General features: G+C 46.7%; 1 long non-coding RNA gene across 1 annotated transcript; it reads left to right on the top strand.

Moving 5' to 3' along the window:
* The first annotated feature begins 34,135 nt into the window (after positions 1 to 34,135).
* On the top strand, positions 34,136 to 70,668 carry LOC138562841 (uncharacterized). The gene is made up of 3 exons (XR_011299351.1): positions 34,136 to 34,400; positions 46,990 to 47,099; positions 70,119 to 70,668. It is a non-coding gene; the product is annotated as an uncharacterized lncRNA (long non-coding RNA).
* Positions 70,669 to 144,179: the final 73,511 nt, after the last annotated feature.

Consider the following 144,179-nt stretch of genomic DNA (forward strand, 5'->3'; position numbering starts at 1 on the left):
GTTCATTGAGAGGCAAGATCAACTTTAAACACTAAGAACAAAGTTGACGTTGCTTCAACCTCCAGCCCATTGACGGACCAAAGAGACCAATCCACAGGTGATAATGAAAAACAAAACACTTTGGAATAACAGCTACAAAAAGACATTCTACTAAATCTGTCGACCTACCCAATTGAGGATCAGGAATTGAACAGCAACCCGAGCTTACCAAACATCGATCATTCTCTCATCATTATTGACAGTTATGAAGAAGGACACACCGTGCAGTCAGTATATCTGGACCTGACATGTGAAGATATTTCCGACATTTACATGGAGACCTCGACTCCGGAAAATACATCTCGACTTGAGGCTAATTCAAACAATGAAGGTCACTCTACTTACCATTCAGACCAAACCTATGCTGGTGTTACAACTACAAGGTCATCCCACACACGCACTAAATATCAACACAAATTGTGACTTCCTAACTTCACAAATCCGTTGGAACAATTTGTAAAGAAGAAACTTAAAATTTAATAAATAGAAGGCGATACACCGTCTCTGACATTAAATCGTACAAACATCTTGCGTTTGCTACAAGCGATTCCCTCGCTAAAATGGATCAATACAGGACACATCAAGTTAGTTGAGTTCATCAACTATTACATAATGGACAAAGTTCTTGTACAATTTAATGCCACAGAAACCCTAGAAAGAATTCTAGAGGAAACAGCACAACTTCTAAAAACTTAGCTTCAAGTGCTCATTTGTGACATCAAACAAAGGGGAAAAATCCTATGCTTCGACTGAACTAAAACAAGTTAGCAAGAATAACAATGGGGAGGACAACACCCATCAAGTGATAAACGAGGTAACGCCAGCTACCATAGACTATATGAAAAAAAAACAGACATTACGCACGGGTGAATCGTATGGAAAATCCTTTTTGGCGAGACCTTGAAAGCACAAGATCTTCCATGAACTCAACTAGATATCAAGAAACATAACCGCCAATGACATATCCAAATCAGACCTTCTCTATCTGCTCATGGAACACCAGAGGCTTTGTGTATCTTTTTCAAACATATACAGATAACCTATGGAAATACAATTTTATTTGCCTACAAGAAACTTGGTTGGCCTCTATGCCTGGATGCAACTGATACCTGATTGCAATGAATCCTGCAATACAGCACAAAAAAGGAAGACCATCGTCAGGCCTCCTTACACTTATCAAAATCGAACAAATATACGCATAATTGAAACCATCAACCAGAATCCCTGGGCACAATTGACGACATGTGAATACCCTTGTTTTGACGCAAGAACATCTGCCTCTCAACCTACATCCCATACCCAAAAGGTAGGACTTCTCAATCTCTATTGGAATCCTTTGGCCACACAGACGGAAGACTTCATTGACCGGTTTTCTCTGCTACTGACAATCTAATTCACTAACATGAGAATATTGAAATAATAATATGTAGAGACTTAAACATCCACCTATATGATACAAATTGAGATCTCCTACCAAAAAACAAGCTGTCAACACGAGCGAAAATATGGAACAAGGAACTTGTCATTAGAAATTTGAAGCTCATAAAAATGCAGAATTTGAGCAGATCTCAACCAACCTGGACATCTGGGACATCTACAGCCATCCTTGACTATATTTCTATGTCACAGCTACTCAGCTCTAAAATACTGACAACAGAAAATAGTAGTTCTAAGAACAGTGACCATCATATAATTATTATAACATGGGAAGCTTCAAACAGACCGACAAAAACACTTCTTCTACCCTTAATGGAAACCAACAACTCAGTGTCCAGAATCTGCATTAATGGCAACAAAATTAACCAACTAATAAACTCCTATACTGGATCACATCGGGCTGGCATAAAGAAAATCAATTACGAATGGATGCTAACACCCTTTCTACAAACCTTGAAGACTCAGGGGATAGACAAGAAAAGGCACAATCATTCATTCAACCCCCTCCTGGTGAAAAAGAGAAGAAATCTAAAGAGAAAGCTGGCAGAAATTGACAAAATTAAGCTGGTATATGAAAAATGGATGATCGATAAAGCAAAGCAAAAATACAGAAACTGTTCAAGAAATGCAAAAGCCCAAATGTTACAAAATGATGCAGAAACTATTCTAAAACTCATGAAATCAAACAATACGAGAGGATTGAAATCAAACAATACGAGAGGATTATGGAATCTCCTAAATTCCCAAGGCGAGATTCAACACAAAAGGATCCAGGTGATCTCAGAAATTATATGGACACGCCACAATGAGGCAATTTACAAGCAAAATCCCATGGATCAGACAGGAATTAGTGAACAACAAGACCCCACACCATCGATGACCACATGGGACTACGAAAACATCTTGGCAACTATAAAGAAATTGAATATATCGTAAGCCCCCGGGCCCGACGGTCTGTGCAATGCGATCATCAAGAAAAATCAGACGGAATGGGCCACTCTATGCACTCACCTATTTACTAACATTGAGGAGTGCAAACTAATTCCCACTACTTGGAGAACAGCCATCTTGATTTCTATATTCAAGAATGGAGACCGAAAAATGCCAACCAACTACCAACCGATCGCGTTGCTCGATCCCATCGGGAATGTTTTGCTACACTTCTACTAAATAGTCTGACCATGTGGATAAAAAAGACCGGGAGATTCAACATAAGGCAAACTGGGTTTCCTAAAAACACAGGCACCAATGTAAACCTTATGATATTGAATTTATTGAAACACAAAGCATTGATCTACAATTTTACCATATGCAGCCTTCATTGATCTCCACATGGCGTTCGACTTGGTCAACAGACAGAGACTTTGGACCAGACTACAATACTGGAATTGTCCATCACAGATATTGGAACCTATTAAACAACATTATAGCAATACAACATTTTGGATTAAACTATCGCAAGATGGAGATTGCCAGCACCCATAAAGTCAGATAATGGTTTAAAACAAGGCTGCCCCATTGCTGCAACTCTTTCCAACCTATACACATCAGATATTCCCAAAGCCCCTCAATTTTTATTGGCAAATCCGCCTAAACTTAACTCCACACAGGTACAACATCTTATGTATGCAGACGATATTGTCATCCTTGACAAAACCCCTATTGGCCTACAAAGAAGTCTAAAAGACCTACAAAAATATATGCAACTAAATGATTTGGAAATAAACACGACCAAGTAAAAAATGATGGCCTTGATAACCGTGTGAAAACCAAAAGCTAAGACCTTCAACTTGTACATGAATGATAAAACTTGACCAAGGAAAATCAATCAAATACCTAGTCATCCTAGTTAACCAATCGGAAGTAGAGACAAACTGGGTCACACAACTAAAATCTAAGATGTCCTCCTTGGCACGACAGGGTGTTTGCATACATCAACAATTCGGGAAATTCTCTATGAAACCGATCCTGACCTTCTATTGACAGAAAGTAATTGCAATTATCACCTATGGAAGCAAAACCATGATACATTTAGATCAAACTACCTGGGCTGCGATTGAAGTACTCTTTTGGTGGAAAATATTATGACTTCCGAGATAATTTCCAGTGACGAGAATACATCACGAGGTCACTACCCAATCCTTGCGATATATCGTTATATGGAAGTAACTCGACTTCTTTAGAAAAATGATAAGCGATGATGTGATCCCTGCCTTTAAAATATTTAGCGAAAAAGAAAGTCCTGTCGCTAACACCGCGCTTACAGCATGGAAAACTGGAATCCAAATCACATGACAACAAATGAGATAACTCGGGAGATGCTGATCAGTCGCCCTCAATGCACCAAGAAAAGAATCCAGTGGAATGACTGGATACAAACGAATGCTGAGAAAAATTTCTATCAAATGAACCTCACATGTGAAATAGATATTCATGCTCTTAACGAGCCCCCAGCCTACTTGATCCAATTTCCCGACCGCTCTATCAGAGATCAATTCATGCTATTGCGACTCAATCAACTCCCCACGCGCAAATTATTAGCAATCACTAGACAGATCCCAAAGACCATAGCCTATTGCCTATTCTGTGAACAACAACAGATACCTGAGTCTCTATTCCATGTTTTCATGGAATGCCCGGCACTGACAGAGAAAAGACTGTTATTCAGAGAAATGATACGGAAATGCTGTCCTGATCTAAACCCTAAAGACAGATGGAGTGAAATACTATCGGGAAAAAATAGAAGCCTAACCATCGTAGTCATTCAGTATTGGAACAATATTACTGCGCCAACTGAAACAGAGACAATGGACACTTGATCACTGGAAATAGATGAGCAAACTACCGAAATAGACATCCTGTGCAAATGTTCTGTGAAGAAGAAGTTTCTTTAACGGTTGCTGCTTCAACTAACTTTATATTTTTATATGTCTAATTGAATAACGAAAACATAAAAAAATAATTGTGTTTGATGTACCATCTGTGTGTCTGTATTTGTAGTTTTTGGCAATTTGCCCCTTTAACTATTTTGGTACATCTGAGCTTGTCATTTTGAGGATGGCCTCCATCTCACTTCAAAATGCTGAAGTTATTTTGAGACTTTCCAGCTAGTGGTGGAGGAAAATGAGACAGGGAAACACCCACCGGTCCCTGTCGGTCTATTTGTTGTGCACAAGTTGAGGTTTTGTCACACACGTGTGACATAGAATTGTTTTGGACTTGCCAACTGGTGGTGTTGGAAAATGAACAAAAAGAAAGAGGTGATGGCCGGAAGGTTTAGAATGAATCTTAACCTCTGGAATTGCTCTGGGCAACCCTCCAGACCATCGTTCTTTGCCTTCCAAACCATTACAGAAGACCATATGCAAATCAGGCTTGGTCCCACCCCAAAAGGGGCAGTCTAGCCTGAACTGCTAGGTCACACCCCTTCTGCACGAGACCTCGAGCATCCCCAGACATGTTTCAGCCTTGTTGAGCCTCATCAGTGAGACCATAAATGAGACCAGGAATTACCTATTGGTTCTGGGTCGAACACCTTGTTTGACAAAAAGTTATTTCAGATCTTGTGCACGTGCATCAGTATTATTAGCCACGCCCAGAGAGCATTTTTTTTTCTTCTTTTTAGTGTTGTTTACTCCTAACAGCAGGATAGAAGATGTTGGTTATGCCCGTATACATGGGAACATCTGCGAGTAGGGAGATTTCCTTCTTACCTCTCCATGGTTAGGTTTAGGTCAGAGTATCTTCTGGTGTAGAGGATGCTCCTATTAGAGAGCACCTGCTGTATTTCCATCCAGAGTTTAGTTGCAATGCAGTCATGGAACACAGTGTCTGCACCCATCTTTTACTGGGACTTTGCTTTATTTCTGGATGCCGTATTATGACTGGCCATCATTTTAGGACTGGTTGTTCTGTTTTGCTTTCCGTGTGGGAGTAGTTGGTTGTATTGGTGTGATGTGTTTTCCATCTGCCCGTTTTTTCTATGTAGAGCAACCCCGACTTGACAATAATCTTTTTCATATAGGGAAGGGTGGGTGATGTTGAGTGTGGAAGATTTATATTTGTGTGGGTTGTTTCTGGTGTGAGTGAAAGTACATCCTATTTTCTTTAACAAAGAAGGGGAGATGTGTCATATTGTGTCTTACATCTCACTCCCCTGGTTGCTGGATGCATGGCGTGCATTGTGTATCACATCTCACTCCCCTGGTTGCTGGATGCATGGCGTGCATTGTGTATCACATCTCACTCCACTGGTTTCTGGATGCATGGCATGCATTGTGTATTACATCTCACTCCCCTGGTTGCTGGATGCATAGCGTGCATTGTGTAGCACATCTCATTCCCCTGGTTGCTGGATGCATGGTGTGCATTGTGTAGCACATCTCATTCCCCTGGTTGCTGGATGCATGGCGTGCATTGTGTAGCACATCTCATTCCCCTGGTTGCTGGATGCATGGTGTGTATGTGTGACCTCATGAGAGAACGTTGGGTGAATGTTAGAATGTTTGTGGATGAAGAGACTTCCTTAGCCAGGCAGTTGAAGGGAGAGAGCCTGGGCGGTGGGAGCCGGTGAGTCTGCTATGAGTCTCTGCAGAGCTTACATGAGATCTTACCAATGTAACTCAATAACTTCATATCAGTTTACCTGATCTCCCAGCATCCTTCATTATAACACATGCACATTACACAGCAGCACACCTAGAATATATAAGGGTTCCTCACGGGTGGGTGATGTCTGCTGTGAACAAGCCCGGGGAGCCTTTTAGGCTGGTGCAATCGTTGCCATCTTCTACCCCTGTTAACTCGGTTTTGTGTGACTCCTCTGCAGCGTTCCTTGTGGACAAAATTGCAGTTATCCACCAAAAAATAGAGTACTCAAGTTCACGATCATTGGTAGTGGTAGCCACCGGCAGCTTCCCGGTTCCGTCTCACTCCTGCGTACATTTCCCAGTTCTTATTGTGGAGGACATCTTGAGGGCCCGTAATGCCCTCAAGTCCGCCTCTCCTGCTGATCCTATTCCCCTTTCCCTCTTGAAGAGGGTAATTCCCTGGATCAGTTCTTGGGTGCCATCCGCTGTCAATAGTTCTTTGTCTGGCAGTCTTATTCCTTCTCCTTTTAAGCCGCTATGGTGATCCATCTGCTGGAAAAGCCCTCTCTGGATTCCACGGTTCTGTCCAAATTCCATCCCATTCCTCCTCTTCCTTTTATCATGAAACTTCTTGAATCTTTGGTGATGCCTTTACTTCGCTCCTTCTTGGAAAACTCTGATTTTCTGGATCTGGTCCAATCCGGGTTTCCATCCCACCAGGTCTGTGTTGGAGTGCGTTCTGGACGACCTGGCCCGGATGGTGGATCATGGTGGTGTCAGGGCACTGATTCTGTTAGACCTGTCGGCTGCCTTCGACACCATCGATCATGCTCTACTGATGGACAGGCTGGCCTCGCGGGGGCATCTCAGGCTTGCTTGCTTGGTTTCACTCCTTTCTAACTAACTGTTGGAAATCCTGCCTTCTTCCCCCTTTCTGCTTGCCCCCTCGCATATCTCCTGTGGGGTTCCACAGGGGTCGTCTCTCTCTCCCCTGCTTTTTAATATCTATATCCAGCCTCTGATCTCGCTTATTCACTCTTTCAGTTTTGGGTGCTCGTTATATGCGGATGACACCCAAATACTGGTCCGTCTGGATATGTTACAGCAGCACACGCAGGGCTTCACTGTCAGGCTTGTCTGTCAGCGATCAGCATCTGGATGATCAATAATTGGCTCCTCCTGACTGGCGATAAATCTGAGGTGCTGGTGGTGGGCTCAGTCGCTAGCCCTCTTCCGTTGGCCCTCTTTCGCAGCCTGTGCAGTTTGTGAAGAATCTAGGTGTAAAATTGTCCTCCTCATGATCTTTTGCCTTTGAGCCTAAGGTCAGCACAGTCTGCCAGTCGGTGAATTTCCAGCTCAAAGTCCTTTGTAAAGTTTTGCCTTACTTACTGACTCACCTTTACTCTGTAGTGATGCCTTCTATGGTTGCAGGCTCGACAGATTAATGTATAGCTAATAATTGTATTGTTATTTGCACCTCACCACCATAATCCATCCAGGCTTCATTCCTGTAAACAATTGTTATTAAGGTCTGTTTTTAGGCAAATTAGATACATTTTTTAAATTATCTTCTAAATTCGATTTTTAGCATTTTAGTAGTTGTGTGTTGTTATAAATTACACTTTTGCCAGATTTCGAATCTCTAAAACCGTTTTTGGAGCTTGGTAATGTTTGTAACCTTACATGCATATTTCGAACTACAAGTCCCTTCGCGATTGTATTCTGCATGTAGATAATTACTTGGGTCAAGCACGCCAGCGCAGGCGCGTCAGGGCTAAGCAAGTCTGCTGGTACTTGATATGATATGATATGGCATTTATAACGAGCCTATACACAAGTGTTTCAAGGCACGACGAGACAAGGGAGGGGGAACAAAGGGAAGACAGAGCCAACAATCTTACTAGGCCTGGTGACATTGAGATTGCGCAAGGGGAAAGTCTTAAGGTGCTTCCGAAACCGGAGATGGTTCTCCTCAAGTTTCAGAGAGGCAGGGAGGCTGTTCCAGAGGGAGGCCCCAGTCGAAGGAAGAGATCTAGCACCAACTTGTTGCTTGAAGAAGTGACTGACCCTGAGGGAGTTGGAGGCAGTGGAGCGAAGAGCTCGAGTAGGAAGATATTTACAAAGAGGGAGTTGGAGGTATTGAGGTCCCAGGCCCCAGAGGGCCTTGTGGACAATGCAGGGGGTCTTGAACTTAATCCTTGCAGCCACTAGGAGCCAGTGCAGAGATTTCACTGCTGGAGGGATACGATGCCTGGGCTTGAGGCCAAGGACAAGTCTCACAGTCCTGTTATGGATGTGTTGCAGAGGGTGGAGAGTAGAAGCAGGCAGATTTAGAAAGAGGCTGTTGCGGTAGTCCAGCCTAGAGCGAACCAGAGCTCTGGGGACAGTGAGCTTCTGGGGGAAGGAGAGGAAAGGAAGAATACCTTTGAGGAGGTATAGCTGGTAGTGTGATTTTTTAGAGAAATCAGAGATGTGAGGAGAAAAGGTGAGTGTGTAGTCGAAGATGACCCCAAGGTTCTTAGCCTCAAAGGTGGGAGCAGGAAGAGGGCCCAGGGCAGGTCCGGACTGGTATATCTGCTATTCTGCCACTGGCCAAATCAAAATGGACTTTGGATGGCCCTGGGGCTGATTTTATAAGCCACCCTCGGGCCGATTTTATGACCCACATTAATATCAATGGAGCTGGGTTGGATTTTTGTAACTGAAGTTGTACTTGGTATGTTGCTACACACAGCCTGCCGCCATCTTTCCACACAGCGGCAAGTGGATGTATTTATGATTAGAATGCACACAGTGTCACTCGGAGAACATCATCAAAGAAAAGTGAAACTTTGCTTTGATGGTCTACCAATAGCATGTGCCATGGGCTGCCAGTGGCCAGCCATCCACTGGCTTGGCACCAGGCAGGCAGATTTACATTCTTTTCGAGAACACCAACAATTCCTGTCGTGTGGGGTGAGCTCTACATCAAGTTTTCTTTTGCCTGCCTTGGGTGGAGGGCCGGGTGGGGCTGACCCAGGGATGACTCTTGAGCCTCACACTCTCAGGGCAGGGGGTTTGTTGATATGTAGCAGGCTGGCAGTGGCAGCCAATCATGCTCAAGACGCGTGGACCATCATGTGTATTGGTGTGTTGCTGGGTGCCACACCCAACACAATGCACAGATGTTCGAAAGGAAGTGTTGATGACAGGAGGGAGCAGGCCTCAAGCAAAGCACACCCGACAACGATGAGGGGCCTATTGGATCTGCCTGACCCAGCTGTAAACTGCGTAGAGAGTCTCTGGAGACAGAATCTGTGCACGTGGGTAACACACAGTAAGTGATAAAAACATAAAATTGAATGGGCCAGCGGGGGCCGGGAGTCAGAGAAGAGGCAGTCACTCTGAACGAGAACAGACAAGTGAAGTGTTTTAATTCATTGTTACTATCTCTGTTAGTCGAGAAAGGGCCAGAGCACTGCCACTCAGTCAGTGTGTGTCAGGGCCGCGCAATCATCGTGTCAGCATGACTAACAACACATGCAACTCAAGCCACAAGGAGATGTTTAGGCACAGACAAAAACAAATATGAAAAAAAAATCACATTTCCAATTAGACTAAATGAGTGTCTTTTAAATGAAGATCAGGTTTTCTCAAACACCTGTTACAGGCAGCATCATTTCTCCCATCCAAGGCATATGGTGGTGGGAGCATGAGATGACTTAAACTCAATGCTGTTCCTGCCACTGTACCCGGAGCTGGTGAGGAAGGGAGCTGTGTCGTGGTCTGCGTGGGTCACTTGGCTCAGTGTGGGCTAGACAGAGGGGGAGGGCCGGCCTTTGTAGTAGTCCTCACAAAAGTGCACAATGGGAGAGGCGCACACTGAATCCTAAAACGACCCGTTTGTGTGTACATAAAGGTGCGCATGCAGGATTGCCAATTTTAATGAATTCCAGAACCACACGCTTAAAGTAGTGTGGACTCGGCCCACATGGAAGAGCTTCCCTGGACATACCAAGTGCAGGGCAAGGTGAAAGGTCCTGTCCTGGTGGCACATGCAGGGCGTAGGTATCCTGGTTGATGTGAAGTTTTCAGAAATAGTATCATTGTGCATTCTTTCATTCTACTAATTGAAGCGTTGTCCTGCTCCAAATTCCCATTCCCCTTTTACCTTTATCTTCCTGTCTCCACCCTCCATATTCTGTCAAGCCTGGCCCCAAGTATTCAATTGAATACAATTTCTCATAATGTGGGCCCAGGGGGTGTTAGGGACCTGGCTGTTGATGTTGCTGTCTGTGCATAAGGCATTTATGGTGCAGCTCAGTTGGTTTGTTGGGGGCAGCCCCACTGATGCTCGCAAATCCGAGACAGTCTGCGCTTGTCTATCCATTTTAAGATAGCCCAGGCCGGGCCGGGCCCTCACTTCTTTGGGGTGCTACTCAGTGGGAGAGCTCCACAAATGGAGGCGGTCCGAGTACAGTTTAGGCGAATCAGGCGCGACTGGTTCTGAAGTTGTTATCTGCTGCAGCAAAGTCCAGACAGAGTTACCAGATGTGTAGCCTAATGTTTAAAACATTAATGCTGCTCTGTGATTCTATTCAGCGAAAGAGATGTTTACGCTGCTGTCAAAGGTGCTACGCTCCTGTCAGTGCTGCTTTGTGTTAAAGACATGTGAATGTGATGGTGTTCTGTGGTGAAAACACTGAGTGCTGCCCAGTGGTAAAGGCATTTGATGCTACTCAGTGTGTCAGTGTTATAAAGCACAGTGAAGGCGGTTAATTGTAAAGGTTTAAATTGGGTGGTCCTGGGAGGGAGTGGTGACCATACAGTATTTAGGTGGCTCCAGTGTCACAGTAAATATGTGCAGGAAGCTCTATGTTTCGACCTGGGCCGCCCTGGGTCTATGTTATCATACCTGCTGGCTCCTCCATGCAGTGAGATTGTATGTATGTATGTCACACTTATCAGGTCATGATCAAGCTTCTCTGAAAGCTTTCTAATACTGAAAACGAACTGCATCCATGCCACGTGTCTCTTTTTAACCCATGAGCGAAAGCTCTTATCTTCTAAAAATGTCTGATATGGACAAACTGCTACAGGCCACGACAAAGCTTCATAATTTTAGGTTTACAGAAATTGAAATTTCCCTTAAACTGTAGTAAATATTGCTGCATGTATTTGTATTTTGTGCAAGCCCATTGACTAGGAGTGTCCAATGCACAGTGCTTCTTGTAAGAGCTGATTTCCTCATTTCCAGTGTACAATTATAGGACACAGACAGTCAATTGTACTTCTGCATTAGGTATAAAGTGTGGCAAGCACAAGTGTGCACTATAATTTGTCATAATGTGGTCTTTGGAGCCTAGTGTTTGACATTGCTTACAAACTTTGCAGCATACGGCCGTCACGGTCTGTAAGACCTAGGATTGTATTTCAGAATGTACTATATATCCAGAATATGGGGATTAAGGCAATCAGCAAAACTAATTTAACTTAAAAAGAAATATTTCCCAGAATGCCTTGCACACTGCTTCCACCTTACCTTTGCAGGTCAAGGGTGGTGAAATAAAAAGAGTATTTGTGCTGGCAGACGGTTGCTTTTGCTGAAGCGTACAATCATTATTCTGTCTTAAAAGCTCAGTGTTGTTTATTCCGAAATTAGTCACAGTCTCTGGCAAATAAAAGCTGGCCCTTATTCCAAACAGCCTGCTTTAATATATATTGGGTGTATGGTTGAATGTACAGATCATACCTTTTATTTTGCCTGTGCGCTTGCACAGCTGAACCCCAATACACAGAATGATATGAAACCATGTGTTCTCCTGCTCCCCTGTGCATTGGGAGTTTTCTTACAGGCCCCCCAGTAAGGGACGTCTCGGAGGCTGTGGATTGTTCAGAGTCAGTGGCTGCGTTGAGGACCCCTTCTGAAGTTGCATCAAGTCCTGTTTCTTGGGCCATTTGTGTGCCTGGGAGGGAGTACGAGGGACATAAGGTTTATTGCACAATGTGTCCTTTGAGTACGTATTTTCTGGTGCAGGGCATGTTTGCTCAGGGTTTTGAACAGGAAACAGGAAGTTGTGGAAAGTGAGAGCTTCTCACTTCACTAAAGTCTAAATACAGTGATTTTAAGCCAGGTTATCGCTCGTGCCAGTTATGCAGCACGCTGTGTCATACTAGTATGAGCATCACATGGTGCACGGAGGACAGGTTTTCCTAATTTTCCAGCCAGCAATCGTACCTCGGTAGTTTCGATGCATTACCCTGATTTAACAAGGGATGGTTCTCACACTGTAGAATTGGGTAGAATTGGAGAGGTGGTAATCGTATTGTGGGAATGCTTGAGATTGGGGATTGTCTGAGCGGCATGAGGTGTGTGGTGGCACCATGGTGGTGGTGAATTGTGAAATTGTTAAGTCGTAGCCGAAACTGCATGCTTTAGGACATCACCCTTTCCTGGCACCTTACCCACAGGACTAGACAACACAAACAAGCGTTGTAAATCCTGGCCGCTAATCCCGTGAGAGATCTATACCTATTCAGACCCAGATTTGGGGTTCATGCATGCTTAGATTAAATGCTCCTGTCTGAACATGGATTTATCACACTCTCGTGCTGTCTCGCCTAAGGGCTTGTTGATGCAGCTGCCCTTTGGTATCAGCTGTGATTTAAGAATGCCGCAGAAGCCATCATTGCACTCGACTCAAGTGCACCCTAGCCTTTTGACCCATGCACAATAATTTATGTTTAACTGATATTTTCCAATATAACAATGGGGTAGGAATTACAGAGAGTGAGGAGGGAAAGAAAAAGGAGGAATGGTAGAAGAGACACAAACAAGGAGGGTAGAAGGATGGGGGGAAAGTTAAGAGGAAAGGTGGTAGGGAGACAGGTAGGAAACAATGTGAGAGAGGAAGGAAAGGAGGAGAGGAAAGATGCCCATGAAAGAAAGGGGAGAAAATGGAACGGGAAGCAAGAATAAAAGGAAGGAACAAAAGAAAAAAGGAAGAAGACAATCAAGAGTAAGGAAGGGAGAGAGGGATAAGGGAGTGATGGGTGATGGGAGGTGAGAAGGAAGGAACTGCTTGCTCCTCCTAGCTTACTCCAGTAATATAGACCAGCAGGTTGAGCGCTCGCTGGCGCTGCTGCGATCTATTCATGATCTGCAGGTAGCAGTTTCAAATCCTGGCAAGGCCATAGAAGAGGAATGTTATCACTTGTTTTCGCAAGTGTTTGCATAAAGCATTACATGCAACAAACACCATTAACCCTCCATAAGTAGCATTTTCTGTAAAGTTGTGTTTTGACATGATTCACGGATTAGGGTTTGATGGCCACTTTTTAAGGTGAGGGACACTTTTTTAGGTGTCCCGGCCCTTTTCTTTTCCCAGTCCAACCCTGGCCAAGGGAGGCCGGCCAGAGATTGACAGGAAAGGAGAGAGACGGTGTGCCGATGAGGAGAATCTCTGTCTCACTGGCATTCAGGCAGAGATCGTTGGGGGCACACCACTCTGGGATAGAAGACAGACAGTCAGAGATGAGAGAAGAGGTGGCAGAAGGGTGCCTGAAAACGAGCTGAGTGTCATCTGCATAGCACTGAAAGTTGGGGCAGAGAGCGGCAATGCAGTGGGCAAGAGGTGCCAGGTATTGGTTGAACAGCCATGGAGAGAGGTTAGATCCCTGTGGAACACCACAGGTAGAGAGAGAGATAGAGGAGATAAAGGACCCTAGTTGGACCCGGGAGGGTCGATTGGAGAAGAAAGAGGTCAGCCAGGCCAGGGCCTGATTGGTGATACGCAGGTTATTATGGAGCTGGTTGTGCTCGATGGCATGGTTGACCGTGTCAAAAGCAGAAGAGAGATCGAGTAAGATGCGGACAGAGGGGGTATTAGAGTCGAGGTTGGAGAGCAGGTCATTGCGGATGTTCAGGAGAGCAGTTTCTGTGCTTCTGGCTGCTCTGAAGCCAGACTGATGATCATGGAAACAGCCAACAGATTCAGTATGAAGATTAAGATGGGAGATGGCCAGCTTTTCCAGGAGTTTGCCCAGGAAAAGAGTGATGGAGATCGGGCAATAGTTAGCCGGGCAGGAGGGGTCGGCTGAGAGTTTCTTGAGAAGAGGGTGCACAAGAGAGAGCTTCAGGGGGGAAGGGAAGGCTCCTGTGGCGAAGGAGTAGTTGCAGAAGTCAGGCAGGGAAGGAGCAAGGGTGCCAATCTGGTCCTTGATGGTTTTAGAAGAACATGGGACAACCTGTTTTGATGAGACTTTCATAGATTGGACTTGTCTAGAAACCTTGATGGAGGACAGGCAGCGAAGGAAGGAAGAGAGGTGGCCACAGGGGGGGCAGAGGTAGAGCAGAGAGTAGAGGGAGGAGGGGGAGAGGACAATAGAAAGAACCGGATGTCCTGAGTTTTAGAGATGAAATGAGAAGCCAGGGCCGTGCAGAGGGCTTGGGAGGGGAGAGGAGAGATAGAGACTGCTGCAGGATTGGCCAGCTCCTTGCAGATTTTAAAGGGTTCGGCCGAGTTGTTGGATGCCGCAGAGACGCAGGCTTGGATGTGGGCTCTCTTCTTGGTGCGGACAGAGAGCCGGTATTGCATTTGGAGCAGGCGGCAGGCCAGTTTGTCAGAGGATGCACAGGAAGCTAGCCATTTCCTCTCAGCCACACTGCACTTGCGTTTAAGGGTGACGAGGTCTGAGGCGTACCAGGAGTTTCACTTGGCTTTGGGCTTCAAGCGGATCCTCATGACAGGGGCATGAACATCAATAGTATCAGAGATAGCAGATTGGAGCTTGGGAAGGGCTGTGTCAGGATGTGAGTCAGCCATAGGAGGAGGAGGGGTAAGAAAGTGGCGACGAAAGCATCAACATGCTGTCATGATGCCTACCCCTGGAGCACCAGGACAGACCCAGCACCCCCGGGAGCAGGCATCATGCCCTCGGGTAAAAGCCCAGCGGCCCTTAATAGGGGCTCTTTGGACTTTGATATGGACCATAGGCGCCAGGCTCATAATAGAGGGTGTTTGGTGCACTTACCTGACGCAGACCATGCTGCATGAAGCCTCAAGCCAAATGAGGCTTAGGAGGGACTATTTTATCAAAGGAACTATTTTACTTGGGTGGGGACCGTGGAAGAATACTTACCTGGAACTTCTTCCAAGGCTATTTAAACCATGCCCGGACTGCCACACGTGCTTCGCGTTGCTCTGCATCTAGCAGCTGAATGCTCACCGTGCCTGCTCCTGCATCTTGCCTCCAGCCACGCCCGCCTCGATCTTGGGATACCTGAAAGGAAGGAAGGGAAGAGAAAAGGTGAAAACCAAGAACTTAATCTAATTTCCTACCTGTCTCCGGAATCATCACGCCAGCGATCCTGAAGATAGACATTCTTTAAAAGCATTGCGCTACTTGTAGCAGCGCCGCGCATCACTCACCTGCCTCGTGGGCTCTTCACTATCCACCGCGGCCCTCTGGGCATTCCGCCACATCTCTGCACCTGCAGGGGAGAAGAAGAGACAAAAGGTGAGCAGGAGGAACAAATGAGGAAAGCCTGATTTTTCCGTCACAAGTCTTACCTGGCCATATTTGACGGAACCACTCCTCATTTCGTGTCGGCGCCACTCCTTGGCCTGGTACCGCACCCCAGCCCCTAAGGGGAAAAAAGAAAGACATTACTAGAGGGATTCAAAGACATTTAAAGGGATTATTTTATCACGAACTCACCTGAGTTTATCTCCGGCAATATCCCTTGAAGCATCACTTCAACTCTGCACCTGAAAATAAGGACAGATCGCAGGTTAAGAAAAGCAAACAAAGAGAAGACTCTACTCTGGAACTTTTTAAACTGCATACTTACGGCATTTCGCCTTCCGAAACCAGTGAAGTAACTGGTCAAATACACGCCCCTGCACCAGAAGCAGGATGGAGAGCTCATCTATTCAAACATTAAGGTGAGCCTTGATTGGGGATTTCGGAGGTGGTCAGAGAAGAGCAAAGGGGAGGTGGGAAGCAATCACAATACTCTGCAGTCAGTAAATCCCCTTTCTCCACCTACAGAAAGATTTTTCTACGGGCCAGACAAGCCAGATTTGGGGGTCCAGTTCAGTCGGTGTTTCGAATCCTGCGCATCACGCTTGAAGAGGTCACAGCAATCCAGACCAGGTCAGCGCCTCCGTGGGAGCCAGGTGAGCGTTACAGAACGCGAAGCCTTCCTACAAATTCCCACCCAGGCGCTATGGAAACTTCTGAGACTGATATGTTGGCCCAATTACTTGGGGAATTACGGGCCGAAGTACATGCCACTTGTCAAAAGACTAATGCCCTCAGGAGGGAACTAATCGTATCTAAGGAGCAAACTGATGACCTGGCTAGGCTAGGCAGGTATTGCAAGGTCAAGCTGGGCAAACCCCTCTACCTGGTTCCGGGGGGAATTCTGTTCCTGTGGCTCCAAGTAACCCTGTGCAAATCAATCTACCTGGAAATATGCCGCTGGCCCCACCTGAACGCTTTGCTGGGGACCCCAAACGGTTCGCTGTATTCATGATTTAATGTCGTTTGCATTTCCTATGCAGACCTAGGGCCTTCCCTAATGACCAGACCAAGGTAGCTTTTGTTTTGTCATACCTTAGCGGCTGTGCTGCCGATTGGTCAGTACCACTGGTTACTGAAGATGACCCAATCCTCCGGGATTTCCAAGGATTTCAAGCAAGCATGGAGAGATTATTTGCTCGACATTCTCAGGGACAAGCTCTGGATGATGAACTTCTATCCCTGCGACAGGGCAACCAAGACCTCCTCTCCTACATAGCAACCTTTAACAGACTAATCGTGGAAACTGGGTGGCCAGAGGATAAAAGAATCACATTATTCTATCGGGGTGTACGCGCAGAACTTAAAGATGTCTTGGCCCAAGTTGTAAATCCGCCCCAAGAATGCACAGAATATATAGACTTAGTGGTCCAATTGGATCACAGGCTCCAAAACCGAAAAGCGGATCGGTCCAAGTTTGAAACCCGGGTGTTGGTCAAGACCCACGTCACTCCCAAAGGTGCCGATGTCTCAGAGCCTATGCAAATTGGAGGGGTTAGAGGACCTTTAACCCAAAAGGAACGTGAAAGGAGGCGGCAGTTAAAATTATGTCTTTATTGTGGGAACTCTGGACACTTTCTACGAGATTGCCCGGCAAAACTGCCCAAGAAGCTGGTAGGAGCCGCTGATAAAAACCATGAAGACTCTGTTTCGGGAAACGACTCCGCCCGACAAGTGTAGGGGTCCGCTTGCCGAGCTTGAAAACTAACTCTCAGACCTCGCATTTCATTGTGCCAATGGTTCTCGTAGATCCGGAACAGCCTAAGCGGTTGCATGCAATAAAGGCATACATCGATAGTGGGGCTATAGGAAACTATGTGGATCGTGAATTGGTCTCTAGGATTAACCTCCCTCTGTGTCCAAAAACCATCAAAGATGTCATCACCACAGTCGATGGAACTGAAATTGTCTCAAATATTCCACTACTGAGGTGACTCTTATTGGTCCGGACGGCCATCGGGAGGCAGTTGTGTTTGACGTAATCAAGGCCCCACAGTTTCAGGTTATTCTTGGAATTCCATGGTTAGAGACACATAATCCTAGAATTGATTGGCGAGCAAAGAGAATAACCTTCCCGGATTGTGCACAAACCTGTTACCCAGAAAATCTGAAGATTAGTCTAGCATCTGTAACCTCTGTCTCCATGCAACTACCTCCGGAATACCAAGACTTTCAGGACGTCTTCCAAAAGGAACAGGCCAACATGTTACCCCCCCACAGATCGTACGATTGCCAAATCGATCTGGTGCCCGGTGCACAACCCCCTTGTAGCAGGATTTATGCCCTTACTGAACCTGAGAACCGGCATTTCAGACAATATTTAGATCAATACCTAGCCAATGGTTTCATTCGCCCGTCAAAGTCCCCGGCATCCTCGGCTTTGTTCTTCGTGCCCAAAAAAGACGGCGACCTTAGAACTTGTATCGACTACCGCGCATTGAACCAGATAACGGTTAAAAACCGTTACCCTCTGCCTTTGATCCCTGAACTCCTTGACCAGGTGAAGGACGCTTGCGTATACACCAAGTTAGACCTCCGGGGGACTTATCATCTGGTGCGAGTAAAAGAAGGCGACGAATGGAAAACGGCCTTCCGTACAAAATATGGTTTATTCGAATACCAGGTGATGCCTTTTGGGTTCGGCAACGCGCCTGCTGCCTTCCAATTCTTCATGAACGATGTCCTTCGGGAACTTATCGATGTTTGTGTTGTCGTATATATCGATGACATTCTTGTGTACTCCTCTTCGGAATCTGATCACAGAAAGCATGTCCGGGCTGTCCTTGAGAAATTGCGCCAGCACAAACTGTTTGCTAAGCTGGAAAAGTGTGTTTTCCATACCACCGAGGTGGAGTTTCTTGGATTCATCCTGACACCTAATGGGGTCCGAATGGACTCACGGAAAGTGGAGGCCATCCTCAAATGGCCATCTCCTAGCTCGGTAAAAGGGATCCAAAGCATGCTTGGTTTTGCCAATTTTTATCGCAGATTTATTCCGGAATTTTCACGTGTGGTACAACCCATCACTGCACTTTTGCGGAAAAATAAACGTTTCGAATGGACCAAGGAAGCCGAACAGGCCTTTCAGGAATTGAAAGCTAAATTCACGTCTGCACCTATTTTGAAGCACCCGCGTCCCGATCTCCCATACATAGTCGAAACTGACGCGTCCAGTTTAGCCATGGGAGCTGTCCTGTCTCAGAGAGACTCTGAAACCAACCAACTGCATCCTGTAGCATTTTGGTCCAGAAAGTTCTCACCGCCTGAGGTAAATTATACAATTACCGATAAGGAATTATTAGCCATTAAGTCCGCCTTTAAGGCCTGGCGGCATTATCTTCTTGGCGCCAGGCACACCATCACCGTGATCACTGATCACCGAAATTTACAATATTTAAAGACTGCCAAGGCTCAATCATCACATCAGCTCTGATGGGCTTTGTTCTTTGCTGAGTTTGATTTCGTAATCACTTACCGTCCCGGCTGTAAGAATGGCAAAGCAGACGCACTATCTAGAATAGGAATGGGAGAAATAGACACTAATTCAGAACCTGTGCCGATCATTCCCGAACAAAGAATTTTGGGATTAACCTCCTTATAAACCTTTGAAGACATTCAAGCACGAGTAAAACAACTCCTAGACTCTACCGCCTTGCAGGATTGGATCCAAAGGGGGTCTTACTTTTCGGTCAACGATGGCCTACCTTACTTCCAAGGACGCTTATTTCTGCCAGAAAAGGAATTACAAGAACTGGTTATTTCCCGTCATCATGATACCCTGATGGAAGGACATCCTGGCATTGCCAAAACAGAGGAAAAACTTAAACGACAATTCTGGTGGCCTTCCTGGCGAAAGGATATTACATCTTTCGTGATGTCCTGTGGAGTTTGCGCCCAAAACAAAGGCCAAAAGACAAATTCGCCGGTCTTCTTCAGCCTTTAGACATTCCACCAGCGCCTTGGCACACCTTGTCACTAGATTTTATCACGGACCTGCCCCCTTGTAATGGATACAATACTATTCTGGTTGTGGTGGATCTATTTTCTAAAATGGCTCATTTTATTCCGCTGAAAGGATTACCTTCAGCTTCAGTCCTTGCTAAGGAATTCCTCGAAAAATATCATCCGCTTGCATGGATTCCCGTCCATATTAGTCTCCGACCGGGGAAGCCAGTTTATTTCACATTTTTGGAAAAGGTGTTGTCAACTGGCACAAATCGACGTAAGACTCTCAACCAGCCATCACCCACAGACCGATGGTCAGACGGAGAGAACGAACCAGACCCTTGAACAATACCTACGGTGTATGTTGCACCAATCGGAGGGTAATTGGAAGGATTTGTTATGGGTGGCCGAATATGCATACAATAACTCGGTGCACGCTGGAACTGGACAAAGCCCCTTTTACACCCTATATGGACATCACGCTCGTACTTCAGATCTGGACTCTCCTCTGAGCTTTGAAATGCCCGCAGTAGATCATTTGCATTCCACTATAACTCAAGCATTCAAGAATGCAACTGCCCATTTGCAACAAGCGAAAGAAAAATACAAGAAAAATGCAGATCTGCATCGGAAGGAGGCGCCTTCATACCAAATAGGAGACCAAGTATGGTTGGCTACCAAACATTTATTACTCAAGGGACCTCAGACTTTTAATCCAAGGTATTTGGGCCCTTATTCGATCAAATCTATCATTAATCCAGTGGCAGTCAAGCACGATCTGCCAGCTAACATGCAGATTCATCCCGTTTTTCATGTGTCACTTTTGAAACCAGTGCAACCAGGAACCAGATTAATAAAGCCACCAATTCAGATAGATGGGGAGCCTGAATTCGAGGTGAAGAACATTTTGGATTCTAAAATTTCAAAATCAAAACTTTTCTATCTAATTGATTGGAAAGGGTACGGACCTCAGGAAAGATCTTGGGAACCCAGCGACCACGTACATGCACCTCGGCTGGTAAAAATGTTCCATTGGGATTTCCCAAACAAACCGAAACCTCCAGAGGGAAGGACCTTGGGAGGGGCCTTGGGGGGGAGTGCTGTCATGATGCCTACCCCCGGAGCACCAGGACAGGCCCAGCACCCCCGGGAGCAGGCATCATGCCCTCGGGTAAAAGCCCAGCGGCCCCTAATAGGGGCTCTTTGGACTTTGTCCTGGCGCCTTTGGCGCCAGGCTCATGTTGGAAATCAGTCCTGGCGCCATAGGCGCCAGGCTCATAAAAGAGGGTGTTTGGTGCACTTACCTGACGCAGACCATGCTGCATGAAGCCTCAAGCCAAATGAGGCTTAGGAGGGACTATTTTATCAAAGGAACTATTTTACTTGGATGGGGACCGTGGAAGAATACTTACCTGGAACTTCTTCCAAGGCTATTTAAACCATGCCCGGACTGCCACACGTGCTTCGCGTTGCTCTGCATCTAGCAGCTGAACGCTCACTGTGCCTGCTCCTGCATCTTGCCTCCAGCCACGCCCGCCTCGATCTTGGGATACCTGAAAGGAAGGAAGGGAAGAGAAAAGGTGAAAACCAAGAACTTCATCTAATTTCCTATCTGTCTCCGGAATCATCACGCCAGCGATTCTGAAGATAGACATTCTTTAAAAGCATCGCGCTACTTGTAGCAGCGCCGCGCATCACTCACCTGCCTCGTGGGCTCTTCACTATCCACCGCGACCCTCTGGGCATTCCGCCACATCTCTGCACCTGCAGGGGAGAAGAAGAGACAAAAGGTGAGCAGGAGGAACAAATGAGGAAAGCCTGATTTTTCCGTCACAAGACTTACCTGGCCATATTTGACGGAACCACTCCTCATTTCGGGTCGGCCCCACTCCTTGGCCTGGTACCGCACCCCGGCCCCTAAGGGGAAAAAAGAAAGACATTACTAGAGGGATTCAAAGACATTTAAAGGGATTATTTTATCACAAACTCACCTGAGTTTATCTTCGGCAATATCCCTTGAAGCATCACTTCCACTCTGCACCTGAAAATAAGGACAGATCGCAGGTTAAGAAAAGCAAACAAAGAGAAGACTCTACTCTGGAACTTTTTAAACTGCATACTTACGGCATTTCGCCTTCCGAAACCAGTGAAGTAACTGGTCAAATACGCGCCCCTGCACCAGAAGCAGGATGGAGAGCTCATCTATTCAAACATTAAGGTGAGCCTTGATTGGGGATTTCAGAGGTGGTCAGAGAAGAGCAAAGGGGAGGTGGGAAGCAATCACAATACTCTTCAGTCAGTAAATCCCCTTTCTCCACCTACAGAAAGATTTTTCTACGGGCCAGACAAGCCAGATATGGGGGTCCAGTTCAGTCGGTGTTTCGAATCCTGCGCATTACGCTTGAAGAGGTCACAGCAATCCAGACCAGGTCAGCACCTCCGTGGGAGCCAGGTGAGCGTTACACATACACACGCTTCATAGGTCAGATAACCAAGAAGGTAGGTGGCTGGAGTTGGCTTGGCCTGAGGGGTAGATAGGGTGAGATGGGAGGAAAGGAGAAAGTGATCATGCCAGGATAAAGGAGTGGTGAGAGGGATAGATAGGGGAAGGTCTGAAGGGATCAGAACATCCAGAGTGTGCCCTGCAGAGTGTGCCCTGCAGAGTGAGTCAGGCCGGAGGGGAGAATAGAAACAGAGAGTCTCAGAGGCTGCGAAAGAGTCCAGAGGAAGGACAGGAAGCATCCAGGTGGATGTTGAAGTCTCCAAGAAGAAGGAGTTGAGTGGTCGAAGCCAGGAGGGAGGAGGAGAGGTTCCCCCACTCAGAGAGGAAGGAGGAGATCTAACCAGGTGGCTGATAGATGGTAGCCAGATTAAGAGAGTGGCCAGGAGAGAGAGAAAGCCTACAGACAAGGAATTCGAAAGAGGAGTAGGCCTGCGTAGGAGTTACAGAGGCAGGAATCCACTCTGGGAAGATCAGGGCTACACCCCCTCTGGAATGGTTGGATCTGGGCACAGAGAGGATCTTGTAGCCATCAGGGAGGAGAATGTCAAAGCTTGTGACAGAGCTGGCTGTGAACCATGTCTCAGTGAGACCGAGGACATTGAGACCGAGGAAGAGGCGGCAGATGTCAGAGGAGTGTTTGACAGCTGAGCGAGAGTTGAGAGTGGCAATAAGGAGAAGGTTGCCATCCTTGAAAGACTTCCGTGGAGGGGTACAAATCAGAGGTATGCCCTGCAGAGGTGTAGAAGGAGACCAAGGGGGAGTAGAAGAGGAAGAAGGAGAGGACAAGATAGCTAAAGAGGAGACAGAGGTGGGAGGCAAGGTAGCCGTGGAAGGGAGATAAGGGACAGCAGGAGAAGAAAGAAAATTGATGAGGTGCGGGAAACATCTATCAAAGAGGAGAAGGTTGGCCTGAGGGCCTTGGACCAAGATGGTAACATTCAGGTAAACATTAATGATGACCTACTGTGTGCCACCATTAAAGGGAGAAGAAAAGAAATGAGAAAGTACAGAGACAATATGAAGAGTCCATAGGTCTGGCGAGGGAACGACAAAGAGGATGTCAGTGAGGGTCTGTCTGTAGGAAGCACTGGTATAGTTGTTATTGATAGGGAGGCCTGGGTTTGAGACCAGGATGTCCTTTTTAAACTTCTTCCTACCAGACTTATTAAGGAGAGCAGGATAGTCGATAGAGAAGCAGTTAGAAAAGATAGGAAAAACACAGAGCACCATAGAGTAGGTGGGGGAGAGGAGAGATGAAGAGGGGGATGGGAGGGTGGAGGTAAGGGGGGAAACACTAGGGCAGGACACACATAGGGGTACAAGCAGACGAGACAGAGAGGGATGAAACAATAGTGGTCAACTGACCAATACAACAAAAGCTCACACAATAGTAGAACAGTTTGCTAGATGCAGGGCCGGTCTTTGCGTCAGGCAGCCCAGGCGGCTGCCTGACGTCAGTCAGCCTCTAGGGGGCGCTGCACCAGCAGTCCACAGTGCTAGATTACACTTGTAACACATTTCCTAACATTATAAAAATGAATGTGCCTGTTCATTTTTATAATGTTAGGAAACTAACGTGTTGCACGTGTATTCTACCACTGGCACTGCTGTAGGCTGTGGCCTGGGCTAGGGCAGTTTCTAGTTCATTTGGTGCCCAGGGCGAAACACTAGGAATGCACCCGCCCCCGCATCCCATCCCATGCACCACTCCCACCGCACCACGCGCACCACTCCCACCGCACACCGCGCACCTCTCCAACTGCACCCTGCACGCCATTTCCAAATTACACCGTTAAGGAACTCCTACCCAAAGTCAAACAGTCTGTCACACAAGGAATGAATTGCCATTTGCAACGGTGGGCCACTTTTTCACTGGAGCCCAAGACAATTTTATGCCCCAGTCCCACTTAGGCTGCAGATAATGAGGACTGGGCACACCAACCAGGAGACCATGAATATGGCACAGGATGCAGTATATACAGCCAACAAAGAACACAAGATGCTTAAGGGGGTCTGGAGGCAACATAAGCCAAAAGGGCAATGACAAGGAGACACCAGAACCCAATAAACAATCACTTTAAGATTCTTTGAATGGGAATCAAGGGTTATGCTTTGATACAGTAAAGTCTTGACTGCTGTAAGGATACATGGACCATGATTATTTATTTATTCATGCAATGTTTGTCGGGTACCTGCATATTTATTTATTTATGCAATGTGTGTCGGATACAGGTATCCGACAAACATTGCATAAATAAATAAATTATCCATCTCCATGTACCCGACAAACATTGCATAAATAAATAAATAAACCGGTTCGCAGCTTAAAGAATATTTACTCAGCAACACTGGTCAAAACTATTATCTGCATAGTGCAGTTAACTCCTCACTAGTGCCATGGAAGTGGTTTAAAGTGTAATTGATATATAGTTTGGAAAAGAAGCGGCATGAAAGAAATAGCACTGCTTTAAACTATTATTTTGGCAATTTTCTGGGCTTGCAGGGACGTACCATGGGCCCAAACGGGTCTCCGTTTGTACCGTGTCGGGGCCCACGGTGCGTTCCTGCAAAGCACGCCCACCCCCCACTGCACCTCTCCTCCCATCTCAATGCCAGCACGAAACTATTTAGTGACTAACTGGCCACCATTAGCAGTTTCCTGCCGGCATTGTGATGGAATGGGCTGGTCTTAGCTGCAGGGGGACCTAAAGTGTTTTTATTGGTGTGCTTATGCCCCCCACCCAAAGTGGCACAAAAGTGGTCAGAGGGAGCCTTTAACTTCTGTAATGTCACGTAGTACTTTTGTACTACGTGATATTACAGTCGGAAGGGGCAGCGCCAGCACCTGACCTGCGGAACTTTCCCCACATCAATGCGCCGCCCGACAAACTGGGAAAGTCCATCCCCTCCAGAGGCTCCAGGGACCGGGGCAATTGCGCCATCCGGGGCTATTGTGACCCGGGCAGTTGCCCGCCTTGTCCGGGCCAAGAATCGGGCCTGGCCTCGGCCCTCAGGCAGGGCAATTGGCATATAAATTAGCAACATTTGTTGCTTTATTACCTTCCCCCAGCCCCGGGTTGCGCCGGCGCTGCTGGCGCCAGCCAGGCCCATGGGCGCACGTGCAGTGTGCCCTCCTCCAGGCTATGGGCGCGCACTGACACTGAAGTGTCGATCGATTGGGGCTGGCTGGTGTTGTCGGACCCGGACATTACAGCAAAGAGGAGTGAGTGGGTCACTAAATCCTGAAGTTGTTCCCATCACAAGCACACACTGCCAAGCAGCAGCAGAATCAGCAAATACAAACAGTTGCTGGATCCTGCCCTCACTGATTGGCCTTGTTTCAGGAAACCCAGCAGTAACTACAGCCTGCCGTGGCAAGCACACTTCTTTCCTCCTGCTCCCGTCCTCGCAGGTGAGGCCCATTGCTGCATAGGCATTTTATTTATTTTAAAATGGTATTGCAGAGATTACTGGGCCATCCAAGAACAGCCTCTGGAGGCCAGAAAGCTAGACACTTTTGTCAAGGCTCAAGTAGTCATGAAAAAGGAAGCGAGCACTGGTGGTGGACACTCCTCAGGAGATCAAAAGGCTGGTTCTCGAAAGACCTGGGCAGAGTGTCACCGTCAGCAGATCTTAGACAGTTGCACGTTCCTGCAGGGTTGGATTGGTCGGTCCATTGGCCGGGCCAAAATCACTTTGAGGGCGAGGCCCTGTGGGCCCGTACCACGCTTGGGCCGGTTTGGGGGTTACTACGCCCCCCTAGTTCCCGCTCCCGAGCATATTGTTCGTCTTTCCCTCTTCCCTGGGCATGCACTGCTGACTTTATTTTAGTGCAAGAGTTTCATACATTTCACTGTTCGCTCAGACTTGTCTTATACTCTACTTTGTTGTTGTGCTTCTTTTGTTTGGAATAGCAATCACGCTAGTCTAACGAGATAAACAAACACCTACACGAACGCGCCTTGTGAATGATGGTGTGAAGGATGGATGCAGGCGCTGGACCAAAAGCTGAGCGAAGTCTGCACAGCAGCTGGCTTGGGAAAGCAACTCAGCAACTACAGTAGAAACGTCTCCGTGGACGGTTGGCCCGTCTTCCGTATAATGCAAATACCCAGACTTGCAGGATGCATGCTTCACTTTCTTTGTTCCATTGGGGGCGACATGCTGTAGCATCAATTCATGGCCTTTAAAATACCCTGCACGGTGCAGCTTCCAATCTCCTTTAACACAAACGCTGGGAAATGGCCATGACTAGTTAACGCCACATTAATCAAAGCCAGGTCTCCAAAGAATGGTTCAAGTGTTAGGGAATCACCTGCTCACACTTTCTGTCATGCGACCAACCAGTGCGCAAAAGATGTTTCAGAGCGTGGGGCTCTTGATGCCACCCATTTCTGCATTTGATACACCAGCAGCTAAACACACCCTTGGGAGGCAGCTCCTTCTGCATAGTCCATGTCTCTCCCAAGCTCGAGACAATATTCTTTACCATAATGGAGAATGTGAGAAAGCGCAGGGCTGCATGGCTGGGGGGTGAGGGTGGAGGGCAAAGCGCACTATGCTTGGGGTACACTGGAGATGCTTCCCCTGATACCCACAGTACTCCAAGTCCCTTGAAATGAAATTTGTCTATACACTGCACAATGTGCAAGGGCCGCTGTTATTCAAGCAGCACGAGACTAGTAATTTGCAAAAAGTAAACTTAACGAGCCCCAAGAAAAGGTATCTTCCACCCTTTAAGAATTTGATTGTTTTTGTTTTTATGTTGGGATGGTAGATATCGTTTTTCTTTGCGATTTTACAGTTTCATGGTGCTGTCGGGAGCTAAAATGAGCAATCACGAAGGAAGCATTTAAGAATTTTGAGAGTTCACAAGCATGAGCAAAACAAACCCCAATACTCGAACTGCCATTTCTCTGCCGCGGTAATGCACTGCAGTGTGTTTCAATGTAAAGTCCACATTGTAATGTCCTAATTTTAGAACGCCACCTCTCCAACATTAACATTGGGAGCTATGTTGAATTGTACATGCATGTTTACTCTCTGCATATGTTTAAAGTAGACTTTACCACTCACATGGAGTAGTGATATTGTTTACGTGTGTCCCTCCTAAATATATTTAACTTCCCATGAAATATTTGATTCAATACATATTGCATAAATGCATGTATTTTAATGCTGAGATAGACGGGCTTGTTCAGCTATCGGTGGGTATGTTGCTGGTGCTTGTTCTTGGAGGTTTGAGTAACACTGTTCAAGAGCAGTTCATCACCTTTTGAATGAATGAATGAATGATTGTTTATTTGTATAGCGCCTATACACAATGTGTTTCAAAGCGCTTCAAGTAAGGAAGGGAACAAGGAAGAAAAACATTTACATTCTTACAGGTCCTTGAACAAATCAGAATGTGAGAAAGCCATCATATCATACCAGATAGTACAAGTGCATGGAACAATAAGGGAGAGGCGGGGAAGGAAAAAAGGAGACAAAACTAGCAGTAGCATTACTATGCCTGGCGACAATTGTTGCAGTGCAAGAGTGACAAGAGGAGGGGGAGGAGGGCTGGTGAGGGTGGGAGTAGAGGGGAAGGGAGAGGTAACAGAACAAATGACTATCGTAAGGGTCAGCGACTGACCAAGGTAGTGCTGGGGAGGGCGAGGATGGAGAAGACAAAGGGGAACAGGGGCAGAAAGACAAGCTATTATCAGATGTGAAGGACAATGATACAAGTAAGTGCTAAGACTGGCTAAATGTTTGAGGGCATACGAATGACATTAGTGTAGATCTGAAATTGTCGATTCTCTGACCTGAGTCACAGCAGCAAACTGGTCACTGTTACTAAAAATGAAAGAGCAAAAGCAGACTAACATAACCAGGCCTGTTCGGGTTTGACCCTCTTATTGTTGCTTTCTGAGGTTCATGAAATTCAGCAGATGCCAGCATTGACAATTTTGTTAACTCTTAGTCCCCACTCCCGCTGCTCAGCCCATGCCACATGCATGAGATCAGAGGTCGGGGGAGGGGGGCGCCAACGATGCATCCCGCCTTGGGTGCAATCTGTTGTAAAACCGGCCCTGGCTAGATGGACAAAGTAGTTGGAAAATGAGAACCTGGAGGAAGGAAGAATGCAGCGGAAACACCCAGCATTACAATGTAAGACAGGGCAGTCAGTGAGGCGAACACAAAACCACACAACGAATAGCAAGAAGATAGCAGCCTTTGTGTGGCAAACTGCGGCGAGTGATTGGATTTTAGTGGTTATTAGTTCTTCTTAAACTTGTTGGTGCTGCCTACATTTTGGTTTGCTGCTCTAAGGGCTGCACAGAGCTAATAGAAGTACTCAAATGAAGGATACAAACACTGTTGCCAGGCGCTCCTAACATACATTTATTTAGTAGTAACTGTTATCTTCACAGCTTAGTTGTATATCTTTCTCAACTTCTTAAGGTTAACATCAATGCCCTCAACATGTGTTTCGCCACTTTACATTAGTGGTTCATCAGGAGGGAAAGTGAATTTGTACAGTCGCTGAAAAGTAAAAATGGTGAACAAGAAATAAAACTTATTTCCAATATTTGTGGTTTAGTATTTTCAAAATATATATCTAATAGACAAGAATTTTTTTGCATATATGTGAGTGCTGCATTTAAAGTTTCAATGCATTTTATACCAAAAAATATTTTTCTTAAGAGAAGAAAAGCATTGAGACATTCTGTTTAGAAAAAAAACATTGAAAACGTCATGATTTGAAAACTATATATATATATATATGTGGTACACAGCTTAATGTCATATTTTAGTAAGAAGAGCTACATTAGGGTTGTGCTTACTGTTTTAGTGATTGTCCTCTTGTTATGGAAGTAGTGATATTGTCATATGTGTCTTCAATTGAATTAGTTCACTTGGTTTGCATTATAATTCTTAAATGTATCTTTTTGCAGGAAAGAATCCTGTGAGCTTCTTATAGTGGTAGACAGTTCCTGCAGATTGTATACATTTTAGGTTATACTTAGAGACTATAAACTTAAAGTTTGCAAATCTCTGCAAGTAAATAGTAAAATGATGAGGTTGGGTATAAGATTGAGGCAAGATTGTTGGCTGCAGCATATGAGGAAACCTTTACTAATCTGCTGGATCGGGTCGCTCCACTTAAATCTAAAACTATCAGGGAAAAGACCAATAAGCAGAAATGGTTCACCCCAGCCCTTGCTGCTCGTCAACAAGAAAAAAGAAGGGCAGAGAGAGTGTGGGAAAAAGAACGGACACAAGAGAATAAAACCATCTGGAAGTCACTTGATAAACTATACCGTAATGAAATTATACTTGCTAAAAAGAACTTTTACGACAACCAGATTGAAATTCTAACAATGATTCAAAAAAGCTCTTTGACATTTTTTTAGAGATTTAGAGAAACCCAGGGCCCAATTAAATCAATTTATTCCCCAAACAACAGCCACTGAAGATCAAAACAGCGCATGATAACATCAGGAAGAATATGGAACATCCACACTATTTTTTTTTTTTTTTTTTTTATTTGTTTGTAATTCATAGAATTGAATTTTTACAAAAGGTTGAAGACAGCAACAGCAACAAGTGTGATGCGCCTCGAGCTTTCGTGTCGTTGTGTCAGATTCCGTTAGGATCAGGACTGCCCCTTTCAGTTCAGTAGAGTGTATAAGAAATGTAAGTGTAGACTCAGATGGGCGTAGGTGTCCGGGGGGGAACAGGTGTCGAAGGATCTAGATCTTCTTTATTCAACATTTTTGAAGGGGGAGTCGATCCTTTGGGAACTGTGCTCTCGCTCGTAGTTTGTGAGCTGGAACTGATCATTTCAAGGGCAGTTTCCAGGATTTTGACAGTCGCAATTGTCCATCTGGTTATTTCCCCCGACATTAACCTGTTCCACCAAATAAGTTCTTCTTCCTCTCCGAAAGACGAGTGTTCACAGATTAGTGTCGGCAGATAGGTGGCTCGAATTTTTCTCACGTTAGGTCATTCAAGTAAGAGATGTTTGATTGATTCTGTCGTGGCAGAGTTATGGCAAAGGCGACAGGTAATGTCAGGCGAACTGGATCTAATTGCTAAGATTTCTCTCGTCGGCAGGAGGTTGAAACGAGCTCTCATGAAGAGTTTTCTTAGCTGTTGGCTTGGAAACTTAGAACAGTATGGTATGGGTACCTTGAGTCTATTAAAGGTAGGTGGGAGATCTTTGGTCAGTTTATTTGATTGAGCTTTTGACAAGGTCAGTATCCAATCCTGATCCTTTAACTTTCTTTTTACTCTTTCAGGATTTTGCTTAAGATCTTCCACTGAGCATGCGATATCTGCTAGCTTCCCTTTTAAGTTTTCTGACCATGCATTTAGATTTGTTGTTCGCTGCTTTAAGATTTCATCAGCGACGATTTTGTAGATTAATGGGCTGTCTGGTATTAAGGTGTTTCTGAAGAGAGTGAGAGCGTGTTGCATCACCGTTGCTTCTAACGACTGTAGGCCCAAATCTCGTCTGATGAGATCCATCGAGGTGGAAGTTTGGAATGGTCAACGATGCTCCCATACCGTATGTGAGTGTAGGCACCACTTTTTCCTTTGTAGAATTCAATAGCTGGTTTAAATGAGAATTTACCAAATCTGTTGCTAACTGTTTTCATTTGGGCTACAAGGTTGCGCGCTTTGTCCCATAGGGCTTGTTGCATCGTGGCCTCCCTGGCTGAGTGGTCGATGTGTATCCCTAGGTACTTGATGCTGGTAACCACCTCAATAGGAATTGTGTCCATGGTCCATGTGAAGTGGGGTTTGGTCTTTTTTCCACTTTTTCCGATTATCACGATTTTTGATTTCTCTTTGTTGATTTTCATGTTGTTCTTTCCCATGTACAGGGCCAGGTTGGATAATTGGCGTTGAAGTCCGATCTGGGTCTGATCTAATAAAATTAGATTGTCGGCGTACATGAGACGTGATATGTGCTCGTTACCCAACTTCGGTGGTGCCATCTTAATGCCAGCTTCTGTGTCTTTCATGTCTCCTAAGAAGGCGATGAATAGTTGAGGGGCCATCGGGCAACCATGTTTGACCCCTCTCTCTACAGATATCTCCCTTGACAGAAGACCTTGGTTGTTTAGCCGGATTCTTAATTTGGTGTTGGTGTGTAGAGCCATCACTGGATCCAATATTTCCGGAGGGCAATGCCATTTTTCCAGTTTGTCCCAGAGCTTTTGCCTGTCGACTCTGTCCACAAAGGCCAGAAAGAGAGTTGGTGCGCCCTGTTTAACCCTAGCTTTTAAGATGTTGAGAAGAAGGATGTTGGCAGACGTGCCCCCCCCTTTTAAGAAACCCATTTGGAAGGGGTCATACGCCGGCGATTGATTGGCCCAGTTCCTAAAGTGGGTCAGAAGAAATGGTCCTGCAGGCTAATGGGGCTTTTTCATTTAAACCAGTGTCCAATGAAATTATGGAGAACATTTTGAAGAAAACGGGACCTACCACATGTTTTGGGGAAAATCTCCCTTCTAAAATCAGACTGGACAATAGAGAGCCCTTTACTCCATTCTTGGTTTGTGTGTTAATGCCGCATTCCTGAGTAATGAAGTACCCGATATACTGAAATAAAGGGTGACGGTAACTCCATTGATTAAAAATGGAGGATTGGATCACACACTTCATACTAACTATAGACCGATAATGAATGTGCCTTTTCTGCGGGAACATTATTGATAACATGGCCACTATACAATTACAGCAGCATCTGGAACATGACGATTTACTACATCCAAAGCAATCAGGCTTCAGATCATTCCATGGTACAGAGTGTGCTTTGCTGGATCCACAGACTGAAATGCCGAAAACATGGATGCAAGTCAATCAGGGCTGCTGATGATGTTGGATCTATCAGCAGCCTTTGATTTTGTGGATTATGGCAATCTTCTCCAAAGGTTAAAATACCTAGGGACCTGCTCTGAATATGTGGTGCATTGGATCAGTTCATTCCTGAGTGGCAGGCAGCCAAGAATCGTCTGGGGAAATGCTTACTCTGGATTGGAATCATTAGAGTTGGGGCCCCCGCGCGTGTTCATCCCCTGAACTTTATTTAACATCTTCTGTAGGCCTTTATATGACCTCCTAGATAATTTGGGAGCTCAATTCAGTAATTTCGCTGATGATACACAGCTTATTTTAGCATTGAGTGGAGATTGTGAAAAAGATGCAGAGAGAATCACCCTTATATATGTCACAATGCAAAGTAACCCATTATTGCTCAGAAAGCAACTGAAAAGCGTCCTGTTCCAATAAGGTTGTTAGACCGCCACCATACTGGTTTCTTAAGTCGGTTTCTTTCTGTGCCCTGATGCCTGCGGGCTCCGGAGCAATATAAGTATATACATAAATTAAATAAATAATGCCCTCTATCAAGCCCAGCCTCTCTATCTGTTTCATTGTTTGCAGATCCCGCAGAACACCTCTTACAGGCTGCCGACCGGGGCACCTTTTCGGGCCTTTGTCGCTCCGATTTTGGCCTCACTGCCGTGGCTTCCTGTGGGGAAACAGGTGGAGATCCAAGCACTCTGCATGGTGCACCGGGACTTTTATGGCTCAGGTCCTGAGTACTTGCAGGTCAAATTCCCCCTTATGTCCCCTCTCGTTGTCTATGCTCTGCATCTCTTCATCTTGTTCAGGTACCCCGCTTTCACCACTCTAGATCAGGTGGCCGGGTATTCTCTCTTGCAGCCTCCAGGCTGTGGAACTCCCTTCCGGTGACCGTGCGTGCCACACAGGATCACCTGCTGCTTCGCCGCACCTTGAAGACCTTTTTGTTTTAGCTCACCTTGTATTTCGATCCCCTCTTTTTCTCTTTCCTTCCCTTCCTACCTCCCAGCAGTGCCATGATGCACCCATTGGTGAAGGAGTGTGTGACAAATAAATAAATAAAGGTTACACATATGAGAAGCTCCATAGACAGGGTAGAGAGAGTGGAGGAGGAAGGTATGAAGGCACGTGATGTTAGGAAGAGAGAGGAGTAGAGGAGAATGGAGCAGTGGCAGTGGACTCCTATTATAATTTGCATTTACCTTTAGTAATAAACAGGTCACAAAGTACTTCCCTTACAGATGCATATTCCCACCTGCAGCCTTGCAGCTGGAAGTACTGCAGTTCGATTGATGTAGAGCAGGTGGGCAAACCTTCCCCGGCCATGCCCCCACCATTTGAAGCCAACTACTCTTGATGCTCTAAGTTGTAGAACGGAATCAGGTCTTCCACAAACATATGAGGACCTGCCTTTTCCAGCAGTGGTTTCTGGGACGTCACCCGCAGTGGCACAAGGTTCTGGGCAGGGATCTGAAGTGCAAGAAGGCACTTGTGGCGTTAGTCATGCTTTGTACGTTCTTCTTAAAATAACATGGATGGTGGTGGTGGGACCCAGTGACATTGGAGGGAAATGCTTGATAAAACCTAGAACCTGGTTTCTCGTATGCCCTTCATACCTGTCTTGTAATTTCCTGCCAGCCTTCTTTCGACTCAAAGTCATCAAGGCTGGAAGAAGTAGCCAGGCATGCAGACAGCTGTGTAAAAGCTGGGGTGCCTGGAAGATCCAGGTGGGGTGCAACTACCTCTGGCCCTCAGATAGGTAATTCCAACCCTCTACTGGGTCATTCCAAGTCCCTTGATGACCATTAACATAAGTCTAGGGGTGGCATTTGATATGCTTGCACCCGAGGCAGGGGGAAGAAAGATTACATTTGATAAGCGGGTAAGAGGAACGTTTCAGCCAATCAGAAATGAAGAATGAAATAGAGAATCGTAGGACTAGGATATAACAAGAGAAAATATAGAACAAGAAAATAGTCATGAAGGGAACGAGAGGGGATATTAAAAGTAAAACAATATAAATAGGTGGAAATAGAAGAGGGTGCTGAGCTCTACTCATAGTATGTCAATGGTCACAATGTTATGAGAGGCCACACGTGGACCTTTCAGCCCTGTACCTGATAGAGGTTTGACTATAAATTCTGTGTCAAAATGTCTCAGGACCAAACATTGTGACATTTTTATTTCAGACCCTGTGTCCACACCTGAGGTGAATTACACATGCATTCTGAACGCCACTGTTCAGCTGTCCTGCCTCATGGAGAACGGCACAGACCCATCCTATTCCTGGAGTGTGAACGGCACTGACCCATCCTATTCCTGGAGTGTGAGTGGGACACCCTCGTGGCTCCCTTCCAGTGTAGTAGAGATGAGCTACGAGTCTGTCCTCAGGAACGTGACCTGCACCGTGAAGAACCATGTCAGTGAGCAACAGAGTCAATCCACTGATGTCACCTGCCCAGGTAAGGAGGCAGAGGTCATGGGGCGCAGCTAGAGCAGCGGGACTGCATGTTTGATAGGAGGAAGGTCTATTTTCTGCCCAGAAACGCATCGTTAAAAATGGTGCAATTACAATGAGGCTGGCCAATGATATCACACGTGCCAAATGAAGGCCTGCTTCACAGGGCCACTAGAACAGACATAAGTGGCAAGTAATTCTGGGAAGATCACAAGTAAGAGGTTCCGGCACTTAAGAGAAAGGCGCAGTCAGGTGGATAAATGGCTGAAAGCCACAGCTAAGTAGAGACATTTGGCGCTGCTGTTTAGTACCTTGTCAGCAGAGCAGGAGGCACCTAGGGATCCAAAAACACGTATTCTCCTATAGCATAGAGTAGGAATAGGCACCTAGGGAAACAAGAACATGTATTCTCCTACAGAATAGAGTAGGAGGAGGCACCTAGGGATCCAGCATTACATATTCTCATATAGCATAGCATGTGAGGCACCTAGTGATCCAACAACACATATTCCCCTACAGCATAAAGTACAAAGAATCAACTAGGGATCCAACAACAAGTCTTCTCCTGTAGAATAGAGTAGGAGGAGGCACCTAGGAAGCAAACAACACATATTCACCTCTAGCATAAAGTAGGAGGAGGCAACTAGGGATCGAACAACATGTATTCTTCTATAGCATAGAGTAGGAGGAGGCACCTAGGGATAAAATAACAGAATTGTATTGTAGCATCAATTATGAGGCTCCTAGGGATCCAACAACACATATTCTTTTATGGCAAAGAGTAGGAGGAGCCACCTAGGGATTGAACAACATATATTCTCATATAGAATATAGTTGGTGGTACCTAGGGTTCAAACAACACATATTTCCCTGTAGCATAGAGGAGGTACCTAGGGATCCACCAACATGTATTATCCTATAGCATAATATAGGAGGAGGCACATAGGGATCCATCAACATGTATTTCCCTATAGCATAGAGCAGGAGGCACCTGGGGATCCTACAACATGTATTATCCTATAGCATAGAGCAGGAGGCAACTAGGGGTCCTACAACATGTATTCTCCTATAGCATAGAGCAGGAGGCACCTAGGGATCCTACAACATGTATTCTCCTATAGCATAGAGTAGACGAAGGCACCTAGGGAGCCAACAACACATATTCTCCTATAGCATAGAGTAGGACGCACCTAGGAACCAGCAACACATATTCCCCTATAGCGTAGAGTGGGAGGAGGCACCTAGGGACCAACAACATGTATTCTCCTATAGCATAGACTAGGGGGAGGAACCTAGGAACCAACCACACGTATTCTCCTATAGCATAGAGTAGGAGGAGGCACCTAGGGATCAACAACACGTACTCTCCTATAGCATAGAGTAGGAGGAGGCACCTAGGGATCAACAACACGTACTCTCCTATAGCATAGAGTAGTAGGAGGCACCTAGGGATCCAACAACACATATTCTCCTATAGCATAGAGTAGGAGGCGCCTAGGAACCAACAACATGTACTATCCTATAGCATAGAGTATGAGGAACCAGGTGATCCAACAACACACAGTCTCCTATAGGAGATCTTTCATTGGTTGAAGTACTTGCGTGCATAAATGCATCTGTGGAGGAGCTTCAGTTTATAGGAAGGAGGAGCGATGGAGGTGAAGTTGTCGCCCATGTTTTCTCTATTAGTTCCCCTGTAGCACAATATAAACAGTTCTGAAGCAGTGCTGCTGTTGGATATGAAACACACACAGATTGACCGACTATTTGACTCTGACTATGAAACTGTAAATAAACCACGCATTTCATCCTGAGATGAAAGAAAGGTTAGGATTATTTTGTGCAGCTTCGACGTTCTTCCTTCAATGGAAATACATAAGGATTTGCTTTGACAGGACACACTTTTCTCTCTGTGCCAGGGCAGGGAGCTATTTTTAAAATGCATGTCTTGCTCATGAGCTCATTTTAATTCCACAATGTGTCAAAGTATCAAAAACAAATACTTTGACATTTCTAGAAACAATACATTCAATTGTGTGGAAATAAGAAGGCTGCTAATGTTGTAGCAACAGCTGTCAAGCCCCAATGTAAGTGTGGAGTGGACTTTGCTGGACATTCGACTACTGTGGGGCTGGATTAATGACACACCATACATTGCTTGGTCATAACGAACAGCATAAATCACTTTCAGAAGACTTTATATCTGTGGCTATTTATACTTAAAAGGGTCTCTGGTTTAAATATGCAAGTAGTAAGACATCCCCCCGAGCACTGGAACATTGGCTACAAACCCCGGTTTGTGCAGTACCTTTCCTTAATATCTCACTGCAGGCGGTTTCCTGGGAATAGCCACACCATAATGCATCTTTTGGCTTCAGGCCGAGAAGCTTTCTCTTCTTGCAATCACACCCTTTGCTGTTGAGAAGAGCCCCTTTTATGTTCACTCCTCGGCCCTTACGTCTGCCTTCAAAACAAAGCTCTCCCATGTGTTTGTACTTCCTGATGGCATTGGGTTCTTCCATTTGGAGTCTCTGGACCCTGTAATGATTGTTTCTTCAAAAGCCAACTGAGGCGTCTTCCTTATATGGAAGACACGGGTATGATGGGCTGCCCCTCTTTCCCTAGCTCAACCCCCTGCCACTCCCTTCAACTCGACCCTCTACCAGGTTAGAGCATTTCATGAAACCATTGTGCTCTGGCCCATCCTGGAAGGGTCCAGCCTGATCCCCATCCTTCCTGGCTCTTCACTCTTGCTCCTTTGCCCTCCTCTTCTTTCCCTGGAGCCCAGCAGAGGACCAGGGCCTGTATGGTGATCCGCCTGGATAGCCACCGCCACCTTTATCTGAGGCCCCTGAGTTCTCCCTAGGCACCAACCCTCTGTCCCTGGGTGAATGCCGCCCTAGATCCCCAGTGCCACAGAGGGAGGGGAGCCAGTGAGTGCTCTGCAATGAGTAGTGTAGAGAACTAGTCCCCTTCAGAGAGTGAGTTACTTTGAGAGATCTTATTTCAGGCTAGTGTTAATGTTTATGCTGTGTTTACCTGCGCCACTAAATAATGATGCTGTTGTTGGGGAGGGTTAGAATGATCCCAGTTATAACCAGTCTATCACTGAATCCACTGGGATCCCACTTAAGGGGAAACCCGTTAGAAACCTTGCTCTTGTTGAGATGTGTTATTGAAGATATGATTCAAGATTCAACTGATGAAAGTCACAGTGTGACTTCTGATTGTTAATAAAATCTGGCAGTGTTTAACATAATTAGGGCTGTTTCTATGACTCCACTGGGTGCCAGATACACAGTATAGCCACCCTCTTATAGATGTCCCTCACTATAATGTTTCAATGTTGTCAAGTGTCCCAATACTGGATCCCCCGGATGGCATGTCGGAATGCTGCTTTAACAGATCACAAATAGTGGTTGACAATATGCGCCGTCACCACCTAAGTGGTCTAGCAACGCCTGACCTTGTCTGCGAGGTGTGTATTGTGACGCCGCAAGGGTGTTGCCAGACCTTGGTCTGTGGATAAGATAGAAGAGGTTTGGGTGGTGGGGTGAAAGGATTGGAGGATTAGGCAGGGCACAGCAGTTTAGTTGGGGGGACACAATAGCGATGAAGGGGAAGGGGCAGTGGTTGTAACAGTGGGAATGTGTGTTTCTATTTTGTGATTAGTTGCAAGTCAGTATGAGAGTACATTTCTGTAATATGTGGCTATATTTATGAATGAGATTGCATAATGTAATTTAGTGAAATTAACATGTTAAATAATTATACGTTTAATAATTAAACTCATAAACCCAAATTAAGTTCACACTTAAGAACATATGGGTACATACTAAAACTTCTGGTTTTAGTCAAATCTCACTTGTTTCACCCTAGTAAGTAACAACCTTTTACCACTTACCTCCATGCCTCTTGCTGTCCTGTCCTCTGCCTTGACTGCAGACTTCTTCAATGGGCAAGACTTACTCCCAACCCAATAAGCCCTTTCATTGAAAGTGGCTGCTTAATACTACTAGATCTGCGGTCACTTACCAACATAGATGCCGTCTCTGTGCCCAAAAAAATACCATCCAATTATTACCATCACTGTGGAAGGGAGGAGATGAGGACTCACACAAGCCTGCAGGAGATATCTTGAAGCAGGTTAGAGAGTGCTACTCATTAACTCTCAGTTACAGAACAAGTGGCTCAATGAATCGCTTTACTCTACAGACCCTCAGTTCATTGACATAAACCCCAGTGTCCCAGAAGACCAGCACAAACATCCTTTGGAACATTCATATCTAGCTATCCTCTGTGCAAGGTCCAAATGCAAGCTCGCAACATGCTCTGTACCGTATGTGAAATATTCCCCCGTGCGCAACCAGGTGTCATAGGTGCTCCGAATATCTGTGACACTACTTTTTCACAGTGTTTATGTGGCAAAGAAACCTTTTACGATAGTGTCAGCTAGCGTGTCTCTGGCTCTTGGGAAGGCTATTGTCACATGCGTGATTAATTAGTTAAATAAATAGACCATTTTGGCATTGATTCAGAAGTCAAATATCCATAAATCTTAAACCAATGAAGCCCCTACGCATCACCCACTATCGTGAATGGAAAATGGATGAACGTGGCCTATACATGGCATTGACAACTGCAAACTGAACACCTGCACCAGACTAGTCCCAGAGTGAATGAAGCATTGGTTTGTCTGATGGAATACACTGGTTACGGTAGAGTATGACCAGGGGTGGCAGGTTCCCTGCCTAGGTCTGAGAAGCCGGGAATACTAGATTCCCATATACCCACAGGTTCACGAGAAGATGCCCTTTATTTGTCCAGCCACCTTCTATGAGTTTACCCACATGCCGCAACGGATTTCAGGTACACCAATTAGTTTCCAGCCGCTGAGGGGAGAGAGCGCCAGGTGACATGAGCCTGTAGGAGGTGCTGGTGAACTTGAATAACAACATCGTTTTCATCCAATCTTTGAAAGAACATGAACAAAGGCTCCTGAAAACATTAGTTGAGAAATGCCAGTTCTTCAGGAGCAGAGTCAAGTACATGTATCCTTGCATCTACAGATGGCATTCTGTACATCCCGCTATTATAAAAGCACTCTGCAGTGGGCAAAGTTTCACTACATGAACTCTGATTTACTCTGTGCTTTTTCTACTATTACTGGACATTCATATCAGCCCTTAGAAAGATCAGCTGGCCACCCACCACCTTGTCCAAAGACTACTGAACCGTAAAGAAGGGTATGAAAACTCCTGCAATCAGATGAGGTCTTTCTGTTTTTTGGAGGAAATGGACTTTGCCCCTTCAAACAAAGATTTAACCAAACTGATCAAAAGCCTCAGTCAAGCACCTGTCACATACTATGCAAATTCATGCATCCAGCATGGCAATGCCAGTCTCATTGGGTTGGGAGCTGTGGCCTACCAGGAGAATGACAAGGAGACAAGACCAGTTTACTTCTCAGAAATAAATATCACATATATATGTACAGTGCTAAATTCACTGTCTGCAATAACATCAATCCCATGACCTATGCATTGACATCTGCAATACTGTACTCCACGACAGACCATTGGCTTACTGCCTGCTCTGGCGACTTCTGGCAGATGCAATATCATCCCTGAGCCCATTGTTGGAGTAGAACAAACTCAGTTTCTTTCACAACCAACCCACATCCACATGATCAAATGCGGAGTAAAGGTCTAGTCCTGCTATGTACACGGTTCTCCCAGTGAATCCACTGGCCTGTGCCATACATGAGTCATACGGCTGAGTGTGGTCCCGATACCTTTCCTGAACCCAGTTTGTAAAGGGTTGAACCGATTTGTTGATTCGGCCCGCCTCGTTAATTGTTTAAAAGCAAGGTTTCCAGAATGTTAGAAGACACATCTAATAACGAGATGGGCTGGCCACTGGTAGGGGTCTATCTGTGTCCTTTTAAAATAAATTGGAACCAGGATTGACAAGTGCCACGAATCTGGGCGTTGCCTGTTTCAATGATCTGATTGAACAATCTATAAAGTATGTCTGCCCATAGTTCCTTTCTATTGTTTAGAAGGCTATTGGACATACCATCCGGACCACAGGCTGCTCTCGAATCATTCAGTCTGTCAATTATCATCTCAATTTCATACCTGCCAAAGTCACATGTCCAGGGAATCTCAGACAAACTGACCACCTTTGTTATTAAGCTAGAACTTCCAACCTCCCCCTTATATTTCATAGTGAAATGCTCTACCCATGCTCCCTCTGAAACACAGGAGGCTGACATTCCATTTGCATCTAGTTCTTCTGATTCAAATGCCACCATATCCCTCTGGCATCCTTTTTTATTAGATGCCCAAACAAGTCGCGGCTCTACTTTATACAAATCTGCAGCTTAAAATCTTTTATCCATTGTTTGTATTTCTGTCTGCGAGACTGAATAGCTTGCTTCTGCACCTTCCATTCAATCACCTTCACCTTCCTCAGTTTCCTAATATCTGACCACGTGACCCGTTTCTGTTGGGTAATCGCCCTATCAAAATGCGTTTTATTATTGGCAAAGACCTGTTGCTCCCAACATCTAACTGAGGGAACTATATTTCTCCAACAGTGTCAAAGTCTGACTAAACTCCTCAGGAGCAGTGCAGCACGCCTTCTCATGTTCACTCAAATTATGCCACCATTTACAATTTCTCTATAGAATTGTTGACCTTCACCATATTTTTGCTAAGCTGTAGTACCCTATTCGTAGAGGCATTTACTACCAGGTGTGTACACTTTGTTTTCTCTATTACTCCCCACCCCCTTTGCAAAAATAGTTAAGGAGCCCTCGAACATGTCATTGTCACTGCCCCCGTCAGTAAAACCTCAAATGATTTGATATTTACACGTTTGATATTTGCTACATAGATGTAGTCTACAGTCGAATGTGAGGCGTGGCCATGCCACGTGGGTACTGGGGGTGCACCGGAGGGAGACAATGCTTTCAGTTGACATAAGCCCCATCTCGCCAGGAAGCCTGCCCCTATGAGCCCATGCTTACCGATAATACACTGTGATTCAATTCCAGTGGCACATCGAGCCCCCCTCCGCTCCCCAATTTTTCAAAGGAAGATGTGAGATTAAGACAAATACAATTAAGGTCCCCTCGTAAAATGATTGGACCTACATCATCCAAAACTGAGTGAAAGCATATTATTAAAACATTCTCTATGTCATTTAGCACAGAATCTATTCCCACCCTCACCGGAGTGAAATAGATATTAATAGTAAGTATCGCCTGGTCTTTCCCATGTATTACTTCAGTAAAGAAGGTGATTAGAACTGCTTCTTATGTTGTGGCAATACAATTGAAACCCGTCCCTGCTTAATTTTAATAGCCGTCAGGATCCCTCCAAATGGGTACCCTTTGCTGCCTTTCTTTGCCTTTATTGTTATAATGCTAAACCCATCCATTATAGGGGTAGTAGTTAACCATGTTTCCTGAACAAACACAATATCGTACCTTAGAAAGACTGCCCTCACACCCGCTTTCCGAAAACAGCTATATCCCTGAGAGTTAGCACTTACAACTTTGCACTCTTGAGTTTTGGAATCCAGGTCTACCCCCTTTGGACATGTGAGGGTGGAGGCAGCCAGGCCCAGTTTGCTGGGACCTTATGAGGGTGGACTTGCCTCTGTCCATCTTGAGTCACTAAGCATTTTATGTTCTTTTTATTACATTCCCCACCCCAATGTGTATCCACAATATCTTCCATCTTATCATTCTTCCCTGCCTAAGAACATTCGTACCCTCTTACCTGCAATTCCTCCTGATTGGCATAATCCAGTTTCTCAGTAGCTTAGCGTACAGATGGACTGCGCACTTCCCCACCATCCTTTTATCAAATAGATGGACAGACTTAATGTCTGAAGTAGCCGCAGATCTCAGCTCTGTGATGAGCTCCTCTCTCTTCTAATACTGATTCAGGAATCAGTGCTGAAGAAGACGAATCTGGGGTGTATGCGTTTCTTCCATGTTTAGGTGTCCCACGTTTACCCCGTTGCCTCTCCCACCATTGATCTTTCACATTCCTCAGTGTAGCCGGACTACCAGGTTCTGCTCTAGGCAGTATCATAGCATCAGTGCTCTTATTGTTACCCACATCCGAAGCCTTACAGGTGCAGGCACAATTAGTAGAAAGCATATTTGCGACCCTACCAGTATTCCACCGTACAGAGTTTTCTGATATCACCAGACCCCTCCTTTTCCCCGTTCTTCTTATTTATTATCAGTTTTTTTTCCCCCAGCTACTACATTCAGTGGGTCCACTGGGTAGAGATGCAGTTCAAATTGTGTCTGCTGCCTTTAGCCTCAATCCATCCACCTGTTCCTTATGCCGGTTTGTTCTGGGTGTCATCAGTTACAATTACGTTCTGATTTGCCGCTCTATCTTTCCTAGTCTGCAATTTGATGGAATCTCTTTTAGCAGATGCATCAAAAATATTTCTCAAAAAGGTCTGCTTTTGCCTCAGGCCTTTGCAGTTCTTAGACTTTTTCATTGTCTCCCCTCCCTTCGATCTTATGGCACCAACTCCTCTCCGTTCTCCTGCACCAACACCCGTGTGCTGGCCTCACTGTTCTCTGCATTCACAGACGTCTCCCTGTGTTGGATCGTATGAGCCACGTTTAGCTGAGAAGTTCTACCTTTGTTGCTTGTGCCCATATACTCTCCTCTCAATAAATGATCTTTTAGCTCCTTGAGAATAGTGGAGTTTGCGCTTACTTCCGGCACTACAGTATCAGACAAACGTATAAAAGACCGCGGAACCAGATTTAGAGCCACCAATGGATTCTCTCCACTTCTTAGGACCTCTTTATTACTTGTCACCATGCAATGAACTGGTGGAGCCGGGCAGGTACCATTGCAACCATTCTCCTCCCTCGCCACATTAGTAGTCAGGAGAACGTCAGGATCGTCTAGTGCATAATTTACATCAGACTCTTCCCTATCCGGGGAGTTGAACATTCTCTGGAGGCACTAAACCTGGCAGTCAGGGAGGAAAGGCCCGATCTCTCGTCTTGCAGGCTAGTACATATGTCTTTGAAAGACGTACTCACTTGTCTTTCCACATCCTGGAGAACTGGGCCTGATATTTCAATCTCTTCTACATAATCCGTAGCAGAGCCCGCCGCAGATGAATCAGCCATATGATGGGCCAACTTTACAGCCTCGCTATATATTTTCCACTTCGCCAGGGCAAAGAATGCTTTAATCTTCCCCTGTTCGTCCCCTTTATGAATGAATACATTGCTTTCCATGTCTTCATCTAATGGCGTCTGCTCGGCGCTTTCAAGATTAAAACAATTTATTTTCATCTCTGTCATTTGGGTTGCCCTGGGGCCTGATATTAATAGGCAATGCAAAGCAAGGATGGTCAGGTTGCAAACTAGTGACTAGTGCCTAGAGACTAGCCCACCACTAAGTCAACTAATTTTCTGAACACCCCTCACACCCATACACAGCCCCAACATCCTCACCACACCACTGCTGACAGAAAACCTCCAACTTGTTAGGCAAGTCACAGGATTATGGTTGAGCACCCTGTGTTGCGGTCTCCGGGCTCAGGGCCACTCCGCCTCTCTCACTACCAAGAGTATCAGGAGGTATGTATGCAGTGGTCGTCAGCTCTGCTCTCCAATCAGGAACTCGCATTTCGTAAACTCCACTCTCCGATCTCCACTTCCAGCTCACTGCACTGTTATCGGCAGAGAAGCTGGAGAGCAAAGGACCTTTCAACGTATATCGACATGCCAAGCCGCACCTCTGACACTCGTAACACTAGTGAGGCCGCCTCCGTAACTTGATATGCTGGGGTACTGAATCCAGGGAGAGGACAGGCCAAAAAATACAAGACCCAACTCTGAAATAATCTGTTTCCAAAATGGAAATATGTCCATAGAGCACCAACTGGCCAAGCCGAAGCAGCATATCCAGGAGGGCCTCCAACTCTGAGACAACATAAATCACAAGAGACTCTGAGAGCCACCCTAAGTAGCAACAGCACATAAACAAACCATCCACCAACACAGGTGGTCATTTCCTCAAGTCCATCACAAAGAAGTACGACCTGGACTCTCAGCACAGCTAAGCTGAACGTCAAGAAGAGATGGGAGATTCTACATGCTTCGGTGTACCTGACATCTCTACCGTAAGGGCCCTTAACAGTTCTAGATAGTGCTCTCCCATGCAGCCCTGGGAGAGCCTAACAAAAGTGCAACAAACCTGATGAGTACTAAGTGCCAGAGTTATCCAAGGGGCCATAAAATCTAGCTACTTCACTTTGTAGATCCACCACAGAGGTGAATCCAGACACCAAACCCTGCTAAGCGTACCCTGGGATACAGAGTCAGGTGCCTGGAATTGGGTTGTGCCTGTCAATTCCTGTACAAACTCTGTCATTGCAAAAGGAGATCCCCTTATTGGGCCGTTAGCATTGGGCACATGAGGTGTCTTACTAGCAGAAAAGTGAGAAACTCTAATATCAACGTGAAACCTCACAATTCAGCCTATCACCAGGATGGTGATCTTTTGAAGGGTGGAGTGTGTAACCAGCATGTTACATACGAGTCACTAAAGTTAAATGTGTGCCCGGTGTTCACCTTTTGTGTATTCATAAAATCCATGTCTGTTTCAACTTTCATTCTATCTAAACACTTTGGTCCTCAGCATGCTGGTTTACTGCTCCACCCATTCCTGCTTCCAACAAGGTTTTGAACTTTGCTACCCATACCCTCTACGGTCTCCCATGAGACTCGGCCACCTCTTTGCACTGCCTTCATGTGGGGAGAAAATCCATGCAAAATGGCTACCTAATTTAATTCTTTCTATTGGAGTTTAAATGCATCCTTGGGCTAGCAGATCTATACCAAGGTTCTCTCTAGCACCTTATGCTCCTGAGCTCTCCTCAAACTAAACATCTCCCTTTGTCCACCCTTTTGTGCCTTTTCCTTCTCTCATTCGCCATCCTGGCTCCCCATCACTGCAACGTCATAGCCCCAGAATGTCCTACACCCAGAAATCTAGGGCATTATAATATAGACTGGATTCTGGATCCCCTTCTCTCCCAGGAGGAACGTCAGAGTCTTAGAATGCTGTCAACCATCTCATGCTCCCCAACCACCATCACCATCAAAGTTGTCTTGTCACCACTTACGGTTCGCAGCTTCTGGAGACTCCACAAGCAATCTCAATGCATTAACTACTATATCATGAATTCATACAGGTTTGTAAAGTGCCTCACAATCGGACTGCTCGAGCTATCCATATGCCCATTGGAGAAGCACTTTTCAATTTCAATAAATGTGTACAAAGTACCCCAGAGCACAGAGCAAAGTGGGTGCTTAGAGAAGGGAAACACCCTGCTCCAACATGAAAGACCCTGCCTTTCCTGCACTGGGACCCAGACAATACAGGGTGATCTGACGGGCAGTTCTAGCCCCATTGGGTGATATCTAGCTTTCTATTTTACAACAATAGCACAACTGGAAAGTAACATCTTGTCCCCTTATTCCCATTGTTTATTTGTTTATCTTTCCATTTCATAATAAAATAACTATGTACAAATCAGTATTTGCACCACCTGGTAGAGGGCAGCCCAATCCAAACTGCTAGACCATGTACCTTCTTTATGCAAAGAGAACAATCACAGACATGTTTCGGCCTTATTGGACCTCATCAGTGCCTTCCAGCTTGAGTAGCTAAGAAATGACAACCTGCTTTTCGAATGTGAGAAAGGTTTGGCCTTGCCATGATTAGTGCATGCTGAACTGTGTCTCGAACACATATTACACATACAGCTTGCTCCAGATGTAGCTTCTCCTGGACAATACACCCCAGGCATGTTCTTGAAAATGTATTGAATATGAGTTGGCTCCCTATCTGACAGGTCAAAGCAAGGACACAAAGTGAGTGTGCTAAATCAAAATATTGCTGCTTTGCAGGCTGAACTCATAGGTAATTTGAACTTGGAGGGCGATAACCAGGGACATTATATGAACAACTTCCTAAACTTGGATGGTATAACTAAATTAGCCATCTGGTTCTGAAGAAGGCTCAAGTAATTGCGGGTTTGCCGAAACCTACATTGTCCCTTCATGAGAATTGACAGACAGTTGCAGAATTGAATTCATCAAGCAAAGACTATTTCTTATGGGTGTAGATTTGGAATATTATGTAGCAGATAATTGTATGCATTTAGACTTATAAAATAAGGTGTGTGATTTGAATCTGTTCATAATTGTGCATGTGTTATATTTCTAATATGATGTTCGGTTCATAATTTGTATACTAGTCATACACATCAAAAGGCTTCTAATGTAATCTGGTTTAACTCCGAATATTGATTATGTTCATAATTGATGGAATATGTGTTTACATTTATATATTTAATAATCAAGCCAAAGAAGTTGTATGCTCCAGTCTCAATGATTTGTTATTTCATGTGTAAGAGTTCTGTATTTCTATCACTTGGTGTGTAGACAGTCCCCAAAGGATCATGTGTTGCCTTTGACCTGCTTATGTTTCATACTGACTGATGTATGTTTATTGTCTGTGTTTTAGGAGAGCCAGAGAGCTTCTGGAAAAGGGTCATTCGTATTGTGCGCCTGGTCCTAGCCGCCATCGTCCTGGTTGCTGGAATCGGCATGGTTCGCTGGCATTTTACATGAATGGTAAACTCTGAATTAACCACTCAATAATCTCCATAAAGGGGATAATGGATTATAGGATGTGATGCGGTGTCAGACAGCACAGGGATGGGGTTCCAGCGTGTGTTCAACCTGCGGCTGAAGTGTGGCTGTGTACACAGTATGATGTTGAGCGGATCTGCGTGTTGTTTATCACATTTTCCTAATTCCTGCAGAATTGTAGTTAGTGGGACTCATTACAAGGTTGGTGTTAAAACCTGCCGTTAGGGGGCGAGCTACCACCGACCCCATAACAACGTTTCTGCCGCCCGATATCCCGGTGCCACTGGGATATCATGAGCGGCGGCGGAACGGTAAATCACTCCATGGGAATGGGGACACTAAAGCACCGGCAGCGTTGCTAACGGTGCCGGTGCTTCAGTTGAAACTGCAGGAAGGCGCCTGAACTCCCGGCAGGTCACGCCTGCCCGGAGTTCCATGCCCCTACTGGCAGACTCTTACGGCCTCATTATGAGGTTGGTGATAAACCCCCCCAGTAGGCAGCAACCCCTTATCACCGTTTCCATCGCCCTATATCCAGTTGCTACCGGGATATCATGACCGGCGGCAGAATGGTAAATCCTTATTCGGGAATGGGGACACTTAAGCACCGGCACCGTTAGTAACAGTGCCGGTGCTCAGTGGAAAGCCTGCTGGTAGGGGCCTGAACTCCTGGCAGGTCAGGCCTGCTGGGATTACCGTGCCCCTGCCGGCAGACTCGTAGTTTTGGCACATTGCTATCAGCACCCTTATTTCCAGACCGCCAAACTTCAAATGAGGCCCAGTGTCTTTGGTGTTTTGATTTTTCAGTGTTGTATCAAGGGATGACCCAGCCCAACATATTTTCTGTTGTATTTTGGACAGCCACGCAATCCCAATTGAATGGAGAACTAGCATAATTGTTCCTTTGTATAAAAATGGGTCAAAATGATCCCTGTCCTCCTGCAGGCTTATTTAATTGAAAAAATAGATCACTTTAGCAAAAGCTGTTTTCTTCCCACCTTGTTGATTGGGCAGAGCAAACAATTTACTGGTATAAACATAATGAGGTTTTAGAGAGGGTTAGAGACTGAATCACAATTTCTAAATATATATATATATATATTTGCGTTGTGCAGAATAAGTTTGTGGTGCCGGAGCGAAAGCACTTTTAGCTTTCATGGTCAGTGTTAAACAATGTAAATAGGGAATTGTTGTGGTCTAAACTCATAAAACTTGGGCTAACACAAGATATTAGCTATTGTGATGGTTTTGCTTTTTAATTCTAATGCAAGAGTTAGATATTGAGGCTGATGGGCCCTCATTACGACCCTTGCGGAAATCGACTGACCGGAGCGCCACAGCGTAAATAGCGTTTCCGCCATTGCACGAAGGAGCAAAGTGCGGCCCATTCCGACCCATCGGGCACGAGCACCACGCCACGGCGGAAGTGCAAAGTCCGCGATGGCGGAAATGACCCCAAAACGGCCCACACCGCCGCCGTACGGCGCCCTAGGTGCAATACCGCCACCCCTCTCAGCGGTCACCGCAGTGTGCGCCTACCGGAAAGTACGGTGACCGGAAATATACGGAAACGGAAGTTAAAACATGGGCCCGGAACGGGAAACATCCCGGCGTACACCTATAAAACCACTAAAACCACACAACCACTAAAATCACCACCCTGAAACACACCCCAACCCGTCAACCACCCTAGCGAAACCAAGAAAAATGGGAAAAGTAGCGAAGAAAGCGTGCGACCGCAAGCGGCAGGTCCACTTCTCCCGTGAGGAACTCACCGTGCTAACAGAGACCCTCCAGGAGAATGCTGCCGTCGTCTTCTCCACGCAAATGACCAGGACGGCACTTGCAAACAAGAAGGCCATATGGGCTCTGGTGGCACAGCGGGTAAGTGCGGTGGGGACCGCTCCCCGCACCCCACAGCAATGCCGCAAGCGATGGGACGACCTGCGGATACGCGTCCGCAGCATACTCTCTGCCAACCGCAACATCGCCACAGCCACCGGGGGAGGTCCTGAATCACCAATCAAGTTGACCCCCTGGGAAGAAATCTGTGCCTCCACCATCGGAATGGAGAGCATAGAGGGAGTCGGAGGGATGGAGAAAGGAGTGCAGACATCCGAAGAATCAGGTAGGTGGACCAGATAAAACAATGCCAAATCCACACAGTCCATCCATGTGAAGTACCATGCGTCCACATAGTGCAACAGAAACACATGTCCAGGAGAACGTCCACACACATCGGCCTGATAGCGCACGTTAAAACCCACAATAAATACATAAATAATTAAAAACCCCTAAAACACGCACTACACGTGCAGCAGGCACACCCTAACTGCAGGCTGCCAAACAACTGCACCCTCACTCCACACACAAATCAAAGCACCTCCAAGGCCCCGACCCAAATCACCCTCAGGTACCACCCCAATGCATGTGATACAATGCCATTCCAATTCCCACAGACCCATCAATAACCCTCGCCCTCCTTTACTCCACCACAGGGTCCGATCCAAACGACGAGCTACAGGACACCCCTACCAGCACACCTGCAAAGAGGGCCAAGACCAACGGCCAGAGACCCTCCACCTCAGCTGCACGCATCAAGACACGGCAGCAGCACAAATCAGGTGGCAGCACAGAGGAGGGAACATCAACAACCACCCCAGCAGCCAGCATGCCCACAACACCACCACCACAGGTCCCCCCAATGGATGCCACAGAAGGCACTGCCTCAGGTGGCAGCAGCACCATAGGCGACACCCCATTGATGGCAGCATGCTCCGACACAGAAAACGGGGATGCCGAAGTCAGATCCATCCATGACCTGTCCCAATCCCCCTGTCTGTCCCATCCCGTACAACATGAGGATACCACGCAGGGGCACCCACAAGACGACGACTGGCCATCCCCCCCAAGCCCTGTGGCAAGGCAACATGAGGTCAACAGCCCCTCTGCGACACCCCCGCAAATGGCCATGGCCCAGCAGAGGCAACAGTCCCTCGACCAGTTGATCGAACAACAGCAGCAACTGGCCACACTCCTCAAGGACCATGCCGATGAATGTGGGGGCACCAAGGCAGACATAGAAACATCAACTGAGACACTTAGGGCAGAAATGGAGAGAGGCACAGAGACGCTAAGGGCACAAATTGAGAGAAGCACCGAGAGCCTGAGGGGGGAACTGCATGCGACGTCCAAAGACGTATGTGCCGAACTTGCCGCAGTGCGCCGTGTGCTCACTGAGCTCTCGCAAACCCTTAGGGACATGCATGGACGTGAGCAGGCAGACACATCATCCGTTGCAAGTTCCGTCCAGGGCAGCCCCCAACGTAGATCTGGAAGGAACCTGCGCTCCACAGGCAGGGGTGCCCCTGATACCCGCAGAGGGGGCTTGCAATAGCGACAGCCCACTGACAATGAGCATCTTTGGACACTGGTGTTCGGGTGGGAGGTAGGAGGGTGGAGGGGGTGTGTTGGGCTCACTTGGGTGGCGGGTCGATAGGGTGTTCAACATTATATCACATATGCCATAAACAGTGCACGATCAACCAATGAGATGTGTGGACATTGATCTTTGTGTACTAGGCCATCATAGGCGTACAGTCCATATTGTGCATGTTCCAGACACACACAGTGCCACGAGTCCCGTGTCCATGTATCAGCCACCAGGCGTGAGTGCTAGAAGCATACATCAATGAGATGCTGACGAATGTCACGGGCCTCCGGTGCCTCGCAGACTCCATGAGGTGCTGCCACATCCCCACCCTCATCATGACCATCATCAGGTGCTTGCAGTTCTGCGTCAGGGGGCATGGGCACATTTCTACGTACGCACATGTTGTGGAGCATGACACATGCCATCACCATCTTTGCAACCTTCTCATGGCGGTACAGGAGTGCCCCGCCAGACCTGCTGAGGCAGCGGAAACGGCACTTCAGTAGGCCGAATGCCTGCTCAATGACTACACGGGTACGTGAGTGGGCATGGTTGTAGTCCTCCTCATGCTGGTCCCGTGGGTTCCGGACTGGTGTGAGGAGCCATCTCTTCAGTGGATATCCAGCATCACCTGTATGTGGACGAGAAACGTAGGATGTGGAATGCCATTGATACGTACGCACACCCCCCCCCTTCCTGCCAGTACATTGCAAAATCACATACCCCACATCATCATGCATGTAATGAGACTCACCGAGTAGCCAGGATCTGTTCCCTGCGTGTCGCTCCATGTAGCGTGGTATTGTAGAGTTCCTCAAGACCATGGAATCATGGGTTGATCCAGGGAATCGGGCACAACAATGCGTAAAGATCCTGTTGGAGTCACACACCATTTGTACATTCAGGGAATGAAATTGTTTACGGTTGCGGTACTGGGCCTCCATGGCATGTGGGACGACCAATTCAACATGGGTGCAGTCGATGGCACCAATGCAACCCGGTATGCCGGCAAGTGCATGGAATCCCACTTTTGTGTTGGTTATTTCCTGCTCCGAGCGTGGTAGAGAGATGTAGTCGTCTGCGTGCTGCAGGAGGGCATCGAGCACTTGGAATAGTGTCCGTGAAAACAGTGGCTGAGAAATGCCATGCAACTGTCCGACTGTGTGCTGGTAGGTGCCTGTGGCCAGGAAGTGGAGTACAGACACCACCTTCAGTAGGGGTGGGATGGCGGTTGGGCTATCTATCATGCTGACTAGGTCAGCCTGTGTCATGTCCACAATGGCGGCTATGGTGTCCCGGTCCAGACGGTAGAGGGTGTGGATCTGCTCATCAGTGAGGTTGAACGGATGTGCTCGGAGGCGTGGGATTGCGGGCTGCCTGCGTGGTGGTAGTGGCTGTGCTGCTGGGCCTTGCTGGCCCTGCCTTGGCCTCCTCCTCCTCCTGCGTCTCCTCCGTGCGGCTGGTTGTAGTTGTTGTTCGTATTCTTCTTGGAGTCGGAGCACTTGCAGTGCTATCAGGTCCCCCAGGGCCAACATCGCGAGTCCTGCCGGTAGCATTTCGCTGTGGTTGTGGGAGGAGACTGGGTGTGCAATTTATGTGTTTCCAGGCTGTATGGCCTCCACCTGTGGTGATTGATTCCACCTGTGCAAACTGCTCTCCCCTTTGGCCGAGCACGTCCCGCGCACAACGCTGCAAATCGGGTAATGGTATCTTGCTATTGCAATCATGTATTTGTACCCGATGGGCGTGTAAGATTGGTTGATATGTTCATTCTGCTGTGGTCCCATTGTTTCCCATACTATCTGTGCAGTCGCGAACGGACTTGTGAAGGGTCAGTGGAACGTAGTACTCGAGTAACGGTGGGCCCTCATGCATCACTGTACCGAGTTGCAACGACGGGCGTGGCTTCCCATTTGTGGGTGAAGGCAGTTGCCATTTTCACACACAGCCGCACTCGATGGAATAATTAGTGATCTCAAACGGCCACAGATGCCTTCTCGACGTGATGTTGCAAATGAGGAATTCGAAGGGCGGCGCTTTCGGTTTCCAGCTAGCGGCGAGGAGATGCCCACAGGTCTGACTGCAAATATAACGTTCTATTGTTCTATGTCCTTGAGACAGGGCCCATGGCGAGGGAGCAATGATTGATATGAATAGTTTGGGATGCGCAATAGCTACGTGGGCGATGAGGCCGGCCATTCCCAAATACATGTTACTTCACAACACTGGATTTACGGGCTGGGGCACTGTGGATTTAGCAGGCTGCATTACGCACAGACTCAATGGATGTTTCTAATGTCATGTGAGTAATTATTCAGGCGTTTTGATCCCGGGATGAGGGAATGATGAATGGATGCATGGGCAGGTGATTTGATGCAGAGTTTGCCATGTACAGGGCTTCTTGGGATCTATCCGCCTCCCCTACGCTATGTGATGCAGGGCTGCCATAGTGGGACCATCGTCTATCTGGCCTTGTTGAGCCCTCCCTGTCTCGACGCGCCCTCAGACACTTGTGTCCATGCACGTTAACATTCCCATCTGATGGATTCTGTTTTGGCAGACGCATGCACAGGTACACTCGTTCGTGATGGTGTTTACACCTCGATATAGATGGTTATGAGTCGCAAGTGGCTTTGGGATGGTGATGATCCTTTGGAGTGGGCTAGCATGCATATGGCTGTGGATTTCGTGTGATCATTGAAGTGAGTTGTTCGAATGCAGTTCTGATGGCCATTCTGTTCTTGTTCTTTTCTTTTGGTTGACAGGTATCTCCTCCCCTTTTGCCACTGCCATCTGTATGCCACTCCTGCAGATGGATTTTACTCCCGACACCTGCTGCTTCGTGTTAATCGGTGGAGCAGCATTACGATCTTATGGGACGATCGCCAGTGGCCCACATGCCCTTACGCAGTACTGGTGGCTCGGAGCAACATTTCGGCCTTTCAGCTGGACTAGTGCCTCCCCATTGGGTCGGCCCTGCGGTTCTGTGCGCTTCCATGTTGCCTTTTCGTACGTGAATGTGGCTCTGTGTACCATGGGGGAACAGGGCGACACTCAGGTAGTGGCTGGTCATTTCTTGCGGATGCAGCCCACAATGGTGATTTGTGTTTTGTAGTTCATGGCCTGATGGCTGTAAGGGCTTGGTGACTTTGATGTGCATTAAATTTCAATTCTGATTTGGCCCGTGTAGCTTTTTTCTTTGCAAGTGATGTGGCATATGCCTATTTGTGGGGCGATGTATTGTGAGGAGATCTGCATTGGGTTCCAGCTTCGGGGTTTAGTTGCGTGGTACTGTGCTGGGCACGTTTGCCTACGGAGCACAGTGAGGTCAGGGATGGGGGCTGCCAATATGACTGTTTGAATGTTGTCATGTGTAGTGATAAACAGTACCCGCACCTCCCTGGGATCCAGCCCTTTGTGCAAAGTAAATCACTCCTAATTACCTTCCCACACAAATAAGGTTTAAGAAGCACGATGAACTCAGTCTGGAAAAAAGCCAATCACACAGAATATGATGCTTGCATTTATTATCTACAATGACTAATGAAAACTAAGCAGCAATTTATAATAATGTGGAAATAGAGAGTGCAAGCTATATAATGCCAATTATCAATCACAGATGAATATGCAATTATTTGGTCTTACGCTCCTAATGAAATGTAGATGAAGATACGATCTGATCACATCCAGGACCCTCGCCGCTATCTGGTGCCCGGCACTCCTCAGCAGAGGAGGGGAGGACTGGCCAAGCCCCCACAGTCCTACACCAGAGCAGGGATGTGATGTTAGGAGCCTCGGCCCTGATAGCGCACAGCTGGTCGTCCAGGCACTGTCCTTGATACGCACGTCTTTCCAACAGTCCAGGATGAGTCCCCCCTCCCTGGTCCAAGTATAGTTCTCTTATTAGGAGCTGCACGTCAATCATCATGACGTGTCAGCTCTTCGAGAAGCTTCTAGGCTCTTCCCTCCTGGCAGTAAACATGTTTTTTGCTTGGAAAGTTACAAGACTGGAAACAGCCAGTCTTGGCTCCCAGGCTTCGGGCACTGTTTCTTTGCATTCTTGTCTTATCAGTGCACCTGACTCGCAGAGCGAAGACGGGCAAAGCAATGCCTGGCTCCCACGAACTGCATGGAGCCTCTTGCTAAAGCACGATGTTTTATGTCTTCAAAAAAGGCCTTTGCAATTAACCCCTTGCAAGCATGCAGGCTCACCCAGTTTGAGAGTCCTGGTTGATGTCAGCATTTTCCTCCACGCTTCGAATAGGCTCTAATACACACAAGATAGCTCAGTGGGTTAGTGCAAATGCAGGTTACTGCAAGCGCCTAGCAGCTTATCACTACATTCCACCCCTTTCGAAGTGAGGCCTGAAAATGCTGACTCAGTTCCATGATCTGGAAGCATGCACAGTGTGCTGTAGGCCAATTAAGCGTTTCTCTAGCGCAGACATTCTAGTATAAAGGAAAGACATTCTGCGCAAGAGTCCAATGAAGACGATAAGTATGAATATTAGGGAAATCAGCAACCACAGCAATGGGTGCAGTATTATATTAAGCAGTTTAGTGGAGGAGGGAGACCATCCAGTGAATATATCCCACCAGTGGTGAGTAGTAACGGATTGCAAATGGTCAGCAGTTTTGATTAATTGGTTTCTGTCTATTATCAGCTTGTACTCTGCAGAAATAACCGAGGTAGCTAGTGTCTGGAAATCTTTCCAAGCAGTTTGAGCAAATTGTCTAATAGCTTGAAGCCGGGCAGTAATCACTCCATAGGATAGAGTCCAGTTAAGCAAATGCGTGAGCTCAGCATGCAGAGTAGTGTGAGACCACTGGGTTAGAGAATATAGGGTATGAGTAACAATGTCTAGGATAGTCACAACTTGATCTACACAAAATACTTGAGGATTCCCTAATAACCTATAATTGTTAATAAGCAAGGAATGATTAGTAACTACGCAAGCTGTATGCTGATCTATCTGAAAGATGTCAGTCCCATTTATGTGGTATTGCATCCAGGTGCACTCCCCTGCTACGGGATGTATACATGGGTCCGGAACCCTCCCAGTTAGGGGACACACCCACCCCTGATCCCAGGGCATGCAGGTGTGACTGTGGATGGTGTAGTTTTGGCTGTCTAACCATTCCCCTCGTATTTGCGGAACCCACCAGGAACCATTGATTTTCATAGGCAGTACTATAAAAGGGCACCATATTTCTAGAGCATAAGCGGTCCTACTCACTTGCATTAACGCATGGCAGGTGTTATTCATGCAATCAAAAGCAAGCGGCTTAATCCATATGTCTGCTGGTAACTGTAGCTCTGTGTGCCAGTGGGTTGAAGATAGTCGCCCCCATTCGGAGCGGAAAGCTAACACCTGCTGATTTAGCAAAGTTTGCCATAAAATACATCGTGTGTCTTTAGCAGTTTTGTTGACCTGTCCTATGGCAGAGAAAATGTCTTCATAGCTGAAATTCTGCCACTTCCAATGGTTGCCAATACTTGTAGCAGTGTTGCGCAGGGTAGGACTTATCAATGGGCCCCACTGAGCCAGAAGTTTTATAGCGCCGCTGGCATCAGAACCCATAGTGGCTAACTTGTTGCGCACAGTTTCTATGTCAAAAGCATTTAAAGCCCCCGTTCCCACTCCCGCTGCACCCGCAATCAAGGAATCTAAACCCCTAGCTACGCGCAATTTGGTGATGGGCCATAGAAATTGACTCCATTTATAGCAGCTTGGTAGTACTAAGGAGACATTGCCCCGTGACAAGTCTATGTCTAAGTGTACCTCTGAAATAATGGAAGCGTGCATCACATGTCTGCAATTTAAATGTTGTCTTACTATTGGAAAATCTAGCAGTTTTACCAACTCCTCTTTGTGAGATTTGAAAAACACCATCCTCCAAGTGGGATGCCTACCATGTACAATATTGGTTTTTGATACAAACACCATACTACCATCTGGTATAGGCTGTTTCAACGTACAATTATATGAAGAACATGTGGCTAAGTTATAGTCCAGAAAATCTTGGCGAGTACACTCGTTGCAGTTCTTGGGACAAAAGAAACATGAAACATCAAACAAATTATTTGATCCATTCACTGAAACTTTTGGACCTAAAATCTCGTAGGCGCCAGTCATATGAGTTAGTGATAAAAGGTGTCCAACAATGTGCCAATCTAGAACTCTTGCAGTTCCATGTGGATACTCATTTGTAACACTTTTCTCACAGGTTACGGTGCGGTTGTAGTTATCACGCAGGACTGGAGCATCAGGTGTAGTGCATGCGATTCTCAGAGTCCATGTAGTGTCTTGCAATAACCCACTCTTTACAGAGAAAGCGTTGGTTTGGCAGGCCAGGAGCACCCACAGCAAGGCAAGTCCCATCCCCTTCATACTGCTCTACGTTCGTGGTGTGAGCCTAGTAGCGGGAATATAAACAGGCACATCAGAATTATGCAAAAGTACAACATAAGTACTTCCAACACCTTGACTTAACACTTCCCCAGCCTCAGGCTTTTTGTTAGGATGGTGCACCCACACCTTTTTTCCTGTGCTACCGAAGCCTCCTTCCCCCCTCAATGTAGTGTCTGGAGATTGCTTGCTTTCTACTACTAGGGGGACAACTGCTTGTTCACAAATCAATTGTGCAATTCGGTCATATTTGGTTAATGGTACTGCAGATGCACCAGCATTATGTAAAAGTACCGAAACAGTCCCTCTATAATCAGGATCAATCACACCTCCTAATATGTCAATGCCTTGTTTTGCCAGGCTGGATCGTGCAGCAATGCGTCCATAAGTGCCAGCCGGCAATTTGATGCCAATGCCCAGCGAGATGGATTTGGTTTGCCCCGCCGGTATAACACCATCTTCACAGGTAGATAGATCAAGTCCAATGCTGCCTGCAGTGGCTTGCACAGGCAGCTTAGCTTCTTTGTCAGTTTTCCACACAACAAGAGTCTTTGTAGATTCCACTTTCTCACTTGTCAGTCTCACAAAGGGTGTCTGGCGATTTCCCAGTGGACGATTGTTCAGTTCAAACAGTGCATGTGCCAGATGTTTGGACCACCCCTTGAGAGTGTGAGTCTTAGTCAGCTTCTTTATTTGTTGCTTGAGCAGCCCATTGCTACGTTCCACCAAAGCAGAGGATTCTGGGTATCGGCTGATGTGCAGTGTCCACTTTATGCCTTGCTCTAGTGCCCAGTCTTGCACATTGTGTCCAGCAAAATGGCTGCCTTGGTCTGATTGGATTTCATCCGGGATGCCATAGTGTCTGATGAGGTATTCCATGCCTTGCAAGGTAGCCCGTTGATCTGCATGGGCAGCTGGATAAGCTAATAACAGTCCAGAGTATGTGTCTACCATGGTCAACACATAATGCTTTCCATTCTCGGGCGGTAAAGGGCCAATGTAGTCAACTTGCCATACGCTAGCAGCTCTTTCACCTCTTCTCAAAGGGCCTTGAGGCTTCCTCTCCAGGGGGTAGTGCTTCACTTCACTGCACACGGAACATTGGGAGGCAGCTTGTCTGGCTTGATCCATGGTAATGGGCAATTGTCTCTTTTTTGCCCATTGGTAAGTTCCTGTTTGCCCTAGATGCCCTGAGGTTTGGTGTGCCCAATCCGCCATCCCTTGCAGCACCTCAGCTTCTTGCGGTGTTGTCACTGGGCGAATCTTTGCCATTTGGTCCACTTCATTGTTGAACAGGGCAGCCAGTGAGGTGTCAGGGGGCATGTGTGCATCGACATGCCCAATGCAGATTTTGCACCTCTCACCTTTGCACCACATCTCTTCCCAGATGTCTGGCCCTCCCCAGATCGGCGTGTTCTTGATTTGCCAACCATCTCTTCTCCATGCCGGTGCCCAATGTGTCAGGCCTTGATATGTGGCCCAACTGTCTGTGTATATGTATGCAGTCTCTGTTTCCTTCACCTGTTCAATCACGGAGGCCACTGCTTGCAGTTCAGCATACTGACTTGATCCTCCCACACCTTCTCTCATTAGCAGTGTTTCTCGATGGGGCTGGAATGCGACAGCTTGCCAGTGTCTTTGCCCTTTATCATACTTTGCCGTGCCGTCCGTGAACCATGCAGACTTTTGTTCTTCTTCTGTCAATGTATCATAGGCTGGTGCGACTTTGAAGGGAGATTCTGGCAACGCCACATGGGTGTTTGGTTCAGGCATCGCATCCAGATCTACTGCCTCCAGCATTTGTTCTTGCAGTCTGGAAACCCCTGTGCGGCCAGCTTTCGCACGTTGCTGTAAATACCATTTCCATTTGACATGAGTGGCGTCTTGTGCTCTGCCACTTTTCCCATTTGCAGCAGTGTCACGCACCCAGCCCATGATTGGAATTTCTGTGCAAATTGTCACTGGTTGCTCGCCTGTGATTCTTTCAGTTTCAACTAGAGCCCAGTACACTGCAGCAACTTGTTTCTCAAGAGGAGTGTATCTTGTCATAGGATCTGTGAGTTTCCTTGACCAGAACCCCTGTGGCACTCTTTTATGTCCTTGCTTTTGCCACAAGCTCCACACAGCCACGTCATTGTAGACAAGAATTTCCAATTCAAAAGGATCAGTTTTTGTCAGGGGCCCCAGCGTGATGTAATTTTGCAATGCATCTTTAGCCTGTTGGAAGGAAGTCTGTTGCTCTAGGCCCCATGTAAAGTCATGTTTCTTTCTGGTGACTTTGTAAATGGGTTTCAGTATCAGGCTTAAATGAGGTATGTGATTTCTCCAAAACCCCATTAACCCAATGAATCTTTGTGCCTCTTTTTTATCTGCTGGTGGAGCCATCTGCTGAACCATATCAATTACCGGGTCGGGAATTTTCTTAACTGACCCAGACCAGATTGCACCTAGAAATTTCACCTCTTGAGCAGGCCCCTGTACCTTTTTGGGATTTATGGCCCACCCCCGATTTTGCATGTGTGTGATCAACTTTTCAGCAGCATTTTCTACATGTTCTTTCTCAACACTGGTCAGCATGATGTCATCAATGTAATGAGCAATAAATACATTATCCAATTGCACCATCTTTAAGTCCCTGGCAATCAATCCATGACACAGAGTGGGACTATGCACATACCCCTGGGGCAATTTAGTAAAGGTAAACTGTCTGTCTCCCCAAGTGATAGCAAATTGGTCTTGTGATTCAGTGTCAATATCAATGGAGAAAAATGCATTGGCCAGGTCAAGGACCACATGCCATTCACCCACTTCTCTTGTAAGGTTTTCAATCAGAGTAATGATGTCTGGCACCGCCGTAGCTAAGGGCGGCACCTTCTTGTTCAAAATGCGGTAATCAATTGTCAGACGCCATGCCCCATCCGGGCGGCGGACAGGCCAGATCGGCGAGTTGAATGGACTGACTGCCGGCCTCATTATGCCAGCTTTCACCAATGACTCAATAGTTTCACCAATCTCTTTATGTCCTCCTGGCAACCGGTACTGTTTCACACACACTGGGTCAGCAGGAGGAGGTAAATGCAAGGGGGACCATTTGGCATGCCCAACCACAACAGGGTTAACAACTCTCACATGGATTTTTCGATTGCCAAAAACAAATTCGCCTAAATCTGTAGTCACACTTTTGCCCAACAACACATCCATGCCAAGGATGTACTCTGGTATATCTGCAATCAAAACATTTGCTGTGAAAGGCAATCCCTCACCAATTGACATTTTTACATTAAAGGCTTTTGCAACAGTTTCTGCTCCCCCATAACCATTGACCAAAACTTTGGGACCAGACAATTTACTGGGATTGCCATTCAGAATGGTTACCTCAGCTCCTGTGTCTAATAGAGCCAAAACATGTTTTACTTTCTCATCCAAGTACAAGGTAAGTGGCACAAAAGGGCGTCTGTCTCTGGGGCTAGTTCTCTTTATTAACCGTACCTCAAAGACAGAGCCAGCCCTTCAATCAAAAATGGGGTCTGGGACCTCCCACTTGTTCTTTGCCAAATCAGGGTAACCCTTTGCTCGCACTTTGGGCTTTAACACCTCCTCTTCAGAGGGTGCAGAGGGCTTAGTTTTTTCCCGTCCCTGTCTTTTAATTTTTTTCCATTTCTCAAGCAGCTCAGATGTGGGTTTACCATCTATCTCATCTCTTGGAATTCCTGCCTTTAGCAGGTCCACCCACATTTGTTTGCGTGTGATCTCAACAGTATCAGCTTTCTCTTTATACTTTACATTTTTACCACGCTTTTTTTCTGAATCATTGTTTGCAGCCACTAGACGTGCTGCTTTGCGTACATCCAGCCCTTCTAGTTGCCCTAACAGAAGTGCCACTTCATCAATGGCTTTGCCCTGCGCTGGACCCAGCAATGAAAGCAATGCGCCCTTCATGTGACTCGGTGCATTTCTTAACAAACGTGCGCGCATGCCAGCTGTAAACAACTCCATGTCAGGCCCTGCAAAATTTGCACTGTACAGTGCACACTGCAAACCCATCTCTCTAAGCTGGTTTGTTGCTTCAGTTAGTGACTGCCAACAGCCCCAACTCTCTTCCATATCCATTGGACTCCCATACAGATTCATTAGGGCAGTCTGAAGCCAATTAAACAAGGAATGAGAACCTTGCTGTCCGAGCGCACCGCGCACTATCTGTCCCAACATCACATTAGTAGTGAGTGAACCCATCTTTAACAGTTCCTCTGGGGTTAAGAAGATACTATCGGCACCCGTGTCCCAGATGCGAAGGAACCAAGTCAAAAGTGCTTCACCTAGCTTCTGTCTAAATAACTTAGCAATCTCTAAAAGCTCTGTCTGTGTATAATCACGGACAATCCTTGTATTTTGAATATTTGCACCGCCAGCTTGGCCCTTTGATTTGTTAGTGATTAATGGCCGTGCTGGATAAACACATTTCTTTGGAGCACATTCCAGCTCCTCTTCATCAGACCAATTTAATTCAGCAAGTCTAATTTCAACAGACTCATTCCAGTCATGTGCTTGCTCAGTTTCACTATCACTGACTTCACCCGACCATAAATTTGGGTCCCAGTTATCTTTCCTAATTAGCGCGCGAATCCTTATCTTTGATGGATTGCCCCGCTGCTGTCTGCGCTTGTGCGTGGCTACACGCACAGCTAAAGAGGCACACCTGTCCTCCATCTGATCAGCCCGTTTAACGGACGATTCAAGGGTCTCTCTCATAATAATTTGTTGCTCTTGGAGCAGGGATATCTCGTCTGTTAATTTACTAATTTTAGCATCTTTAAGCAATTCATTCTCATGCACCTTTCTGAGCGCCTGCAGGAATAACCAGCCTATATTTCCTGCTGCCTTGAGCTCCTTTCTGCATTTCTCAAGCGGTAAACTCTCCAAGCACTTACTAATTACCGCCGGGGAAACATCATTTTCAAGCATGTCCCATGCCATCGGTGCCGAGTACCGATGCAAAATATCTGCCACACCCGACCAAGCATTTGATGCCGGCCATCCTGGAATGTGACAGAGTGCACTATCTTCCCCATTGCATTCATCTTTTGTATTTCTTTTCCAGAAGGGCATCGTGCTCGAAAACCCTGCTCACAGCGCCAAATGTAGTGATAAACAGTACCCGCACCTCCCTGGGATCCAGCCCTTTGTGCAAAGTAAATCACTCCTAATTACCTTCCCACACAAATAAGGTTTAAGAAGCACGATGAACTCAGTCTGGAAAAAAGCCAATCACACAGAATATGATGCTTGCATTTATTATCTACAATGACTAATGAAAACTAAGCAGCAATTTATAATAATGTGGAAATAGAGAGTGCAAGCTATATAATGCCAATTATCAATCACAGATGAATATGCAATTATTTGGTCTTACGCTCCTAATGAAATGTAGATGAAGATACGATCTGATCACATCCAGGACCCTCGCCGCTATCTGGTGCCCGGCACTCCTCAGCAGAGGAGGGGAGGACTGGCCAAGCCCCCACAGTCCTACACCAGAGCAGGGATGTGATGTTAGGAGCCTCGGCCCTGATAGCGCACAGCTGGTCGTCCAGGCACTGTCCTTGATACGCACGTCTTTCCAACAGTCCAGGATGAGTCCCCCCTCCCTGGTCCAAGTATAGTTCTCTTATTAGGAGCTGCACGTCAATCATCATGACGTGTCAGCTCTTCGAGAAGCTTCTAGGCTCTTCCCTCCTGGCAGTAAACATGTTTTTTGCTTGGAAAGTTACAAGACTGGAAACAGCCAGTCTTGGCTCCCAGGCTTCGGGCACTGTTTCTTTGCATTCTTGTCTTATCAGTGCACCTGACTCGCAGAGCGAAGACGGGCAAAGCAATGCCTGGCTCCCACGAACTGCATGGAGCCTCTTGCTAAAGCACGATGTTTTATGTCTTCAAAAAAGGCCTTTGCAATTAACCCCTTGCAAGCATGCAGGCTCACCCAGTTTGAGAGTCCTGGTTGATGTCAGCATTTTCCTCCACGCTTCGAATAGGCTCTAATACACACAAGATAGCTCAGTGGGTTAGTGCAAATGCAGGTTACTGCAAGCGCCTAGCAGCTTATCACTACATCATGCTCAGGGGCGGGGGATTTGGTTTTGGGTGACAGATGCCGGTCAGCCAGGTGGACTGGTGGAATGATGTGTTTTTCGGAATATTGCTGGTCACAGGTGTCTGTGTTTGCGTGCGTTTCTTGGTGGGGGACTGTGGTCATGTCCATTGGGATGGCTTCTGTATTCGTGCCATCTGTGCCCTGCAGCTCCCATTGGCCCCTCTTGTGTTTCTTTTGTTCGTTGCCATGCAGGGGTGACTTGTGCATTTCAATGGTTGCATTGTGACTTCATTGCACCTACGGGGAGTTGTACTTTGTGGGCAGGGAGCGGTGTACAGGCACTCAGTGGGGCCGTTTACGGTTGATTCGCGATGCCGTACTTCTCGCCATGGCGGAATGGTACATTACGCCATGCCTGATGGCGTTAGGTACATGTCCGCTAGGGTCGGAATTGGCGTACCCTTGCGCCATGGTGGTGTTTGCGGTTTGGCATGGCGCACGCGCGCGTGCTTGGTGCAGTTAGCGTTGGCGTTCACTACGGTGTCGCTAATGGCTTCGTACTTTCCGGTGACGGGTCATAGTCGCAACGAGCGCTATTCGATGGCGGAATTGCATTTCCGCCATCGTTTTCACCTTTCCGCCAGGGTCGTAATGAGGGCCATGGTGAATTGACAAATGACTTTAGGATTACAAAAGGAGTATATCAGGGGTGCATTCTGATTTTTATTCTAAATACTAATTCACTGTTGCAATCTCTTGAGGAAGTCACATATTATATTCCTCAAATCTGAAATGGCGCTTTTATATGCAGATGATGTAGTTTCAATATCTAGGACTCCCTCCGCTTTACAAAACCTTTTTTCCACATTTACTCTTTATGAACGTGTTTCTGTGATTTGATACATTAAATCTGACATTCATCAGGCAAACAACTAAAATGATGCATATCCCATCAGCTATATTTGCTGGAGTCGTACGGTACTGAATATTAATTAATGAAGAGTTTCGACTTCTAAGCTCTTCTGTTCATATATACGAGCCATGTTCTACGGTGCAAATTCTTATCGATGTAGAGTACTGTGAAAAAAGCATGAATGATAATGATTTCTTTTTTTATAATGATTACAAAGTCACATAAAAACACCCTAACCAAGGCTATAACTATAATCCATGCCGGAGAGCCGGAGTCAAAAAGTACCTTCAAAACTTGGACATTGGGAAAATCTCCTTGCGTTAGATTTATCTCCATATTAGATTAAACAGTTCCCAACATGAACCTGTCAATACAAAATAGGATTGTTAATGGGACATGTGCCTCTCCAGACCTACATTCAAATGTAGCACATTTAGAAGCCATACTGACTTACTTCTGAGAAGCGTATTACTTCTTCCACCATGAACCAGAGTTGTACTGCGGCTTCATAATCCCAATGTCCACCTGCTAGAATAATTGAGTTATGTAATTCTATTCTCTGCAGCCCGCAATGGAGTTACTGTGGAGCACTTACATACAAACACAACTTACCTTTATGGAGCTTTTGGGTTCATTGATCAAAGGCCCAGGTTGTACTGCCACATCATGATCCTGGGAGCAATACTTAGAGTGAATCTGCGTCATCAACAATGCAGACACGTGCTGTTATGAAGACCCTGCAAAAGAAGCTGACCTTATAATGTCACAAGTCAAAACACTTGGGTCCACTAAGAAATGTGGCATAGATAGGACGGGGAGTTCTTACCCAAAATGTTACAGCTGCCAGGCATCATTCTGTGATGTCTATTCACGAAAGCAATATCAGGACATTGTCACAGAACCTACGGCGTAAAAATGCTTCTGCAGTAGAGGGTTGTCTGGTCGAACCACATAAATAAGCTGCAGTTAGAATGCAAAATGCAACAAGTGTCATGTGACGAGCGCCATGAAAGGGCAACCTTAACCCAGGACATTAAATTTGGTCCAGACTGGCTATATAAGCAGAAATGCATGGCTGAGGAACAAGTCTGGCTCATCACATACATTTGGCCTTCACAGTTCTTTTAGTAACTCGAAGGGTACTCCTGTTAATGTTAAGTCAATTTCAAAATCTACTTTTTGCAAAATAGTTAGTAGCAAAAGCAAGATTATTTCTTAGCCTCAATCAAGCGTTATGGAATAGTGTAAACTTGCGGTTTCAGGGATGCAAGCCTACGAGGAAGAGCTTAGGCTCGAAACATGTGTCAGGCTGATTTTGGATGGAATAAAAAATCTATGCAACTTTGCACAAAAACTTAGACTGTATATAATTAGCATCCCGTAGGGGGAGTCATATGCCCTCTCAGTCAAACACGGAGTTCAGAAAGCAGGCTTTACCTCATGAAACCTCTCACGTTCTGAGCCCCCTGACTAAAAAGAGGGCAACAGGTAAATAAGCCAGCACCCTCTGCCCCTATCCCAACCCATTCCCCACTTACCTGATGTTGCCTTGGCCCTGGCCGGCACCTGGGACACTCAGTATTCCACCACAGCAAAATTCCCCATGGAAAGTGTCAGGGGAGTTTTCTACAAGTGCTACATGGTAGCCGCACTTCAGTCAACTATCCCAGTGGTTTGTAGATCCCCAACTCTTAGTATCAGTTTGTACTACTGCTGGAACCTTGGTAGAGTGGCAGAGGAGTCAGGCTTATCTTAAAAGGAAGATGTGAGGTGTAGGTAAGTAATTTGAATGTTAGTTAGCAAAACACTTCCAAAGAAACACTTACACATAAATGTATATTAAAATATAGATGTATCATATTTACACTAGAATCACCTTAAATCACTTAGTAACTATAACCAAAATACATAGGATTACTTTAAGATACTTTTCAAAGGCTGCTGCTTAGTTGGTAGTTGCTTGCAGTAACATTTGTTACATAGATTTGACAGTAATGACAGTTCTATCGTATTATCGGTAATAGCGTGAACTCTCAATCACTAACATAAATACAGTAAATGCATTTAGTCTGCAAACATATATAAGAGAGTGACATTTGTGAAGGAAAACAGTTGTTTAGAGTTATACTAGCAGAGCGTCAGGCTCTAGAGGCAGTTTCTTCGCACAGCAAGTCTTTTAAAGTCCAAAACGCAACCCTAGCTAAAAGGTAGTTTGGAATGGATTAAAGTCTTGTGAAGCAGCAGAAGATCAAAAGTTCCTGTGGATACTTTCTAGTCTCTAAGAAGGAAGATGTTAGAAGTCTGAACCAACGGTGATGTCCCTGTGAAAGAACTTGCAAAGGTGACACAAGAAGCAGCTTGGGTTGGAGGTAAGAGGGGGTACCCTGGATACCTTTAGGTGCACTCCAAAGATCTGGAGCAACATCACCTAATCAGGTAAGCAATACCTTTCACCCCACAGTATCTTATATTAGAAGAAAAGATTGTGGCTGGATTCTCCTTGACGGGACAGTGCAGGACTTGACCTCCAAATTCCTTGGCCTGGTGATGAAAGGCAGGGCAATGTACAGGTTCACTCAACAGCAGTTTCGAGAGGGGCTCTCTCGCATGACTTTCAATGACTTCTCGGTTCAATCTGTGGATTTGGCACCTTTTCTGCAGCACCAACAAAGGACGTGATTCTCCCAGTCAATCTTCGTTGCTTCTAGCAGTCCCTCACTCTGGTGAGGGGTCTGGGTGAGTTGCAATGGATCTTTGCAGTGTCCTTGAGGGCTCAGAAAATAATGGGATGAGTTTGGCCGCTCCACGATATTGCACTCTGAATGGGCAGCAGGTGGTCTAGTATTGTGGTTTCTCGGCTCGGGAAATTCCCAGGACTTCGGGAGATGACTCAAAACAGAGTTCATCTTGGGTCTGGTTGTTTCCACCAGTCAAAGGGAAGGCGTCATCCTCTTTGGAGCTCCTCTGTTGCATAGAAAAACATGTTCAGGAGAGTAGTGGTCGCTTCACAGTGTTGCAAAGGGTCTGCAGGCACCTCTTGTCGTCTTCTTCTTCAGTTACTTCAGCTTCCAGTGGTCAACTTGCTTTCCACTCCAGGAGCCTCACCTTTTATTCAGTTCCAGCACACACTCCTCTGCAATTGCTCAGCAATTTACAGAAGGGGGCGTGTGGCTGTCCAATCAGGACAGCCAGACCCCCTGCGGGAGCTGGTCCTATTCATGCACTCTGGCAGACAAAGGACAGGGGGGTGGAAGGCTCCTCCCCCACTTCCTGCCTGCCCAGACACTCTGGAGCCTAGGCGGGGATACCTACTGGTTCCCGCCAAAGGCAAATCACACCCATAGGCCCCCCCCCCAGAATGGTAGTAGAAGTGCTAACAAAGAACAACCATGAAATGGTGAATAAAGAAGGGAGCCCCTGAGTTGGTACTCAGGTGCCCCTATTGTGCACTACCGAGTCTATGAACATACCCTGCGGTAGAAATTAAACACAATAGTTGGTAGGACATGTCCACTGCCACCAGCCATAACTAGGAGTTGGTCTATGCGACTAAAATGTTACAGAATTAAAGAGAAGGGGGATGCTAAGTATCCCTTTGGCACTCCACTGAAGGTGTGTGCCAATCTCTTAGGTCATACAGTTTAAGAACAGCAGTTACTTAAAGATATGTAAAAGATTCCTAAAGGATGACCCTAAGTTTGCCCAGCAACATTGCCCGTAAGGAGCTGTGGGCTCCAAACAGTGCAACACAGATGCCTTTGAGATATGTGGAGAAAGGTGTACTCCATAGGACAGTACATATACAAAGAAATTAGTGCAAAAAGACAGAGCTCATAAGAATGGATGAGTGGGAAAAGGGCCCACTCACTCAGGATTAAAGAAAAAGGTCCGGAAGTCCAGCAAGAAGAGTTGGGGTCTCACTAGGAGAGGGGATGAAGCAAAGAAATGATAAATCTCCCTAACAGAAAGGGAAAACGAACTATGTGTAGTTCCCTCCTTCCTTGTCCACGGCAGAGATCTTATTTTGTAGATTTCTTTTGAAGTTGAACAACCGGCCATTTCTCAACTTTAAAAAATGTTTGGCAACCGAGAAAGCATTCCAGAGTGCTAATAGCAATAAACCCCTTGATGGGGGTCTATCACCAGGCCTGGTATTGTCCTGGGCTCATTTTACAGGCTCAGGGTTGGCTGCAGCCTGTAACTTAGGACATGGGGCATTACATGACCTGGTAATGCCCCCTCAACCCCCATGCTCAGGTTTATTTCAAAAATAGAAAAACATAAAGAATGCCCTCACACTTTTATTTAGCAGGTGTGTATATTTATTATCTTATAGAAGTAATATATGAGCGTTAAAAATAGCATTGTCAAAACAATAAACAGTCCCCATATTAGCAGCAATGTGGTTGTATATAGTCCTAGCATCCTATTATTCTCCTATTCACTTTGAGGAATCTAAATCCTACAACCACTCAAGAATGTGCACAACCCTCTAGAAAACAGCCCAGTAAAATGAAAGATGTATTCACTGTAGTGCTGTCAGGGTTGGCAAGCCAGCAGACAGGTGATATTATCCCAACCACTGTAAACCTATTTTATGGAAATGGATTAAAAACAAGCTCTATTTAAAGCCAATGGATTTTAAAGGCAATTACCTAAAAACAATTTACATCCATTAATTAAACATAAAGATAAAGACATTTAAATCCACCTGCTGGTTTCCTCCATTGCATCCACAAGTGCATATGTTATTTATTTATTTATTCATTCATTTATTTCATTTGTTGATAGCGCCCAAACCAGGAAGAGGCGCCAGGTCACATTGGTTACAAAAACACAGTTGAAGTAGAACAGTTGCTGGGTTACATTATACATTGGTAAAAACAAGACAGTTGAAAATAGAACTGTTGCTGGGTTACATAATTAATACGGTTGCAGAAGTATTGGTGAGTAGGATAGAGTTAGGCGTATTTGTTGAACAGAATGGTTTTGAGGTTTTTATGTTGGTCCACTTATCTTGGCTAAGGAACTGCAAGGAGAGCCAGGGTTTTATATGTGCTTTCCAAGACTTATCCCACACCAAAGCTCAGTGTGTCTCCACACACCAAAGACTCGTTAGAAGCTAACCTAACAGAAATGCATCATGGTGCCTATTGGCTGTCCACCACCATGTAAATTAAAAATATGTGCAAAATAGGAAAAAAGGTTTAATTCAGTCCCCAAACTTTAGAAATGAACAAGCAAGAATACAATTTAAAAGTGAATAAAGTATTGGCATGGCTCCGTCAAAGGACTGGACCAGGAGTGGTTAGAAACTCTGACTTGAAGATGCTTTGTAGACTGGAGATAGAAAATTGGTGCACCCAGGAAAATAGCGATAGTTTAATAGTAGGATGTGGAGCCAGTAATTTGCCATATTTCCTAAAGGCTCTTCCAATTTGAAACTTATAGTGGATTAGATTTTCTGCCTTTTTAACTGATTTAAAAATGTCCTTGCTAGTATGAAGACCTATGTTGTTATGTTATTTTTGTTTGTTTGGTTCTATGTTTTGTGTAGTGCCCCGATGCCTGCAAGTTTTTGGCGCTTAAGAAGTAAATAAATAAATACAGAGCATGTCAGACTCTTGCTGAGACCAGGCGTGAGATCTCTGGCTTTGTTCATGTCCCCTGGGTGTACCCATGGGTGAAGGGCCACAGCTAAATGATAATGTGCTAATACTATAATCTACTGCCCAACAATAATATGACCCAAGCACAAGAACACCAGTGGGTAGAGTTCAAATGGGGCAGACCGAGCAGGAATGGAATTCAGTAAAATAACTCATATAGTTTATGAATACAGGGAGGGACACTATATGTAAGAGAATGAAGGACGCTATTTTATAGTCGAATGTTTATAGTGTTTCCATATTAAAAGGCGGCTAAATCTTGCAAGAAGGTTGTGGAGGGAAGCAAAGGAAAGTTGAAGTAACTTCATCACAAAGGCCTTGGTGAATGCTTGTAATAATCACACAAGTCTTGACATTATGTTGTTGCTTTCATATGTGAAGATATTTAAAACTGTAGCTGAATATTGCAGTTTGACTTGAAGAGCGAGCATAATACACTCAAGAAAAGCAAAAGACTGATGCTGTGTCATGTCATCCATTTCATGCAGTGTCGCATCTGATGCATGGGAGGCAGCACAACCTGGCAGCGCTGAGCGCGTTTCTGAATGAATCGGTCTGCAAAAGACTCCTTTATATCTGAGTCTGAAGATGAAGTGCACCCAGGCCACAGTGTTCCTGTTCCGGAGACCTTCTGTGACTCCTTTCCCAGGCATCCAGCACCTACAACTCTTCATCATGCACAGCCCTGCCCTGCCTTCCTGTGAGCAACAGCCTGCCGCTGGCATAGGGGCCAAAAGGTCTCTGTGATAGGTCATCATACCTGAGTATCATGAACTGCCAAACCCATGAGCTGAACACGCTTATACTCCTGGCTGCATAGTGTAATTGGGCCGCATTTGCCTGTTTTATGGCCATTTTGATGTTTGCAAGCTGTGCTCTCCAGAACAGTTTCAGCCATTGCATATGTGTGTGCTGCTTCTAGTTGCTAAGGTAGTTAACAATATACAAACTTGGTCGTGAAGCTCTGTTCTTCTGCCGTGTCCTGTTTGTCATGCTTGTCAAACTCTGCAAAAGTCTGATGTGCCATTGTCTCAGATTTGGGCCCGATTACAAGTTTGACGGTCTGCAAACAAGGGTGCTGGTAAGCTCATCGGGACCCTTGTTTCCAAAACGGCAAACTACGAGTTTGCCTGCAGGGGCTGCTGCACCCGACAGGTCTGACCCTGTCGGGCTCAGCGGCCATGGTAGGCAGACTCTTCACTGAAGCGCTGGCACTGTTAGCAACAGTGCCGGTGCTTCTGAGTCTCCATGGGAATGGGGACTAACATTTTACCTACACCTGACTTCCCGGGCTGCCGGACTTGTAATGTCCTGGTGGCACTGGGTATTCAGGCACTGGTAAAGTTTTACGAGTCTGGTGGCAACCCGCCTGAAGCACCGGTAGGGTTACCACCCGACTCATAATTAGGCCCAAAATCTTAAACATTGGAATCGAGAGAGGACGTGGTCCTGACACCTTCTCAAAATGTGCACCCAACATATGAAAAAGGCATGTACTTATTGGGTGGTGTATAGGAGGTTTCGAATGGATTGTGTCCTCCCACATATTCCTCATCTTAGATATTCGTATAATCAGTTTTGCTGCTTAAAAAAAAAAATTCCACTCCAGAGGTCGCTGCGCTCCATGTCGTGGCGTTGATGTCCCTTGAGGGCTGCCGTAGAGAGTTGATGTCATCCCTGGTAAAAATAGCTCGAGCCGCGCCCATTGGCTTAAGTTCCATTTTTCAGAAAGCTTTTGCTTCGTGTGTATGAAAACAGTGCTTCAGTCTACCGATATGTCATCATCATCTAATCCTTCTACCCCTAAAACTGGCTTCAGAAAATGCTAGAATTGAGTAGATCACTCCCCACTCACACAACCTCCTGGGGCGCCCCGGCCCACCCAGCCGCCCCGGCTGCTGTCAGCTCCGGATCCCGCGGTCACTGGCCGGAATCGCCACTCTCTGGCACTGGGCCATCTCCCCTGGAGCAGCTCCCCCCCCCGCTTTGGAGCCATATCCAAAGCACTGAAACCCTCTAAATCTGCAGACATCTCCACCATGCTGCTGGCCCCGGAGAAGGGGAAGAAAACTGACCCCTCTAAACTCACACCTCAGAAAACCACCGAAGACAGAGGGACGCTCGCAACCAAGGAGGACCTCCAGGCCTTTATGGCCGATATCAAATCGGAATTTAGAGCCTGTATGACTGAACTCACGACCAAACTAGAGCAAACGGAGCAACGGGTCAGCAGTATCGAGCAAAGGATGGGAGAGGCCGAAGACCTACCCATGGATCACACCAACTCACTAACAGAGATGCAACGCACCGTCCAGACGCTAATGGAGAGAACCGAAATCCTGGAATTTAAGCAGGAAGACATGGATAATCGCTCCTGACGCAACAACCTGGGCATCCGAGGGGTGCCCTCTTCAAAGCACCTTCTTCCAGTCTCTGCTGCCGGATCTGGATGAGGCTCAACTCCTACTTGATCGTACCCACAGATTGCGCCCCCGCCGGAGTACTGACTCAGACCCCCCTCCGGACGTAATCACAAGAGTTCACTTTTACACTACCAAGGAGGCCATTTCAGCGATAGGCTGCTCAAGAGATGAACTCACTTTCCAAAGTTCCCCCCTACAGATCTTCCAGGACCTCTCCCCTCTAACGCTCCAGGAACGCAGAATGCTCCGTCCACTCTCGCTCTTCCTCCGAGATCAGCAGATTCGCTACCAGTGGTTGTTTCCCACGGCACTACAATTCTCGTATAAAGGTACCCCCCGCACCATCAGCCACCTGGATGACGCAGCATTCATTCTGCATCCGAACTCCCCCGAGGGCGCTGATCCGCCCTCCCCGGGCAGAGCGAGCCCTGCTCTGAACGCAACCTCTCCCTAGCCGAAACGGGCCCCATGGTCAAAGGTGCAAAGGAGCCGCAAACCCAAGTGATGAGGGAGGACTCTCGTGAAGAACATATAGCGCTGGAACCACCTAAAACCCTTTAAGGTCGCTGCAGACCCCATGCGGTCCATACCCCCCTCCAAGGTGGATGTCACCAGGTTACCCTTGGAGAGATTTTCAGCTACGCTGGTTATGCTGTTGGATGACAGCCTGGGTGGCTAGGGGAGGTGCCGATAGTTCAAAATCGGTCCCCCTGGTCACGGTTTGGACCTCCCATTGGAGGCCGATGTTGGAAGTTCACATCTCCCGTTGGAGACTACTCTTAAAACCTTCAGCCACAGGAGAGTCCAAAGCACCTAACCCCACACAGCTGTGCCTGACTTAACTCCCCCCTAACACTCCCCCCCACAGCAAGCGTGCCCGGGGAGCCAGCCCCCGCATCTAAAACTGAAGTTCACCACTCTGAACAGCAGGGGCTTGAACTCCCCCCCGAAGAGAAAATCCATTCTACAAAGGCTACAAAATGATGGGATCTCAATTGCTTTCTAACAGGATACACATTTAATCCCAGCAGACCTTTCTCGCCTACGAAACAGACTCTTCCCTCTTCAATTCTTGGCATCCAACGGAACTAAAAAGGGAGGCACTGCCATTCTATTTGCAAAAGACTTGAAACCCAAGATCCTGGACTCACTACGGTGCCAGGAGGGTCGCTATGTTGCCATCAAATGCATCATATGTGGCCAACTTTATTCCCTCATTTCAGTTTACGCTCTGAATGAGCACCAGGAAGGGTTTTATCAAGACCTAGAAGACTCCCTCCTTCCATTCATTGAGGGACAAGTCGTCATTATATGGGGAGATTTTAACAGGGTCCCGGACCGCCTCAAGGATAGGTCCCACCCCCCAACATCCAGGGATCTGAAATTAGCTCCAACCCTGCTTCATTTGTTCCGCACGGTGAACATCGTGGACACCTGGAGGGTGCTATCTCCGGAAGAGAAGGACTTCACCTTCTATTCATACGTGCACCATACCTTCTCTAGGATCGACCTGCTGTTGGCCTCCCCTCAGATCCTGTCCTTTACAGACGACGTGATGACTGGCCCCCGAATACACTCGGATCACACTCCAGTCACGCTAACCCTGCGGTCCCATGACCCAGACCCGCCCCCTCGCCGCCAGTGAAGCCTCTATGACCCAATTTTGGGGGACATGACGGTGAGAGACTCGATCGCCAGAACAATTAAGTATTTCTTTGCAGAAAGCCATGAAAATGACACCTCCCCTGCTAACAACTGGGACGCCATGAAAGCAGTGCTTAGAGGGGAACTGATCGCCCAGGGCGTTGCATTCCACAAAAAGAAACAGCCGACCCGCGCTGTTCTGGAAGCTGAAGTTTGTGAAGCTGAAGCCATTCACAAATGAAAGGGCTGGTCCCCGAAGTCCTACAAGCTTTTACAGATGGCGAGTAAGAGGCTCGAGGCGCACTACGCTGATGCCACAGCGAACTTGTTAACCAGAACCAAACAATGGTATTACATCCATAACAACAAGGCTAACAAGCTGCTGGTCAATAAGCTGGCTAAGGAGAAGAGCAGAAATACCATCTTGGGCCTTCGCGACTCACAGAGGGTGGTCCGGCACTCGGACCATGAAAAATTGTGTCTAGCGGTCGCCCACCAGTCGGAGATAATGATGGCAGTCCCAAGATATCTGGACGAGCAGCGCTTATACATTCAAGAAGCGGCCCTCCCGATCCTGACCTCGACGGCGAAAGAAGAACTTGAAACGCCTATTACAAATGAGGAAGTGGAGATAGCCATTAAAAGCTTGAAGCCTAGAGCCCCGGCCCGGATGGATTCTCCACCTGGTTTATAAACTCTTCCGGCCAAAATTAGTGGCCTCCCCTTGACCCGCCTCTTCAACTCATTCGCGGGCCGGTGGAACGGTTACCCCAACGATGCAGGAATCCATCACGGTTCGCATTCTCAAGACTGGACAGGACCCCCTGGATAATAGTTCATATAGACCCATCTCCTTGTTGAACTTGGATGCCAATATATACTCCAAGGTTCTGGCCAATCGCCTCGCACCTATCCTGCAGAGCATCATAGACATGGATCAAACTGGGTTTATAAACCACATGTCGACAAAAGAAAACATTCGCAGGGCACTGGACCTAATAGAGCTCGCCAGTCAGGAATCCCAACAACTGGCCCTACTGGCGTTGGACGCAACCAAAGCCTTCGACAAGATGGACTGGTCTTACCTGCGCCTCACTCTTGAGGCCTTTAGCTTTGGCCCGACCTTCAGGAAAATGATCCTTGTGAACTATCAGGCCCCTAAAACCAGGCTGAGAGTCAACGGCCGCTTATCGGACCCAATCCCCCTTGCACGCAGGACAGGGATGCCCACAATCCCCCCTGCTCTTCGCTTTGGCCATGGAACCGTTGGCCCAGTGAGTCTGCAAAAACCTGCGGATCGGCGGCCCGAGGATCAGCGCTGCACAACATCGCCCTCTATGCAGACGACGTATTGCTAACTATTACGAACATCAAAGCTTCCATGAGGATGTCCCTGACCGAAATCCACAGCTTCGGGAGGGTAGCGGGATTCGTAATTAATTTTCAAAAGCCAATGGCTCTCAAAGTAGGTCTGAGCCCAGATGAGAGGGAGGCCCTGGAGGAGCAAAGCCCATTCCATTGGAGCACCCAATCGATCCCATACCTGGGGTTGCAGATCCCTGATCACCCAACGAAAGTCTACCAGGCTAACTTCCCCCCACTCTTCGAAGAACTGGAAAAAGATCGCACCCGTTGGCAGGCGCAGGAAATATCTTTGTTGGGTCACATAACGACATGTAAGATGAACCTCCTCCCTCGCTTCCTCTACGCCTGCAGCTCTCTCCCAACTTTAATCCTGCTGCTCCCCGTACAGCGGCTCCAAAGGAAGAGGATTGACTTCATCTGGAAGGGCAGGAAAGCATGGATCCCTCAAAGAACAATGATGGCCAGCACAAGACTGGGTGGACTGGGGGTTCCAGATCTCCTAAAAATACCAAATAGCAGCACAGCTGGCCCACCTTCAGGCATGGGGGTTCTCCACAGGCCGCCCAAAGTGGGTGGAGATCGAACAATCCCGCCTCCCTCTCCCCCTTCGCTTCCTCCCGTTCATTCCCGCCGCCCTACGCAAGAATTGGCCAGGACTATTGACGGTTATGAAACAATCGATAAAGGCATGGGATTGGGCCCGCAGATGGCGAGGTATTCCGGGAGACCTGAGTGCATTATCCCCAATCTTCCTCAACCCAGCTTTCTCCCCGGGAGCGTACCCAAAGAAATTCCGGAATTGGGTCGCAGGAGGTCTTCAAACGCTAGGGCATCTCTGGGAAGGGGACACCCCCCTAACCTTTGAACGCTGTAAAATGACATTCCAGCTTGCGGAAACAGACAGATTTACCTACGCCCAACTGAGGCAGTGGTGCTCCCACCCCAACACCCGAGTGGTGGCAACGCGACCCATTACCCCACTAGAGCTAACAGTGAATGACCTACCAGCCCGTGGAAAGATTTTGGACCTCTATAAACTATTCCAAGAAGACCCCTTTCAGGCTAAGCCCTCCTATATGTCCCAATGGGAGATGGACCTGGGTCAAGCTATAGAGGATCACACATGGGTGGACATCTGGACCAGAACGGGCACAGCATCCCGCTGCATCACTAATCGGGAATGCGCCCACAAACTGCTCCTCCCCCCACACCTACTCCACTTCCAGCAGGCCCTGGATCCTCACTGCTGATGTCTCTGTGGCCTCCCAGGATCCTATTTAGACATTTGGTGGACTTGCCCCAGGGTGAAGGAGTTCTGGAGCAAATGCTTGGCACAATAAAGGACATCACTCAGGTGTCCATTCCGCTTATGCCCGAACAGGTCCTCCTGGGGATCCCGCTCCCTGACGCTTACCTGAGATCAGGGAGGAGGGCGACGCTCATATCCCAATTTCTACTGGCAGCCAAAACTATGGTGGCCCGTAGCTGGAAATCCACGTAGGGGCCCCTGATGACCCTCTGCTGGGTTAAGCTCTGGGACATTCTGATAGCCGAAAAGGTCACGGCAGCTAAGGCGGGACTGATTCACCGGTTTACCAATATTTGGGCACCTGTTCTAGACTATGACCAGAACTACCCGGCCCTGACATATAAACCACGCCTGATCACGAGAGCCCTCCACTCTATGAATGATCCCCCGCTCCCGGATCAAGCCGAATGAGGCCGCGGACAATGCCAGCTGGGGAACACAAGGGGCAGGAGGAGGGGATATTGTGCCTTACATGATGTGGGAAGTCACAAGCTATGTTAATGTATTTGTTCTCCTTTGTGCTGATTAATAAAGAAACACATTTTTTACAAAAATGTTAGAATTGCAGGAAGAAAATGTCTATAACCGATCCCGATCAAGTTTCCTCTCGTGCATGGGTACCATCCATCAAGTTGACGACTGCGGTTCCTGTCAAGCTATGACGCGTAAAGCTCTCAAGGAACAATAAGGTAAATTGGCGGTGGGGGAGGAATCTTCGAAGGCCTCTTCGAAGAAAAAGAAAGACGCCACAGAGTCTAGAGAATCGTCCCTGCGTAAGTGAAAGAAATCTAGATCTAGGAGTCGGTCAAGAAAATCTTTGTCTTCTTCTTCGAAGAAGGCAAAGAAGAGACATCACCGATCTCCGTCTTCTTCTTCTTTGTCTTCCAATATAGAGGTTATCAATTGTCCATCCAAGCATGATTCCCTAGGACAGTGGGAGGCCTTTAGAGCATCTATGATGCAAATCTTCGAGAACGCGGCCCCGACCCCTTCGAAGAACTTGCGTGAAGACCATGCACCAGCTCATTCTACGGATGACAGAGGAAGGTCAGAGAGCAAATGCTCTAAATCCGGTGAAAAATCGTTCATGGTGTCATTGAGAGAAACCTTTCCAGTACCTCATAATAAGAGCAACACAGGCCTATATGTGCACAACCCGATGGCGACACAAGACAAAATGGCATCAGGTTCCAAACCGTCATCGAAGCGTCATCGGAGCCTCTGTCGAAGACTTACTCGACACCAGTGTCGAAGGCTCCGTCTACACCTTCCTCGACAGTGCCTCTTTCTAAAGCACATTCGACTTTGTCGAAGCCAGCATGGACATAATCGTCACCATCAACGCCTTTGTCGAGGACAACATTGATTCCGGCACCATTATCAACGCCATTGGCAAAACCAAGGTCGATGTCTTCACAAACCACGGGTAAAATGTATAACCCTGTACCAAGAAAATACTTTTTCAAGTCTACAGCCTCTATTTATGAGGAAGAACAATCCTCAGAGGAGGAGATTTCCCCTTTCGGGGTGAGATATAGTAAAAAGAATGTTCCTGAGGAACTAATTGACCCTGAGTCAAAAATGTTTGACCTCTATGACTGTCTCCAAACAGCTAGTGGTATAGACACGTCACCTGAATTGGAATTCGACAAACCTGACCCAGCTGATCCAGCATATAGAAATATTATGAATAGGATGGTGGCGTTCATGGGATGGAACAGAAATTCACCCACCTACGAACAGGATGACATTCTCAGTCAAGGTCCTCAAGAAGATCTTGTTCTTCTCTTTCATACAGCACTTCAGAGGAAGGTTATGGCCGCATGGGAAACCCCAGAATCTGGACCAGCGGTAAACATTTTGCTTGAAAACATAGACCCTCATCCTCTGATCCGGAGTATTTAACTAAGCACCCTACACCTGAAAGCTTAGTGTTCCAGGCAGCTACATCCACCAGACAATCTGCGTATCCCTCTATTCCCCCAGATAGGGATGATAAGAGAATTGATGCCTGGTCTCGCAAGATTTCTTCTTCGAGCAGTATGGCTTTAAAGTCAACAAATGTGACTTGTACCCTTTCGAGGTTTACATACACCCTGTGGGATTGTATTAGTGCAGCGGCTCAGCACATTCCTGAGGGCGAGGAAAGAGACGGCTTGCTGGTAATTGCGAAAGATGGAAAGGAGGCTATGCGAGAATGCCTTTAATCAGTACTGGACACCGCTGACGGCATCAGCAGGTCCAAGGTATCTAGCACAGGGCTGCGCAGGTTTGCGTGGCTGAGAAAGTCGGGCTTTGCACTGGATGTGCAGGCCAGATTACTCAATATGCCCTTTGACCGCTTGAGATTGTCCGGCTTCAAGGTGGATGAGGGTCTGGAGAAGCTGCAGACCTCCAAGGCGGCGGCTAAGTCACTTAGCGCCTCCATACATCAACCTCAGCAACACTCCTACTCAGGCTCATCTTCCTGGAGGGGTCGTCCTTTTCGTTTTCTATTCCTCATTTGGAAGAGGAAGAGGACAGGCTAGTCAATGAGGACAGCAAACAAAATGTTCTTGTGGTGGACGAGGAACGGGTACTAGATCAGCCCCAGCAGCGGCAACTGTCCCCTCAGCTGCTGCTGCAGCTTCCTCTATGCGGCTCTTAGGCCTTGACCCAAAAGACCCCGGTGGGAGGCAGGATCTCTCAGCATCTGAACGAATGCCGGGGCATTACTTCAGATGCTTGGGCACTGGAAACAGTGGCTCATGGTTACTGCCTTCCTTTTCAGAAAAGGCCTCGGGACCATCCACCGGGGAACAACTTCCAGATCCGCTCTTGTTGCAGGAAATGTTAACCCTGCTAGAGAAAGGTGCAATAGAACATGTACCTGTAGCCGAGAGGAACAAGGGTTGGTATCCCCCTTACTTTCTCATCCCAAAGAAGGACGGAGGATTGAGACCCATCTTGGAGTTAAAAAAGGTGAACAAGTTCCTCAGGGAGGACAAGTTCAAGATGGTAACCCATTCCCAGAGCCTTCAGGCTCTCCAATTCCAAGACTGGTTGGTATCATTGGACCTTCAGGATGCTTACTTTCATGTGCCGATCCAACTCCAGCACAGAAAGTAGCTGAGGTTCGCGTTTGGTTGTTCTCACTATCAGTTTCAAGTTCTGCCATTCGGGCTGACCTCCGCCCCAAGGGTTTTCGCCAAGCTGATGGCGGTAGTGGCAGTGAGTCTCAGGAGAGGGGGATTCACGTCTACCCTTACCTGAACGATTGGCTGATCAGGGCTTGTTCACCCGAGCAAGCTCGGGAACATCTCAGCATAACCTGCCACTCCCTCCACAGACTGGGCTTCTCCCTCAATTACAAGAAGTCCCAAATGATACCATTCCAAAGACTCCAGTTCATCAGAGCGGTCTTGGATATTTCCTGTGGGAAAGCCTCGCCTCCCGAGGTGAGAGCTCAACACATTCTGCAGATGGTAACAAAAATCCAGAATCCCCAATATCTTCCGGCCTTTGATTTTTTAGGTTGCTCGGCCTCATGGAATCCTGCATTTTCCTCGTGCCAGAAGCCGATTGAGAATGAGATCCCTTCAATGGGCTCTCAGGACTCAATGGTCCCAATTATCAGGGAATATGTCGGATCACCTGCAAGTTCCGAGCAGAGTTGCACAAGACATAGTTTGGTGGGCTTGCAAAGACAATATTCTCAAGGGCAAATCTTTTTGGCAACCATGGCCGGAGATAACAGTAGTGACGGATGCCTCACTCAAGGGGTGGGGAGCCCACACCAATGATCTGACAATCAGCAGTCGTTGGTCTCCATCAGAGTCCAAACTACACATCAACTTTTTGGAGCTGACGGCAATCAGACTAGTGCTGAAGGCCTTTCTGCCCTCTGTACGAGGAAAGAATGTCCTGATAATGACGGACAATACAGTGGCCATGCACTACCTCAACAAGAGAGGAGGTGTAGGGTCACTACCACTGTGCAGTGAAGCAATGCAGCTCTGGTTCTGGGAAATTCAAGAAGGAATCTCTCTGTCAGCAGTTCACCTAGCCGGAGAGAAAAACACGATGGTGGACGGTCTGAGCAGGCAAAGCACAGTCTCCCACGAGTGGGAACTAGCTCAGGAAGTCCTTCAAGAGATCTACACCCTCTGGAGGACCCCTCAAGTGGATCTGTTCATGACCGAAATCAATCGGAAGTGCAATCAGTACTGCTCAAGAGAATTTCCCCCAAGAGGAGCTCTAGGAGACGCATTCATAGTGAACTGGGAGTTTTCACTGCTGTATGCGTTTCCTCCAGTCCCCGTGATTCCTCATGTAATCAGGAGGTTGAGAAAGGTTCGGAAAACCATGATCTTAATTGCCCCGGATTGGGCCAGGAGGACGTGGTACCCGGACCTTCTGGACATGTCCATATGCCCTCCAATACGTCTTCCACAAAGAGAGGATGTTCTCTTACAAGAGGAAGGGCGGGTTCTCCAACCAGGACACTCAGCCTTCATGTATGGTTTCTGAGAGGCTGAGATATAAGGATTGGGACCTCCCGGATGACGTAATGGAGATTATGCTTTCGGCCAGAAGGCCAGCAACAAAATCCTTGTACCGATGTCGTTGGAACAGGTTCAGTAACTGGTGCAAGGATAAGAATGTGGATCCATTCCTATGTGGTACACCTATGGTACTTTCTATCCTATTACATTTAGCCAATCTAGGACTCCAGATTGGAACAATAAAAGGATACCTAGCTGCGCTTTCTATTTTTAAGCGCTCCTCGGAAGAGGTGTCTTACTTCAAAATTCCATTGATTGTGCAGTTTTTAAAGGGTCTCACTAACATGTACCCTCCAGTCCCTTTCAAGGCCCTGTTTGGGATCTAAATTTGGGTTTAAAATTCCTTACATGCATTCCTTTTGAGCCTTTGCATTCTTGTTCGCTAAGGCTTCTTACTTTGAAGACAATCCTACTAGTGGCTATTACATCAGCCCACAGGGTGAGTGTGTTACAGCCTCCCTCTTGTAAACCTCCTCACACCATTTTCCATAAAGACAAGGTTCTACTTAAAGTCAAACCCTCATTTCTACCAAAAATAGTCTCTGACTTTCAATTGTCTCAAAAGATCACATTGCCATCTTTCTACCCTACCCCTCATACAAGTAAGGAGGAAGAAAAGTTCCACAGGCTGGACCCAAACAGGGCTCTCAGCTTTTATATTTCTAGACTTGCAAAATTTCGGCAAAGTGACCAACTTGTCATTGGTTATACCAGCCACAAATTGGGCCTGGCAGTAACAAAACAGACCTTATCCAGATGGATAATTCTAGCAACTGGAGAATGTTACAGGCTGGCAGGCAAATAACCTCCAGATGGGCTAAGAGCTCATTCTACTAGAGGCATGGCAACTTCGACAGCTTTTCAGAGGGGTGTCCCAGTGCAGGACATTTGTGCAGTGGCCACTTGGTCGTCTATGCATACTTTTGTGAAACACTATTGTTTAGATTCAGCCTCATTCCAAGGAGGTCTTTTTTCTAAGGCCGTTCTACATACGGTCCATGATTAGAGTTAATGGGTACTCCCCACTCCAAAATCGCACTGCTTTGGGAGTCTATCTAAGATGAGGAATACGTGGGAGGACACAATCCATTCCAAGAACAAGTTACTTACCAACTGTAACGCTCTTTCCATTGGATGTCCCTACCACATATTCCTCAACGACCCTCCCAACCTACCCCGCCATACAGTTTACGTATTTTACACTCAATATTCCTTGAGAGCTTACGGTCTTAGGGTACGCCTTATCAACTCTTCAGTTGAGAATATCGTAAAAAAAACAGAACTGAAGCCAACGGGCGTGGCTCGAGCTATTTATACCACGGATGACATTGACTCTCTACGGCAGCCCTCGAGGGACATCGACGCACGACATCGAGCACAGCGCCCTCTGGTGTGGACATTTTTTTTCCCGAAGCAGCAAAGCTGATGATACAAATATCTAAGATGAGGAATACGTGGGAGGAACATCTAATCGAAAGAACGTTACAGTTGGTAAGTAACTTGTTCTTCTGCAGGTATGGCATGTTATTTTATTGTTGTTACACTTGTTTTTATTTCATTTTCATGTATTTTCATGTTATTTGAATATTCTTGTACAGTTCGCCATCAGTGAAGACAAGGCCCCTGATAGCATTTATTTTACTTCCGGATGTTTACTCCACTGTTTATTGATGTTTTTCTTTCTATTTGTTGATTTTTTTCTTTTTGTTTCTTGTCATTTACGAGCTTGTCACTCGTTTCTTTTAAATCGCTCGAAGCATTGCACATATTTTCTTTAAAGGTTTTTAAGGATTATATAACACAGAGAAGCCTTGTTTCTGCTTTATGTTTTTAGTTTGGAGCCTGATATTTTTTTGGAATTCCTAAATACTTACTCCTATTCCCTTCATCGGACTTGAAGCTGTCACCTGTGGTATCAGAGGCGGTGACAGAGAACAGATTCTTCGGCAAATAGAAGCCAAATGTATTTGTACATTTCCTGCTGTAACCCAAGGATTGAATTCCGATCCTGAGCTTGATGTCTTTTTGTAAAAATCATCATTCTTATAATGCAGCTTCAAAGCACTTCCCCCAGGGGATTCCCCTGCCCCCTCAGGAGACCCCCATCATGTACATGCCGATCACCCTTAAATACTGCTGGACACCGTGCAGGCCATACACACTGCTAATTCAAACCCCACGGATAATCGGGCCTAGCACTTATTTTTTCACTCTCTTGCACTTATCCCTTGCATACAGGGGGATTATCCAGCGGTGTGAATCGGCAGCTACTCTGCTGCGCATTTAAATGTGCGATTCCGCTCTATACTGAGCAGCGGGTCTAGTTTTCAATGAGGCTAAGATGGTGCAGGGCGTTTACATCACATTGCAGCCTGTATTGTGAATCCCATCAGTTCACCCCAAGTGCTTCATTATGTGCGCTTCATATCTTGCAAGAGAAATAGATTTCCTAGCTAGGAAACCTGCGTCCCCTGCACACTATCTGTGAGGCCGAAGTCTAAATATGTATTTATAGTTGGAGGAGGGTCCGCTGTTTGTAAGCTCCTATGTAGGGGCAACTAACTAGGCCTCCCTCTTTTTCTAGACAATATTCAAGTTTTTAGCGATTTGTAACCCCATAAATGCAATGTAATTTCAAGAAATAGCAAAAATATCATTTGACCATTTTTTGGATTAAGTTAAAAAACAAGTGTTTTTATTATACATTTGATGAAAATGGCCCAACGCGTTTCGAGTTTGTGTCACTCTTCATCAGGGGCATACAGTCTTTTCCATGCACATTTCTATGAAAAAAAACCAGTAATTGAATCTATGCATTTTATGTTTAAACATTCCTTAACAGCATAAGGATATAGTTTACCTTAACACATTATTCCCTTCTTTTTTGTCCTTAGAAACAAGCACTAGCTCCCTAACTGGTACAGTAATACACATCAGACGGTTAGAACAAATGAGGAGTTGTACCTAGTCTACAATCACCATGTGGTTCAGAGACTGGGTTTAGTGCTGCACCATGTATGGTAAGATTAACAACATGCTTTAGAATTATAAGGATTTACCTTAGGAGCTATGTTCCAACTAGGCCATTTACGTAATACTTAGCTTGGCAGGTCCCACTAGTGCCTGTGACCAACCGTCAAAGAAATAAAGATTCCAATAGAAGCAAACATATAGTAGAAGTACAAGAATATTACCATATTGCTAACCATTTATTATTACATGGCTTGCGGTAGCGGCCATGTAGTTATGGTTAGGTTGCTAAACCCATAGGAATAGCACTTTTTGGGCGGCCTATAACTTCACTCCCCCTGGACGAATCCTCGCCAAACTTTGCAAAAACAGTATATGGCCAACTCTGCAAAGTTTGGTGAGGTTTGGTCCAGGGGGGGCAAAGTTATATGGGGTCCCAATATTTCTTTTTTTCCCATAGACATAATGGGAAAAAACTTTGCTCACGCCTACAGCCCAAACCGCTGGACGGATATACACCATATTTGCAGCAGGAGCGGCGGCTTGGTCCCGAAAGCGTGATTTTGTTAATTTGGTGTAATCCGTCCAGTAGTTTTTTTTTTTAAGCGACCAAAAATGTAAGGCAACAAAATTAGTGATATCTATGTCCGCTCCGCGGACACACTTCCCTGTTCGCTCCACGGACAGGACACCGATTGGCTAATTGACTTGCGTCATGTCCGCGGACACACAACATGTTCGCTGATTGGTTGGCGTGAAGCGTGAGGTGCGTCAGATATTTGGAAACGCCCGCAATCTTGGATTCACGGACAGCGGCCGGTGTCCGCGAACATGGCGGTAAAAACATATTAAGAAACACAACATTGCACTTGTCAAACTTAGCAAATAATCTCTGGGGAGGTGAGGGGTGATGAGGATGGGATGGAATATGGCTTCAAGAAGCAAAAAAATGGGTGTTGTCACAGCAAAAGTCTGCGAACAGTCCGGGTGTTCGCGAACAGTCCTGTGAAAGTTCGCGGACACCTCTGCATTACTGGTTTGGTGAAAAGCAGTTCTTTGATGGCTTATAACTTTGGCGCCACTTAATGGAACTACATGTAATTTTGCAATTATATTCATGGCCTGATCCCGGGTGAGTTTGCAAAGTTTGGTGGGATTCTGTCAAGAGGGGGCAAAATTAGAGAGGGGGTCCCAAAATAATGTAAAGGCTTATAAATGAGGTGCCATTTGACGAATATACACTTAATTTGGCAATCCCATAATACAAATAGATATAAATGTTTTTGCAAAGTTTGGTGGGATTTTGTCAAGACGGGGCAAAATTAGAGGGGGGTCCCGGAATAATGTAAAGGCTTATAAATGAGGTGCCATTTGACGAATATACACTCAATTTGGCAAACTGATAATAGATCTAGATATAAATGTTCTTGCGAAGTTTAGTGGGATTTTGTCAAGAGGGGGCAGAATTAGAGGGGGGTCCCAAAATATTGTAAAGGCTTATAAATGTGGTGCCATTTGACAAATCTACACAAAGTTTTGCAAAAAGATTACAGATCTAGATATAAATGTTTTCGTAAGTCTGAATGGATGTTGTCAAGAGGGGGCTAGGTTATATGATGATTGTACGTGCATCATTTGACACTTTTAAAAAAATAAAACATGGGTGGATTCCCAGCAAACTTGTGTAAGGAGCATTGAGAAGGAACTGAAAGCATGGTTTTGCAAATGTGCCCGTGTTTTATTTTTTGACAAGTGTCATAATGTAGGTACAAAATATAGTGATATACCTTTGGTGACTAAGGTGTAGCCTGTGGCCCGGGGCAGTGGCCAGATTGTCCAGGTAATGGAATAAGGTCATGATCCGGACAATCTGGCTACTGGCCATGACCACGAGGGTCAAAACATGGGGTTAAAGTGGCCATGTCCGCCTGGGACTGGCTTTGTGGTAAAGTTTATTTATTTATTTTTTTTTTTTAATTTAAACTATTTTCTTTATTTTCATTTAACAACAAACAAACACAAAACAAATAAACAACATCTCTCAACATTTGCTCTGGCACTTTCGGGTTTAAGTTCATAATGTACGTTATCCGCACGGGTCACGGTTAGGCACCCTCCTCCGCCGTCGCGTTGTCCTCGTTCCTGTCTGCGTGCTGCGCACAGGTGCGGGCAGGTCAAGTCTCCTCTCCTCCCGGCTCACTCGAGTCAGTTGCGCTGTTTTCCTCGTTGCTCCCAAATAAGTCTTGTACCAAGGTATTCCACGCTAGTATTCTGGCCCCACTGTTCTCTTCTCCCCTCTGCGAGGTTCTGGTCCAGACCGTAGTTTCTGCTATTGCCCATTTTTGTAGGTCCGCCCACCAGCCTTCTATCAATGGTCCTGCGCTTGCTTTCCATGCCATTGCGATGCGGAATTTCGCCAGAATCGTCATCAGGTCTATCATCTTAGCTATATGGATCCTTTGCTTGTCGCCCCTCGGGAACAGACCCAGTATGTAGGACGCCGGCGACCAAGCTCGCATATGGATTCCTGCCTTCAACGCCCTTTCCTGTATCGTATTCCAGAAGGCTGTCACACCCGGGCATGTCCAAAACATGTGCACCATATCTGCCTGTTCTTCCTGGCAGCGTGGGCAGCTCCGTATTTGACTGTGCCCCATGTTTGACATTCTTTTAGGCGTTAAATATGCCCGGTGCACTATGTAGAACTGCAGCTGTCTGGACCTTGCGTTTCTGGAAACTTTCTTTGCGTCGCTGCAGTTCCTCCTCCCATTTTGTCCAGCTGTTCAGTGTCCAAGAATTGATGGTGCCCAGCAATTGTTCGTAAAGTCTGGACATGGTGTGTCCCACTTCTGATACATTGTACCAGGTGTCCAGCAGCCCATCCATGTCTTCCTCTTCCGGCAGGGTCTCCCACCTCTTCCTTATTCCTTGGACCATGCTATTATACAGTATGAATTGGCCACTGTGTATGTCCTGCTCCTCCGCCAGGGTCTGAAAGTCTACCCATTGTCCTTCTTGCCACAGGTCACCTACTTAGGCCACTCCTTTTTCTTCCCACTGTGTTCTGAACGTTGCCATGCTTGCTATACGGGTGTCTACCAGTCCCGCCAGGGGAATGTGCCTTGAACAGGGGTCTCTTATGTTCTGCACTTTCCATGCTCTGTTCTACAGTGCTCGGCCTAGTTGGACTATTCAGGGAAGGGTTTTTGCTTGGGTCTCGTTTATCCACAGTAGTTCTTTCAAATAGTATCGCTGGAGCGATGGTCGAAACAGTATTGCATCTATGGCGGTGTCTTCCCCCAGCCATCGGACCATGAATTGAAGTTGTGCGGTCAAGTAGTAATGTTCAAAGTCCGGGAGCTTGATCCCTCCCCATTCGTAGCCCCTTTGTAATGTGCTCAGTGCTACCCTGTTCCTCCCTCCCCCCATAGAAAAGGTCCGAGTTATGGAGTGTAATCGTCTGAAAAAGGATCTGGGGATATTATAGGGGATATTGGTGAAATAATATAGGAGTCGGGGTAAAACTATCATCTTCATTAGGGCCGCCCGGCCTACCATCCCCAGCGGTAGTGTTTTCCAGAACTGCATGGCATTCTCTATTTTTTCCAGAGCTGCCTGCGTGTTGGCCATGTGTGTTTCTGCGGTGTTGCGATATATGTCCACCCCTAAATATCTGAAGGTGATTGGGGTCCATGTCAGGCCCAGCCGTGGCAGCTGGTCTGACGTCGCCCTCAGGCGCACCAGGGGGAACAGTGAGGACTTCCCTTTGTTGATGGTGATTCCCGATAGCCTCCCAAATGCTCCCAGTGCCTCCAATAGATCTGGTAAATGGGTTTGTGGGTCCCGGACGTAAAGCAGCATGTCATCTGCATATATTGAAATCTGGTGTGTTTCCCCATCTATCAATATGCCAGTGTCTCCCTACTCCGCCCTTAGGAAGGCCGCAAACGGTTCCAGCGCCAATATATATAGCATCGGGGACAGCGGACAACCCTGTTTTGTACCTCGCCCTATGCTCCACTGCCCTGAGACATGCCTCCCCATCTTAACTCTGGCCCTCGGGTCGTTGTACAGCAGCCTTATCCAACGTAGGAACCCCCTGCCTATCCCGAAGTGGGCAAGCGCCCTCAGTAGCCAGTCCCAGTTCACTGAATCGAACGCTTTAATTGCATCTAATGACGCCTCTGCGTATTTTCCCTCCTCTTGGTTCATCCTGTCAATGACGTGATGGAGTCTCCGGAGATTCCATGCGTGTTGCGTTCTGGTACATACCCCGTCTGGTCTGTGTGTACCAGTGTGGGTATCACCCTTTTTAGCCGATTGGCCAATGCCGCTGTCAGTATCTTGGAATCCTGATTTATCAGAGAGATTGGCCTGTAGGACCCGCACTCGTGGGGCGGCTTCCCCGCTTTAAGTATCGGGACTATTACAGATTCTGACATACTGCTCAGGAGTCTTTCGCACTCGTACGCCTCCTCCAGTGTCTCTAGTAATCTCGGAGCCAAGCTATCTTTGTATCATTTATAGAATTCCCCTGACAACCCGTCGGGCCCCGGGGACTTCCCTGTCGGCAACTGGGCAATAACCCCTGTCAGTTCCTCCACAGTAAGGGGGACGCCCAACATCTGGGCCTGCTCTTCTGACAGTCGTGGGATTTTGATTTCCGCATATGCGTCCTCAAGGTCTCCCTCTTCTGCTTCCTGTACTCTGGTATATAGTTCCTCATAGAATTGCGAGAACACCGTATTTATACCCTCGTGGGACCTTTCAATCACCCCCTGACTATTTCGAATTGCATTTATCGGTTCTTGCTTGGGCTCCTGTTTGGTCAGCCAGGCGAGAAGTCTACAAGGTTTATCCCCTTCTGCGTGCAGCCTTTGTATGTACTTCCCATAGTCTAACCGCCCTAATCTCTCCCAGGCTGCCATACACTGTTGTCTCAGAGTGGTGAGGTCACCCATTTCCCCACCCTCTCGCCCTGCCTGTGCTTCCGCCCTCTCTATCTTCCCTTCTATCTCATCCAGTTCAGCCAGGGTTTCTCTCTTGCCGCCCCCCTGATCACCACCTTAAAGGCCTCCCATGTCGTTCCCGTACTGTCTACACTACCCGTGTTGTGCTCAAAGTAGCTGTCTATTGAAGTTTGGATATGGTCTTGGAAATCCCCCTCTAGGAGTGCTTCCGCCCTAAGTCTCCACGTGGGTATGGGGGCTTTCCTGTATGTATGTGCCCATGTTGCTTCCAGTGGGGCGTGGCCAGATAGGGTTCGTGCGTGAATGTGTGCCCCAGTGAATTTGCCTAGTGTCTCTTTGCCCGTGATGAAATAGTCAATGCTGGTAAATGTCCCGTGTGGGGCGCTATGGTGCATGTATCCCCTTTCACCCTCATGTACCTTCCTCCAGACGTCCTTTAGCTCGATCAGGTCCAGTGTCTTCTGCAACACCCGTGCTGGTGGTGCGGCCCTTTTGTGTTTGTCGTCCAACCGGTCCAGCCTGGGATCCAGTGTGCAGTTCAGATCTCCGGCCCAGATGGTCGTGGCATTCCTGTACGGGGCCAGCCGGGGTGTGAGTGGTTTCAAGAAATCTGTTGCATCGTGGTTTGGGGCGTAGGTGTTCACGAGACACACTTCCCGGTTTTCCAGCATTCCGTGTATGATGAGGACCCAGCCTTCGGCGTCTCTCTCCTGTTTGATGGGTTGGAATGAGATACCCGGGGCAATCCAAGTAGCTACCCCTCTCACGTAGTTAGAGTATGTGGAGCTGTATGTCTGGCCGCCCCATTTCTTGGCCATCTTGGCTTGTTTTTCCGCCGTTAGGTGGGTCTCCTGCAGCATTGCGATGTAGACTTTCGCTTTGTTTAGCCGTGCGTAGACCCTCAGTCTCTTCACGTAGGCGTTTAGCCCCCTGACGTTCCAAGTCACCACTTTTAGTTCATCCGGGATCCTGTGTCTTACAGTTTCCTCCGGCCCGCTCATCCCCATCGGCCTGTTTAGTTTTTCCTTTCTGGCCTGCTGGCCTGGGAGGTCCGTCCATCATCTTCTCCCAATTATTCCCCTGGTAGCTTGCGGGTCCGCCTTCCCTCTTTCCTTCCCCTGTCCTGGCGGACCGTCCTGCCACCCGTATCCGCTTCTCTCCACCTCCACTCTTTGATTTTCCATGCTGGATTCCCGCATTTGAGTGCCGCCTCACTTGCGCCCTTCCGTTGTCTTTGCTGTGTCTGTGACCTCCTCGGTCATTATGTTTGCCTCCTCTCATGCCTTCTCGTAACAAACTTAACCACACTACTACAACTACTATAAACCAACGCCCAGCCTCCTTCCCCCTGCTCGGGCCCTGCCGCATTCCAGGTGCCACTGTCGATCCGTGGGCGCACTTGTCGCGGCGTAGTGCCTTAAAAACTGACACTGGTAACTTGTCGCTACTTGGGGTTCCCTCTGTGGGTCTTGGCGGTCCAGTGCCGGAGGCCTCAAGCTCCCGGGATGATCCATTAATTTATGCTTTCAGTTCTCATTCTTGCCGTATCTCGATTCGGCATGGTGTCCTCAGTGTTTTGTCCGCACCCTCGTTCCCTTCCTCGCCGGGGTGCCTCACGATTCCTCTTGACCCCCTCTCTTAGTTGTGGGATACCCTGCTGGTCCATCCACTCCTGGGCATCTGCCGTGGTCTCAAAGATCTGTGTCCTCCCGTTGTTCAGGATTTTGAGCTTGGACGGGTAAAGTAACATGAATTTCACCCCCGCTGCCCGAAGGCGCTCTTTAGTTGGCCAGAACTGGGCCCGCTGTCTTTGCACAAGTGCCGTATAGTCAGGGTAGATGGTTATCCTGGCTCTGTTGCGCGTTATCTCCCCTCCTTCCCTTGAGAATGTCAGGATTTTCTCCCTGTCTTTAAAGTTCAAGATCTTTGTGATCATGGGTCTCGGTGGCGCACCTGTACAGGTTTTCCTGGTTAGTGCTCTGTGCGCCCTTTCCACCACAAAGCCTGCTGGGACAGGGTCCCTGCACCTACTTCGTGGAGCAGTAAGTTCTCTACATAGTCTGTGGGGTCTCTGCCTTCCACCCCCTCCGGCAGCCCTACAATGCGCACATTCTTGCACCTGGCCCGGCCTTCCGCATCTTCGGCCCTGCGTTCTAGTGTTTTAATCCGCTCCAGTGCATCCGACATTTGTGACTGAGAGGTGGTCACATTTGCTCTATTGCTCTGCACCTGTTGTTCCACCGTTGTCACTCTCTCCGCTAGGTTCCTCGTGTCCTGCCTGAGGAGCCCCACATCCACAATCACTGCATCGAGCTTGCCCTCTATTGAGGCCTTTAGCCCCTCTATGGCCTCTAGGATACTGCCTTCCACTTGTTTAAGCTCCCCTTGCGTAGCATATGATGTGGCTGTGTCCGCCGCCGCCGTCCCAGGTTGTGAGTCCTCCCTCTTGCGGGCAAATGTCTCCATGCTTGTTTGCCTCCCTCTGCTGCTTTTCTGTTTCTCAGGCATGCTGATGTTTGTGGCCTTGTGTGTTGTGCTTGGATGGGGGCGTTGTGCCCTTGGGTGGCCTCCACTTTGTAGTCGGTGTTCTCCCTTCCCTGCGTGGGCCCTGCCACTCCCCAGCACCTCCCTGGGCCCAGCGCGCAGCAGCTAAAGTCACTCTGTCCAGCTGCAGCCTCGCCGGGGCCATTACGATTTCCTGCCTCCACTGTCTTGTACTTACCGGGGGCTCCGGTTGCGTCTCCGCTGGTTGCTGCTGCCCGCTGCGCTGCCGCGGCCCCGGGCCAGTAGCCCGCTTGCCTTCTGCTATCGAGGGCTGGGACAGGGTCAGGGTCTCCCCCTCCGGGCTGCCGCTGTGTGGGCGCACACCGGTAGGACTTCTGTGTGCTGGGGGGCGCCCTGTCGGTGCCTCGGGCCGCAGGCGCTGTGTTCTTCCTTTGTCTCGGCCCTCTGCTCTCCTCTGCCGCTATCCTCGGTTGCCTGCTCCCCCTCCACGGGCCGTGGTGGTGTGCGCCTCGTTCCACGTCCCTGTTAGGCGGTCGGGTTTGGCGCCTCTCTCGATCTTCCGCGGGTGGTGTGTGGGTATCCGGTGGGCAACTGTCCGCGCCCCCACGCCCAGCCGTCTGCATACTCAGCTTCCACTGCCTTTCGGAGCGCAGGCGAGTCCTCAGTGGGCCGCGGCCGCCATTTTGTGTGGTGGCCCCACGCCTCCGCTTCACATCGTTTCTGGTCTTTCCGACCTCCGATTTTGTTCGGGCTTTTGCCCGTGCATGCCCTGGACCCTCCGGGTGCTGTTCCTTCGATTTGTTCAGGGTCTCCTGCCGTTTTTCAGCCGTTTATAAGGATGGTGTAGCGGATCACCCGGGAGCTCTCGGTGACTCGTTCACTATCGCATGGCCGCCAAGCCACGCCCCCCGGCTTTGTGGTAAAGTTATTCGAAATTGGGATAGATTTGAAAAGGAAGAAAAATGTGTTTGTGGTAATATGGTCATAGAGTTCTCTTTTTGCCTTCTGCAGGCTGCCATGGAAAGCGAAGAGGGGCCCGGTATGGAACCCCGCCTTCCCTTTCCATGGTGGCCATCTTGGAAAAGGATTTTCCTTCCTACACGGGGATGCTTCGAAATCCCGGTGTAGGAAGAAAAATCCTTTTTTTTTAGCACCCTGGGTTCCTGCTTTGGGAACCTAGGGTGCTAATGGCGTTCATCCCCCATTACAGGGTCTGGAATGGGGGGATAATGGTCCAGAGATCTCGTTATCCACCCTCGTTTCGCTTGGGCTGATAACTTGGGCTGCCAGGCCGGTGTCCACCGTTCCATCCCTGGAATGGGGGATAAATGCGACAATATTGCCATTAAGATAACACAAAATGCAAATGGAAATGTTGGAAAATCTTATTGAGTCTATGTACTTTACTGAGAAATATAAAGTAGATGGAGTCTATACGTTTTTTTTTAGTTCTATTTTTTAACTGTGAAAGGTGGTTCCTAAAGGAACATTTCTTTTATTGTTTTTGGATGCATTTTATTTTTTGGCAGTGGAGCTTAGAACGAAACATTGGGAGGGAAATGACAGAAGAGGCACCAAACACTAATATGGAGGGTCAGGTGGACAGGGGAAAATGTTGCGCGTGTGTTATGGCATTACCTGATTCCATTTTAAGATAAATAGCAGTTTTGATAAAAGTATGTACTCTGTACTGAATTGTTAATGGATGAGTAGGAATAGGTGTTGGAGCTGTGCAAGGGAAATTTCGAAGTTGAAAGTTCGTAGATCAGTAGAAAATGCAGTTCCGAACTGTCCGCGAAGCACGGATCTTATCGTGTATTGCGGACGGGTTCTCAGAGACGTCACCATGCCGCGCGCCAGAATATGGTCATGTGGCACTGTCCGGAAGGTCTGCAATGAAGTCAGATGTTTGTTGACGTTATGGTTAAGTAGCACTAATAAAAACCTATGAAATTCAATGAAAAAACTTTGTTAAGGGGACGTTAAGGTTAAGTTGCACTAATAAAAACCTATGAAATTCAATGAATAAACTTTGTTAAAGGGATGTTATGGTTACAAGTAAAACGGAAAAACCCCTGAAATTCGCCAGTTATGGTAAGCTAAGCAACCATAACTCGCGTCAGCACTGTGCACTGCTAAGAATAACACCCATGACATCAAATATGACATCTCAGATATGATTGATGACATCACATGTGCATTTAATTTTCATAGGAAGTCCCTACAAGGGGTTGTGAATCTAATGTTGGCAAAAAAGTGTCAGTGGTCATCTGGAGATGTGTGATGAACTACATATTTGATTATGCAATGTATTGCTACAAAGAACATTCCATTGCAGTGTTGTTTCTAGAACCCACTCATACAGAAACATAGGCATTGGCTGCAGCATACACCATAGAGATGTAATATTTCTAATTTTCCCATGTTGGATAGTAAAACGGTAAATGCTTCTGTATCACACTTTTGCAAATTGTGAAACATATACTAAGTAGGTAATAATGCGCAATAAGGGCGCAATCTACACGATGTAATAATCTACATCGTGTAGATTGCGCCCTAATTAGCTTTTCTGCAATACTTTTATATCTACAACCACGAGGCAAAAGCCCTTCCAAAATGGCTGCCCGCATCTGTGCCTGAGGGTACTGTTCCGAATCTCAGCACCAGGCCCTATCTTCCATGCCTATTGGCTGCCTGGCCCTTTTTCCCCAACCAATCCAGAGCCAGCAGACTGGAGCCGGCCCAGACCAAGGCACTCAGAAAGGCACAGTGACTGTCGTGAGCCTGTCTGGAGCCGTATGGCCCCCGCACGCTGGTACCCACACGGTAAGAACTGCCCTACATCCCTATGACAGTTCACATGTTCCTTGCTACCAGATTATGTCATGTGTACCATTTCTAATTATGTATCTTGAAGTTGCGCTCCACGCTATACTTCCAGTGCCTGTCGCGATTCCGTTCATGAAACCATCTGGTAGCCATCACCCGTACTCACAGTACAATCAAAACGAAACCCCACGAGTAAACTTTCTACTTGCCGGCTTTACCTTACCTGCATACGCAAGTTAATTTCACGTAAGCACGGCCACGTGGACTAAATCATTCTGACAATGTCGGCTTCTAACGCGGCTGACCACCAGATGCCTACTCCCTAAATCTATCAATTTCACTGCGAGCCTTGTATGCTCTGTTTGCTTACGCCTGTGTTCATTCCAACATCTGCACTTATATTGAATGCGGCCACATTGCGTGCTAGCCCTATGACTTTACGACCATTGTGCCAACACCCAGGCATCTGCGCCTCTGTTGATTTCAACTGCCTGTGATTTTAGCTGCCTGTGACTTTAGTTGCCCATGCATATCTAGCTAGCACTATTGATCCTAATTGCGCCTCGGTTGATTTTAGCTACCTTGTGATTTTAGCTGCCTGATGAAGAGTGACAGAAACTCGAAACGCGTTGGGCCATTTTCATCAAATCTATAATAAAAACACTTGTTTTTTAACTTAATCCAAAAAATGGTCAAATGATATTTTTGCTATTTCTTGAAATTACCTTGCATTGATGGGGTTACAAATGTCTAAAAACTTGAATATTGTCTAGAAAAAGAGGGAGGCCTAGTTAGTTGCTCCTACATAGGAGCTTACAAACAGCGGACCCTCCTCCAACTATAAATACATATTTAGACTTCGGCCTCACAGATAGTGTGCAGGGGACGCAGGTTTCCTATCTAGGAAATCCCTTTCTCTTGTTATATTTTCCAGCCTAGATACCAAGGCTGAGCACTTCTCATCTTCACAAACGAAACTGGGGCTCCCATACCTGGGGTAGGTGTGAGCATGCATTTTATGGGATCACTAGAATCATCACACTAAAAGGTAATTAGGGGACAGTGCAAAATCGAAGTCAAAGGAAAATACAACCTGACTTCATTGGAAAATACAGTTAATAGAGAATTTTTAATAAAAATCATTTAAATATTAAAACCAACTGTGTAAAACTAACATATAAAATCTATCATACGCGCTGACAAGGTGACTAGTGCTTACAACACAAAGTCCTAAGTGCTGGTTGCCGAAAGGCTACAAAAGGGCAAGGTACATAGATCATAACAGACTCCAATTGTACATACAGATTTATGAACAGTTGTATACTCTTGATAAAGTCCAATAAACAGCTTCAACAAACAAAACAGAATTGACCAATAACCACACAAGGTACAAAAGTAGAGACCTTCTGTGTTGAGTGTCTCTAATTCTGATGCCTAAGTCAAAAAAATACCTAAAGTGCATCAATGGGATACTAATCCAAAAACAAATATTTCACATTAATATTTGTCCAGAGCCCCACTTCTCATCTTCACCTCAAATATTCTTACTTGAATACCAAAAGTATCTACAAACTTTGGACGCAAACTAAATACATGTCTAAATAGGTGTGCTTGGTGCTTCTTTTGCTTGTTTCATATCTTGCCTCAGCCGGGGGCACTCTTCCTCGGCTTCTACCTCTGCGTTCAACGTAATCACCCTTTCCAGCGTCCCCTGCAACCATAATCGGTGACGTCACACACCGTACATGTAACGCCACTTTGCAAATAAAACATTTACACATTATGGCGTCTCCCTCCTTTCCCATGAGGGGCGCCGAGAGCACAATCCGGATTTGGCGGAGTACAGCCGATGCATTGCCATCCGATATGTTTAATACGCCTTTCCCGATCCTTTATTCTATATTGGGAATTCCTCCTGCAATTTCTATTTCCAGAAGCTCCCGCTGCTACTGATACTCACTGACAACTTATCAAGCCGCATCTATCAGGCCACTAGTATAAGTATTCGGACAGACAACATTAGGTTTGGCCCTTTCTCATCAGCTCCATGAATGACGGGTGTCATTAATATATGGCGTACCCATATAGGACTTACAGATCGTACTAAATATTGCAGACCAGAGGGGCTTCTTTCATCCATACGCCTTTGTTTCTTGAGAAAGGCAACATTGCATTCAATTTGACAAACAAGTTTACTTCTGATGTTCTCATTGAGTCACGTATCGCTCACTCGCAGCTATTGCGACCGATCGCCGATCACTCTGATCCCTTCATTTGGAAGTCAAGACATACCTTGAGGTGAGGTGTATTCCCTGTGAGCCAGTCCATTCTGTGTACTGTTTGAGTTTATTCTCACTACAATCGTGTTAACATGTAGATACTATTTGACTTATAATCTTTCTTCTTTTTCCTCCATTCCCTCCCCTTTTTCCTTATTGATGCTTGTTGTGAAATTCCATTCCACCTGTTACTATGGTAATTACGCATCACACGTCATGGCTTACTATTGAATGGCGCTTTGACAATTCTGCCTCAATATTACCTATAATATGGTAAAAACCATGTCATCCTTATTTTATCTCACTGGTGGAACTGCATGATATCTTAAATTGGGACTTACAATTTCGGTGACGCATATTGTTTAACTTGCAGTCTTTTATGCACATTATGATCTCATTGTCACCTGAAAACAGCCTTGAAAAAGACCCAGAGTGGTTGAAACACGTGTTGGCTGTGGACAAATCAAGTTATATAAAAAGACTTATTAATACCATACAATCTGTGTGCAATTCATTTCACAAGAACAAACTTGCATTAACCAGTGCTTCACCAACAATTGGCAACAGCAATGTACTGGACCTAGCGCAAGAGTGTCACATGGCACCCTTTTGTTATTTATAAGTTCACCCAGGGCACAGTGTTCCTGTTCCGGAGACTTTCTGTGACTCCTTTCCCGGGTATCCAGCACCTACATCTCTTCATGCACAGCCATGCCCTGCCGTCCTGCGAGCAGTAGACTGCCGCCAAAAGGTCTCTGTGATAGGTCATCATACCTGAGTAACATGAACGTATGAGCTGACGAGGCTTATACTCCTGGCTACACAGTGTAATTGAGCCACATTTTCCTATTTTGTGGCCATAATAATGTTTGCAAGCTGTGCTCTCCAGACCTGTTTCAGTAAGGAGATATTATGTGCTATTTCTAGTTGCTAAGGTAGTTATCAATATGCGAACTTGGTTGTGAATCTCTGTTCCTCGGCCGTGTCATATTTGCCACGTTTGTCAAACTCTGCAAAAGTCTCATGTGTCATGGTCTCAGACATGCTCTCAGATATAACCTTAAACATTGGGAGGGAGAGGGGACGAGGTCCTGACACCTGCTCAAGATGTGTACCCAACATGTGCAAAAGGCATGTGCTTATAGGCGGTGTATAGGAGGTTTCTGCAGGTATGGCATGTACTTATAGGGGGCATATAGGAGGTTTCTGCAGGTATGGCATGTACTTATAGGTGGTATACAGGAGGTTTCTGCAGGTATGGCATGTACTTATAGGCGGCATATAGGAGGTTTCTGCAGGTATGGCATGTACTTATAGGCGGTATATAGGAGGTTTCTGCAGGTATGGCATGTACTTCTAGGCAGTATATAGGAGGTTTCTGCAGGTATGGCATGCACCCAATGTGGGCACAAGGCATGTACTTATAGGCGCTGTATAGGAGGTTTCTGCAGGTATGGCATGCACCCAATGTGTGTACAAGACATGTACTCATAGCTCGATACATAGGAGGTTTCTGCATGTAAGGCATGTACTTATAGGCGGTATATAGGAGGTTTCTGCAGGTATGGCATGTACTTATAGGCGATACATAGGAGGTTTCTGCATGTAAGGCATGTTATTTTATTGCTGTTCCACTTGTTTTACATGTGATTTTCATGTATTTTCTTGTTATGCGAATATCCTTGTACAGTGGAGACAAGGCCCCTGATAGCATTTATTTTATTTCCGTATGTTTACTCGCTGTTTATTGATGTTTTCCTGCTTATTTGTTCATTTGTTTCTTGTCATTTATTATCTTGTCACTCGTTTCTTTCATACCGCTGTTAGCATTTCAGATCTTTTCTTTAAAAGTCTTTAAGGATGACATAACACATTAAAGCCTTGCTTGTGCTCTATGTTATTAGTATGGTACCGTGTACTTTTTTGGGCATTCCTAACTACATTACTCCTGTTCTCACACCCCAGTGCCTGGTCTCTGCCCCTTCTCCACATTTCTGCTACTTCAGGACTGCCCTGTCTGCCACTTGCATGAACAGCAGCACTACCTGTTTTTTGGCACAGGAGAAGGAAAGCTCCGGAAAGATGACTACCCTCATGAATGTGGTAGCTTGCCCCACCAACCCATCACCCACCTCGCACAGATTTTAATAAGAGTGTGTGCAAAGTGCGTCCGCATGGCTGGGTCGGGAGGCATAGACCCTCTAGCACAGTGGTGGGCAACTTGCGACCCTCCAGACATTTTGGCCTACAACTACCATCAGCTATGGTCAGCATAGTCATTGGTGAGGGATCATGGAAGTCGTAGGCCAGAACATCTGAAGGGTCACAGGGTGCCCACCACTGCTGCAGGGGGGTGGGTGCATGCTGTGCAGCTCCCCCTCAATAATGTGCAGGACCCACCCCAGGAATTTCCATATTGTTGGATGGGCCTGGTTTGTGATCGGGGCGGGGGGAATTTCCATCGGGTGTGGGTGCAGGAGTGTCCAAAACAAAGTGCAAGCTTTGAGCAGGATGTCCCTGATCTGTGATCCAGGACAAAATGTCTTCCCGGATCGGGAAAAATCCATTTGCACCCTTCAATTGATTTAGTGCGGTGGACTGCAGTAAAAAGGTGCAGAAGATGAATTCAAACCCAGATTTCTAGAACCTGATTCCCCTTCTCCATAAGGAAAACTCTTGCCAAAGCATGAACAATAAAAGAAATTGTATACTGCAGATCCTGAATCCCAATTAATCATGTCCAAAGAACAAACGTGTTGTACCTTTTTTAACAAAATGCTATAATTGTGGAATAAAATCACAGTACAGGGCAAAAGAGATGCAAGAAAAATAGCGTGGCAACATCAGTCTACCCCTCTTCCCTTCCCATCTGCTATCCTATTTGTATTATATCCACCCCTCCCAGTCAGCTTCCATCAGCTTCCCTTGACCTCCATTCCCATTTACCAACACTCCGCCCAACCCCCACTGTGATTCCTTGGCCCGCCAAATGGCATTATTGGCAGAGCAAAATGGGAAGCTGCTATGGTGGGAGACAGGGAAATATTGCTAGTGGCCGGTAAAATAACGAAACCCTTGAAATTCACTGCAAAAACCTTAATTACAGTGTAGTTAAGTTGTACAGATTTAATGCAACAAAATCCTTGAAAATCAGCAGATGTGGGAAGTCATGACCAGCTTACCTCGGCGTGCTCCTGTTGATGCGCCCCATAATGCCATTTTGAATGTCATTGTGAATCCCTTCTTTTATAATATATTATGTATGTGTTCGTGGGATTTGCAATGGGAGCGCGCCAAGTTAATATGGTCATGACTGACCACATTCTCTGGCATGGCGCCCCAATAGGTTTCGTTGGGCCGTGTCCACTTCCATATAGCACCATTAGGTTCCTTAAAGTAACCCAGTAGCCATAGTCTTCAGCCACACCCATTATCCCCACCTCACTGTAGCTGTAACATTCCACTTTATTTTTCATTAATCACATTTTTTTCACTCGCTCTTTACTTGTTCCCATAACTGCAAGTAGTTATACAGCCGATAACAGTAATATACTACAAATAACCCTAGTTATTTGTAAAATAACCCTGGGTATTCATGTGACCCACTTTCATTCCATTCCCGTTTTCTACTATGACCCTGGTTATGCAAAAATAACCCCAGTTATGAGAAAACATTCAAGCTCTGAACTTGGCCCCAGGCCCCTGAAACCTCCCATTTCACATGGGCCCTCATTACGACCCTGGCGGAAATCGTGGCGCAATATGCACCATGGAGCACGGCGGAAAGCTGCCGATAGCGCCATGGGGGTTGGCGGATTTACCGCCCCATTCCGACCTTGGCGGGGCGGTAAATCCCCATTCCCCATTTTACCCTTCCCGATTCCCATTTTTGCCCCATAGGGTATAATGGGAGTGGGGAAGGCGTTAATTACGCCACCGTAAAATACGGTGGCGTAATTAACAACAAGGTCCCGTAGCGCCATGGATTTCTCCGCCCGGAAAAACCAGGCGGAAAACGCTCCATGGCGCTATGGGAACTCGTAGTAGGGCGGACGGGTCCGCCGCGAATAACGCTGGCGTAAACCCACTCCGCCAGGGTCGTAATGAGGCCCATGGTGTCTTCTTCCCCCTTCCCCCCTCTAGCCTGATGCCATTTCATCCTTTTTCCTCCTCCAGGTGGGATTTTTCCACTTTTCGTTTTTTTTGGCTAACCCTGGTTATTTCAAAAATAACTCTGGTATATGCTGCATCGAACAAAAAAAAAGGCAATTTTTTCATATCTGAAAAGCCTCTCTGCTGCAAAGCACCATGAGAGATAGAGTTATAATTTTAGGCAACCCCTACCGCATCAAATATTTTAACAACTACTGGATGGAATAACCCCAGGCTCCTCCCAAAAATCGAGTCAACACTTCATGCCCAAGTTGTTTCGGACCTGGTCCAATTCGGCCCAGCGGTTTTTGCTGTGCGCTGCGCAGACATTTTGACTTTTTCTCCATGGGGAAATTATTGGGAGTAGGCCAAAAACAGGATTTTTTTCTTTCTTTCTTTCTTAATAACTTTTTCATTTTTAACAACTCTTTCTAAAAATGTACAGTCTGGAGGGCCCGTGACAAACCTTTTGCTTGCAAAATATCAGCCAAATGTGTCATACGAGCCAAAAGTTATTAGCAATTCAATTTTTGGGTTTCCAGTGAAACTTGATATGCAAACTAACTAAAGTGCGGCGACCGCCGTATTATAATCTGGAAATTCTGTGTATAGATGTTTTAACGTTTCTAAAACCTGAACATTTCTGCATTAGTGACAGGTTCTTAAGATATAAAGAGATTGACCATTCTGGGAAATGTTTTCACAATTTAAAATCTTCTAAAGATGAAACATTCTGGGCTCCCTGCTTGAATGGCACACCACTGAGCTTAAATATAGCAATTGTCTTTTTTGGGTGGGAAATCTTGGGAATGTGGAGGATTTTAGCAAAGAAATAAATGTATGTATACAAATTGGGTAGTTAGGAAATTGATGTACATTTGGTATTCATTAAGGATTTGTTTGGGTGCCTTCTCGTTGAATTTGAATGAATTGGAATGAATGGCGGTTGTTTATATTTTTATTTAATCTTCATGACGATGACTCTGGGTAATATTTCCTAGGCATATGAGGCTGCACTTCTCATAAGACAGTACTGGCACTTGCGAGGTATACTTTGCATAAGATGACTATGCTTTACTATTCCAGTCATTCAAGCACTGGAAGTTCTTCTAATCTGTCGGATCGGGATGGGAACGACCCAATCATGCTGAAGGGGCTAGGGCTCTGTGACACAAAAGGAAAGTGTACAACATTATACCTAATCAGTGAAAGGTCTTAAAGCTGCTGCAGCTCTCCTTGGTTTAATGCCCTGAGACTTCATGCAAACAGCAGGTCCAGCCTCTGATAAGCTAAGACTGTGGGAACATTCTCTAGTTGATGAGCTCGAGAGCATCCAGGTATCCTGCCGGCTCTAAGGCTTTTTACTCTTGCGGACACCCACTGTTACATTAACTTCTAAAATTATCCTATTTCCCCTGGCATGGTTAGCAGGTGAGTGTGATGCTGTTCATCAGTGAATGTTACATAACCACCTCTGTAAGACAGGACACATTTGTAATGACGCTGCACTAAGTGAAAATGCAGTCAAAGAACGGATACACTGATAGCAAGATCTAGCAGTAGGTCAGTTCTTCTGACTACACACCTGCAAGGGACACTGCAGGCATTTTCACCACCTTAAGCAATATGACGTTTTGCTGCCCTCCTCCCTCGGCAGTAGGATGGCATGGTGTGATTGAGATGGCACAATAGATCTGCTTGCTGGAGGTACCCCTGGTGCATGCCCATAGTGCTTTGCCCTACAAACGCTGTTGGCTCAGATAAGCCTCCCAACTTTGAAAGTACGTATTACTCCCTAGTGTGAGTCCTATCTGGGAGCTAATCTGTGCTCCTACCAAGTATCAAATATAGTTCCCTCTTGTGGTGGGTCCTTGTTAGCACTGGTCTCCATTCACATTGGGGCAGGTCTCCCTGGCAACTGTTCTAGCTGAACTAGCTGTTTCAGTCTGTGTGGGATCTGGGAGTGTCTTTGAGCTGGCTACATGCTTGGTGACACCACCCACATGATGGGATTTCCTGAGGATTAATGATCAGTGTCAGGAGGTAATTGGGATCTGGGAGTGTGTATGAGCTTGGCTGCATGCTTGGCTACACCGCGCACATGATGGGGTTTCCTGAGGATTAAGGATCAGTGTCAGCAGGTATTTCGGATCTGGGAGTGTGTATGAGCTGGATGCATGCTTGGCTACACCCCTCACATGATGGGATTTCCCGAGGATTAATGATCAGTGTCAGCAGGTATTTGGGATCTGGGAGTGTGTATGAGCTGGATGCATGCTTGGCTACACCCCTCACATGATGGGATTTCCCGAGGATTAATGATCAGTGTCAGCAGGTATTTGGGATCTGGGAGTGTGTATGAGCTGGCTGGCTGCTAACTACAATGCCCACATGATGGGATTTCCTGGGGATTAAAGATCAGTGTGAGCAGGTATTTGGGATCTGGGAGTGTGTATGAGCTGGCTGCCTGCTTGGCTACACCGCCAACATGATGGGATTTCCTGAGGATTAAGGATCAGTGTCAGCAGGTATTTGGGATCTGGGTGTTATGGTCATGAAGTCAGGGGCACAGGCATGCAGGGGTCGCATGCACAGGAGACCTGGGTGGACACTGTCCTGGTGCCTTTGGCACCAGGCTCATGAACCAAAGTAAACAAGAACATCCATTTAACACCAAAAAGCTTTTCTTATAGACGTAGCACTTCAGATATATTAACCTTGAACATTCCATCCATTAAGCAGGATGCATTAACCTTGAACATTCCATCCATTAAGCAACCCCAAGTGTATTCTTGGGTGTGGCTGCTAATGGATTGCCTTTGCACATGCTCACTCTCTAGGAGTGGCAGAGTGTGGCTGGTAAGCCGACCCTAATGGGCCTTCAGCAAGAAGTACGGCCTCTTTGAATACCAGGTCATGCCCTTTGGGCTATGCAATGACCCTCAGGCGTTACAATTCTTCTTGAATGATGTACTCTGTGAACTACTTGACGTTTGCGCTCTTGTTTACATTGACGACATACTTATCTACTCAAATTCCATGGAAGAACATGTAGGCCATGTCCGGGCAGTCTTAGAGAAGCTTCGACAACACCAATTGTATGCCGAGTTGGAAAAAAATGTTTTCCATGTAACCAAGGTCGAGTTTCTCGGTTTCATGCTCACACCACAAGGCGTACATATGGATACACGAAAGGTGGATGCAATCCTCCAATGGCCCTCACCAACATCCACGAAAGGAGTGCAAAGCGTGCTCAGATACGCCAACTTTTACTGTCGGTTTATACCTGGGTTTTCACAAATTGTACATCCAATTACCTCCTTGTTAAAGAAAAATCAAAAGTTCCATTGGTTGACAGAAGCTGAAGAAGCCTACCAGAAGTTGAAACTATCATTCACTACAGCACCAGTCCTTCGACACCCACGACCAGACCTACCTTACATATTTGAGACAGATGCTTGAAAAATAGCCATGGGAGCAGTATTGTCACAACGAGACCCTGAAACAGGACAACTACACCCCGTCGCATTCTGGTCCTGCAAATTTTCAGCCCCTGAGTTGAACTACGCAATCACAGATAAGGAATTACTGCAGATTAAAGCAACATTCAAGGCCTGGAGACATTACTTTCTTGGGGTGAGACATACAGTCACTGTCATCACGGACCACCGTAACTTGCAATACTTGATAACCGCCAAAGCACAATCCTCGCGTCAACTTCGTTGGGCTCTCTTTTTCACAGAATACGATTTTATTATCACTTATAGACCTGGAGTACGCAATGGGAAAGCAGACACTCTGTCACGAATGAGTGAAGAAAAAGAGGCTTTTACAGCTTCCGACCCCATGGCCATAATTCCTGAGGAAAGGATTCAAACCAGAATAGCTGCCACCACGTGTGTGGATGACCAAAGAACCAGTTTGCAATCCCCAATGGATCAATCAACACAGCAGGAATGGCTGTTAAAAGGTGACCAGTACACCATCGAAGACAATCTACCGTATTTCCAAGGACGATTATATGTCCAAGACCAAGAACTGCAAAAGCAATCATCACAAATTACCACGATTCATTAGTGGAAGGACACCCAGGAATAGCCAAAACTCAGGCTAAGGTAAAACAAAACTACTGGTGGCCAACCTTGCGAAAAGACATTGCCCAAATGATTGAAACCTGCGGTGTCTATGCACAACACATGTCTCAGAAATAGAACCCAGCTGGCTTACTACATCTCCTAACAGTACCGCCAGCACCTTGGCATACCCTGTCGATGGACTTCATCACGGATCTTCCACCCTGCAATGGATACAACACCATATTAGTCATTGTGGATTTATTCTCCAAAATGACCCCTTTCATCCCTCTGAAGGGACTCCCAACTGCGTCAATTCTCGCTTCTGTGTTCCTAGAGCAAATTGTTTGATTGTATGGATTTCCATCAATATTAGAATCTGATCGCGGAACGCAATTTGTTTCTGCATTTTGGAGAAAGTCTTGTACGATTGCCAAAATTGATCACTGGTTGTCCACACGCCATCACCCTCAAGCTGATGGGCAAACTGAACGAACCAACCAAACATTAGAGCAATATCTCAGGTGTATGTTGCAAGAGTCAGAGGATTCTTGGAAAAATATACTCTAGATAGCTGAGTATGCATACAACAACTCAGTTCACACAAGCATAGGGCAAACTCCATTCTACACTGTACACGGAAGACATCCGAGGACATCAGTATTTGATCCACCCGATACCCTGGAAATGCCAGCCATAAAAAACTTGCATAAAACCATCACTCAGGTTCTTAAGGAGGCGACAGAGCATCTGACCAAGGCTAAGGAAAGACAAAAACTATTTGCTGATCGACATCGCTCCCGCCTGCCAGATTGGAGAAAAGGTGTGGTTAGCATCCAAATATATTCCCCTGAAGGGGCCAAGAGCTTTCCGCCCAAGATACTTGGGCTCCTATACTATAAACTCCATATTCAATCATGTCGCCATGAAATTGGAGTTACCATCTCACATGAAAATTCACCCAGTATTTCATGTCTCTCTCCTAAAACCAATGAAGTACAATACACAGCTTAGTTCTCCGCCAGAGCCCGAACTAACAGATGTAGAACCAGAATATGAAGTCAAATCCATCCGGGAATCCAAGGTGGTTTGATCAAAATTGTATTACCTAATTGACAGGAAAGGTTACGGACCTCAAGACTGAACTTGGGAACCCAGTGAACACGTCCATTCTCTGCGTTTAATCAGACAGTTCCATCGCAATAATCCCACCAAACCAGGACCGGGAGGAGAACCACCCTTGAGAGGGAGTGCTGTCATGGTCATGAAGTCAGGGGCACATGCATGCAGGTGTTGCATGCATAGGAGACTTGGGGGGACACTGTCCTTGCACCTTTGGCTCCAGGCTCATGAACAAAAGTAAACAAGAACATCCATTTAACATCAAAAAGCTTTTATGGTAGGCATAGCACTTCAGATGCGTTAACCTTGAACATTCCATCCATTAAGCAGGATGCATTAATCTTGAACATTCCATCCATTAAGCAGCCCCAAGTGTATTCTTGGGTGTGGCTTCTAATGAAATGCCTTCTCAAGTTCTCACTCTCTAGGAGTGGAAGGGCGTGGCTGGTAAACCGGGCCTAATGGCCGTTCCCACCATCTCAGCTATATAAGCTGCCCCGATCCTCAAGACAGACACTTAGCGTTATTCTGCAGTTGCAAGCAGCGTAACGCTCACCGTGACCTGAGGTCAGACCTACCTTTAAAGATCCTGCTTCCTAGACATCCTGCTTCCTGCCAGCACACTTACCAACTGGGGGAAGCTGTTCTTACCTGTACATCTCTTCGGCGAACCAAATATTCATCTTTACACTTTCCGGAGCACCGAAATCTTCATCTTGGCACCGCAGCATGACACGCTCTATCGTCAACAGCAGCGCCTGCAAGGAAAAACAGAAGACAAGGTTAGACATCGAAAAAACAGTCAGTTTAAGGTTGTGCTTCGCTATACTGCGCGCTTTTCCTTAAACCATCACTTACCTGCTGTCGAACATTGCAGTAGCAGCCATCTTCCATTCGGCCGCGTCTCACAGCTGCATTGAGGCCACATTTCCATCTATGGGAAGAAAATAGAAGAGAGACATTATTGCGGGCATAAATAGGAGCAACATATAAAGGCATTAAACAGAACGAACAGCATCACAAGAGCTCAAGAAAGACTTATTAATCATAAGGAGAAGCATAGTCGCAGCTGGACTGGACTAATCCTTATCAGGGATCAGTGAAGGAACTAGATCCCATTCGACGCGCCCCTACCAGAAGTAGCGGGACGGAGAGCTTATCTTCCATAATTCACAGGTGAGCTTTATGAGCGTATGCTCACAGAAACCGTACTTTGGGGTTAAGTGTTCGAGAGGTACAACAATCACAAAGTGGCGCACTCACACACACTTATCTCCATGCAGGAGCAGTATCACCACATACCACTGCTCACAGCTTTTCTACTGAGGGAGAGGCCTGAAGGGGGTGATTCAAGTTCAGGGAGGGCTGTAACCGTGACCCAACGCCTCCGCAGAGACCAGGTGAGCGTAACACTGGGAGTGTGTATGAGCTGGCTACATGCTTAGCTACACTGCCCACATGATGGGATTTCCTGGGGATTAATGATCAGTGTCAGCAGGTATTTGGGATCTGGGAGTGTCTTTGAGCTGGCTACATGCTTCGCTACACCGCCCACATGATGGGATTTCCTGGGGATTAATGATCAGTGTCAGCAGGTATTTGGGATCTGGGAGTTTGTATGAACTGGCTACATGCTTGGCTAAACCGCCACATGATGGGATTTCCTGGGGATTAATGATCAGTGTCAGCAGGTATTTGGGATCTGGGAGTTTGTATGAACTGGCTACATGCTTGGCTAAACCGCCACATGATGGGATTTCCTGGGGATTAATGATCAGTGTGAGCAGGTATTTGGGATCTGGGAGTGTGTATGAACTGGCTACATGCTTGGCTACATCCCCCACATGATGGGATTTCCTGAGTATTAATGATCAGTGTCAGCAGGTATTTGGGATCTGGGAGTGTATATGAACTGGCTGCATGCTTGGCTACACCACCCACATGGTGGGGTTTCCTGAGGATTAATGATCAGTGTCAGCAGGTATTTCGGATCTGATTCTAGTTGTGGTGCAAACCTCAGGTGTGTTGCCCTTCATCATTATTCCGCTGCTATGTGGATTTTAGTACTTTTGAGTCTGCATTTTGATTGTGTTTCTCACTTTGGCAGAACTGCCAGGAGTTTTACAAGTGTCCCGTGGCTTCTTCTGTCTGGTTAAGCGGATGATTGGTTGCAGCTGTATAAACACACTTCCAGGTGCTTTCTGGAATGCATATGTGCAGAGCATTTTCTTAAACAAAATCTAATGTTTTTTATAGGATTCTCTCCGGGTAATTGATTGAGAAACTCTAAGTCTAACTTGCATAAAAGTAACCATGAAAGGGCCTCTGCATTTTGCAGCCAAACAAAGTTCTGATTTCTGTTCACTTTCTGAGCTATCAGCTGGCTCTTCACTGGGCCTCTGAGCTTGGTTGTGGTCTATGGTAGGTCTCATCAGCTTCTACTCCTTCCTCATGTCCACTAGTGTAGAACCAGCACTCCTTATGCTGCGGCCACAAGGCTCCTTTCAACACAGATCCCTTTACAGATTCTGCTCCTTCCTGATGTTCAGTGGTGTAGATCCAGCACTCCTTATGCTGCGGCCACAAGGCTCCTTTCAACACAGATCCCTTTACAGATTCTGCTCCTTCGTGATGTTCACTGGTGTAGATCCAGCACTCCTTATGCTGTGCCCACAAGGCTCCTTTCAGCACAGATACCTTTACAGCTTCTACTCCTTCCTGATGTTCACTGGTGTAGATCCAGCACACATTATGCTGCGTCCAGAAGGCTCCTTTCAGCACAGATCCCTTTACAGCTTCTACTCCTTCCTGATGTTCACTGATGTAGATCCAGCACTCCTTATGCTGCGTCCACAAGGCTGCTTTCAGCACAGATCCCTTTACTAGTTCTACTCCTTCCTGACGTTCACTGGTGTAGATCCAGCACTCCTTATGCTGTTGCCACAAGGCTCCTTTCAGCACAAATCCTTTTACTGCTTCTACTCCTTCCTGATGTTCACTGGTGTAGATCCAGCACTCCTTATGCTGTGTAAACAAGGCTCCTTTCACCACAGATCCCTTTAATGCTTTTACTCCTTGTTGATGTTCACTGGTGTAGATCCAGAACTCCTTATGCTGCGTCCACAAGGCTCCTTTCAGCACAGATCCCTTTACTGCTTCTACTCCTTCCTGATGTTCACTGGTGTAGATCGAGTACTCCTTATGCTGTGGCCACGAGACTCCTTTCAGCACAGATCCCTTTACAGCTTTTGCTGCTTCCTGATGTTCACTGGTGTAGATCCAGCACTCCTTATGCTGCGGCCACAGGGCCCCTTTTAGCACAGATCCCTTTACTGCTTCTACTCCTTCCTGATGTTCACTGGTGTAGGCCCAGCACTCCTTATGCTGTGGCCACAAGGCTCCTTTCAGCACAGATTCCTTTACTGCTTCTACTCCTTCTTGATGTTCACTGGTGGAGATCCAGCACTCTGTATGCTGCGTCCACAAGGCTCCCTTCAGCACAGAGCCCTTTACAGCTTCTACTCCTTCCTGATGTTCACTGGTGTAGATCCAGCACTCTTTATGCTGTGTCCACAAGGCTCCTTTCAGCACAGATCCCTTTACTGATTCTATTCCTTGTTGATGTCCACTGGTGTAGATCCAGCACTCCTCATGCTGCGTCCACAAGGCTCCTTCCAGCACAGATCCCTTTACAGCTTCTACTCCTTCCTGATGTTCACTGGTGTAGATCCAGAACTCCTTATCCTGTGGCCACAAGGCTCCTTTCAGCACAGATCACTTTACTGCTTCTACTCCTTCCTGATGTTCATTGGTGGAGATCCAGCACTCCTTATGCTGTGGCCGCAAGGCTCCTTTCAGCACAGATCCCTTTACAGCTTCTACTCCTTTCTGATGTTCACTGGTGTAGATCCAGCACTCATTATGCTACGTCCACAAGGCTGCTTTCAGCACAGATCCCTTTACTAGTTCTACTCCTTCCTAATGTTCACTGGTGTAGATCCAGCACTCCTTATGCTGTTGCCACAAGGCTCCTTTTAGCACAATTCCCTTTACTGCTTCTACTCCTTCCTGATGTTCACTGGTGTAGATCCAGCACTCCTTATGCTGCGTCCACAAGGCTCCTTTCAGCACAGATCCCTTTAATGCTTTTACTCCTTGTTGATGTTCACTGGTGTAGATCCAGCACTCCTTATGCTGCGTCCACAAGGCTCCTTTCAGCACAGATCCCTTTACTGCTTCTACTCCTTCCTGATGTTCACTGGTGTAGATCCAGCACTCCTTATGCTGTGGCCACAAGGCTCCTTTCAGCACAGATCCCTTTACTGCTTCTACTACTTCCTGATGTTCACTGGTGGAGGTCCTGCACTCCTTATGCTGCGGCCCCAAAGCTCCTTTCAGCACAGATCCCTTTACAGCTTCTACTCCTTCCTGATGTTCACTGGTGTAGATCCAGCACTCATTATGCTGCGTCCACAAGGCTGCTTTCAGCACAGATCCCTTTACTAGTTCTACTCCTTCCTGATGTTCACTGGTGTAGATCCAGCACTCCTTATGCTGTTGCCACAAGGCTCCTTTCAGCACAGATCCCTTTACTGCTTCTACTCCTTCTTGATGTTCACTGGTGGAGATCCAGCACTCTGTATGCTGCGTCCACAAGGCTCCCTTCAGCACAGAGCCCTTTACAGCTTCTACTCTTTCCTGATGTTCACTGGTGTAGATCCAGCACTCCTTATGCTGTGTCCACAAGGCTCCTTTCAGCACAGATCCCTTTACTGATTCTATTCCTTTTTGATGTCCACTGGTGTAGATCCAGCAATCCTCATGCTGCGTCTACAAGGCTCCTTCCAGCACAGATCCCTTTACAGCTTCTACTCCTTCCTGATGTTCACTGGTGTAGATCCAGAACTCCTTATCCTGTGGCCACAAGGCTCCTTTCAGCACAGATCCCTTTACTGCTTCTACTCCTTCCTGATGTTCATTGGTGGAGATCCAGCACTCCTTATTATGCGGCCCCAAGGCTCCTTTCAGCACAGATCCCTTTACAGCTTCTACTCCTTCCTGATGTTCACTGGTATTGATCCAGCAGTCATTATGCTACGTCCATAAGGCTGCTTTCAGCACAGATCCTTTTACTAGTTCTACTCCTTCCTGATGTTCACTGGTGTAGATCCAGCACTCCTTCTGCTGTTGCCACAAGGCTCCTTTCAGCACAAATCCCTTTACTGCTTCTACTCCTTCCTGATGTTCACTGGTGTAGATCCAGCACTCCTTATGCTGCGTCCACAAGGCTTCTTTCAGCACAGATCTCTTTAATGCTTTTACTCCTTGTTGATGTTCACTGGTATAGATCCAGCACTCCTTGTGCTGCGTCCACAAGGCTCCTTTCAGCACAGATCCCGTTACTGCTTCTACTCCTTCCTGATGTTCACTGGTGGAGATCCAGCACTCCTTATGCTGCGGCCCCAAGGCTCCTTTCAGCACAGATCCCTTTACAGCTTCTACGCCTTCCTGATGTTCACTGGTGTAGATCCAGCACTCATTATGCTGCGTCCACAAGGCTGCTTTCAGCACAGATCCCTTTACTAGTTCTACTCCTTCCTGATGTTCACTGGTGTAGATCCAGCACTCCTTATGCTGTTGCCACAAGGCTCCTTTCAGCACAAATCCCTTTACTGCTTCTACTCCTTCCTGATGTTCACTGGTGTAGATCCAGCACTCCTTATGCTGTGGCCACAAGGCTCCTTTCAGCACAGATCCCTTTACTGCTTCTACTCCTTCCTGATGTTCACAGGTGTAGATCCAGCACTCCTTATGCTGCGGCCCCAAGGCTCCTTTCAGCACAGATCCCTTTACAGCTTCTACTCCTTCCTGATGTTCACTGGTGTAGATCCAGCACTCATTATGCTACGTCCACAAGGCTGCTTTCAGCACAGATCCCTTTACTAGTTCTACTCCTTCCTGATGTTCACTGGTGTAGATCCAGCACTCCTTATGCTGTTGCCACAAGGCTCCTTTCAGCACAAATCCCTTTACTGCTTCTACTCCTTCCTGATGTTCACTGGTGTAGATCCAGCACTCCTTATGCTGCGTCCACAAGGCTCCTTTCAGCACAGATCCCTTTAATGCTTTTACACCTTGTTGATGTTCACTGGTGTAGATCCAGCACTCATTATGCTGCATCCACAAGGCTCCTTTCAGCACAGATTCCTTTACTGCTTCTACTCCTTCCTGATGTTCACTGGTGTAGATCCAGCACTCCTTATGCTGTGGCCACAAGGCTCCTTTCAGCACAGATCCCTTTACTGCTTCTACTCCTTCCTGATGTTCACTGGTGGATATCCAGCACTCCTTATGCTGCGGCCCCAAGGCTCCTTCCAGCACAGATCCCTTTACAGCTTCTACTCCTTCCTGATGTTCACTGGTGTAGATCCAGCACTCATTATGCTGCGTCCACAAGGCTGCTTTCAGCACAGATCCCTTTACTAGTTCTACTCCTTCCTGATGTTCACTGGTGTAGATCCAGCACTCCTTATGCTGTTGCCACAAGGCTCCTTTCAGCACAGATCCCTTTACTGCTTCTACTCCTTCTTGATGTTCACTGGTGGAGATCCAGCACTCCGTATGCTGCGTCCACAAGGCTCCCTTCAGCACAGAGCCCTTTACAGCTTCTACTCCTTCCTGATGTTCACTGGTGTAGATCCAGCACTCCTTATGCTGTGTCCACAAGGCTCCTTTCAGCACAGATCCCTTTACTGATTCTATTCCTTGTTGATGTCCACTGGTGTAGATCCAGCACTCCTTATGCTGCGGCCACAAGGCTCCTTTCAGCACAGATCCCTTTACTGCTTCTACTCCTTTCTGATGTCCACTGGTGTAGATCCAGCACTCCTTATGCTGCGGCCACAAGGCTCCTTTCAGCACAGATCCCTTTACAGCTTCTACTCCTTCCTGATGTTCACTGGTGTAGATCCAGAACTCCTTATCCTGTGGCCACAAGGCTCCTTTCAGCACAGATCCCTTTACTGCTTCTACTCCTTCCTGATGTTCATTGGTGGAGATCCAGCACTCCTTATTATGCGGCCCCAAGGCTCCTTTCAGCACAGATCCCTTTACAGCTTCTACTCCTTCCTGATGTTCACTGGTATTGATCCAGCAGTCATTATGCTACGTCCATAAGGCTGCTTTCAGCACAGATCCTTTTACTAGTTCTACTCCTTCCTGATGTTCACTGGTGTAGATCCAGCACTCCTTCTGCTGTTGCCACAAGGCTCCTTTCAGCACAAATCCCTTTACTGCTTCTACTCCTTCCTGATGTTCACTGGTGTAGATCCAGCACTCCTTATGCTGCGTCCACAAGGCTTCTTTCAGCACAGATCTCTTTAATGCTTTTACTCCTTGTTGATGTTCACTGGTATAGATCCAGCACTCCTTGTGCTGCGTCCACAAGGCTCCTTTCAGCACAGATCCCGTTACTGCTTCTACTCCTTCCTGATGTTCACTGGTGGAGATCCAGCACTCCTTATGCTGCGGCCCCAAGGCTCCTTTCAGCACAGATCCCTTTACAGCTTCTACGCCTTCCTGATGTTCACTGGTGTAGATCCAGCACTCATTATGCTGCGTCCACAAGGCTGCTTTCAGCACAGATCCCTTTACTAGTTCTACTCCTTCCTGATGTTCACTGGTGTAGATCCAGCACTCCTTATGCTGTTGCCACAAGGCTCCTTTCAGCACAAATCCCTTTACTGCTTCTACTCCTTCCTGATGTTCACTGGTGTAGATCCAGCACTCCTTATGCTGTGGCCACAAGGCTCCTTTCAGCACAGATCCCTTTACTGCTTCTACTCCTTCCTGATGTTCACAGGTGTAGATCCAGCACTCCTTATGCTGCGGCCCCAAGGCTCCTTTCAGCACAGATCCCTTTACAGCTTCTACTCCTTCCTGATGTTCACTGGTGTAGATCCAGCACTCATTATGCTACGTCCACAAGGCTGCTTTCAGCACAGATCCCTTTACTAGTTCTACTCCTTCCTGATGTTCACTGGTGTAGATCCAGCACTCCTTATGCTGTTGCCACAAGGCTCCTTTCAGCACAAATCCCTTTACTGCTTCTACTCCTTCCTGATGTTCACTGGTGTAGATCCAGCACTCCTTATGCTGCGTCCACAAGGCTCCTTTCAGCACAGATCCCTTTAATGCTTTTACACCTTGTTGATGTTCACTGGTGTAGATCCAGCACTCATTATGCTGCATCCACAAGGCTCCTTTCAGCACAGATTCCTTTACTGCTTCTACTCCTTCCTGATGTTCACTGGTGTAGATCCAGCACTCCTTATGCTGTGGCCACAAGGCTCCTTTCAGCACAGATCCCTTTACTGCTTCTACTCCTTCCTGATGTTCACTGGTGGATATCCAGCACTCCTTATGCTGCGGCCCCAAGGCTCCTTCCAGCACAGATCCCTTTACAGCTTCTACTCCTTCCTGATGTTCACTGGTGTAGATCCAGCACTCATTATGCTGCGTCCACAAGGCTGCTTTCAGCACAGATCCCTTTACTAGTTCTACTCCTTCCTGATGTTCACTGGTGTAGATCCAGCACTCCTTATGCTGTTGCCACAAGGCTCCTTTCAGCACAGATCCCTTTACTGCTTCTACTCCTTCTTGATGTTCACTGGTGGAGATCCAGCACTCCGTATGCTGCGTCCACAAGGCTCCCTTCAGCACAGAGCCCTTTACAGCTTCTACTCCTTCCTGATGTTCACTGGTGTAGATCCAGCACTCCTTATGCTGTGTCCACAAGGCTCCTTTCAGCACAGATCCCTTTACTGATTCTATTCCTTGTTGATGTCCACTGGTGTAGATCCAGCACTCCTTATGCTGCGGCCACAAGGCTCCTTTCAGCACAGATCCCTTTACTGCTTCTACTCCTTTCTGATGTTCACAGGTGTAGATCCAGCACTCCTTATGCTGTGGCCACAAGGCTCCTTTCAGCACAGATCCCTTTACTGCTTCTACTCCTTCCTGATGTTCACCGGTGTAGATCCAGCACTCCTTATGCTGCGGCCACAAGGCTCCTTTCAGCACAGATCCCTTTACAGCTTCTACTCCTGCCTGATGTTCACTCGTGTAGATCCAGCACTCCTTATGCTGCGTCGAAAAAGGCTCCTTTCAGCACAGATCCCTTTACAGCTTTTGCTCCTTCCTGATGTTCACTGGTGTAGATCCAGCACTCAGCACAGGTCCCTTTACTGCTTCTACTCCTTCCTGATGTTCACTGGTGTAGACCAAGCACTCCTTATGCTGTGGCCACAAGGCTCCTTCAGCACAGATCCCTTTACTGCTTCTACTCCTTCCTGATGTTCACTGGTGGAGACCCAGCACTCCTTATGCTGCGTTCACAAGGCTCCTTTCAGCACAGATCCCTTTACTGCTTCTACTCCTTGTTGATGTCCACTGGTGTAGAACCAGCACTCCTCATGCTGCGTCCACAAGGCTCCTTCCAACACAGATCCCTTTACAGCTTCTACTAATTCCTGATGTTCACTGGTGTAGATCCAGAACTCCTTATCCTGCAGCCACAAGGCTCCTTTCAGCACAGTGCCCTTTACAGCTTCTATTACTTTCTGATGTTCACTGGTGTAGATCCAGCACTCCTTATGCTGTGCCACAAGGCTCCTTTCAGCACAGATCCCTTTACTGCTTCTACTCCTTGTTGATGTCCACTGGTGTAGATCCAGCACTCCTCATGCTGCGTCCACAAGGCTCCTTCCAGCACAGATCCCTTTACTGCTTCTACCCCTTCCAGATGTTCAGTGGTGGAGATCCAGCACTCCTTATGCTGCGTCCACAAGGCTCCTTTCAGCACAGATCCCTTTACTGCTTCTACTTCTTCCTGACGTTCACCGGTGTAGATCCAGCACTCCTTATGCTGCGGCCACAAGGCTCCTTTCAGCACAGATCCCTTTACAGCTTCTACTCCTGCCTGATGTTCACTCGTGTAGATCCAGCACTCCTTATGCTGCGACCACAAGGCTCCTTTCAGCACAGATCCCTTTACTGCTTCTACTCCTTCCTGATGTTCACTGGTGTAGATCCAGCACTCCTTATGCTGTGGCCACAAGGCTCCTTTCAGCACAGATCCCTTTACTGCTTCTACTCCTTCCTGATGTTCACTGGTGGAGATCCAGCACTCCTTATGCTGCGGCCCCAAGGCTCCTTTCAGCACAGATCCCTTTACAGCTTCTACTCCTTCCTGATGTTCACTGGTGTAGATCCAGCACTCATTATGCTGCGTCCACAAGGCTGCTTTCAGCACAGATCCCTTTACTAGTTCTACTCCTTCCTGATGTTCACTGGTGTAGATCCAGCACTCCTTATGCTGTTGCCACAAGGCTCCTTTCAGCACAGATCCCTTTACTGCTTCTACTCCTTCTTGATGTTCACTGGTGGAGATCCAGCACTCCGTATGCTGCGTCCACAAGGCTCCCTTCAGCACAGAGCCCTTTACAGCTTCTACTCCTTCCTGATGTTCACTGGTGTAGATCCAGCACTCCTTATGCTGTGTCCACAAGGCTCCTTTCAGCACAGATCCCTTTACTGATTCTATTCCTTGTTGATGTCCACTGGTGTAGATCCAGCACTCCTTATGCTGCGGCCACAAGGCTCCTTTCAGCACAGATCCCTTTACTGCTTCTACTCCTTCCTGATGTTCACAGGTGTAGATCCAGCACTCCTTATGCTGTGGCCACAAGGCTCCTTTCAGCACAGATCCCTTTACTGCTTCTACTCCTTCCTGATGTTCACAGGTGTAGATCCAGCACTCCTTATGCTGCGTCGAAAAAGGCTCCTTTCAGCACAGATCCCTTTACAGCTTTTGCTCCTTCCTGATGTTCACTGGTGTAGATCCAGCACTCAGCACAGGTCCCTTTACTGCTTCTACTCCTTGTTGATGTCCACTGGTGTAGATCCAGCACTCCTCATGCTGCGTCCACAAGGCTCCTTCCAGCACAGATCCCTTTACAGCTTCTACTCCTTCCTGATGTTCACTGGTGTAGATCCAGAACTCCTTATCCTGCGGCCACAAGGCTCCTTTCAGCACAGATCCCTTTACTGCTTCTACCCCTTCCAGATGTTCAGTGGTGGAGATCCAGCACTCCTTATGCTGCGTCCACAAGGCTCCTTTCAGCACAGATCCCTTTACTGCTTCTACTTCTTCCTGACGTTCACCGGTGTAGATCCAGCACTCCTTATGCTGTGGCCACAAGGCTCCTTTCAGCACAGATCCCTTTACAGCTTCTACTCCTGCCTGATGTTCACTCGTGTAGATCCAGCACTCCTTATGCTGCGGCCACAAGGCTCCTTTCAGAACAGATCCCTTTACAGCTTCTACTAATGCCTGATGTTCACTGGTATAGATCCGGCAAGGTTGCCAGTTATAGGGTCGAAAACAAAAGGATCAAATGCCTTTTGATCGACAGTCAAAGGACCGAAAAAAAGGGTTGCATTTTTATTTTTTATTTTTTATATTTTTGGGGGGGTTCCCCCCAACCCCTGTTTTCTTTATTAAAAACATGTTTTTACCAACCCAAACTAAAAAAAAATATATAAATAAATTAAAAAAAATTCGACCCTTTTTTTCGATCCTTTGACTGTCGATCAAAAGGTCATTTGATCCTTTATTTTCGATCCTTTGACTGGACACCATCCAGCCCTTCTTATGCTGTGGCCACAAGGCTCCTTTCGGCACAGATCCCTTTACTGCTTCTACTCCTTTCTGATGTTTACTGGTGTAGATCCAGCACTCCTTATGCTGCGTCCACAAGGCTCCTTTCAGCACAGATCCCTTTACAGCTTCTACTCCTTCGTGATGTGCACTGGTGTAGATCCAGCCCTCCTTATGCTGCATCCACAAGGCTCCTTTCAGCACAGATCCCTTTACAGCTTCTACTCCTTCCTGATGTTCACTGGTGTAGATCCAGCACTCCGTATGCTGCGTCCACAAGGCTCCTTTCAGCACAGATCCCTTTACAGCTTGTACTCCTTCCTGATGTTCACTGGTGGAGATCCAGCACTCCTTATGCCGTGTGTACAAGGCTGCTTTCAACACAGAATCCTTTACTGCTTCTACTCCTTCCTGATGTTCACTGGTGTAAATCCAGAACTCCTTATGCTGAGTCCACAAGGCACCTTTCAGCACAGATCCCTTTACAGCTTGTACTCCTTCCTGATGTTCACTGGTGGAGATCCAGCACTCCTTATGCCGTGTGTACAAGGCTGCTTTCAACACAGAATCCTTTACTGCTTCTACTCCTTCCTGATGTTCACTGGTGTAAATCCAGAACTCCTCATGCTGAGTCCACAAGGCTCCTTTCAGAACAGATCCCTTTACTGCTTCTACTCCTTCTTGATGTTCACTGGAGTAGATCCAGCACTCCTTATGCTGCGTCTAAAGGCTCCTTTCAGCACAGATCCCTTTACAGCTTCTACTCCTTCCTGATGTTCACTGGTGTAGATCCAGCACTCCTTATGCTGCATCCACAAGGCTCCTTTCAGCACAGATCGCTTTACTGCTCCTACTCCTTCCTGATGTTCACTGGTGTAGATCCAGAACTCCTTATGCTGCAGCCACAAGGCTCCTTTCAGCACAGATCAATTTACTTCTTCTGCTCCTTCCTGATGTTCACTGGTGTAGATCCAGCAAGGCTCCTTTCAGCACAGATCCCTTTACTGCTTCTATTCCTTCCTGATGTTCACTGGTGTAGATCCAGCACTCCTTATGCTGCGTCCACAAGGCTCCTTTCAGCACAGATCTCTTTACAGCTTCTATGCCTTCCTGATCTTCACCTGTGGAGATCCAGCACTCCTTATGCTGCATCCACAAGGCTCCTTTCAGCACAGATCCCTTTACTGCTTCTACTCCTTCCTGATGTTCACTGGTGTAGATCCAGCACTCCTTCTGCTGCAGCCACAAGGCTCCTTTCAGCGCAGATCCCTTTACAGTTTCTACTCCTTCCTGATGTTCACTGGTGTAGATCCAGCACTCCTTATGCTGCAGCCACAAGGCTCCTTTCAGCACAGATATGATATGATATGATAGGTCATTTATAACGTGCTTAATACACAGAGGTTTCTAACCGGAGACCCCGGGATGGAACCTGTGTTGCTTCGTGTCGTTTTGCTTCCAAGCGAGCACGTTGCCCCTAAGCTATCCCCCTGAGACCAGCAAGGCTCCTTTCAGCACAGATTCCTTTACAGCTTCTACTCCTTCCTGATGTTCACTGCCGTAGATCCAGCACTCCTTATGCTGTGTCCACAAGGCTCCTTTCAGCACACATCCCTTTACAGCTTCTACTCCTTCCTGATGTTCACTGGCGTAGATCCAGCACTCCTTATGCTGTGTCCACAAGGCTCCTTTCAGCACACATCCCTTTACAGCTTCTACACCTTCCTGATGTTCACTGGCGTAGATCCAGCACTCCTTATGCTGCGTCCACAAGGCTCCTTTCAGCACACATCCCTTTACAGCTCCTAGTCCTTCCTGATGTTCAGTGGTGTAGATCCAGCACTCCTTATGCTGCAGCCACAAGGCACCCGCAATCACCTGCAATCACCTACAATCTCCTGCCATCACCATTGAAGGAGTGCAGGAATCGACTACAGGGGGCTTCCCAAACTGGCAGATGTGTTTATTAAATGTGACATTATTTGAGAAGTATAAAACCATCTCTGGGATTGAAGAACGAGAACGCTTCCATTACTATCAGATAAGTCTTTGACCTGTCCATCCGTTGACTAAGGGCGGGGACTCAAGGAATCTCACACCACTAGAAGTCGATTTAACGAAAGGTCCGACATCCAAGTCATACAGTTTATAATCGAGTCACAGAGATTCTGAAGTGAAATGTCAAAACTAAATACCAGAGGAACTCCAAACTGAAGTTACAGATGAAATGTGGGAAATTATACAGAAAACAATGACTAGGGCTAGCATTTGTACTTTATTTATTAGTAGTGGTTATGTAGCGCTTTTATCCAAAGCGCTTTACAGTAAACAACAATCATGCTTCATCAGAATTGAGTGAATCGTGTTCAAAAGCCGCATGATCAGGGTCTTGAGTCATGTGACGGTTCCAGGAAAAACAGACTGTACTAAATGATTTTGCAGGTTTCTTTTTTTTAACTGAACAAGAGAAGAACAGGAACGGATGTCAAGAGGTAAAGAATTCCAAAGCTTAAGAGCAAGAAGCTGAAAGGAAGGAAAGCGCAAGGAGGCACACGGGGGGCGGGGACAGGAAGCAGAACATGTGATGATGCAGAGCGAGGATTCCGAGAAGGATGATAGAGAGAGATCAGAGAACAGAGATAAGAAGCCACAAGACCCTGAATACTTCCAAACACTAGATGAAGAAAGTGATATTCAAAAAGTTGCTGAATCTGCAGCCAACGAAGATGAGCAAGCTAGGGCGTGACATGAGAAGACAAGGATTGGCAAAGCCAATAGTCTGGGCGTTTACTGCTGTCCTTTGCATTTTGCATTTCTAGGCACCAGGGTGCAAGGAGGAGAGCACAACGTTGCAAGGTAGGATGCGAGAAGGGATGAGGGTGGACAAGAGAATGAGAGGGGGGTACAGGAAGGGAGGAAGCCATTGAGAGAGGGTGCCATCGATGATGAGCCAGAGGAAATATGAGCGAGAAATGGTGATAGTGGCAGGGAAAGAGAAAAAGTGAGGGTGTGAGAGGAGGAATCGGAGAACAAGTAAGGGCCGCGAGCAAAGGTGAAAATATGAGAAGATGGAATGAGTGCAAGAGGGGATATCTTCATGGGAGCCAGGGTGAGAGGGAGAGTAAGGGCATGAGGAAGAAGGGCACCAGGGGAGAGGGAGAGTAAAGGGGTGACAAAGAAGGGCACCAGGGGGAGAGGGAGAGTAAGGGCATGAGGAAGAAGGGCACCACGGGAGAGGGAGAGTAAAGGGGTGACAAAGAAGGGCACCAGTGGGAGAGGGAGAGTAAGGGCATGAGGAAGAAGGGCACCAGGGGAGAGGGAGAGTAAAGGGGTGACAAAGAAGGGCACCAGGGGGAGAGGGAGAGTAAGGGCATGAGGAAGAAGGGCACCAGGGGAGAGGGAGAGTAAAGGGGTGACGAAGAAGGGCACCAGGGGGAGAGGGAGAGTAAAGGGGTGACGAAGAAAGGCACCAGGGGGAGAGGGAGAGTAAGGGCATGAGGAGGAAGGGCACCAGGGGGAGAGGGAGAGTAAGGGCATGAGGAGGAAGGGCACCAGGGGGAGAGGGAGAGTAAGGGTGTGACGAAGAAGGGCACCAGGGGGAGAGGGAGAGTAAAGGGGTGACGAAGAAGGGCACCAGGGGGAGAGGGAGAGTAAGGGCATGAGGAGGAAGGGCACCAGGGGGAGAGGGAGAGTAAGGGTGTGACGAAGAAGGGCACCAGGGGGAGAGGGAGAGTAAAGGGGTGACGAAGAAGGGCACCAGGGGGAGAGGGAGAGTAAGGGCATGAGGAAGAAGGGCACCAGGCGGAGAGGGAGAGTAAGGGCGTGACGAAGAAGGGCACCAGGGGGAGAGGGAGAATAAAGGGCTGACGAAGAAGGGCACCCGGGGGAGAGGGAGAGTAAGGGCATGAGGAAGAAGGGCACCAGGGGAGAGGGAGAGTAAAGGGGTGATGAAGAAGGGCACCAGGGGGAGAGGGAGAGTAAGGGCATGAGGAGGAAGGGCACCAGGGGGCGAGGGAGAGTAAGGGCGTGATGAAGAAGGGCACCAGGGGAGAGGGAGAGTAAGGGCGTGACGAAGAAGGGCACCAGGGGGAGAGGGAGAGTAAAGGGGTGACAAAGAAGGGCACCAGGGGGAGAGGGAGAGTAAAGGGGTGACGAAGAAGGGCACCAGGGGGAGAGGGAGAGTAAGGACGTGACGAAGAAGGGCACCAGGGGGAGAGGGAGAGTAAAGGGGTGACGAAGAAGGGCACTAGGGGGAGAGGGAGAGCAAGGGCATGAAGAGGAAGGGTGCAAAGGGTGAAACAGTGGTAGTGCACATAGAGATAGGGTAACAGCGCACAGTGAGAGTGGCAATGCACAGTGAGAGAGTCACAGCCCACAGTGAGAGAAATAGTAAAAGTGCACAGTGAGAGAGAGAGAGTGATAGTGCACAGTGAGAGAGAGTGACAGTGCACAGTGAGAGAGCGAGTGTGGCACTGCACAGCGATAGAGAGAGCGAGTGAGGGTGTAACAGCACACAGCAAGAGAGTGTGACAGCACAGAGAGAGAGAGAGAGAGGGAGACAGCGCTGAGAGAGAGTGACAGCGGAGACAGAGACAGCACTGAGAGAGTAACAGAGTGGAGAAAGGGTGACAGCCCACAAGGAGAGAAAAAGTAACAGTGCACAGTGAGAGAGAGAGAGTGATAGTGCACAGTGAGAGAGAGTGACAGTCGGCAGTGAGAAAGCAAGTGTGGCAGCGCACAGCGATAGAGCGAGTGTGACAGCGTACAGTGGGAAAGAGTGACAATGCACAGTGAGAGAGTCACAGTACACAGTGAGAGAGAGTGACAATGCACAGTGAGAGAGTCACAGTGCACAGTGAGAGAGAGTGACAGTGCACAGTGAGAGAGAGTGACAGTGCACAGTGAGAGGGCGAGTATGGCAGCGCACAGTAATAGAGAGAGTGTGACAGCGTAAAGTGAGACAGTGAGAGAGGGTGTAACAGCACACATCAAGAGAGTGTGACAGCACAGAGACAGAGAGGGATACAGCACAGAGAGAGAGAAAGACAGCACACAGAGAGAGAGCAACAGAGCAGAGAGAGTGTGAGAGCGCAGCTCGAGTGTAACAGTGCAGACAGGGCAGAGAGAGGGTGGCAGTGCACACAGAGTGACAGCTCACAGAGATAGTGTGACAGTGCACAGAGAGAGAGAGGGTGATAGCGCACAGAGACAGCACAGATAGAGAGACAGCATGCACAGATAAAATGAGTGTCTACACATAAGGTTTGAGGGACAGCAAAGAGAGAGAGAGTGACAGCACAGAGAGTGAGTGACAGCACAGACATAGTAAGTGACAGCACACAGAGTGACACATACAGAGAGTGAGTGACAGTGCAGAGTGACAGCACAGAGTGACACATACAGGGAGAGAGAGAGGGAGGGAGTGACAGTGAACAGAGAGAAAGAGAATGTAAACACATGGACTGAGAGAGTGTGACAGTGCACAGAGAGAGAAAGAGGGACAGTGTACAGAGCGAGTGGACCGACAATGGCCATGCACAGATTGTGAGAGCTGTGGTGACAAGGACTAAGGTGACCGACCAAGTGGGGCCATGCTGGTTGCTATAAACTTTTATTCAACACAAAACAAACCTATCTATCCCTAGCTCTAAGAGGGATGTCCCTCCCTAAACTAAGCAACCTCGGGTACTCATCAGGAAGTCCATGAACAGACCTATCTATCCCTAACTCTAAGAGGGATGTCCCTCCCTAAACTAAGGAACCTCTGGTGCTCATCAGGAAGTCCATGAACAGACCTATCTATCCCTAGCTCTAAGAGGGATGTCCCTCCCTAAACTAAGGAACCACTGGTGCTCATCAGGAAGTCCATGAACAGACCTGTCTATCCCTAACTCTAAGAGGGATGTCCCTCCCTAAACTAAGGAACCTCTTGGGCTCATCAGGAAGTCCATAAACAGACCTGTCTATCCCTAGCTCTAAGAGGGATGTCCCTCCCTAAACTAAGGAACCTCTGGGGCTCATCAGGAAGTCCATGAACAGACCTATCTATCCCTAGCTCTAAGAGGCATGTCCCTCCCTAAACTAAGGAACCTCTGGTGCTCATCAGGAAGTCCATGAACAGACCTATCTATCCCTAGCTCTAAGAGGGATGTCCCTCCCTAAACTAAGGAACCTCTGGTGCTCATAAGGAAGTCCATAAACAGACCTATCTATCCCTAGCTCTAAGAGGAATGTCCCTCCCTAAACTAAGGAACCTCTGGTGCTCATCAGGAAGTCCATGAACAGACCTATCTATCCCTAGCTCTAAGAGGGATGTCCTTCCCTAAACTAAGGAACCTCTGGGGCTCATCAGGAAGTCCATGAACAGACCTATCTATCCCTAGCTCTAAGAGGGATGTCCCTCCCTAAACTAAGGAACCTCTGGGGCTCATCAGGAAGTCCATGAACAGACCTATCTATCCCTAACTCTAAGAGGGATGTCCTTCCCTAAACTAAGGAACCTCTGGTGCTCATCAGGAAGTCCATGAACAGACCTATCTATCCCTAGCTCTAAGAGGGATGTCCCTCCCTAAACTAAGGAACCTCTGGTGCTCATCAGGAAGTCCATGAACAGACCTATCTATCCCTAGCTCTAAGAGGGATGTCACTCCCTAAACTAAGGAACCTCGGGTACTCATCAGGAAGTCCATGAAAGTCCAAATCAAAAGTTCTGTCTTGGTCAAAATCTGCTACACTATCCCTTTCCCTACAGTAAACAGTAACTAAAGTTCAAAGTCTTATCCGACCCAGGAGAATGACTCCCTTCTCCTGGATATACACATTTCCCAAAACAAAGGTTCATGAAAGCTCCAAGGTTTCCAAAAATAAAGACAGTTCTCCAAGGTTGTCACTGTGTTAGGAGAATGACTCACTTCTCCTAGCTGATTCCCCAGTGTTCCGTATGCTTTTCAACAACACTTGCAGTTCTTTCAATTAGTTTTCAATACATACTGTTTTCTTTAACTTGCCCCCACTGGGACGATGAAGAGGCTCCCCGAGTCCCCCTCGACTCTCCAACACCGCACTCTTGTGTAAGTGCCCACAGAACTGTGGTACACAGTGATTCACTGCTTTCTCTGCTTCTCTGTGATTTACAGTCTCGAATCATCCCGGCCACCGCCCAGGTATCCTTGTTCCCGTTGCCTTCTCCCGGGGACCTATTCAACAGTTTCACCAAGGGTCACAGGTGCGCTCTCTTCTTCTTCAGTGCTACTTCTGTGGCCTGGTTTTCTTCGCAGCCAGTTACAGCTTGCGGTTTCGGTGCAGTTGTCAGACCAATCAGTCCACCGACAACACGTTGCACCACTATCACAGTCTCTCGTACTCTCCACACATCCGCCTACGTGGCTCCGCTGTAGGCTGGGGTAGGTGCCCTTGGCGCAGTTGTCAGAATGGGCGTTCCACCCATCACAGGTCATGCCACCACCTTCCCCTCTCTCCACTTCTGCTGTGCTGGCTCCCAACCGACTCGCAAGATGCTTCTCGGGCATCCTACGCTTCCTCTCTCCAACAACGGAGACCTGCCTTGCTGTGTTCTCCCAGAGTCCAAGTTCCATCTCACAGGCTTGACGGAGGCCTCTTCCTGGATTTGCTCTGGCTCTCAGCAAACCAGTACCGCACGGGCTACAGCCAGACAGGTCACACAATGACGAAGAACTCCTTCTTCCAATCTCTGCCTTTGGTGGCAAAGATAACTGTCCTTCTTGGCTGTTTAGTTTAAATAGTGGGGACGACCTCAGCGTAACGTCAATAGCATTCTCAGGTTCTCCTTCATCTCGGTACTTGTCAAACCAAGGTTGTCGGATATATCACAATAGCACATGGTTTCCGACCTACTCCTAGGTAAAGAAGGCTTGGGCACTGGTATCGCCCTTTGGGGTTGGGAGAAAAAGGGGCCATGTCCCAGGCTCATGTGCTTATCCCCAGGAGGGGAGTTCCTGTCCATGAGATCCTCCCACATGGTACCACCCCTAGTGGGACTATTGGTAATGGCTGCACCTCCCTAGCCTCATGGAAAGGGGCTCCCCTCTTGGGAAAAGTGATGCCATCCGATGGTTCATCACAGAGCGCACAGAGAAAGTGATGGTGGACGGAGAGAAAGAGAGTGACCGTGCTCAGAGAGAACGAGAGTGACAGCACATGGAGAGAGAGAGTTCTGCTGCAGTCCCCCCGCTATATACAAATCTCTGGGGCACTGAATGGCTGGTGGGACTATACATCTGCTGTTAAAGCAAGTGATATGGGACTGAGGGAGGGCCACTGCAACAATAATGCAATTCTTGGTGACAGGGGAGCAAGTGGGTGCACAATTTGGTCCCTAAAATGTAAAATCTGCCTCATTGTTAAGGTGGCTTTTATCGTATAGTGTGTAGAGACTGTGATTAAATAGTTTACCCAGGATCACACATTTTGGCTAAGCAGTGAAGCATGGATTCAAACCCACTCTGCAATTTAAGCACTTGACCACACATCTTTCAAGCTTTACTTGGTAAACTTTTTAAAGATTTGGATTTCAAGGCCTACAATATCACTGTATGAGAGTTTACTTGCAACACACACTAATTGCAGCAACCTGGCAACATGTAAGTCTTTGAAGAAACTTGTTAAGCTAAAAGGATATCAATATAGCTTTATTTTTCAACTTGAACCAGTGTATCCAACAATAGGCCCTTTAAAACGAGGTAGCAATACTTTGAGATGGATGGAGATACAGAGGATACTCAAACATCAATAAACACACTGACTCAGGAAGTTGGCAAAGTATGTCTGTTTTGATATCATTTATCTAAAACAGGGAGTTACAACGAACATCAAGTTACATCCGCTCGATCTTCTCACTCAACGAATTTCATAAAAAATACACCATTTATAGTAAAAACTTGTCATCATTGACGTCAATCTACGTGACAAACTACAAAAACCTACTTAGGAAAGTCATTGGCTTAACGGGAACATCTAGGTATACGTTCCATACTTGTTAGGAAGGTGATTGGGTCTCTAACATCAAGTGAGGAAACTAAGCCCTCCTCTAGTGCAAGTCACTACGAACGTCATCAAATACACAACATCCCATTGGTTATACAAACTATAGGGCTCTCTATTACGTGTCCCTCTACAATTGGTTGGCACCCTTGCACCCCCCTGTACTATTCCACACACGCTAGCAGCACGCAGGCTGGCACCCAGGTGCTGGTGGGCTGGTCATAACCATAGCTTCCCACCTCATTAGACTGTCATCTATCATCACACTTGCGGTCTGCCAGTCAATTAGCCCTTTGAACATTGGCCTTCGAAATATTCTCTGTGCCTTAGAATAAAAGGGAGTAGAGGCATACTCTGCCTCTTGGTTTCGATACAGCTCAACTCAGTATCTATTTTCATCCATCCACGGTAATAGAGACCATGTTTCAGAGCTTTTTGGTATTTGAAATACTATTACATGATGAACCTCTGATGTCTTCCATGTACTTGCTCCTCACCTCAAACAGGAGTATATTCTTTTCACATGTTTTGTAGCTACTGCACGAACATTCAAGCTCACAGTGACCTCGGGCCTCATTAGGACCCAGGCGGTAAGGGGTTTACGGCGGCGTAAACAGCGCCGACCCTTACCGCCTGATTCCAAGGTCCCTTAGCGCCATGGAGGATTTAACACCTGCTTTTAGCAGGTGTTAAAATCCATGGCGCTAAGGGACCATGTTGTTAATTACGCCACCGTAATTTACAGTGGCGTAATTAACGCCTTCCCCACTCCCATTATGCCCTATGGGGCATAAATTGGGAATGGGGAAGGGTAAATGGGTTAATGGGGATTTACCGCCCCGCCAACCTCGGAATGGGGCGGTAAGTCCGCCAACCACCATGGCGTAAACGTAGTTTACGCCATGGCGGTAAAGGTATGGCCCAAGCGGTAACTTACCGCCTGGGTCGTAATGAGGCCCCCTGACTTCCTGGTGCTGGGCCAGCCAAGCTCTTCTTGAATCTACCTCTAGTATTAAGTCATTTTCTAACTGCGCCACACTGAAAAAGCCTGTCTATTTACTGAGCCAAACTCTGCTAATCGTGTGTTGTGGAACACCCATATTCTATACGTTCCTATGCATATACATTGGCGTATCGCCTCATTCTATTCACTACGTAGCCAGTCTTTAAGAATACTTTGTCTACTTACGTAACTGTGTCTGTACAATTGTAAAACTACTCGATGTATTCTTCATTGTTTCTGTAGTCCTTTGTCTCTTTTCTGGATGCATCAGCTCTGCTTTGCATGACGTCATCGATCTTCTCTTTTGCTCGTTTTTCATACTTCTTATGGGATTTCATTCAAATGGTCATCATATTGTCGGGAATGCATATATGGCTTTCTCAATGGGTATCTTACTTCCAGGATTCCTTTCAGTATAGGTACTCTCACTGGTACTGCACGTGTCTCACACTCTGGATCCCCACATATAGGTACCATGGGGGCGTAGCTTTGAGTGGGGGTACTTGGCTCCACCTCTACACTTCCCCCTCTGGGCGATATATCAACCACTCTCTCATCATCCTTCACATCTACACATCCTCATCTGAAGAAATGCTTCTTTGGGACCCATATTTTTATGACTCCTTTCAGGCACCCCGCTGATTTCACAGGCTCATCTTTATTCCAGGACCTAAGCATGCATTGTCCATTTGGACTGCAGTAGATCCACCTCCCCACATATCTCCTGTGGTTCTTTGGTTATAGGAACTTTGTTCCTTCAGATGCATGAATGCTGGCCTTCACGTAGTCTCTAATTTCTACATCTGTCAGTTTCTTAGTCTTCCATCCTGATAAAGCATCAATCATGATCTTCATTCCTAGTGCCTTTTTTGCAGTCTTCTTACATTGTGAGATAATCCTGATCACACAAAATCCAAACAAAACCATCACTGTCAGGGCTCCAAGGAATTTGAACAATTCCGCCATCCATTGTGGAACCCAGGAGAAAACAGACCCAAACCAACTGTCATCAGCAATGTCTTCCACTTCGTCTATCATCTGGAAGTGTACCTTCATCAGCAACGTTATGGCCCTGTCAAGGTGCCATTCTCGTCTTCATGAGAACTTATGAATGTGCAACATGATTCTCCAATTTTGGTACAAACACCTCCATCCATAGCTGTAATCATTTCTAGGATGCATCTATTCTCAAGTGTCATCAGACGGATGGCTATCAGCTCTCACTTGATAACATTGAAACCCTTTAAGGTAGTGTTAATCATCTGTAACAATTCCCAACTGGTTATCTATCTCCACTTAGTATTTGCTGCTGTCTGGATCCTTGGCATGAAGATTATCGTGAATATCGATGAAGTCTGACTGAATAATCTTGTTCATATGGAATGGGTTTGAAAGCTTCTATTGACTTGGCTGATACATTTCTTCTGCAGATTTTCCTGGACTTTCAAGTCATCTGTTTACTTCCCATCTAATTCCAGCTCCTTTCACTCCAGGTTGTTCATATCTTATCACATGATTTCTGGTGTATGCTCTTGCTCTTTTCTTTGTGTCTTGAACGTAATCATCTTCATCTGGAGCTGTCCATTCTGTTGCCCACACCAAAGATGCCGTACGGCCCATGACTGACCTCTTGCTCGGCAGAGTGCAATATGAGATAGACAATGTGCTGTCTGGACATCTATATTAATGGCTATGAATATCTTATACTTTCTCATACTATAAGGTAGGAGTACACACACATAGCATTCCTCCTATGAGGTGCTCCTTCCTACCTCTTTCTTGTGCTGATACCACATGTTATTCCCCAAATGTGCTGTGCTGTCTAGATAATCATTCAAGTCGTGATCATCCTCTCTTGTACTTCTCTTAGGTATCTTTCTTGCAAGAAGAGTACGTGCAAGCAACTCATTAAAATCATCCGTGGCCATCCTTCCTACAGGGGGAATCATAGGAACACTTGTCAGTGAAATTGTTGTCTCTACATGTGCCACTGGTGCAGGAACAGTCACAAAGGGCCTTGGCTTTCGCAAAATTGCTAGGTCTGTACCTTCCTTCTGCATAAGAAGATACACAGGAACCATTGCCCTCTTTGGACCAATATAATAAGCAGTGTGTATCATGAGAATAAATATAATACATGCGTAAATTATCTACCAATATAACCATCCCCAGCAACAGTGGCTTCTTGCAATTCGCTGTGTTCTTTCGTTGATTGCCACATTATTATTATTGCTATCAATGTTACCCATCCTTTGCCTGTAATTACTTTTAAGGAAGGAAAACCCAATTTTAATCAGACAATCTCATGAAATATTTTGGCAGCTATTGAATCTGTTCCACAAGCAGCTGGCTGATTGTGGGACGATTGATGGGATTCTGAATCAACACAAAGGAGTTATCATTTCGCCAAACCAAATGAGGATGAACTACAAGCAAATAGTAAAAGAGCAAAGCCAATAAATTGTGAATGTCATCGCTTGATAGACTCATCCACATGTTAAAGAAGATGCGTCAAGCAGTAAACAGATCTGCTTGTGAATCTCATGTGTCAGCCAATTTATTGTAGGTCGATCCCTGGGATCCCTCAGAAATACACGATTGTTAGTGATAAGGATGTTTGCGGATCAGTCAATAAAGGATCAATCCAAGTAGTTTGTGAGCGTCCTTATCAAACAGGACCACCCATACCTTCTGTACAGAACTCAGGTAGCTGGAGGATCTGCTTTATGATAGCTGCGAGCAGTCTCCTCACAATAGGACCATTTTTAAGATCTTGCAAAAACGCGCAAATGTCAGTAGTTCCCCCAACCAGCGCAGGATATGCACAAAGAATGAAGAGTAAAACACCAAAAATGATCCGATGAATGTTGCCATTAGACACCACAATGGGTGCCTCCAAAGAATAACTCAGTGAGAAAGGAATCGGGGAACTGCTCCCTCTTCCAGTCGGATTTCGCATTTTTCTCCCTCTGGATGTCAATCCCTCACAGTCCACGTTCCAGCAAACTCCTGTGGCTCAAGAACAATAGCTTTTTCACTCCTTGCTTAGCAGTTACAAAGATTGTCTCGGAAGAACCATAGTCCAATGTGCACACTTTCCCTCTGTCTACTTGACAGTCTCTGCATCCTTCTTCCTCGTCATCGATCTAGTCTGCACGTGCTGAACTTCTTCTCCGTGGCTTGCTTCCAAATGGGGTCATGGTGTAGAGCTCTCTCCTGCATAGACTTTAACATCTCCTAGGTGTATCCATGCATGCCCCCCTAGTATCCTCACTGCTGATGGGGTAATGTCCCCCACTACAAAGGGCCCATTGAACCTCAGCTCGTGCCACTTTCTCATAAAGTTCCTAATCAAAACTGCCTCCCCTGGGAATAGTCTGGGTATAGGTAATTTTTCAAGTCTGGTTGCTGTATGTTCTTCGTCTGTGTTCTGAGACCGACACCCTGTTCGCTTGACTTGTTCTGAAAGGACAGAGATACTTGTGGTCATACATGTTAAGTAGGCACGTAGCTCATCTCCTAACAATTCTGCTGTTGTCTGGGCATCACTTCTAGTCCTCGATAGAGGAGTGAGAGGCATTCTCATTCGCCTCCCCATTACTAGTTCATAGGGTGTGAGGTGATGGTCAGAGCCTGGTTGGTTCCTCAACGCATATAATACAAGAGGCAGGCAATGCAGACATCCTTTTTTCAATGTTAACTTTAATTTGGCTATCCTCTCTTTGATCAGACCATTGACTCTCTCATATATTCTGTTTGCTTGCAGGTGTCAGGGATGGCACTCTATAAAGAGTGGCACAGGACACCCAGAAAGGGTTTGGGTGGTTGTGCCAAAATAAAGTGGACAGATAAGTACACACACAGCAGAAAGGAAAGAGAACGAAGAGTAGGCAAGAGTAGCAAGGGGAAAGGTACAGAATGAATTCTCTCTTGGGGTGTATGCAGATATAGGAAAAGAGTATTCCACGAACCTTAGGAAATACTCTAGCCTTCTGCACAGTTTGCTATAACAGAGGCCCACGCTGTTTGCTCACGGCTTGGAACAGCAGCTATGGGTGTCTGTAATGTAGAAACGAGACAAGGGAAGGGGCAGAGGTTGACTGATGGGAACCAACAGACAAGCCCTGTACAAAAGGGTCTACAAACAGTACAAGAGAAGATACTTACAGACAAATCCAGGAAAGGAGGTTGATAGCAAACTAGCAGAAGGAAATGAAGGGAAAGTCGTGTAACAGGATAGGATAGCAGAGGACAGTAAGGAACAAGGTTGAGAGCTCAGAGGAGCAGGAAAGCAATGAGCAAGCCCACAGGAGCAGGGCTGTAAGGTAGAGAGCGCAGAGGAAAAGGGTTTAGGGCAGCAGAGTAAAGCAGGCTGCACGGCAAGGAACCCAGAAGGGCCGGGCAGCAAGGAGTGGACCCTGAGGGGCAGGGCCGCTGAACGTAGAAGGTTGCAGAGGACCGTAGAGGGCTGCTAGGCCGAGAACCCAGCAGAAAAAAGGTAGGTAGTAGGCAGAGGAGCGTGATAAGCTGCAAAGTAGGAAGCCCAGAGGACAAGGGCTGTAGGCAGCCGGAGTGAGCAGGCTGCAGAGCAGGGAGCCCAGAGGACAAGGGCTGTAGGCAGCCTGAGTAAGGCAGGCTGCAGAGCAGGGAGCCCAGAGTTGATGGGGAAGGGGCAGTGGTTGTAACAGTGTGGATGTGTGTTTCTTATTTGTGATTAGTTGCAAGTCAGTATGGGAGAACATTTCTGTAATATGTGGCTATATTTATGAATGAGATTGCATAATATAATTTAGTGAAATTAACATGATAAATAATTATACATTTAATAATTTTGCTCATAAACCCAAATTAAGTTCACTCTTAAGAACACATGGTTCCATACTCAAACTTCTGGTCTTAGTCAAATCTCACTTGTTTTCACCCTGGTAAGTAACAACCTTTCCTTAAAGTATAGGACATATTATATGGTACTCACAAACATATTTCTTCTCAGATAATGACACTCCTGCCTTGACCTATCCCTTATCTTGCAAAGCACACGTTGGCAACTAAGAGGTTAATTATGAATCCATGTGTTTCCATGCAATTATTATCCTAAAGAAGTGTGAAGAATGTAAACGCAGTGACATTCATCAATGTATGTCTTTTTGCTGTACTTGTAATTTGAAATAATTACCAAAGCGGTTAGAAGTTCACACAGGTTAATTATTGAATTGGTCTAGGCTCAAGGGGAGTCGACATCTAGCTTAAAGGCCTCAGATGACGATGGACTGCACAATAAAAATGATGGTCTCTTCATCAGCCAATGCCTTCCTAGTCCTCAAAGGAAACACTAAAGGCCTGCACTTACGTCCCTACAAACCCTGACTCCTCCTCAGCAGAGTCCAGCCTTGAGGGGCCAACCATTATCTCGGCCCTATTACCCTGTGACAACGCAGAATCACTTACCCCCATGCCTCTTGCTGTCCTGTTCTCTGCCTTGACTGCAGACATCTTGAATGGGCAAGACCTACCCGCAAACCTATAAAGCCCTTTCATTGAAAGCGGCTGCTTAATACTACTAGATCTCCGATCACTTACCAACATAGATGCCGTCTCTGTGCCCAAAGACATGCCAGACCAATTATTATCATCGCTGTGGAAGGGAGGAGATGAGGACTCACACAAGCCTACAGGAGATATCTTGAAGCGGGTTAGAGAGTGCTACTCATTAACTCTCAGTTACAGAACAAGTGGCTCAATGAATCGCTTTACTCGACAGACCCTCAGTTCATTGACATAAACCCCAGTGACCCAGAAGACCAGCACAAACATCCTTTGGAACATTCATATCTAGCTATCCTCTGTGCAAGGTCCAAATGCAAGCTCACAACATGCTCTGTACTGTATGTGAAATATTCACCCATGCGGAACCAAGTGTCATAGGTGCTCGGAATATCTGTAACACTACTTTTTCTCTAGGCACAGTGTTTATGTGGCTAAGAAACCTTTTACGGTAGTGTCAGCTAGCGTGTCTCTGACTCTTGCGACGGCTATTGTCACTTGTGTGATTAATTAGTTAAATAAATAGACCATTTTGGCATTGATTCAGAAGTCAAATATTCATAACTCTTAAACCAATGAAGCCCCTATGCATCACCCACTATCGTGAATGGAAAATGGATGAACGCGGCCTATACATGGCATTGACAACCGCAAACTGAACACCTGCACCAGACTAGTCCCGGAGTGAATGAAGCATTGGTTTGTCTGATGGAATATACTGGTTACGGTAGAGTCTGACCAGGGGTGGAAGGTTTCCTGCCTAGGTCTGAGAAGCCGGGAATACAAGATTCCCATGTACCCACAGGTTCACGAGAATATGCCCTTTATTTGTCCACCCACCTTCTACGAGTTTACCCACATGCCGCAACGGATTTCAGGTACACCAATTATTTTCCAGCCTCTGATGGGGAGAGTACGCTTGGTGACATGAGCCTGTAGGAGGTGTTGGTGAACTTGAATAACAGCATCGTTTTCATCCAATCTTTGAAAGAACATGAACAAAGTCTCCTGGAAACGTTAGTTGAGAAATGCCAGTTCTTCAGGAGCAGAGTCAAGTACATCGAAAGCCTTGTATCTACAGATGGAATTCTGTACATCCCTCTATTATAAAAGCACTCTGCAGTGGGCATAGATGTCACTACATGAACTCCGATGCATCCTGTGCTTTTGCTACTATTACTGGACATTCATATCAGCCCTTAGAAATATCAGCGGGCCTCCCACCACCTTGTCAGGCACCTGTCGCATACTATGCCAATTCACAACTATCCTGCATCCAGCATGGTAATGCCAGTCTCATGAGTTGGGAGCTGAGTCCTACCAGGAGAATGACAAGGAGACAAGACCAGTTTACTTCTCAGAAATAAATATCACATATATATGTACAGTGCTAAATTCACTGTCTGCAATAACAGCAATCCCATGACCTATGCATTGACATCTGCAATACTGTACTCCACGACAGACCATTGGCTTACTGCCTGCTCTGGCGACTTCTGGCAGATGCAATATCATCCCTGAGCCCATTGTTGGAATAGAACAACCTCAGTTTTTTTCCCAGCCAACCCACATCCACATGATCAAATTCAGAGGAAAGATCCAGTCTCGCTACGTACAGGGTCCTCCCCGTGCATCCACCGGCCTGTGCCATACATGAGGCAAGCGTCATTCCGCTAAGTGTGGTCCCGATACCTTTCCTGAACCCAGTTTGTAAAGGGTTGAACCGATTTGTTGATTCAGCCCGCCTCGTTAAATCCTTTAACAGCTAGGTTGCAAGAATTTTAGAAGACACATCTAATAACGAGATGGGCTGGCCACTGGTAGGGGTCCATCTGTGTCCTTTAAAAAGAATTGGAACCAGGATAGACAAGTGCCACGAATCTGGGCGTTGCCTGTTTCAATGATCTGATTGAACAATCTATAAAGTATGTCTGCACTTAGTTCCTTTCTATTTTTTAGAAGGCTATTGGACTTACCATCTGGACCACAGGCTGCTCTCGAATCATTCAGTCTGTCTATTATCATCTCAATTTCATACCTGTCAAAGTCACATGTCCAGGGAATATCGGACAAACTGACCGCCTTTGTTATTAAGCTAGAACTTCCAACCTCCCCCTTATATTTCATAGTGAAATGCTCTACCCACACTCCCTCCGAAACACAGGAGGCCTGACATTCTGTTTGCATCTTGTTCTTCTGATTCAAATGCCACCATATCCATCTGGCATCCTTTTTTATTAGATGCCCAAACTAGTCTTGGTTCTCCTTTATAGATATCTGCAGCTTAAAATCTTTCACCCATCGTTTGTATTTCTGTCTGTGAGCCTGAATAGCTTGCTTCTTCACCTTCCATTCCATCACCTTTACCTTCCTCGGTTTCCTAATATATGACCACGTGACCCGTTTCTGGTGGGTAACCGCCCTATCAAAATGGGTTTTATTATTGGCAAAGACCTGTTGCTCCCAACATCTAACTGAGGAACTATATTTCTCCAACAGTGTCAAAGTTTGACTAAACTCCTCAGGAGCAGTGCAGCACACCTTCTCATGTTCACTCAAATTACGCCACCATTTACCATTTCTCTATAGAACTGTTGACCTTCACTATATTTTTGCTAAGTTGTAGTACCCTATACTTAGAGGCATTTATTATCAGGTTTCCTCTATTACCCCTCCCCGCCCCCCCCTTCGCAAAAATAGTTAAGGAGCCCTCGAACATGTCATGGTCACTGCCCCGTCAGTAAAACCTCAAATGATTTGATATTTACACGTTTGATATTTGCTACATAGATGTAGTCTACAGTCGAATGTGAGGCGTGGCCATGCCACGTGGGTACTGGGGGTGCACCGGAGGGAGACAATGCTTTCAGATGACAAAAGCCCCATCTCGCCAGGAAGCCTGCCCATGTGAGCCCATGCTTACTATTAATACACTGTGATTCAATTCCAGTGGCACATCGAACCCCCCTCCGCTCCCCAATTCTTCAAAGGAAGATGCAAGATTAAGACATATACAATTAAGGACACCTCCTAAAACGATCGGACCTACATCATCCAAAACTAAGTGAAACCACATCATTCGAACATTCTCTATGTCATTTAGCACAGAATCTATTCCCACCCTCACCGCAGTGAAGTAGATATTAATAGTAAGTATTGCCTGGTCTTTCCCATGTACTACTTCAGTAAAGAAGGTGATTAGAACTGCTTCTTATGTTGTGGCAATACAATTGAAAGCCCGTCCCTGCTTAATTTTAATAGCCGCCAGGATTCCTCCAAATGGGCGCCCATTGCTGCCTTTTTTGCCTTTTTTGTTATAATACTAAACCCAGCCATTATAGGGGTAGTAGTTAACAATGTTTCCTGAACAAACAAAATATCGTACCTTAGAAAGACTGTCCTCACACCCGCTTTCAGAAAGCAGCTATGCCCCCGAGAGTTAGCACTTACAACTTTGCACTCTTGAGTTTTGGAATCCAGGTCTACCCCCTTTGGACATGTGAGGGTGGAGGCAGCCAGGCCCAGTTTGCTGGGACCTTATGAGGGTGTACCTGCCTCTGTCCATCTTGAGACACTAAGCATTTTATGTTCTTTTTATTATATTCCCCACCCCACCGTTTATCCACAATATCCTCCATCAAATCATTCTTCCGTGCATAAGAACATTCGTACCCTCTTACCGGCAATTCCTCCTGATTGGCATAATCCAGTTTCTCAGTAGCTTAGCGTACAGATGGACTGCGCACTTCCCCACCATCCTTTTCTCAAATAGATGGACAGACTTAATGTCTGAAGTAGCCACAGCTCTCAGCTCTGTGATGGTAGAGAAAAGCTGCATTACTCTGGCTCTATTCAAGGGCATATCCCTCTCCTCTTCTAATACTGATTCAGGAATCAGTGCTGAAGAAGACGATTCTGGGGTGTATGCGTTTCTTCCATGTTCAGGTGTCCCACGTTTACCCCGTTGCCTCTCCCACCATTGATTTTTCACATTTCTCAGTGACGTCAGACTACCAGGTTCTGCGCTAGGCAGTATCATAGCATCAGTACTCTTATTGTTACCCACATCAGAAGCCTTACAGGTGCAGGCACAATTAGTAGCAAGCATATTTGCAGCCTCCACCATATCCTCACACGTGGGCACCAGCTCGACCCTACCAGTATTCAAAGTCACCCTACAGAGTTTTCTGGTATAACCAGACCCCCACCCTTTCCCCTTTCTTCTTCTTTATTATCAGTTTCTTTTCCAACTACTACATTCAGTGGGTCAACTGGGAAGAGATGCAACTCAAATTGTGTCTCCTGCCTTTAGCCTCAATCCCTCCACCTGTCCCTTATGCCGATTTGTTCTGGGTGTCATCAGTTACAATTACGTTCTGATTTGCCGCTCCATCTTTCCTAGTCTGCAAATTGATGGAATCTCTTTTAGCAGATGCATCAAAAATATTTCTCAAAAAGGTCTGCTTTTGCCTCAGGCCTTTGCAGTTCTTAGACTTTTTCATTGTCTCAACTCCGTTCGATCTTATGGCACCAACTCTTCTCTGTCCTCCTGCACCAACACCTGTATGCTGGCCTCACTGTTCTCTGCATTCACAGACGTCTCCCTGTGTTGGATCGTATGAGCCACGTTTAACTGAGATGTTCGACCCTTGTTGCTAGTGCCCATATACTCTCCTCTCAATAAATGATCTTTTAGCTCCTTGAGAATAGTGGAGTTTGCTCTTACTTCTGGCACTACAGTATCAGACAAACGTATAAAAGACAGCGGAACCAGATTTAGAGCCACCAGTTGGCTCTCTCCACTTATTAGGATCGCTTCATTACTTGTCATCATACAATGAACTGGCGGAGGCGGGCAGTTACCATTGCAACCATTCTCCTCCCTCGCCACATTACTAGTCGTGAGAACGTCAGGATCATCTAGTGCATAACTTACATCAGACTCTTCCCTATCCGGGGAGTCAAACATTCTCTGGAGGCACTAAGCCTGGCAGTCAGGGAGGACGAGGGCCGATCTCTCGTCTTGCAGGCTAATATATATGTCTTTGAAAGACGTACTCACTCATCTTTCGACATCCTGAAGAACTGGGCCTGATATTTCAATCTCTTCTACATAATCCGTAGCAGAGCCCGCCACAGATGAATCAGCTATAGGATGGCCCAACTTTACAGCCTCGCTATATATTCTCCGCTTGGCCGGGGGGAAGAATGCTGTGATCTTCCCCTGTTCGCCCCTTTCGTGAATTAAGAAATTGCTTTCCATGTCTTCATCTAATGGCGTCTGCTCTGCAGTGCCAAGATTATAACGATTTATTTTCCTCTGTGTCATTTGGGATGCCCTGGGGACAGATATTAATAGGCAACGCAAAGCAAGGATGGTCAGGTTGCAAACTAGTGACTAGTGCCTAGAGACTAGCCCACCACTAAGTCAACTAAAAAGCTGAACACCCCCTCACCGCCAGACACAGCCTCAACAACCTCACCACACCACTGCTGACAGAAAACCTCCAGATTGTTAGACAATTGATAGGATTATGGTTGAGCACCCTGCCTTGTGGTCTCCGTGCTCAGGAGCACTCTGCGTCTCTCACTACCAAGAGTATCAGGAGGTATGTATGCAGTGGTCGTCAGGTCGTCAGCTCTGCTCTCCACCCAGGAACTCTCCAGGTCATCAGATCCACTCTCCGATCTCCACTACCAGCTCACTGCACTGTCCTCGGCACAGAAGCTGGAGAGGAAAGGACCTCTCAACGAATCTCGACATGTCAGGCCGCACCTCCAACACTCGTAACAATAGTGAGGCCGCCTCCGTAACTCGATATGCTGGTGTACTGAATCCAGGGGGAGGACAGGCCAACAAATACAAGACCCAACTCTGAAATAATCTACTTCCAAAAGGGAAATATGTTCATAGAGCACCAAACGGCCAAGCGGAAGCATCAAATCCAGGCGGGCCTCCAACTCTGAGACAACATAAATCCAAGAGACTCTGAGAGCCACCCTAAGTAGCAACAGCACAGAAACAAACCATCCACCAACACAGGTGATCATTTCCTCAAGTCCATCACAAAGAAGAGCGACCTAGACTCAGCACAGTAAAGCTGAACGTCAAGCAGAGATGGGAGATTCTACATGCTTCGGTGTACCTGACATCTCTACCATAAGGGCCCTTAACAGTTCTAGATAGTGCTCTCCCATGCAGCCCTGGGAGAGCCTAACAGAAGTGCAACAAACCTGACGAGTACTAAGTGCCAGAGTTATCCAAGGTGCCATAAAATCTACCTAAATCACTTTGTAGATCCACCACAGAGGTGAATCCAGACACCAAACCCTGCTAAGAGTACCCTGGGATACAGAGTCAGGTGCCTGGGATTGGGTTGTGCCTGTCAATTCCTGTACAAACTCTGTCATTGCAAAAGGAGATCCCCTTATTGGGCCATTAGCATTGGGCACATGAGGTGTCTTACTAGCAGAAAAGTGAGAAACTCTAATAACAAAGTGAAACCTCACCATTCAGCCCATCACCAGGATGGTGATCTTTTGAAGGGTGGAGTGTGTAAGCAGCATGTTACACACGAGTCACTAAAGTTAAATGTGTGCCCCGGCTGCCAGTGTTCACCTTTTGTGCATTCATAAAATCCATGTCTGTTTCAACTTTCATTCTATCTAAGCACTTTTGTCCTCAGCATGCTGGTTTACTACTCCACCCATTTCTCCTTGCAACAAGGTATTGAACTTTGCTACCCATACCCTCTACAGTCTCCCGTGAGACTCCGCCACCTCGCTGCACTGCCTTCCCGTGGGGATAATATCCATGCAAAATGGCTACCTATTTTAGTTCTTTCTAGTGGAGTTTAAATCCACTTGGGCTAGCAGATGTATCTATCCCAAGGTACTCACCCCTTTGCACCTTATGCTCCCAAGCACTCCTCAAACTAACCATCTCCCTTTGTCCACCCTTTTGTGCCTTCCCCTTCACTAATTCGCCATCCTGGCTCCACATCACTGCAACGTCCTAGCCCCAAAACATTGTAGTTCCAGAAATCTAGGGCATTACAATATAGACTGGCTTCTGGATCCCCCTTAAAGAGCACCTTCTCTCCCAGGAGGAACTTCAGAGTCTTAGGGCCTCATTACGATCCAGGCGCTAATCCATGGTGCTATCAGCACCATGGTTCATGCCGGATTCCACCATGGAGAAAGGGGGAATTACCACCCCATTCCAAGGTTGGTGGGGAGGTAATTCCCCCTTTCTCCATGGCCCTTTCCCATTCCCATAGGGCTCAATGGGAATGGGGCAGGCAGTAATTACGGTACCGCAAATTGCGGTACCGTTATTAGCACCAAGGTCCCTTTGCAGGTCCAATCCTTAACGGCTGGAAAAGCCAGCCGTTAAAGTGGGAACCCGCAAAGGGACCTCGTAATCAGGCGCTAAGGGATTACCGGTACTGTTACCCTTACCGGTACAGGCAATCCCTTAGCGCCAGAGTCGTAATGAGGCCCTTAGAATGCTGTCAACCATCTCATGCTCCCCAACCACCATCACCATCAAAGTTGTCTTCTCACCACTTACGGTTCCCAGCTTCTGGCGACTCCACAAGCAATCTCAATGCATTAACAACTATATCATAAATTCATAGAGGTTTGTAAAGTGCCTCACAATCGGACTGCTCGAGCTATACATATGCCCATTGGAGAAGCACTTTTCAATTTCAATAAATGTATACAAAGTACCCCAGAGCACAGAGCACAGAGCAACGTGGGTGCTTAGAGAAGGGAAACACCCCGCTCCAACATGAAAGACCTTGCCTTTCCTGCACTGGGACCCAGTCAATACAGGATGATCTGACAGGTAGTTCTAGCCCCAATGGGTGATATCCAGTGACCCATTTTACAACAATTGCACAACGGGAAAATAACATTGCGTCCCCTTGTTTCCATTGCTTATTTGCTTTTCTTTCCATATCACAATAAAATAACTATCTACAAATCAGTATTTGCACTGCCTGGTAGAGAGCAGCCCAATCCCAACTGCTAGACTATGTACCTTCTTTATGCAAAGAGAACAATCACAGACATGTTTCGGCCTTATTGGACCTCATCAGTGCCTTCCAGCTTGAGTAGCTAAGACATGACAACCAGCTTTTCGAATGCAAGAAAGGTGTGGTCTTGCCATGATTAGTGCATGCTGAACTGTGTCTCGAACACAGTTGAAACATACAGCTTGCTCCAGATGCAGCTTCTCCTGGTCAATACACCCCAGGCATGTTCCTCAAAATGTATTGAATACGAGTTGGCTCCCTATCTGACAGGGCAGAGCAAGGACACAAAGTGAGTGTGCTAAATCAAAGACTCAACTCATAGTGAATTTGAACTTGGATGGCAATATCCAGGAACATTACATGAATACCTTCCTAAACTTGGATGGTTTAACTACACTAGCCATTTGGTCCTGAAGAAGGGTTATTTAATTGCATGTTTGCCGAAACCTACATTGTCCCCTGATAAAAATGGACAGACAGTTGTAGAACTGAATTGATCAAGCAAAGCCTAATTCTATTGAGAGTAGATTTGGAATATTATGTAGCAGATCATTTTATATATTTAGACTTACGAAATCTGGTGTTAGATTTGAATCTGTTCATAATTTTGCATGTGTTGCATTTCTAATATGATGTTCTGTTCATAATTTGTATACCAGTCATGCATAACAAAAAGGCTTCTAATGTAATGTGGTTTAACTCACTAACTAACTAATTTGTTTACATTTATATATTTAATAATCAAGCCAAAGAAGTTGTATGCTCCAGTCTCAATGATTTGTTATTTCATGTGTAAGAGTTCTGTATTTCCATCACTTGGTGTGTAGACATTCCCCAAAGGATCATGTGTTGCCTTTGACCTGCTTATGTTTTATACTGACTGATGTATGTTTTTTGTCTGTGTTTTAGGAGAGCCAGAGAGCTTCTGGAAAAGGGTCATTCGTATTGTGCGCCTGGTCCTAGCCGCCATCGTCCTGGTTGCTGGAATAGGCATGGTTCGCTGGCATTTTACATGAATGGTAAACTCTGAATTAACCACTCAATAATCTCCATAAAGGGGATAATAGATTATAGGATGTGATGTGGTGTCAGACAGCACAGGGATGGGTTCCCAGCATGTGTTCAACCTGCGGCTGAAGTGTGGCTGTGTACACAGTATGATGCTGAGCAGATCTGCGTGTTGTTTATCACATTTTCCTCATTCTTGCAGAATTGTAGTCAGTGGGCCTCATTACGAGGTTGGTGTTAAAGCCTGCAGGTAGGCAGCGACCTACCGCCGACCCCGAAACAACATTGCTGCCGCCCGATATCCCGGTGCCACTGGGATATCATGAGCGGCGGCAGAACGGTAAATCACTCCATGGGAATGGGGACACTGAAGCACCGGCAGCGTTGCTAACGGTGCCGGTGCTTCAGTTGAAACTCTGCAGGAAGGCGCCTGAACTCCCTGTAGGTCAGGCCTGCCTGGATTTCCATGCCCCTACTGACAGACTCTTACGGCCTCATTACGAGGTTAGTGATAAAACCCCTCAGTAGGCAGCGGGCTACCACCAACCCCTTAACACTGTTTCCACCTCCCGATATCCAGTTGCTACCGGGATATCATGACCGGCGGCAGAATGGTAAATCCTTATTCGGGAATGGGGACACTGAAGCACCGGCACCGTTAGTAATGGTGCCGGTGCTCAGTGGAAAGCCTGCTGGTAGGGGCCTGAACTCCCGGGAGGTCAGGCCTGCTGGGATTACTGTGCCCCTGCCGGAAGACTCGTAGTTTTGGCACATTTCTATCGGCACCCTTATTTCCAGACCGCCAAACTTTAAATGAGGCCCAGTGTCTTTGGTGTTTTGATTTTTCAGTGTTGAATCAAGGGATGACCCAGCCCAACATATATTCTGTTGTATTTTGGACAGCCACGCAATCCCAATTGAATGTAGAAGTAGCATAATTGTTCCTTTGTATAAAAACGGGTCAAAATGATCCCTGTCCTCCTGCAGGCTTATTTAATTGATAAATAGATGACTTTAGCAAAAGGAAAGGTTTTTCTGTTTCCTTCCCACCTTGTTGATTGGGCAGAGCAAACCATTTACTAGTATAAACATAATGAGGTTTTAGAGAGGGTTAGGGACTGATTCACGATGTCTAAATATATTTATATTTGCGTTGTGCAGAATATGTTTGTTGGGCCAGTGCTAAACGTTAAACAATGTAAATAGGGAATTGTTGTGGTCTAAACTCATAAAACTGGGGATCACACAAGATATTAGCTATTGTGATGGTTTTGCTTTTTAATTCTAACGCAAGATTTACATTTTGAGGCTGATGGTGAATTGACAAATGACTTTAGGATTACAAAAGGAGTATATCAGGGGTGCATTCTTACACCCCTGATTTGTATTCTAAATACTAATTCACTGATGCAATCCCTTGAGGAAGTCACATATGATATTCCTAAAATCTTAAATAGCGCTTTTGTATGCAGATGATGTAGTTTCAATAGCTAGAACTCTGACGCTTTACAAAACCTTTTTTCCACATTTATGAACGTGTTTCTGTGATTTGATACATTAAATCTGACATTCATCAGGCAAACAACTAAAATGACGCATATACTATCAGCTATATTTGCTGGAGTCGTATGGTACTGAATATTAATTAATGAAGAGTTTTGACTTCTAAGCTCTTCTGTTCATATAGACGAGCCATGTTGTACGGCGCAAATTCTTATCGATGTAGAGTACTGTGAAAAAAACATGAATGATAATGATTTTTTTTTAATAATGATTACAAAGTCACATAAAAACACCCTAACCAAGGCTATAACTATAATCAATGCAGGAGAGCCGGAGTCAAAAAGTACCTTCAAAACTTGGACACTGGGAAAATCTCCTTGCGTTAGATTTATCTCCATATTAGATTAAACAGTTCCCAACATGAACATGTCAGTACAAAATAGGATTGTTAATGGAACATGTGTACTCCAGACCTACATTCAAATGTAGCACATTTAGAAGCCATACTGACGTTCTTCAGAGAA

This window comes from Ambystoma mexicanum, unplaced genomic scaffold (genome assembly GCF_040938575.1).
Source record: "Ambystoma mexicanum isolate Mex_15411 unplaced genomic scaffold, UKY_AmexF1_1 Mex_scaf82, whole genome shotgun sequence".
NCBI classification, from domain to species: domain Eukaryota; kingdom Metazoa; phylum Chordata; class Amphibia; order Caudata; family Ambystomatidae; genus Ambystoma; species Ambystoma mexicanum.